The 144,179-nt window shown below is 41.2% G+C and overlaps 1 protein-coding gene across 2 annotated transcripts; it reads left to right on the forward strand.

Moving 5' to 3' along the window:
* Positions 1-33,833: 33,833 nt before the first annotated feature.
* On the forward strand, positions 33,834-114,264 carry DOK5 (docking protein 5). 2 transcript variants are annotated; one of them, XM_058178547.1, is made up of 8 exons: positions 33,834-34,263; positions 67,425-67,532; positions 86,239-86,353; positions 86,582-86,701; positions 88,974-89,163; positions 94,117-94,252; positions 102,028-102,148; positions 113,737-114,264. In XM_058178547.1, the coding sequence occupies exons 1-8, from the start codon at positions 34,198-34,200 to the stop codon at positions 113,793-113,795; spliced, it is 915 nt and encodes a 304-aa protein (XP_058034530.1). In that variant the 5' UTR covers positions 33,834-34,197; the 3' UTR covers positions 113,796-114,264. The 2 variants fall into 2 exon arrangements, with proteins under 2 accessions (XP_058034530.1, XP_058034531.1); XM_058178548.1 differs by lacking the exon at positions 102,028-102,148 and adding an exon at positions 104,874-104,994.
* The last annotated feature ends 29,915 nt before the right edge of the window (positions 114,265-144,179 follow it).

The raw sequence follows: 144,179 nt of genomic DNA on the forward strand, positions 1-144,179 counted from the left end.
TCCTCCCCATCTGGAAGCAGTTATGGGAAAAACAGTATACATCAGTAGTGACATTCAATTTTTCCCTACTGTTTCTATGGGCGTAGCTTGGTGGGGTGGTGGTCCTGTGACTGAGAGGGTGTGGCCAACTCAATGTCACTCACGGCCATGGCCACTCAGTCACATGACCCCCCCACCAAGCCACGCCCACAGAACTTGGTAGGAAAAAAATGTGCGTATGAGCACTTACATATGATATATGAGGTTCATAGTGAATGCTGTGGCAGAGGGAAGCCGAACTTTTCTCCCTTCATTCACAGTGGAGCTGCTGCTCCCTTTATCGTCCCCCCGGCCCCCTCCCTCCCGGAGGTCAAAGTATCTTAAAGGGCCATGCTGCAGCAGTTCCGCTGTGAACGGAGGGAGAAAAGTTTGGATTCTCTCTGCTGCATTTAACATTGAATTCTGTGGAATATCGAGTGGCTGGAAGAGGTGAGCAATGATTGGGCGAGCGGGTGAGCAGGCGGGCATGGGCGGGATCAACTAGAGGTGATTTTTATCAGTTCAGCGAACTGATTCAAATCGTCCCTACTGGTTCGCCTGAGCTGGTCCTATCCAGTCAAATTTCACCCCTGGTATACCTATGTGTTTATGTGTGGGTGTCTATGTGTTTATTTAGGCAGGGAGGCAATCATTTGAGATAATAATTTCTATTGTTTTGCACCAAAATGTAGCAATAGCACTTAGATTTATATACCACTTCAGAGTGCTTTACAGCTCTCTCTAAGTGGTTTACATAGTCAGGCTATTGCCGCCAACAATCTGTGTCCTCATTTTACTGATCTTGGAAAAATAGAAGGGTGAGTCAACCTTGAGCCCGTGAGATTCGAATTGCCAAACTGCAGGCAATCAGCAGTCAGATGAATTAGCCTGTAATGCTGCATTCTAACCACTGTGCCACTATGGCTTCTTGTAGGTCCTTATTTCTGGAAGTGTTTCATTATATGGGGTCAGTTGTGTTAACTCAAGGGGACAGAAAAGTAGAATGCATTTCTAACTTACTCTATAAGGCAACACAATGCTTGATCAATGGGATGGAGTATGCTTATCTCTGTCTAAAGTTTTGCCCAGGTCAATTACACACACACACACACACACACACACACACACACTTATTTGAAAGGAAGGTAGTTGCAGAATTCTAAAGACTGAAAAGTTCTGTCCATTTATTTCAATTACAATTTTTTTTTCTCTCTGCTCATTTGTGACCAGTTTTTGGAGACTGCCTGGCCAAGTCACTCTCTCTTAGCCTTAGAAAATAGGCAATAGCCAGCCACTTCTAAAATCTTACCTAGAAAAGTTGCCCAGGCAGTCACCAGGAGTGAAGTCTGACTCAAAGGCACGCACACCCAACCTTAACCAAAAACATTTTGATATTTAATGCTCAAAATCTGAAATCTCCAGTCCTTCCATGCGATGTAAACATGGTCACAAATACACTGTGTCCATATGAACATAGTGGAAGAGCTGCCTGATGAAGGGCGGTTGTTATAATGAGCAGGGGAACCATTGTGGGTAAAAAGAGAGACAGATGCCTTATAAGTTAATTTCCATTCCATGTGAGCTCATCTCTCACCTGCTCAGAATGCATGAAATGGTTCTGGTTCTGCTGGCAGATGCTCACACCGAAAATGTGTCCTTCTGCCCATCTGCCCCAGAAACTAAATTCAAGCTGAAACATTGGAAGCAAATGGCTTTTAGAATAAAATTAACAGCTGTTGCTGTATTGGCCTGAGGCAGCATTTGTTCAGTGTTTGACAAGTGGAGGGGGGGAGGAGGGGAAGGGGAAGAAGAGGAAGAGGTAGGAAGAGGAAGAGGAGGAGGAAGAAGAAGAGAGAAGGAGGAGGAGGAGAAGAAGGAAGAAGAAAAGGAGGAGGAGGAGGAGGAGGGGAAGGGGAAGGGGAAGAAGAGGAAGAGGAGCAGGAGGAGGAAGAAGAAGATTAAGAAGGGAGAAGGGAGAAGAAGGAGGATGAGGAGAAAAGATGATGATGATGATGATGAAGAAACAATAACAACCTTCATCATATTGATGCCTTCTGCTGTAAGTCCTAGAAAGTGAGGAAAGATAAGCAGGGAGTGCATCATAAAAAGTAATAAAGGAAGATGCTGAAGGAATAGATATTGAAATTCAACTTTGCAAGGATTTGCTTTTTTCATTGATTAACCTACTGACCATTTAGATATAGACATTTAGCATTCTTTCAACCATATCAATCTGCTAGCCAATAGTAGATTGTAGAAGTGAAGCAAATCTCATTTGTGGGTGGTTCAGAGAGACAGCCAGGAAGACCACTGTTTGCTTGAGAAGGGCGATCCGTGTCATTCACTATAGCAGGGGTCTCCAACCTTAGTAACTTTAAGCCTGGAGGACTTCAACTCCCAGAATTCACTAGCTAGCTTTGTTGAAGTCCTCCAAGCTTAAAGTTGCCAAGGTTGGAGATCCCTGCACTACAGGCAAAACATTGCAGTATGGTTATGACTCAATGGATGCTGACAAGGAAAGAGTTAAATTGTGGGGGGTTTTTTAGATGAGAGACATGTCCATTCATTTTCATAACCTCTCAGGTTGCCCATGACTACATAATCCTTGAATAGTCCTAATACAGCTCCTACCCGATGCCCTTGTTTTGAGTTTGTGGTCCATCATTTTTGTAGTCCTGATTTAAAGGGGATATGGAAAAAAAAGACTTAATCTTTGCGTTATCAAGTCAGTTTTGACTCCTGGCAAGTCTATGCAATTTTCTTGGCAAGATATTCAGAAGCAGTTTTCTCATTGCTGCCTTCTGGCTGAGAGAAAGGAAGTGACCCAAAATCACCCGGCTGGCTTTGGGCCTAAGGTGAGATGAAAAGTTATAACTGCCCAGCTTCTAGCCTAGTGCCTTAACCACTACACCCAACTATTTCTCATATGGGTATTTTAAGTTCCCCAGAAATAATATGGTATGGGTAGCTCTTTGATGATGAACAACTGCAAGGAAAGGATCTTCTCTTTTGTATATATTCATGGACTTTTCAAAGATACCTGGTTGGCACCAGTATAAGTATGATATAATATACTTATTATATTAAGTTTCATATAATGCATAGTATACAGTATAATAAATGAAAACAGTATTTTCATTTGTTCCAGCTTAGCTGTTCTGAGATAAAGGTTCTTAGTGTTTGAACATAGGTTTCTAGGTATACAGCTTACTTTTCTCCATGAAATCATTCGGCTATGGACACAGTCATATAAATTTCTTTACACCTTGCACCAAACTATAAGGTGGTTGATTTGAGCTCAGTGCTATGCTTGAAAACCATCATTTATGGCTTTAGAGTGTTGTGTGATCCCAGCCAGTTAGGGTTGAGCAGAATATGGTTAAACAAATAACATTATAGCATTTACATTTATATACCGCTTCACAGTGCTTCACAGCTGTCTCTAAGCAGTTTACAGAGTCAGCCTATTGCCCCCAACAATCTGGGTCCTCATTTTACCAATCTCACAAGGATGGAAGGCTAAGTCAACCTTGAGCCTGGTGGGATTCGAACTGCCAAATTGCAGGCGGCCAATAGTCAGCAGAAATAGCCTGCAGTCCTCACTCTAACCGCTACACCACTGCGGCTCTTATAAGGAGTTAGGTTAGGATGATATGTAAGGCCAAGAAAACCAAAGAGAAGATGCTACCATATTTCAGTGATGGGATGAGATGCATATATTATATTTAAGGTACGCAACTTGGGCGTGCTCCTGGATGGTCGGTTGTCCTTTGAAGACCATTTGGCGACCGTCTCCAGGAGAGCATTCTATCAGGTTCGCCTGATCCGCCAGTTGCGTCCCTTCCTGGACCGGGATGCCTTATGCACAGTCACTCATGCTCTCGTTACCTCTCGCCTGGACTACTGCAATGCTCTCTACATGGGGCTCCCCTTGAAGAGCACCCGGAGACTTCAGCTAGTTCAGAACACGGCTGCGCGGGTTATTGAGGGAGCGTCTCGGAGCTCCCACATAACATCTATCCTGCGCAGACTGCACTGGCTACCTGTTGTTTTCCGGGTGTGCTTCAAGGTATTGGTTACCACCTTTAAAGCGCTCCATGGCTTAGGACCGGGCTATCTACGGGACCGCCTACTGCTGGCTTCTATCTCCCATCGTCCGGTACGTTCCCACAGAGAGGGACTCCTCAGGGTGCCGTCAGCCAAACAGTGTCGACTGGCGGCCCCCAGGGGGAGGGCCTTCTCTGTGGGAGCTCCGACCCTGTGGAACGAACTTCCCCTCGGACTTCGACAATTACCTGACCTTAGGACCTTTCGCCGCGAACTTAAAACTTATTTATTTCGTATGGCTGGACTAGCCTGATTTTTATTTTTATTGGATGGGTTTTTAAAACTGTGTTATTTTAAGGGGGAGTACGTTTTTTAATATTTTGGGCATTTAAATTAGTTTTTTAAGGGATGTTTTTAATTATTGTGTGTATTTATATTTTATCTGCCTGTTCACCGCCCTGAGTCCTTCGGGAGAAGGGCGGTATACAAATTAAAATATTATTATTATTATTATTATTATTATTATATTTCTTATTTAATAATTTAAAAATAAGAATATTTTATTAATGTAGGAGGCTGCTATTACAGGATGCTCCTAATAGTTACTAGAGCAGCCAGCCTGATATCCTTCCTTAAGTCTTGACAGCCAATTAAGCTGAAAACTCTCAGACCACTAGATACAAAAGATCAACAAGGAAATCAACTGAAGAACTATTCAAATAATAGGAGTCCAATTTACCCTAATTAATTGCAGATTTGTGAAGTTTTTTTTGGGGGGGGAATTTATTTTTTAGAAAAAGTCTCTTAATTACTGTGCATTTAATTGCAGGCAATGATATAGCTGTGTCATGTTTAAGACTGCTAAGTTTGTCTTATAGTAATGACAGCAATAACAGTAGTAGTAATACTAGTTGAACATGAGCAGATTAAAATAGTGTGGGATTTCCAAATACAAATTGATTAAGTCTTGGTCCATAACACGCCAGAAAGTGTGATAACTGAGACAACAAAACCAGGGAATAATAGAAGAATTTGAGAAAATCACAATGTATCAAGATGTGACAATTGAAAGTTGAAAGATTATGGCATAAACCGATTGTATGGGTCCCAGTGGTCATCAGCACACCGGATGCATACCCAAAAATCTTGGAATGCACATTGCGCATTGACAAAATTTCCATCTGTCAATTGCAGAATATCACACTGATTGGATCTGGACATACATTATGCTAATACGTTACAACATATTCGGTTCCTCGGACTAACTTGATGCGTATAAAAGCCAATACCACTTAAAGAGCTGGCAGCTGTGCCTTCACATTCTTGTGAACAGAGAATAATAATAAGTGTTTTGGGTGCAGTCCCAAAATATCTGGAGCATCACTTGAACACCGTCAGCATTGACAAAATCACCATCAGTCAACTGCAAAAATCAGCTTTATTCTGAAACTGCTTATATCCTGTAACAATCACCACAGAACAACACCTGCCTCTTCCAGATCTTTGGAAAGGACTCAATTGGTTGATTAAAAATGCCAAGTCCAGTATAAACATCTGGCTGACTGCGACGAACCACAATAATATTTTTGGATGGAAAACTTTCCTGTTTGGCTCTCTAGCTAAGTATCCCCCCCTCCCCCTCTATAAGCCATCTTCCTTAAACTGCTGCTAATGTTTTCCTCAAATTAGAAATTACTTTTTACTTCTTGGGTATATTTTTTTTAAATTGTAGGTGCTGAAAACTAAACACGGTTTTAGTCCTAAAGCAAAGATTGGCAAAACAGAAACATTTTTTAGTGCATAGATGCAAATAATGCAAAATATTATGTTCTCTGAGTATCTGAAGCATGTCATATTAGGGCTGTTAAGGTGGTTGATTCATAGGGATTCAGATTGGCTAAGAAAGTCTACTGTCTTCTAGAACAGGGGTCTCCAACCTTGGCAACTTTAAGCCTGGCGGACTTCAACTTCAGCTGGCTGGGGAATTCTGGGAGTTGAAGTCCGCCAGCTTAAAGTTGCCAAGGTTGGAGACCCTTGTTCTAGAAGCTGAAAGGCAGGCAGGCAGGCAGGTAGTGCTTGATCCTAATAGTTAAGGCCAAAATTGATTGTTTATTTATTTAATTTATATATGATCTCCTTAACCACCCATCTCCCTTGAATGCAAATGACTCAAATTATATACAGTTTGATATTTGCAATTATGTAGTTTAGGCCATGATGGTATGAAGCAGGTGCCATCCTGATTTCCACAGGATGATTATGGTGAGGATAACATAATCCTTAGAAGCAAAACTGCCAGCATGTCTCCCCCTTAATCTCAGGAAAATGAAAGCAGAAAGCTATTACAAAGGCTTCTGACTGTGCAATCCTTCTTGCTGGATTTAACCAGATTTGTTTAATGTTCAGTTGGCTAACAGCTGGTCTTAAATGGTAAATAACAACAGTTGATTAAAATATCCTTACTCCATTAGTGCCCCCTATTACGGTTTGAGTACAAAGTCTACCCAAACAGCAACAAAACCCCTGTTTTCTAAGCCTGTAAGTAACGTCATGTTATTACCATTTAGATAATATGCTATTACAAAGGGCCATGCATTGTTTAATGCTGATTTGGGGACAATATAGAACAGGGGTGTCAAACTCAATTTCATTGAGGGTCGCATCAGGGTTGCATTTGACCCAGAGTTGGGTTTCAGCAGGTTCTGACCAGTTCTGGAGAACCGGTAGCGGAAATTTTGACTAGTTCGGAGAACCGGTAATAAAAATTCTGAGTGGCCCCACCCCCATCTATTCTCTGCCTCCCAAATCCCAGCTGATGGGGAGGAAATTAGGATTTTGCAGTAACCTTCCACTGGATTGGAGAGGGAATGAAGATTTTCCAGTATCCTTCTCCTGCCACGCCCACCAAGCCACACCCACCAAGCCATGCCATGCCCACTAAGCCACACCCCAGAACCGGTAGTAAAAAAATTGGAAACCCACCACTGGTTTGACCTCAGGGGGCCAGGGTGGGTGTGGCCAGGGTGGGTGTGGCCAGCTTGATGTCACTTGTGTCAGGGGCACCTGTGGAGGCCCAAGCACTCGGCCAGTGAAAACAGACTCCTGAGCTCCGTTTTTGGCTGCAACCATCTGCCAGCAAAAACGGAGCTCGCGAGCTACATTTTCACTGGGAGAGGCACTGTGGGCCGGTCCTTCACTATTTCCAGAGTGGCCCTGTGGGTCAGATCTAAGCACCCCGCAGGCCAGAATTGGCTCCCGGGCCTTGAGTTTGACACCCCTGATATAGAACATTAAAACCAAGAAATAAGATCATTGATTTTTTTTAGGAGTTTATTTTATTTATTTTATTTTATTTTTATACTTTTATACCGCACCATCTCCCGTAGGACTCAGGGCGGTTCACAGGCATATTAAAATACAACAATAATAAATAAGTAATTTAAAACCCAATTAAAACAAAATATTTCAATCGCCAAAGGAGTTGTTTCTCCTGTTAAAATATATTCATTTGAATAGCTAAATATGAGCCAGCAGTGTACAGTGGCAGCCAAAAAAGCCAATGCAATCCTAAATTGCATTAACAGAGGGATGCAATCAAGATCAAGTGAAGTGCTAATACACTCTATAAAGCCTTTGTAAAACCACACCTAGAATACTGCATCCAGTTTTGGTCACCACACTATAAAAAAGATGTTGAGACTCTAGAAAAAGTGCAGAGGAGAGCAGCTAGGATGATTAGGGGACTGGAGGCTAAAACATATGAAGAATGGTTGCAGGAACTGGGCATGGCTAGTCTAGCGAAGAGAAGGACCAGGAGAGCCATGATAGCAGTGTTCCAGTATTTGAGGGACTGCCACAGAAAGGATGGGGTCAAGCTATTTTCCAAAGCACCTGAAGGCCAGACAAAGAATAATGGATGGAAACTGAACAAGGAGAGATTCAACCTGGAAATAAGGAGACATTTTCTGACAGTGAGAGCAATCAACCAGTGGAACAGCTTGCCTTTGGAAGTTGTGGGAGCTTCATCACTTGGGACTTTCAACAAGAGATTGGACTGTCATTTGTCAGAAATGGTGTAGGGTCTCCTGCTTGGGCAGGGGGGTTGGACTAGATGACCTACAAGGTTCCTTCCAACTCTTAATCTGTAAATCAGTTCACACCCTTAATTGTATGCATACACACAAGAAGGAGAAAACTTAGCTCTGTCTGTTTTCCAACTGCCAAAACATTACCATTACCGACCTTGGCAACAATAGCTAGAGCTTCAAACTGACATATGGATTTCTCCCATGTTTGGGTTTTTTGCCATCTGGACAGGCAAAGCTTGATGTGAATTTCCTGTAGCAGCTAGAAGGAAATTACATTTTTAACAGTGCACTTGTTCAGATGCTGGTTCTCTTAGATGGTGGGCGTGTGGGAAGGCAAATCAACCTCTCAAAATAACTTTTAAGTTATATGTGCTCCAGCAAAATCTGTCATCTGTCATCTTAGACTGCCAATACTCGGGGACACTTGTTTAGCGACTGTTTAAAGTTAGGATGTCACTTTAAAAAGTGACATACAACCAGTTTCCCATAGTGTCCCACATTCATATGACCACAATCTGGACACAACTGGCTCATGCTTACATAATCAGCATCACATAGTCTCTATTTGCAACCTTCCTAGCTGTCTTCTGACAAAGAAAATCAATGGGGAAGCCAGCAGGAGGTTGCAAGTTGTGATCATGTGATGTCTCCCTTATAATGACCATGTGGATTAATTTAATGACTGTGGCAAAAAAAGAAGCAGCTAAAATCAGGTCTGGTTCTGTGATTCCTTACTTAATAACTGCATTGCTTAATGACAAATTATGGCCATAAATTGAGGATTTGCTGTATCTCTCCTCTTACTTTTCCCAGGATAACAACATGAATTCTAAGAAAGAATGGCCTGAATTTACTTAGCTGGCTTCCATATCTTAAACAGGATTTGCAACCTCCCCTTTTCTAATATAGCACCTTAACCACTACATCAAAGTCGCTCTTAATATTTAAGATTGCTAAAACGTTTGTCCTGCTGGCGTTTCTGGCCCAGGATTCACTGGGATTATCCCCGCAGTGAATTTCTTAAATTTACAATTCATCGTTGTGATTTCTAACTTGCTGTAGCCGTTGCCAGTATGTGTATAAGAGCAGGCAGTCATAATGATTCTGAAAATGATCTGCTTTTTTGTATATTTCATTCTCCCAGAGATTAGAATGGCCCCCACTCTAACACTCTTCCGGAAGGCGCTGAAGACTTGGTTCTGCCAGCGGGCCTGGGGAACGCAGAGCGAGATGGAACCCATTAAATGGCTCATCTGATATGTTGTCGCCAGGGTGGGAGATTATTTTATATTATTTCATTAATTCTCTTTTATTACTTTTATTGCTTTTTATATTTTTTTTATATTTAAAATATTTGCACATGGTGACTCAAGGCAGCTTATATTTTTATATTCTTGTAAGCCGCCTTGAGTCGCCATGTGCAAATAGGCGGCAATATAAATTTCCAAATAAATAAATGTTTGTAAAATAACTGAGGAGCAGAATAATTCTCTTGCTAACTGGCTAATGTATAAGGAATTGGATACGGCATGGCAGTATTTTAAAAACTGAGATAAATGTGAGCTGAGTCTGACAATGATTGAAAAATATATAAACTCAGTATTCCTAATAAAAGTAAGTACTGTAGCAGATGCTCCAGAGCTAAATTAGTGGCATAGCTAGGATTTAAATTTTCTGGAAATTCTCCAGGTTTCTCCTAACTTGTTAAAAATGGAGGACCTACAGGTTTCATATAATGCAAATTACTGTGATTTTATAGCTTATACTTTAACAAAAGATGGAAAACTGAAGTCTGCAGATAGCATCTTTTCCATACCGGTCCTTTTTTGATAGTGTTATGTCCTCCTCGCCTCTCTCCGAACGATGGCTTAATTAGCCGACTCTTATCAGCTCTGGCAGCAAAAGAGCCAGTGTATGCCAAGAGCCCTCGTTAGCTGCCAAGACGCTGGTGAGTCACAACCTTCAGCTCTAGACAATCCGTGGATTTGCCTGTTACAAAGAGACACACCAGCTCTTGCTGCCTTTTATATCCTGTGGGGTGTGGCTCCATGACTCAGCACTTCCTAGGCCTGCCCCTCCCCTGCTTCTGATGTTCCCTTCTCTCCTACCTACAAAACCTAGGATTCAGCCAAACCTGATTGCTGTCAGCTGGGTCTGCAGGCGTGGCCTGGGAGGGGGGCGAAGAGTCAGGGGAAGGAGGCCTCGTTATCTCTTTCACCTGGCCTGCTTCTGGCTCCTGGAGCTAAGCCAGGGAGGCCGGTGCTTCTGAGGTAAGTCCTGACGGCTCTTCCCCCTCACTGTCCAAGTCACTTTCTGGCAGCAGGCCCAGTTCCGAGTCACTTTCTGGCAGTAGGGCCGGCTCCAAGGCACTTTTGGGCATGGGGCCAGGTTCGGGGGCGGAAGCCACAACTGATAGGCTGAGGGTTGTGTACTTCCAAAACATGGAACATTTTCCTTTTTTTGGCTCTGTTACAGATGCTGCAGTGCTTGTCTGACCTGCTAGGGCAGGGCTGTCAAACTCCCAGCCTGCAGGCTGGATGCATCATGCTCTGGCCATGCCAGTGGTGAAATTTAGCCAGATCTATCCGGCTTGTGAGATCCGATAGGGCTGGTGGCAGAAGGCTCTGCCCACCCACCCGGACGTCATCACGTCTTGTTTTTTACCCTCTGCACATGTACAGAAGGCTCTGCGCATGCATGGAGGAGGTGCGAATGCTCACATTTGTGATCCGGTAGCAAAGGTAAGTGAACCCCTGGACCACGCCCATGCCTTGTTTAGTGAAGGGGGAAAAAAGGCCATCATGTGACACTGCTGTGACAACATGAGTTTCAAACCTCAATGCTACGGTAACCCAAGAAGACTCGCTTTCTGAAGAGGAAGATCTGAGGGGCTTGTGATGGGAGGGTAGAAATCAGGGACATTTTTGCCTCTGCTGTCATAGTCAACTTACTGTGAATCAGAGAAGGAGGTTGAAGACACATCACTATTTAATGAAAGAACAACTCATCAAGATTATTCTGACCAGTTTTTTCTTGTAATTGAAGCTGGAAGAATTAGGAATGCCCCTGAATCTATGAGAGCAAAGATGTAGGTGTGTTGATCGCCAGAAGCAAAACCTGAAAATCCATCTTAGAAAAGGAAAAAGGAAAAACAGGTTGTTGTTGTTAGTTGCAAAGTCGTGTCCGACCCATCGCGACCCCATGGACAACGTTCCTCCAGGCCTTCCTGTCCTCTACCATCCTCTGGAGTCCATTTAAACTTATGCCTACTGCTTCAGTGACTCCATCCAGCCCCCTCGTTCTCTGTCGTCCCCTTCTTCTTTTGCCCTCAATCTTTCCCAGCATTAGGCTCTTCTCCAGTGAGTCCTTCTTTCTCATTAGGTGGCCAAAGTATTTGAGTTTCATCTTCAGGATCTGGCCTTCTAAAGAGCAGTCAGGGTTGATCTCCTCTAGAACTGACTTGTTTGTTCGCCTTGCAGTCCAAGGGACTCGCAGGAGTCTTCTTCAGCACCAGAGTTCAAACGCCTCAATTCTTTCTTATGGTCCAACCTTCACAGCCATACATTGCAACTGGGAAAACCATAGCCTTGACTATACGCACTTTTGTTGGCAGGGTGATGTCTTTGCTTTTTAGTACGCTGTCTAGATTTGCCATAGCTTTCTTCCCCAGGTAGTCCTCGACTTACAACCCAGCTTGTATTTGATTTTTTTTTTGCCAATGTGTAAAAAAAAAAAGGGTGATGAGAGGGGTCAGTTGTAAATATGTTTCAAAACCTTGATCAGATTTCTGAAATTCATGCCTCATAAATCCTTGTTTGTGATAATCCTGTTGCCTTGGCTCTTGTAACATCAGTCTGATGACATTTACTATCCTGATGTACAACTTATGTCCTGTTTTCCCCTCATATATTTTAGCTCTTGTTTTTCCCTTGCTTGATTTAGAAGATCTCCTGTCTTTTGATTCTGGACAGTTTATTTATCACTTCCTGCTCTTTTTCGTTTTCTCACTGTAAGTAGGCTGGATGGGCAGCACTTGGTCAGTAGCAGAATATAGCTAATATGAGCCCCGGTGGCAGTACTGCAGACTACTTCTTCTGACTGCTGGCTGCCTGCAATTTGGCAGTTCAAATCTCACCAAGCTCAAGGTTGACTCAGCCTTCCATCCTTCCGGGGTAGGTAAAATGAGGAGCCAAATTGTTGGGGGCAATAGGCTGACTCTGTAATCCGCTTAGAGAGGGCTGTAAAGCAATATATAAGTCTGTATTATTGCTATTGCTAACTCATTGAAAATAGCACTCCTCTGATTCAATCCTTGGACTCTGAGTTTGAGTTTGAAATTAAAGTTCTCCGACCACTCTGAATAGCTTGGATGGACATTGTTTTAGATCAATACAGAGCAACATTTGGCAAGGATTTTGAAGAACATCCCTTGGGGTACTTCAATCTGGCTTCCATAATATCACAAACTTCACTTCAACAATGCATTTGAACCCGAAACACGTGGAAATCCAGCTGCAGGCTGTCATTCATTTTGCTTAGTAGGAAACAAAGCCTCAGTCAAAGCCAGTATTGATTTCCTTGTGAAGAAGACAACTCAGTTTCCCTGGATGGATATAAGAACAAACAATGTCAGTTTGGCATGACGGTACAGATTTCATCTTAATGGGATTTACTAGTTTGAAGCTGGACTGGAATAATCACAACTATTCCATATTAATCTTCTTGTGACAGTCTTTCCTAACAGTACCATTTTTAAACTGCTAGGGTAAATTTAACCTTCAGTGTTAAATCTCTAACTGCAGATCATCTATCCTCACAATGTCATCACATGCTGTCAACATCAAAAATAAGCATATGTGTGTGTTTCAGGGGAAGTTTGGTGGTGGGGAAAAATGGGTGGAAGAGTTACGTAATTTAAAGTTTGGACCAAAAGCTTAAGAACAGTAGGAAGTGGTGAGGCTAGGATTAGAAGTCAGATCCAAGATCCAAGAGCCGAATGATTAAGGACAGACAACTAACATGAACAGCTCAAATATACCAGCAGCCAGGGAGATTTAGATACATCGTGATCTAGTGAGATCAGAGAAGTCAAACTGGTGGCCCCAGGCTGGATGCGCCTCAGACAGGCCACGCCCACCCCAGCTTGGCGAATTGGAAAAACATTGTGAAACATCACATGATGGCAACGTGACATTTATTTTTATTTATTTATTTATTTATTTGTGACAACAGTAAATAAAAGCATAAGCATGAAATAACGATATGATATATAAGCATATATATAAGCATAAGCATGAAATAACTATACGAGTTGGATACAATCAGAGGGAACATTAGGACAGGAACGGTAGGCACGCTGGTGCTCTTATGCATGTCCCTTACAGACCACTTAGGAATGGGATGAGGTCAATAGTAGGTAGTCTTTGGTTAAAGCTTTGGGGATTTTGGGAAGAGACCACAGAGTCAAGTAGTGCATTCCAGGCATTAACAACTCTGTTACTGAAGTCATATTTTCTGCAGTCAAGATTGGAACGGTTCACATTAAGCTTAAATCTATTATGTGCTCATGCATTGTTGCGATTGAAGCTGAAGTAGTCTTCAACAGGAAGGACATTGTAACAGATGATTCTATGAGTTAAACTCAGGTCATGTTGAAGGCGGCGGAGTTCTAAATTTTCTAAACCCAGGATTTCAAGTCTGGTGGCATAAGGCATTTTGTTGTAATCAGAGGAGTGGAGAACACTTCTTGTAAAATATTTCTGGACACGCTCAATTGTATTAATGTCCGAAATGAGGTGTGGGTTCCAGACAGGTGAGCTGTATTCACAAATTGGTCTAGCAAATGTTTTATATGCTCTGGTTAGTAGTGAATCTTTCTGGAGAAGAAGCTACGCAAGATTAAGTTTACAACTCTTAGAGCCTTTTTTGCGATGTAGTTGCAGTGGGCTTTGGCACTTAGATCATTTGATATGAAAACTCCAAGGTCTTTAACGGGGTGAGGGTCATCTACAAGGTAATGTCCATCGAGCTGGCCCCAGAGTGGGGTGGGAATGGAGATTTTGCAATAAGCTTCCCCCAGGAGTGGGGAGGGAATGGGGATTTTGCAATATCCTTCTCCTGGAGTGGGGTGGAAATGGAGATTTTGCAGTATCCTTCCCCTGCTGTACCCACCAAGCCACACCATGCCCACCAAGCCATGCCTAAAGAACTGGTAGTAAAAAAAAATTTGGATTTCACCACTGCCCTGAGGGAACAGATAAAACCCCAAGTAGCTTCAATGACTCCCAGAGAGTGTTAAGACCAGATGTCTGCAAAGAAACACAATCCTCCCATCCTCCCACCTCCATCTAGTCTCAACTGTCAGTACCTGTCCTTCCATCTCCCCCACAATCCAGTACAACTGATGAAGCTAAGTCTAAAACTAAGTCTAAAACTTGGCAACTGCAAATCTCAACCAGGAAATGCTCAGTCTTATATATTGGAAAAAAGAACCCAAACACTAAGTACAAGCTTGATGGACATTACCTTACAGATGACCCCCACCCTGTTAAAGACCTTGGAGTTTTCATATCAAATGATCTAAGTGCCAAAGCTCACTGCAACTACATAGCAAAAAAGGCTCTAAGAGTTGTAAACCTAATTTTGTGTAGCTTCTTTTCCAAAAACTCTACACTACTAGCCAGAACATACAAAACATTTGCTAGACCTATTCTTGAATACAGCTCACCTGTCTGGAACCCATACCACATCTCTGACATTAATACAATTGAACACATCCAGAAATATTTTACTAGAAAAGTTCTCCGCTCCTCTGAAAACAACAAAATACCTTATACCATCAGACTTGAAATCCTGGGATTAGAAAACTTAGAACTCCGCCGACTCCGACAAGACCTGTGTTTAACACACAGAATCATCTATTGCAATGTCCTTCCTGTTAAAGACTACTTCAGCTTCAATCGCAATAATACAAGAGCAAACAATAGATTTAAACTTAATGTTAACCGCTTCAATCTTGATTGCAGAAAATATGACTTTTGTAACAGAGTTGTTAACTCTTGGAACACACTACCTGACTCCGTGGTCTCTTCTCAAAATCCCAAATGCTTTAACCAAAGACTGTCTACTACTTACCTCACCCCATTCCTAAGAGGACTATAAGGGGCGTGCATAAGAGCACAAAAGTGCCTACCGTTCCTGTCCTCTTGTTTCCTTTCATTATATCAAATTAATATAATTGTTGCATACTTTTGCTCATATATATGCTTATATGATATGTTGTTGTTTTATGTTGATGCTTGTGTATACTGTTGTGACAAAATAAAATAAAAAATAAATTAAAAAAAAGCTTCCTGGAGGGGAAGCTAAACCACCACCTCCTCCTCCTCCTCCTCCTCCTTTTCTTCTTCCTCCTCCTCCTCCTCCTCCAAAAATCTATCCAGTTGCCTTTTAAAAACAAAACAACAACAACAACAAAAAGCACACCACCTTTGAGACCATAAGAGAGAGGTTCTCTGAGGATGAGCTCCAGAATGAGTCTGAAAGCTTGGAAGACTAAACCTTTGGTTCCAGTGATTGACTCAGATTGGATCCTGCAACATTATCCTGGGACATGTCTTCATTTGTGGATAACTTTTGGCCCACTGGATGTTGCTGAACTTCAGTTTCTAGCTACTCTAGATAGCATGTTCAGTGATGAGGAATGATGGGAACGCAGCAACACTATTTGGAGAATCACTGGGTTGTCTCTCTATATCTGTAATTATGAATTTGGAAAGGAACATTCCAATCATTGAATCTAATCTTTGTACACTGTATGAATCCAAATACAAGTATCCACAGCATCTGCTTGATCATATGAATACATCGTAAAGGAATTTTGAATAATTTATTTCTGCCTTTTTTCCTCCTGGATGGATTCCAGCTTGGCTTTGTGTGCTTTACTGTAATGGTCTGTAAGAATGTCCTTGAGAAAAAGGAGGGAGAGGAGGAATTATAGAGTAGACATAGATGAGAGATAGCTTAGATTGCAGTAGGATTGGGTGTCTGAAAAGAGACCCTCTCTAGTTTCTTTGATTGTACAGGTAAAGAGGGAGAAACATACCTTCAGACTTGCCAGATTCTATTACTATACTTTAACAATAAAGGTAGTAAGTACTCATGGCTGATGCTTCTTATCTAGGCTATCTTGAAGGGCTTACAGAAATCTTGCTTTATAATCCTTTATACTACCACTTTATAATGCCTTGGTAAGGCCACACTTGGAATACTGCATTCAGTTTTGGTCACCACGATGTGAAAAAGATGTGGAGACTAGAAAGAGTGCAGAGCAGAGCAACAAAGATGAATAGGGGACTAGAATAGAATAGAATAGAATTTTTTTATTGGCCAAGTGTGATTGGACACACAAGGAATTTGTCTTGGACTAGAGGCTAAAACATATAAAAAATGGTTGCAGGAACTGGGTATGTCTAGTTTAATGAAAAGAAGGATCAGGGGTGACATGATAGCAGTGTTCCAATATTTCAGGGGCTGCCACAAAGAAGAGGGAGTCAAGTTATTCTCCAAAGCACCTGAGGGTAGGACAAGAAGCAATGGGTGGAAACTAATCAAGGAGAGAAGCGACTTTAAATTGTTGTTTTAAATTGTTGTTTTAATTGTATATTTTTGTGTTTTTTATTTTTTGGCTGTACACCGCCCTGAGTCCTTTGGGAGAAGGGTGGTATAAAAATTTAATAAATAAATAAAATAAATAAGACTTAGAACTAAGGAGACATTTCCTGACAGTGAGAACAATTAATCAGTGGAACAACTTGCCTGCAGAAGTTGTGAACGCTCCAACACTGGAAGTTTTTAAGAAGAGGTTGGATCATCATTTGTCTGAAGTGCTCTAGGGTTCCCTGCCTAAGCAGGGGGTTGGACTAGAAGACCTTCAAGATCCCTTCCAACTCTATTATTCTATTCTATTCTTGCAAATCTCAAAGTACATATCTCTCCCCGATCAGCCTCAGTCCTGTCTTATAAAACTTGTCCCCCTTGTTTAACATCTTTTAAATGCAGTCTATCTATAGAGACAGATGCTCTTAAAATTAATTTCTGAGTCCATTGTTCAAAAATATCCTTCAATATGTCCAAGGTTAAAATATTTTCCTCAATTCTGTATTAATAAGTCCAATTTAAATGTTCTTCTCTTTTAATTGTAATCTTTAGTTTCTTCTGGCTCCCTCTAGCATCCACCCTTCAAAGTCCCGTCCTATCATGATTTTTTAAAAAAGAATTGAAACAAAAAGCATTTTCCTACATGAAGGATTTTTATAATTAATTCCAAAATTCCATCTAAACCATTTATAATTTTCCAAAAACCCAGTTCTAATAATCCTTTTGCTTTCTATTCACCCCAAAATTTAAACATTTAAATCTTTTTTTCTTAAGAATTGAAGGAAACTCACAGATGTTTTCAGACTTGTCGATCCAAAAGTTCCTAATAGCCAAAACAATTGCACTTAAACAATTTCCAAAAGTAATTAAAAAAAGAAGTTTGCAAACCCAATGTTCCTCTGAAGGTGCTGATTGTGGTTTGAGCAAGATGGTTATTTCCTCCTCTCTCAGAGCACTGAAACCCACCAAAAACTGCTTTGTTGAGAATTCCCAGCAAGGACCATCTGTCCAGAACACTTATAGATGATCTCTTCTTATTAGAATAGAATAGAATAGAATAGAATAGAATAGAATAGAATAGAATAGAATAGAATAGAACAGAACAGAACAGAACAGAACAGAACAGAATAGAATTTTTTTTAATTGGCCAAGTGTGATTGGACACACAAGGAATTTGTCTTGGTGCATATGCTCTCAGTGTACATAAAAGAAAAGATATGTTTATTAAGCATTCTAAGGTACAACACTTAATGATAGTCATAGGGTACAAATAAGCAATCAGGAAACAATATCAAAATAAATTGTAAGGATACAAGCAACAAAGTTATAGTCATACAGTCATAAGTGGAAGGAGATGGAAGATAGGAAAGATAAGAAGATTAATAGTAGTGCAGATTTAGTAATAGTTTGACAGTATTGAGGGAATTATTTGTATAGCAGAGTGATGGTGTTCGGGAAGAAACTGTTCTTGTGTCTAGTTGTTCTGGTGTGCAGTGCTCTGTAACATCGTTTATGTCCAGGATGTGAGGGATCTGTAAATATTTGCACAGCCCTCATTTTGACTTGTGCAGTATACAGGTCCTCAATGGAAGGCAGGTTGGTAGCAATTGTTTTTTCTGCAGTTCTAATTATCCTCTGAAGTCTGTGTCTGTCTTGTTGGGTTGCAGAACCAAACCAGACAGTTATAGAGGTTCAGATGACAGATTCAATAATTCCTCTGCAGAACTGGATCAGCAGCTCCTTGGGCAGTTTGAGCTTTCTGAGTTGGCTCAGAAAGAACATTCTTTGTTGTACTTTTTTAATGACTTTTTCATGTTAGGTATCCATTTTAGATCTTGCAATATGATAGAACCTAGACATTTGAAGGTGTCTACTGTTGATACTGTGTTGTCTGGTATTGTAAGAGGTGGAAGTATGGAAGTATCTCTTCTTACTCAGAGATGGATTATAAAATGTTGGCTCTGCTTTTAGCCATTTTCAATTTGCCATTTCTTCCCCAGAAGTCACTCCAATATTCTTCTAAACAAATTTTACTACATCAAAAATTTAAGGATTTTTTTTTTTTGCTTAAGAGATAAATTAGCACTTTTAAAGGCAGCACGTTCTTTTCTCCCAATGTAATGGTGTAAATAAGAAATAGCTGCACAAGTGTTCTTGATCTCTCAGATGACCTTAAAGTGGGAGTTACAGAAAATTATTTCCAATTTCTAGAAACCTGGAGTTTCAGCCACTGTGCTGAGTGCAGAAATGACATTCGATCTGAGGAGCTTGAACTGTATCAATGGTCCATGAAAGACACACCTGCTCTCATCACCTACTCTTCCCCAAATCTGCTGACTGGCGTCCTTTCTATTTTGCCTGGGTTCTTTTTCAGTCAATGGACATGTTGCTGCTTATGTGCCGACAAGAGCCTGGCATGCTAATTAGTGAGCCATTTCATTAAGATTTTGCAGTAATTGCTTTATTAGGCTAAGCTTCAGTGAGCTCCAGATAATGTTTGCATTCATTCAGAGTTGGAAAGAAGCAAGAATGGCTTTAAAAAAAGAAAAAGAAATCTTAGCATGCCATATGAGTATTTGTTTGCATGAGTGTGTGTGTGTGTGTGTGTGTGAGAGAGAGAGAGAGAGACAGAGACAGAGAGAGACAGACACACAAACACACAGAAAGAACATTTATCAGTTTTTCTTTTTGAAGAAGTAAAAGTTCTTGGGTGAGTCAGATAAAACCAATTATCTGATGCAGGTAACAAAGCATGAAATGTCACAACTCTCTAGGTGCATCATCCTTAGAGGAAGCAGAATTTCTTATTTCAAGATATCGGACCAGACAATTTGATGGCTATTAAATGATGAAATAAGGCCTTGCCACTTGCTTTGGTCTATGCAAGGAGAAGTAAATGTGTTTACTAATTTTGGATTTTAATTTTAAATGGGGACAAAAGAAGAAAAATATTTATTTGGCTGCGCCTCAATGCTGCTCATATCGGCTTCTAGAAGTGGCTGAATTTTTTATTCTTGTATTGCACTGACAAGGCGACTGTAGGGAAGCAAAAGCAGATTGAACAGAGGTAGCTTTATTCATTCATTTCAAGATGTATATACTGCCTCTTAGCCAACACCTTCACCAAAAGACCTTGACAAAAATTGGGGGGTGGGAATCAATATTATAGCACTTGTTATCTATATATGGATCAAAACATCAGTCAAATCTCAAAACAGCCGAAACTTTAAATCATTAAAATCATGGCACTCTGAATCAAGACTGAATGGCACATCATAATTATTAATTAAAATTACCTTGAGATGTCTAAACTCTGTGCGGGTTGCAGTCGTAGTGCTTTGGAAAGGAGGAGTTAGAGAAGCCTGTCTTACTGAGCAACAGAGATGAGCAGCTGACCAAGTAGAACAATGTTGGAATTTGCTATTAGGAGATGCAGAGTTGTCTACCGGCTCTGCTGCTTCAAAAATGGATTGGTCCAATTGGAAGCTGGTATGATTGCATGTATAGGCATCTCTGGGGAGATGCTGGGAGACTTACTTGTGCAATTGGTTGATCATTGTAAAACAGACTGGTGGACTAGATGGGTTAGAGATCTTATCTAGCAGAACACTCCTTGTTGTCTTATATTCTTAAGATTAGACAATGGTTAGCAGGCACCCTGGGAGTTTTAAAAATATGCATAGATACCTTTATACTGGCTACCATGGAGGATATAGCCATTTACAGAAAACTTGATAATCCAATCATTTCCCCTACCACTGACCCCAACCCTAACCCTACCAATCAAAATGCTGAATTGCACTTTGCAATCTTTTTGTAATTATTATATTTTAAACATAGGAATAGGAATTATGTACACCCCATGGACACCTTTATAAATAATGGTGATGCACAAGATCAAGATTGGTAAGACTACACTTTGAATATTGAATATTGCATCCACTTTTGGTTGCCATGATATAAAAAAAGATGTTGAGACTCTAGAAAGAGTGCAGAGAAGAGCAACAAAAGTGGTGACACTGCTAGTGTTCCAAGATCCAAAAGGTTGCCAGAAAGAAGAGGGGGTCAACCTATTGTCCAAAGCACTTGAAGACAGGACAAGAAGCAATGGATGGAAACTATTGAAGGAGAGAAACAACCTAGAACTAAGGAGAAATTTCCTGACAGAACAATTAATCAGTGGAACAACTTGGCTCCAGAAGTTGTGGATGCTCCAATACTGGAGGTTTTAAAGAAGAGATTGGACAACCACTTGTTTGAAATAGTATAGGGTTCCCTGCCTGAGCAGGGGGTTGGACCATAATATCTCCAAAGTCTCTTCCAATTCTGTTATATATGCAGAATGTGTATTCTGTTATCATAGTCGCTTTAGGAGATGCCAGCTCTTCTTTAGACTGGAAAAAAAATAAGTGAATAATATTCTGAGCAATAAGGTTCTCCATGAGACTGTAACAGCCCAGGCAGCTGTGGGATTCAGCCGGTTCACACTGATCCAGGGAACCGGTTGTTAAATTATTCACTCCCTGCTATTAAAGTGGATCCTGGGCACTGCACTGCAATGGAGAAAGGGGCAATGGAGCGGCCAGCATGAGTGAAGGAGAAGGCCATTTTCCCTCTTTCTTCTTTCTGCTCCTCCTCCTCCCCTCATGCTGGCTGCTCCTTTTCTTGTTTCCCCATTGCAGCGCAGCACCCAGGATCCACTTTATTAATGGGGGGGGGATTAATTTAACAACTAGTTCACCCAGGGTCATCTTGGCCACTGTGTGAGGCTCATTCCACATGTGAAGTAGAGCTGGGGGATGAGCCATGCCTCCAACAACAGCCAACCTGACCCTGGGTGAAACGGCTGTTAAATTATTTGAATCCTACCACTGAACCCGGGGATATCATCTTGTTTAGTCTTTCTATAGAAATACCATATTTTTCAGAGTATAAGACACACTTCCACCCACCCTAAAAGAGGCTGAAAATTTGGGTGCGCCTTATACTCTGAATGTAGCCCCGCCCACCCGCCTGCCCCCACCCTTCAGCCTCCACACATCCTCTTCCTTGCTGCAGAGATTATCAATGGCTTAGCCATTTTGGGCACCATGCATCGCGTTTTCAGCCTCCAAACAATCCATTTGAGAGCCCTTCTAGGCTGCTGGGATCGCCAAAGCACATTGCTGCTGATCACTCCCTAAAAACACAATGCGTTTGGAGGCTGAAAACGTGACGTGCGATGCCCAAAATAGCTACCCGGAACAACAACTACCTTCTCTTACCCCTTCCGTGCTTCACCTGTTTTAGTCACTGGAGCTCCCTCCGATGATCAGCTGTGCTTTTGAAGCTGTTTTTTAAGCCTCAACGAGACGCTTGCAAACAAAGCAATATTCCATGCTTCCCCTGCTGTTCTCATTGCTGGTCCCTTGGATGATCAGTTGTGCTTTAGAAGCTGTATTTCAGCCCCAACCCGTGTGCACTCAAAACCAGTGAACTAATGTTATGAAGCTGGCCAGGCTAAGGATGCTAGCCAGAGGAATACCTGGTAGGCAGATTGTTTTCCCCCTATTTTCCTCCCCAAAAACTAAGGTGCATCTTATACTCTGAAAAATATGGTACTTTACATAGAGAGCATAGGAAGACCCAGAGAAGATCAAAGGCTCATCCAGTATAACTTCACAGTAGCATACATGGCACTGCAGAATATACAGTACAAGATATGGGGGCAATCAACCTCTTCTTGTCTTCCCATAATAAATATTCAGAGGCAACGATGCTGATCTTGTATATATCACAGGGCCATCATAACTACTAGCTGCATTGTTCACAGTATCTTCAGAAGGTGTCTACCTGCCGCATCTGCCTTACACAAAAGATTTTAGTATTTTTTTTTAATTGAAAAGAAACAAAGTATCAGGAAAGTACTTTCCTCTTGGTATCCAAGAATGTCTTCAGGGCACAAGCAGTCCCCAAAAGGTTTCTTAGAAAATAAAAAATAATGGGTAGTTGCAGTATAGCATTTTCCTTGGATATGTAACAGCTCTCCTCCCAAGGGACACAAATAAGTATGGATGTTAAGACAGCACCTTTTAACCTCCCTCCACAGCAATGATTTCTGTGCAAAAGTTCATAACGTATTATCTTATTATAAGAAAAGTCCACTAGCCTGAAAAAGTTGGAGGTTTCTAGCTAATCTGATTGATGTTAACTTCTCCATGGTCTCAGCAATTTTAAAAGAGAACTTAAGGGTCAAATCCAAAACCTTCTGTTGTCAGCTTTGGAAGCCATATTAGGCCGGAAGCTTCCGTGCTGCCACTTTCTCATGTGTGGGAAAGTAGGAGGGGGGATTTAGTAGAGGAGTTGTCTTTAGACATAATAGCATTCTTCCTGTTGGTCAAGGTCAAGCCGATCCTGCATCTGGAGAAGGAAGGGTCAGAGTGCTGTCTTGAAATGGGACAGAAGGTGATTGGAGCATGTGATCGACTGAGGAGTGAAGGGATGGTTTGGGGGTTTTTGATTTACTGAGGGAAAACCTGGACCTCTCAGCTTCGGGTTTTCCCAGATGTGCCAGTTTACCTATTCTAGTAAATATAATTTTGCAAAATGCTTGCTTTGGAGTTTTTACTTAGAGTTGGAGGGTTTTCTGGAACACTGCCACTTGTATTTTATCTTTGTTATCATTCCAGAGTTATTTGAGGCAATAATAAGGAATTAAGGAATTGTGATTTGAAGTAATTCATTTTTTGTTGTTGTTAGTTGTGAAATCTTGTCCGACCCATCGTGACCCCATGGACAATGTTCCTCCAGGCCTTCCTGCCCTCTACCATCCTCTGGAGTCCAGTCAAGCTCACGCCTACTGCTTCAGTGACTCCATCCAGCCATCTCGTTGTCTGCCATCCCCTTCTTCTTTTGCCCTCAATCTTTCCCAGCATGAGGCTCTTCTCCAGTGAGTCCTTCCTTCTCATTAGGTGGCCAAAGTATTTGTTTCATCTTCAGGATCTGAAGAAAATTTCTACTTAATTTTCCTAAATGAAATCATGGTGAAATGGCCCTGGAATTTTACCGGCTTTGAAGGTACCATCCTTTTGAGGTGTGCTTGGTAAAGAAACACACCACTAGATCTCCAGAAAAGTCAGCAAAATAATGAAAGCCTGTCCAGGCTTCTCTATGTTCCATTTTATATTAAACAAAAGAAGGATTATTCTGAGTTTCTTTCTCATGCCTGCTTCAGTTCTGTTTAATCTTTTTTTGCAAGTCCTTCCTTAAAGACTCTTTCAAATATTCCGCAGGATTATTTATTCCTTTACATAAATAAATTTGTGAAAATCCTTACTAAGACATCATGTAGAATCCAGAACTCAGATTCTGAAACTCATCTCCACAACTGTATGAATTTATTTTTAGAAAATGAACCTGTGGGCATCTAGATTGTTGGCATTAAAAGAGACACTTGATTATATATCTATGATGAGCTTTCTTCATCAGATTTGTAAATGAAATCATTGCTTCCTTTTAACATTTAAATGACATCATGAACAATGATTTTTCAAGTAGGTTCCCATCTCACCTCAACCTTTGGTCATGTTGGGAGTCCTGCTCAACTTACGTAGGACTTTTTTCTGCATCAACATGAAACGGATGATAAAACTGAGCAGCAGATCATCTGAATTTACTGCATTTGTTTGCAGGAATTCTGCCTAGTTTATCACTTAATGCACTAAAGAAAATTAAAATCACAATAAAGTTTCAGAAATGGTAAATGAGCAATAGAATAGTGGGTGTCTTCAGTTAGTTGGGCAATGAAACATCTGTAAGCAAACAATCAAGGTCAGAGAGCACCAAGGACTCCACAGTTCAATCCTGAGCTGCATTATATTCTCTTCTATTGGATGGATGGATGGATGGATGGATGGATGGAGATATAGATAGATGATAGATAGATAGATAAGTGGTGGGTTGCTACTGGTTCACCCTGGTTTGGGCGAACAGGTAGAAGTGGCGGCAGGAGCCTCTGCCCACCTACCCGGATGTCATCAAATACACTCTGTGCAGAAGCTTCTGCGCATGCACAAAAGTGGCATGCACGTGAGCGAAGCAAGCACAGGTGTGCGAGTGAACTGGTATCAAAGGTAAGTGAAACCCTCCACTGGATGGATGGATGGATGGATGGATGGATGGATGGCTAGCTAGCTAGCTAGCTAGAGCTTGTTCTGAATATCCTGAAAGCATCAAGTTGATCACTGCAAAGCCTAAAATAATGAGCCTTAGGCTGATCCGTAAGACCAGAAAATATTGCTGAATATCTACAGACTCAGCTCATTCATATGTTAGCTTTTCCAATGCTTATAACCTGTATGTGTGTACAAGGGCATCCATATATGCAGACCAATCATATCTTTCAAAACTAGCATAAGAGCTGAATGGGCTGTATGCTCTATGAAGTTTTTGGTTCCCTATTTTCAGAAAACACCACTAAAGATCGATATTACCATTCAAAGACTTAAAAAATAGTGGGATCTTTCATATTCTCATCTTCGGGAAGAGAAGTTCAGAAGGGCAAAAAAAAATATGGAAGACCTCTGGAATGAGCTGCCGATCCTTTTGGTTGAGTCGTTTAGTGCTTCTGCTTCTCTTGTCAAAAGAAATCCTTGTGAAGCTGCACCACAGACTAAAACATTTTTTCCCACTCTACAGAATAATGTAATTATAATTACTATCCATGTAAATTATTAATAATGGAGCCACTAATACTTCAGTCTGACCTTTTGTTCCCCCGCAATTATAAATGCTAACACAGAGTTGAGATTGCCTAATGATAATATAGTGGAAAATGCTTGAAGATTTCCAGAGTAGCAGCATTTGTCTCTATTTAAGTTTTCAGCTTATCCAGGACAAATATGACAAGACAATGTCAATTTACCCCTCACAAGGAAGAAAAGATGGGAAGATGCTTACACAATCTGTAGGCAATGGAACAAAATATGGGCCAGCAGTGGGATTCACTTACTTTCCCTACTGATTCGCAAATATGAGCATGCACGTTCACGGCCTTCTGTGCATGCACAGTGCTCACACATTACATCTGGGTGGGTGGGCGGAGCCTCCCACAGTTACCGCTACCAGTTTGTCCAATCTGGAGAGAACCAACTGAATCCCACCACTGATATGGACATCACTGGATGGATGTACATAAAACAAATTGCCTATATTATTGGTAGAAGATCTCAGTTATAACAATAAAGATGGGATCAAGCCAGGGTTGAGCATGGTATACATTCAATATGCAAGTTCCACACCAAGATGAAATGGAAGAATGAAATCGACCAGTTTCATGATAAGAAAGTGAATATAATCTCACCATTTTTTCAAGGAGAACCCTCAAGGATCTCTTGGAAGTCTTGTGCCTCATTGATAGGGAACCAGAGGAACATGGCAGGAAATCCAAGATGTTGTTAAAGGTCAATGTGAAAAGAGACCAGAAAAAAAATACAACAAACAAAAAACAGAAGAAACCAGAAGCAGTAATACATTAATAAAGATCGAAAGAATATACCAAAATACCGTACAGTAGGAATCTATAAAGGGGCGGATCAAATTGGGCCAGCTAAACTGAAGAATGACACAATGACCAACAAACTGGAAGAAGCAAGTATACATACCAATACCAAAGAAAGAAGACTTAACAGAGTGTGCAAAGTATTGTACAATTAATTGCTTAATTTCTCATGCTTGTGAAATAATGTTCAGGATGAATCCAGATTAGAGCCCTACATAGAAAGGGAAACATTCATGCTGGTTTTTAGAAAAGGCTGAGAAACAAGAGGCATTATTCTTGATGCACATTGAGTAATTGAGAAATCCAAAGAATAGCAAAAAGACATTTACTGACGATGGGAAGGCCCTGTCAAGCTATGGAATATCCTTAGTAAAGTAGGAATCTCAAAACATCCTCATAAAAATTCTGTACATAGCACAGCAAGCAAGTCTGGGCAGAAAACAATGAAGTAGATTATCCCAAAGGTTCTTTTTCAAGAAGCAACTGGACTTTCTTGTTTTTCTTTGAAGATGTTTCGCTTCTCATCCAATAAGCTGGAATGGGACATGGCTAGTCTATGAAGAGAAGGACCAGGGGAGATATGTTAGCATTGTTCCAATATTTGAGGGTCTGCCACAGAAAGGAAGGGGTCAAGCTATTTTCCAAGGCACCTGAAGGCCAGACAAGGAATAATGGATGGAAACTGAACAAGGAGAGATTCAACCTAGAAATAAGGAGAAATTTTCTGACAGTGAGAACAATCAACCAATGGAACAGCTTGCCTTCAGAAGTTGTGAGAGCTTCATCACTGGAGGCTTTCAAGAAGAGATTGGACTGCCATCTGTCAGAAATGGTGTAGGGTCTTCCTGCTTGGGTAGGGGGGGTTGGAATAGATGACCTACAAGGTCTGCCCCAATTCTGTTAATCTCTTATAATCTGTTACAAGCTTCTTCAGCTCATTCAAGTAGATTGGTGCACGGTTGGTGAAGTAGATTGGTGCACGGTTGGTGAAGGAATGAAGTAGGACTGTATATTCTCTCCTTATTTATTCAATCTATATGCAGAATATAGATTGAGAGAAGCTGGAGTGGAAGATGTATGTAGTTTTATATTTGGAGAAAAAAGCATCAATAGTCTTTATCGGGATTTTGATAGCCAAAATGCAAATCAATTGCAAGCTCTAATAATGAAAGTCACAGAGCACAGGGAAAATTGTGACTACAGTTAAATATAAAGATAATCAAATTAATCACAATGGGTTCAGCAACCAGTTTTAGAATTGACCATGAAGACGTTGAAATGGTGGATTGCGTTTGCCTTTTCAGATCACCTATCAACAATAAAACAACCAGCAGTCAAGAAATTCACTCCAGACTAACACTTGATATGGTAGCAGTGAAGATTTCGGAGAAGATGCTGTCACGTATTTATATGTATTTTACAAAAATTAGAATTGTGCAGTCAATTGTTTTCTTTTTGTTACTATACAAATGTAAAAGTTGGACATTAAAGAAATGGGATAGAAAGCATACTGATGCCTTGAACTTCAAAGATGGAGGTAACTCCTGAGAATACCAGATAACAAACTGAAGTCAATTTGGAATTCTCATTTGAAGCACAAATGAACAGTCTCAAACTACAATATTTTGGACACATGTATAGACCCAGCTGCTTAGAGAAGTCCACAATTCTCTAAAGAATTGATGGAAAGTGAAGAAGCATCCAGCAATAACATAAAGGGACAACTCATCCTATAGAACATCTACATATAATCTATAAGAATTTAACACTGAGTTAATGCTAAATAGAAGTTGTTGTTATATTATCGTTATCATTTACAGCACAAGTGTTGACTGTAGAAAATTCTCATGTTCAATTTTGTGATATCATTTGGTATTAGAAGTTGCAAGGTGTTGGGCTGGAAAAATATGTGGTTAAGATTTGAGACGTATATTTCCAATAGAATCACTGAGATGGTGTTAGATTACAGTGTCAGGACTTGCAATCAGCACATCTTTGAACCCAAAGTGTGTGAAGCAGAATCCTCATCGTATTGACAATAGAAGTACTTACAATCCTCCTTGGATACAGAACACGTTAGAACACATATTATTTTTGAAATAAATGATGGTGAGAGGAGGATGGTTGCAAAACACTAGGGACCCAATATCTTGTCACTGATATGTTCAGATTTTTTCTCTCCAGAAAATTATGTTCCTCTGCAAATAATTTTTCAGGTATTATTGATATAGTACCACTATATATATGAGAAAATACCATATCCAAAAGGAGAAAGGGTCACCCAGTTAGGATGACCTTGACAAAGCGGACCTTGTTTTCATTTAATTTTTCTAGATTCAGAATCTAATATATCCTACAACATAAAGAACAATATTTCCAACATTGCTTGTTGTTGTTGTTAATTGCAAAGTCATGTCCAACCCATTGTGACCCCATGGACAATGTTCCTCCAGGCCTTCCTGTCCTCTATCATCCTCTGGAGTCCATTTAAGCTCACGCCTACTTCAGTGTGTGACTCCAGCCAGCCACCTCATTCTCTGCCTTCCCCTTCTTCTTTTGCCCTCAATCTTTCCCAGTATTAGGCTCTTCTCTAGTGAGTCCTTCCTTCTCATTAGGTGGCCAAAGTATTTGAGTTTCATCTTCAGGATCTGGCCTTATAAAGAGCAGTCAGGGTTGATCTCCTCTGAGACTGACTGGTTTGATTGCCTTGCAGTCCAAGGGACTTGCAGGAGTCTTCTCCAGCACCAGAGTTCAAAGGCCTCAATTCTTTGGTGCTCAGCCTTTCTTATGGTCCAACTTTCGCAGCTATACATGGCAACTGGGAAAACCATAGCCTTGACTATCTGCACATTTGTTGGCAGGGTGATGTCTCTGCTTTTTAGTACATTGCTAAATATATATATCTGATTGATTGTGTGTCATCAAGTCAGTGTCAATTATTATTGACCCCATAGGTAGATTTTCGCCAGGACAATCCAGTCTTAACCTGGTCTTTCAGATCTTTCAATGGTGGATCTATCACCACTGTGACTAGTTATCCATTCATCTTGGTGATGGTCATCCTTTTTTCATTCCATTCATCGGTCACAGCATTAGAGCCTTCTCCAGAGAACTAGCTCTTCAGAAAATAAGTCCAAAGTAAAGTAAGTGATTCAGTGGCTGAGATGCTGAGCTTGTTGATCGAAAGATCAGCAGTTCAGTGGTTTGAATCCCTAGTGCTGCATAATGGGGTGAGCTCCTGTTACTTGTTCCAACTTCTGCCAACCTAGCAGTTCGAAAGCATGTAAAAAATGCAAGTAGAAAAATAGGGACCATCTTTGGTGGAAAGGTAACAGCATTCTGTGTGCCTTTGGCATTTAGTCATACTGGCCACATGACCATGGAGGCATCCTCGGATAGCACTGGCTCTTCAGCTTTGAAATGAAGATGAGCACTGCCCCCTAGAGTTGGGAACGACTAGTACATATGTGCGAGGGAGACCTTTACCTTTTCCTTTAAAATATTTATTTATTTATTTATTTTATTTATTTATTTTGTCACAACAATATATATAAGTATCATACAAAAAGATTATATAGTATATAAACATATATATGAGTAAATATTAGGAGGTATAAGCATATATATATATATAGGAAGAAGAAAAAGAAAAACAATAGGACAGGAGCGGTAGGCACGTTTGTGCACTTATGCACGCCCCTTATGGTCCTCTTAGGAATGGGGTGAGGTCAATATTAGAAAGTTTTTGGTTAAAGCTTTTGGGATTATGGGAAGAGACCACAGAGTCAGATAAAGTGTTCCAAGCACTGATGATTCTGTTACAGAAGTCATATTTTCTGCAATCTAGATTAAAGCGGTTAACATTAATTTGAACTTAACCATTTGTGCCTTGAGTGAGAACTCTGGGTTGATTTGTTCAATGATCCCTTTATCTTTGGCTATCCATAGTATATTCAGGGGTCATAGCTAATGCCAAACTTCAAACTCATTGATGCTGTTTCTATCTTGCATCTTCAAAGTCCACTAAAGACATTTCAGGATAATGTTCAACATTAAGAAACTCTGAGTAGCTCATACTGGAGGAAATTATTATTTTACTGTTAATTTACCTTTATTGTAACTGCCCACTCCTATAGACTCTAGGAAATGGGACTCCATATCTTCCGGGGGGGGGGCATTTATTGATTCAGCTAGATGTGTTGAACTACAATTCTCATGGAAGCTTTTGCTCACCACAGCTGAAGGACAGCAGCTTGAGGAAATGTGGTTAATAATTAGTCTGATCATCCATTCTTGGCATTGGTCAAAGATAGGATAGAATAGGATGGGATGGGATGGGATGGGATGGAATAGAATAGAATAGAACAGAACAGAACAGAACAGAACAGAACAGAACAGAACAGAACAGAATAGAATTCTTTATTGGCCAAATATGATTGGACAAACAAGGAATTTGTCTTGGTGCATACACTTTCAGAGTACATAAAAAGACAAGATAACATTTGTCAAGAATCATAAGGTACAACACTTAATGATAGTCATAGGAAAACAGTCAATATAAATCTAAGGTAACAACAACAAGGTTACAGTCATACAGTCATAAGTGGGAGGAGATGGATGATAGGAATGATGAGAAGATTAATAGTAATGGAGACTTAGTAAATAGTTTGTCAGTGCTGAGGGAATTATTTGTTTAGTATAGTTTATTTTTTATTTTATTTATTTTGTCACAACATCATACAAAAAGATTATATAGTATATGAACATATATATGAGTAAATATTAGGAGGTATAAGCATATATATATATATATGGGAAGAAGAAAAGAAAAACAATAGGACAGGAACGGTAGGCACATTTGTGCGCTTATAGAATAGAATAGAATAGAATTTTTATTGGCCAAGTGTGATTGGACACACAAGGAATTTGTCTTGGTGCATATGCTCTCAGCGTACATAAAAGAAAAGATACGTTCATCAAGGTACAACATTTACAACACAATTGATGGTCAATATATCAATATAAATCATAAGGATTGCCAGCAACAAGTTATAGTCATACAGTCATAAATGGAAAGAGATTGATGATGGGAACTATGAGAAGATTAATAGTAGTGCAGATTCAGTAAATAGTTTGACAGTGTTGATGGAATTATTTGTTTAGCAGAGTGATGGCCTTCGGGAAAAAACTGTTCTTGTGTCTAGTTGTTCTGGTGTGCAGTGCTCTATAGCGTCGTTTTGAGGGCAGTAGTTGAAACAGTTTATGTCCAGGATGCGAGGGGTCTGTAAATATTTTCACGGCCCTCTTCTTGATTCGTGCAGTATACAGGTCCTCAATGGAAGGCAGGTTGGTAGCAATTATTTTTCCTGCAGTTCTAATTATCCTCTGAAGTCTGTGTTTTTCTTGTTGGGTTGCAGAACCGAACCAGACAGTTACAGAGGTGCAAATGACAGACTCAATAATTCCTCTATAGAACTGAATCAGCAGCTCCTTGGGCAGTTTGAGCTTACTGAGTTGGCGCAGAAAGAACATTCTTTGTTGTCCTTTTTTAATGATGTTTTTGATGTTAGCTGTCCATTTGAGATCTTGCGATATGATAGAACCTAAAAATTTAAAGGTTTCTACTGTTGATACTGTGTTGTCTAGTATTGTGAGAGGTGGAAGTATAGAAGGGTTTCTCCTAAAGTCTACCACCATTTCTACGGTTTTGAGTGTGTTCAGTTCCAGATTGTTTTGGTTGCACCACAAGGCTAGTTGTTCGACCTCTTGTCTATATGCGGATTCGTCATTGTCTCGAATGAGACCAATCACTGTTTTGTCATCTGCGAACTTCAGTAGCTTAACAGATGGATCATTGGAGATGCAGTCATTGGTATACAGAGAGAAGAGAAGTGGGGAGAGCACACAGCCTTGGGGGGGCCCTGTGCTAATTGTACAGGTATTTGATGTGATCTTGCTTAGCTTCACCTGCTGCTTCCTGTTTGTTAGGAAGCTTGTGATCCACTTACAAGTCTGTTCCGGTACCTGTAGTTGGTTTAGCTTAGTTAGAAGAATGTCTGGAATGATGGTATTGAATGCTGAACTAAAGTCTACAAAAAGGACCCTTGCATTGATCTTTGGAGACTCAGGATGCTGTAGGATGTAGTGCAGAGCCATATTAACAGCATCATCTGTTGATCTGTTTGCTCAGTATGCAAATTGCAAGGGGTCTAACAGCGGATCCGTGATGGTTTTCAAGTAGGAAAGCACTAGCCTTTCAAAGGTTTTCATGACTACAGGTGTTAACGCAACCGGTTTGTAGTCATTCAGTTCCTTGATGGTGGGCTTCTTCGGCACTGGGATGATGGTAGAGCGTTTGAAGCAAGAAGGAACATAACACATCTTTAGTGATTTATTGAAAATATGGGTGAAGATGAGGGCCAATTGGTCAGCACAGACTTTTAAGCAAGAAGGAGTTATCTTGTCTGGGCCAGAGCTTTTCCTGGCTTTTGTCTGTGAAATAGGTCCTGCACTTCTTTTTCTGTGATCATTAGGGGTTGTGAACCCAATGAAATGGGGTCAGTTGTAGGAGGCTTGGCTGTTGTTGGTGTGTCTGAGATGGGGGTTGTGGAGATAGGTGGCTGTAGTTTCCTTTCAAACCTGCAGTAAAACTCATTCAGGTCATCTGCCAGTTGTTGATTACCTTCAGCCTGGGAAGGAGGTTTTCCATATGCACGCCCCTTATGGTCCTCTTAGGAATGGGGTGAGGTCAATAGTAGAAAGTTTTTGGTTAAAGCTTTTAGGATTATGGGAAGAGACCACAGAGTCAGGTAAAGTATTCCAAGCACTCATGATTCTGCTACAGAAGTCATATTTTCTGCAATCTAGATTAAAGCGGTTAACATTAAGTTTAAATCTATTGGTTGCTCTTGTATTATGGCAATTAAAGCTGAAGTAGTCTTTAACAGGAAGGACATTACAATAGATGATTCTATGAGTTAAACTTAGGTCTTGTCGAATGCATAATGATGGCATTCGGGGATGGGGGGGGGAAACTGTTCTTGTATCTAGTTGTTCTGATGTGCAGTGCTCTATAGTGTAGTTTTGGGGAATTGAAACAGTTTATGTCCAGGATGTGAGGGGTCTGTAGATATTTTGACTCATGCAGTATACAGATCCTCAATGGAAGGCAGATTGGTAGCCATTGTTTTTTCTGCAGTTCTAATTATCCCCTGAAGTCTCTGTCTGTCTTGTTGGGTTGCCGAACCAAACCAGACAGTTATAGAGGTGCAGATGACAAACTCAATCATTCCTCGGTAGAACTCTGTAGATGCTGAAGTAGAAGCTTACTGAACTTGAAATTAGACCCCCCCCCACCTCTTCCTTGTGTTATACTATAGGATTGTCACTTCCTCCTCCTCTCTAGTTGCAGATGGTACTTCTGCCCTATCAAAAGTGAGGTGGCACAGGGAGGGAAAAGTTGCTTCTGCATCCAGGAAGCAAGAGAGGGAACTGCGTTTCCCTACTAGGGAAGTCAAGAAAAAATTGGGGAGGTGGGACGAGGAAGAGAGAAGAAGATTCCCTTCTCTCATTCCGCTGCCGACCTCCGCAGCGTTCAAGCTACCTTTCTCTCTCACTGAGAGAGGGAGAGGAAGAGAGCGAGCGAGCAGGAAAACAGTCGTACTGGTTGCCGAGCTTCTGGGTCAGGATTGGAGGATTTATCCCAAAGACAGATCGATCATCTGGGGTGGTTAGGGGGGAGTTCAAACGGCAGCCAAGCGAGAAGCCAAACCAGCCAGGCACAAGCTACAAACTGGGGTTGCGTTTGCAACTTTTCCTCCAGCCCGCCTTCCTCCGCCGTAAACCGGGATGGCTTCCAATTTTAACGATATAGTAAAGCAAGGGTATGTCAAGATTAGAAGCAGACGTTTGGGCGTAAGTATTTTGCGATTGCTTTGGCATTCCAACCCCCAACCCCCCATTTTTCTCTCTTCGATCCCCGCTTCTCCCCTTGGCATTTTCATCCGAGACTGAGCGGCGGTTTTTGAGACTTGCCAGATGCTCCTCCGCGGCCGCTGGGTGGGTTGGTGGCGGGATCAGTCGGAGAGTCTGAACGAGAAGAAAAGCAAGCCGACGGCCGCTTTAGTGTTTTAGTTATTTACTTCTACCTTGCAGGGAGTTGAGCATTCCCAGATCCCTGCGTTACATACCCAGCAGACTTTGCAAGGCACATTTCTAGATAGCGGTTCAGCGAATGGCAAATACAGAGATGTGGGCTGGCATTAAATGGGTATTTTAGGGGCTCAGCTGTGCAGGTAGGGTAGCAAGCCCTGAATGTCACAGAATTCTTCCTCAAACGGGACTGGGGCGAGTGGTTGTCTTGTGGAAATTGAGTTGGAGGCAGTGGCTTGATAGGAAGCCTGATTTAGAAATCGGGAATTGACTGATTGAGGCAGTCTGTGTCGCCTAACTTTCCACTTCTCTTTCCTGAAGGGGAGCCCCGTTTTAGTGCAAAAGAGCAAGAAAACTTCAGGGCAGCTGTGTGCGATTTGCAATTGCAACCGGGTTTGGTTTAAACTAAAATCTTGAGGCACCTTGGAGATGGGCAGCTTAATCCTAGGTAACTTCACTCAGAAGTGAGACCTGTGGTGGGTGATATGCAACGGTTGGCTTTTTATAAAAAGAAGTAGATGTTAACACTTTAAGTAAAATGTGCATAGACTTGCCCTCAAGGCAACAGGCATTATTTAGAATCATTTAGAATCAACACATATAGACTTGTGCTGGCACAATTGTTTGAAATAAGAAGCCATCAATGTGTATATATACATATACACATATGTTTGTATGTATGTGTGTGTGTATATACAGACAGACAGACAGACAGACAGACAGACAGACAAACAGACAGATAGATAGATAGATAGATAAAGGCAGGCTAGTATAGATCTATTTCAAGCTATAAATGTATATATTATACACACATATACATACACATATATGTTTGTGTGTATATATACATACATACATACATACACACACACACACATACATATACATGATTACCCATCATGGCTTCAGTAGGTCGATTACTTAGGAGTATAAAAATACTGAAAAGTCCAAATTGAAGTAAAATACTCTCAGGAACAGAACTGCAGCCTCTATCCCACTTTAATAAAACTGGCCTTGCAAGTAGAAAAAAAATCTACATTATTTACACTTAGTGAGTCTTGTATCTCATCATCTGCACCTGACAATTCTGAAGTTTTGGGATACTAAACTGTTCGGTCAGATGAACCCATCACACTTTTGTTAGCTGTCTCTTTAAAATATGCTGTCACTCTGCATGTGGGTCACATGGAAATACCATTCAAGTAAACCTTTCCTCCAAGTCAGATGTTGATGGTGTGTTTCCCTCAGAGGATTCCTTCATTCATGAAACTTTTTATAGCTCTGGGAAGTCACTAAGCCAGGGCCTTTGACATAGAAAATAAATTTAGATCAATTTCAAACTGGAGTCTTAGGGAGATAACATCCATATCTATCTAACAGGATTCCTTCTTTGCCCAGCCTATTGCTTAGTTTGGGTGTGTAGAAAACTCTGTGTGGGAATTTTTATTTGTTGAAAGAAATCCTTGGAACAGGTTTGCACCTCTGATTTTCAGAAGGTTTTGATTTAGTGATCATGTTTGTGCTGGAGCATTTCTTTCACGTTTAAGCGTTTCTTTCATTGTTTACCTATCCAGCATACTTTTTCAGTTAAAAAAAACCACCAAAGATGCTATGCATGATAATATTAGGAGTCTTATGTTAAAATTGTGCACTGGACTGTTTTGTACCAGACTGTTGCTGGTGCACTGGTTGGCTTCTTTTGGCAGTTATTGTGGCTTCCCTTGAGAAGTTGATTCATAGACATCTGCAAGGCTTTAACTCTTTGGAGGCACATTGTCTGCAGTTTTGATAAACAACTGAGCCGATGTCTCAGATTCGAAAGAAATGGGATACAATTTCAACTCAGGCGCCCTTCATTTCACCAGGTGGATAGTAAATGTCACTGGCTACTGTAAAAGTGGGAGAGCTTCTTTATAACTAAAAGGTTCATGCAGTGTGAACTTGATGCTGTGTACTGCATACATGTGAGTGTTGGAAGAGCTATGCGGTAGAAAAGAATAAATGCACTGATAGAATAGAATAACAGAGTTGGAAGGGACCTTGGAGGTCTTCTAGTCCAACCTCCTGCTTAGGCAGGGAACCCTACACCACTTCAGACAAATGATGATCCAACCTGTTCTTAAAAACTTCCAGTGTTGGAGCATTCACAACTTCTGGTGTTAAGTTGTTCCACTGATTAATTGTTCTAACTGTCAGGAAATTTCTCCTTAGTTCTAAGTTGCTTCAAATCATCAGGGTAGAGAACCGGTTGTTAAATTACTTGAATCCCACCACTGGGTAGGATAAGAAGCAATGGGTGGAAACTAATCAAGGTGAGAAGCAACTTAGAACTAAGGAGAAATTTCCTGACAGTTAGAACAAATAATCAGTGGAACAACTTGCCGTCAGAAGTTGTGAATGTTCCAAACTAATCGCCTTGATTAGTTTCCACCCATTGCTTCTTATCCTACCCAGTGGTGGGATTCAAATAATTGAACAACCAGTTCTCTACCCTAATGATTTCTTTCAACAACCAGTTTGCCAAACTGCTCAGAAAGTTAACACCCGGTTCTCCCGAAGTGGTGTGAACTGGCTAAATCCCACCACTGATCCTACCCTCAGGTGCTTCAGAGAATAGCTTGACTTCCTCTTCTTTGTGGCAGCTCACACAGTGTTCCTTGATACCTGTTCCTAATCATACACAGGTAGTCTTTGACTTACAACCATTTGCTTAGAAACAGGTCAAAGTTACAATGGCATTGAAAAAAGTAACCTATGACTGGTCCTCACACTTACAACTGCCACATCATTCCCATGGTCATGTGATCAGAATCTGGGTGCATGGCAATCGTATTTAAACTAAAGAGCCATGGTGGAGCAATGGTTAGAATCCAGTATTGCAGGCTACCACTGCTGCCTGCCGGTTGCCTGCAATTTGGCAGTTCGTATCTCACCAGGCTCAAGGTTGATTCAGCCTTCCATCCTTCCGAGGTCCATAAAAGAGGATCTAGATTGTTGGGGGCAATATGCTGACTCTGTAAACCATTTACAGAGGGCTGTAAAACACTGTGAAGCGGTATAGAAGTCTAAGTGCGATTGCTTTTTACAATGGTTGCAGCATCTCAGGATCATGTAATTACCATTTGTGACTTTCTCATCCCAGCTTTCAACAAGCACAATCAATGGGAGAAGCGAGATTCACTTAAGGACTGCTATGATTTGCTTAACAATTATATGTAGCAATAAAGATCATCAAATCAAGATGTCTTGCTTCGTAATGGAAATCCTGATCCCAGTTGTGGTCTTAAGTCGAGGACTACCTGTTCAAAATATAATTCCTAGTTTTTAGTGATCTATTATACATTTCTAAGTAAAGATGTTCGGATTAGCATCTCTAAAGCTCGGACATTTCTGAAGAAGAAAACATGGGCTGGACTGGAGGTTATGTTTAGTACATCACTATTTTGCCTCTCCTCCAAAATGCTTAAGAAATGTCTATTTTTCCTCCTCCGTTTTAGTTTTACATTAAATACATGCAGTCAACTAGGAAGAATGAGAGATCATTGTTTGGTTTCTATATGGCACTCGTGTTATGGTTTGTTTAATTGTACTTAGGAAATAAATGGTTTTTTGCAGTATACTAAACCAAACCAGATAAAGTGCTTAATGTGATGTGTGAACAATAACTTGCACAAACCCAAAGGACTTTATGGCTAAACTGAACCTGACGCTCCTTGGGTGTTAGTCCCAAATTATAACATTTATACCATGCTGGCTGTATAGAACAAGCTAATACCTTCCAAGCATTTTGGAATGCAACTTCCACTATCATCCGCCAAGAGTTTGAAAATAACTTGGTGCAGGAATACGTCCAGTTTCCAGTCTGTCTGGTCCTCCAATTTCAGAATAGAAGGAAGATTTCTTTGGTTGATAAAGGATGGATGAGGGAGAACAACTTGACGTTAAATCCAGACAAGATGCAATGGGTAAGTATGACTTAAGGATGAAAGTTTAACTGGGATTAGACAGTGTTCCACTTCTCTTGAAGGTACCAGCCCTCTCGGTTTGGGAATGCTATTTGATCCCCCCTGGGATTAACATTTTTGCACAATCGTATCTAATGTGATTAATGTGACTCTTCCTGGGCTGATCAAATTCAATATCTAGGCCTTGGATATATCCCATTTTAACTATGGCCGCACACTTGCATCAGGCTACTGAGAGCGAGTGGGCTGCAGTTAAAAGGACAAGAAGGATCCTTCTTCAAGTCTACATACCGTTCAAAAGAGATCATCAAAAAGTCAAAAAGGGAACACAAAGACCAAAAAACCCATCAACAGCAATCAACACCCAGATGAGCAGAGATTAACACCAGGATTAACATTACACTAACAACCAAGAAGCAAATTAAACCCTAATTAAGGAATGGCCAAACAAACTGACAGTAAATACCCCAAGCAAAGAACTACCAAAACCACACCAACCAACCCTGACAGGGCAAGCCAGTAAGACAGTGTTGAAAAACCTTTTGGCTGTCATGTGCCAAAAATGGGGGGAGTGTGTGTGTGTGGGTCATGTGTGCCTGTGCCCACACCCATAATGCAATGTACACATGACCCCCCACACACTGCCCCTCCCCCTGCACATGTGCACACCATGCACATGCATGCACGACCCCCTGCACCCCATTTTGAGCCTAGCAGGCCTCCCTGCAGCCTCTGGAGGCCAGAAATGGTCCATTTCTGGACTTCTGGTAGATCTGTTTTTCGCCCTCCCTAAGCTCCGGAGGCTTTCCTGGTGTCTGGGAAGTGCAAAAATGGCATCCCCCGGCCCTCCAGAGGCCGAAAATGGGCCTGTTTCCGGACTTCTGGGAGGCCCATTTTTCATCCTCCCAGAGTCTCCACGCAAACCCTGTACTTACCTGGCATCCAAAACGTGCCAATTGGCCACTCCTGAGAGGGAAGGGGCAGCGTGGGTGGAGCCAGCCAAAAACCAGCTGGCTGATGTGCACACGCTTGCATGGTGTACTTTGCACTACTCACTCTTCATTTCAGATCAAGAAGAAAGGTGTTATTGGAGCAGGAGCTGCTGTGCACGCTAATCTAACTTTTTATTTATTTACAAAAAAGCAAAATGGATGAATGAATGAATGAATGGTGCAAAAGTCAGCAGCTAGACTCCTGCATCACCCAATGGCTACAGATCTTGAAGGATCTGCATTGATAGCAAATTGTTTACGAAGCTCAATATGCCATGTTTGGTTAAATAAAGAAGACTGTGAGTCAGTCTTGACTCCTGGTACATGAATGAATCCTGGCGTCTATGGTGGGAGTAAAGCAGAAGCAAATGACAAAGAATTCCCTCTTAATGTGAATTTTGGTGTTGCTTCTAAGTATGTAAGTGGCAGAGCTTATGTGATGAAACCCTAATGCACATTTTGGCATTCAGCTGACAGTTCTGGATTCCATGGAAATGTCTGTAGTTTTCCTGGTTAACAGTATGGAAGGTTACTATTGCTTTTGAGCAGTGGTGGGATCCTGTCGTTTAACAACCAGTTTGGTGATCGCGCGCTTCACTGTGTGCGCGTAAACAGTTTTACAAAAACTTACTTTCCATGTTACTGCTGGGGAGTAACACAGCTGAGCAGGGGTGAAATCCAGCAGGTTCTAACAGGTTCTGGAGAACTGGTAGTGGAAATTTTGAGCAGTTCAGAGAACCGGTAGTGGAAATTTTGGGTAGTTCGTAGAACTGGCAAATACCTCCTCTGGCTGGCCCCAGAATGGGGTGGGAATGGAGATTTTCCAATATCCTTCCCCCAGGAGTGGGGAGGGAATGGGGATTTTGCAATATCTTTCCTCCAGGAATGGGGAGGAAATGGAGATTTTGCAGTATCCTTCCCCTGCCATGCCCACCAAGCCACATCACGCCTACCAAGCCATGCCCACAGAACCGGTAGTAAAAAAATTTGGATTTCACCACTGCAGCTGAGGCATGGCAATCCACAATGCTGCGTGAATCAGCTGAGAAGATATAGGTCAGTAAAGCGCAGGGGTTGGTGGGTGGGCTCACCTGACTGTTGGAGCAAACCGGTTCGCTCCCAGCTGATCGTCGGAGCTACCGGTTCTCCTGAATTTGTCCGAACGGGTAGAATACCACCTGTGCCTTTGAGGGTGTTTTTTGACTTCCCAGTTTAACCTATGGCTGTGATATATCCTTCTGGTTATCCATTCAAGTTCCATTCAAGTTCTAAGAAGGTATGACCTTGCTTAACTGTTCTGGGCTCCACCAAGTTTGGCTATATTTTGCCCCTTGTTTTTAAATCAACATATGTATGGCTTCCTGTCTTTCAGGAGGCCTCATCTGAAGAGGTCTCAATTGTCAGAGGCCTCTTGCTGTAGAAGTGGGAGACGACTTCTTCCATAAAATCCTTTGAGTTGCACTTCGTCCCCAGATCTTTGCCTTTAGAAGAGCAATTCAATTCAACAGGCTTTTAATTGTTAATTGGTAGTCATAGTACACGTAGTTAATTTTGTTAATATCCTGATCCTAGTAGTTATATGATCCTCTGACATTTTTATCTATGTTTATTATCATGATTATTATCATTACTGCGCCTGTGTTAATTTGATTAATTTAAACCTAATTACTTAAATTGGCTTACTATGGATATTTGATGTTGTTATCCACTGGGAGTCATCATAAAATATAGCTATGTACAAGCATGATAAATAAACAGCAATTATTTTATTGTTCCTTTAATCGGTATTTTAATTTTTTTAAATATTCCATTTTTTGTTTATAGATTTTTTAGATATTTCGAGTACTTACCAAAATAAAAAAATAGGATAAAAATCAGAGAAGCAAATAAATAAGAGTTTGAAATCCTTATTTTGATTTTTAACAAACATTTTAGCTTTCTGGACAAGGCTATTGCTAGTATGAGGTTTAAATCAAAGAGATGGAATAAATTTGAATTAAAAAAAAACCCCTCCCACCAGCCTTCCTCATCATGTATATGGATTTAGACTGGATGTGGAGTAATTATTATTATTATTTTTACATTAATTTATTGGTTTTTTTATTAATTTTACTGTTTTTAAATGTGGTTTTTATATTCTGTAAGCCACTTTGAGTCACCATGGGTGAATAGGCGGCATTATATATTTATTTAATTAATTAATGTAACCATACTTTGAGATTATGGCTCAGGTAGACAACTTTAACCATAGTTTCAATCCTGGAATGATTTTAAAGCCTAACTTAAGTAAAGTTAATTGTGTCAAATAATTACACCTACAGAATGCCATTATATCATCTCCCCTCATTCTCCTGTTGTCTGTTTAAAGGATCTTGATTGTGCATTGTGAGTTTTTCATGTATATGGGCTTAGTTCCTCATGGAAAGTGGTTCTTGAACCTGAGACACGGAAAAGAGGAATGGAGAAAGCAGTTGATTCTGATCTTTCCATTCACATGTACTAGATGACTATCTAGATCAGGGGTGTCAAACTTGTGATGACACATTGTCGTCACGTGACATATCACAATTTTTCCCCCTTTGCTAAAACGGGGATGGGCGTAGCCAGTGTGTGATGCATCCAACCCATGGGCTGCGGGTTTGACACCCCTGGTCTAGATTCTAGATAGTCATCTAGTACAGGGGTCTCCAACCAAAAACTATCTACCATTTTTCAACCAAAAACTATCCACCATTGACCTCACCCCATTTCTAAAACGTCTGTAAGAGGCGTGCATAAGAGCACAATCGCGCCTACCATTCCTGTCCTATTGTTTCCTTTCGTTATATCCAATTAATATAGTTATTTATTTATTTATTTATTTATTTATTTATTTATTTATTTATTTATTTATTTATTTATTTATTAAATTTGTATACCGCCCTTCTCTCGAAGGACTCGGGGCGGTTCACAGCCAATAAAACCACAATACATATAATACACATTTAAAAAACAGTATAAAAACTAATTCAATATACGGCCTAAAAAGTTTTAAATAAAATTAAAAAACCCATTTAAAAGCCCCAATTTAAAACCCCAATTTAAAACTACATTTAAGCTAGTCCTGCACGTTGAAACAACATCTTCAGCTCGTGGCGGACGGTCCGGAGGTCGGGGAGTTGACGGAGCCCCGGAGGCAGCTCATTCCAGAGGGCAGGAGCCCCCACAGAGAAGGCCCTCCCCCTGAAGGTGGTCAGCCGACATTGTCTGGCTGACGGTATCCAAAGGAGGCCCTCTCTGTGAGAGCGCACTGGTCGGTGGGAGGCTACCGGTGGCAGTAGGCGGTCCCGTAAATACCCCCGTCCTAAGCCATGGAGCGCTTTAAAGGTGATAACAAGCACCTTGAATTGGACCCGGAAGATCACTGGGAGCCAGTGCAGACTGCGCAGGAGAGGTGTCACATGGGAGCCATGAGGTGCTCCCTCTATCACCCGCGCAGCCGCATTCTGGACCAGGGTACCCTTCAAGGGGTATTTACAGCCGCATTCTGGACCAGGGTACCCTTCAAGTCTCCGGGTACCCTTCAAGGGGAGCCCCATGTAGAGAGCATTACAGTAGTCCAGGCGGGATGTAACAAGGGCATGAGTGACCGTGCACAAGGAAGCCCGATCCAGAAAGGGGCGCAACTGGCATTTCAGGCAAACCTGATAAAAAGCCCCCCTGGCGACGGCCGTCATATGTTCTTCTAAAGACAGCCGTACATACTCATGCTCATATATATAGTATGCTTATATATTGTATAATTATTTCATGCTTATTCTTATATATACTGTGTGGCAAAATAAATAAATAAATAAATAAATAAATAAATAAATAATAATAAACAAACAAACAAACAAACAAACCAACCTTGGGAACTTTAAGACTTGTGGACTTCAACTCCCAGAATTCCTCAGCCAGCTTTGCTGGCTGAGGGATTCTGGGAGTTGAAGTCCACAAGTCTTAAAGTTGCCAAGGTTGGAGACCCTTGATCTAGTACATGTGATGTACAGGGGCATGCATTCTGGTTCAGGGGGGTCAAACTGGGGGCCCGTGGGCCAGAGGCATCATGTACAAGCTACGCCCACCCCAGCTCTGCGAAGGGGGAAAATGTCGTGAAATGTCACATGACAGCAATGTGATGCGGCGAGTTTGACACCCGTGATATATAATAAGAGCTCTCAACGTGGGATCCATGTAATCTCTAACTAAAATGTAGCTTTTCATTCAATAAAGTAAATAGACAACAAACTAATTTATGGCAAAATGTTCTTAACATCAATACACCTCACTAAAATTATTACACTTTAAAAAGCCTTATTTATTTATTTATTTATTGATTGATTGATTGATTTGATTTCTACAGCTGCCCATCTCACCAAGCGATTCTGGGCAGCATAAAACAGGCACAAAACAATTAAACAATCATTGGCATTGATTTAATGGATTAATAAAGAAGTATCTATGTTAATAATATCCATATTGGCTATTCTTAAAATATTTTGATAATTGAGGATCTTTGGCTTTCTTTGTAATAACATCCATATGTGTTTTATGCAATTCAATCATTTTTTTCTGAGAAGGGTCTATAGGCTTCACCAAACTCTCAAAGGTCTTGATGGTACAAAAAGTTTACAAATCACGATGTAGATAAAGTTTTAGTAGGCAGGAGATTTAAGAGCGGCTAATGACTTTGTACCACACTGTGCTTGCCTATAGTCTCTCTTCCAGATTTATAAGCACTGTGGATAGATGACCTGCCGGGAGGCCAGAATTCACTACAGCAAAGTGGCCTGGGAGAGCTTAAAGTCACCTTTTATACTGCAGTTAATACTGAAGAATGAAATCCATGTGTAGAGAGAAAGGCTGAAGCCAAGGTGAAAAGCCATAGATCCCGGCTGTGTATTACAAGTAGTGGCAGCAAGGTCACACAACATGAAGGCTCTCTCTGGATGTTTACCTTGAAAAATAATAAATCAGATGCGTTTGTGGTTATTGTCCACTTAAAGCCTTTCCAGAGAACTTTGGGACATATAATGGTGCCCAAGAGTTGTAAAATACTTTCATCGCTGGTCCAAAGAGCATCAAGGGGAAGGGATGCAGAGAACTCAGAGCTGATGGGAAATCCACCGGCCTGTGGAAAGTGGATAAAATCGCTTTAAGGGCCACAAATTGCTTTTATTGTCTTCTTGTTTTTAAGTAGCCCTGTATAACAAGAGGTCAGTTCAGAATTTGTTTACTTAACAGTATTTATGGATGGTCTTTCAGCTAACACAGTCATGGTGGTTTAGAATGTAACACAATGAAAGGCATCCGCAGGGCACAGTTCAGTAATAATAATAATAATATGAAGAAGAGAAAAGAGACAATCAACAGACTGAAATCCCTTATTTTTAGGCCTAGATTTAGGTCACAAAAATGACCCCATGTGGCTACAGAGAGCAACGAATTTCTGTATTTCTTTGCTGTCTTTTAATAATCATACAGTTTTGTTTGTTTAGTCTTGATCTAGCAGTAATAATTGCTTCCAAAATGATAGGAATGAGCCAGAGGTGGGTTTCAGCAGGTTCTGACCAGTTCTGTAGAACCGGTAGCGGAAATTTTGAGTAGTTTGGAGAACTAGTAGTAAAAATTCTGACTGCCCCCGCCCCCATCTATTCTCTGCCTCTCAAATCCCAGCTGATGGGGAAGAAATGTGGATTTTGCAGTAACCTTCCCCTGGATTGGGGAGGGAATGGAGATTTTACAGTATCCTTCCCCTGCCATGCCCACCAAGCCACACCCACAGAACCGGTAGTAAAAAAAATTGAAACCCACCACTGGAATGAGCACAATGGATTTTGATCACCATAATGGCTTTCATTGTGCTTTTCATGGTTAACAGTTGTATTGTTAAATACAAGGGAATAGCTCAGGGTTGAAAAGACTCTGTTGAGTCTAGCGGTTAAGACATCAGGCTAGAAACCAAGAGACTGTGAGTTCTAGTCCCACTTTAGGCATGAAAGCTGACTGGGTGACTTTGGGACAGACACTTTCTCTCAGGCCACAACATCAGGCTTAGGCAAAAAAGCCAGTCAGTCAATTCCTGTCACAAACAGTGGATCAATGTTTGGTTAATCCAAAAAGTGGACCCTGCACCTGAGGAAAAAACAACAACTAGGAATTAAAAATAAATCATTTTGTTACCTAGTCAGGTAATGAAATATCTGCAAACAACCAATCAAGCTCAGAGATCACCAAGGACTCTGTAATATTGCTCAATATCAGAATTAGTTGAAATGAAACACTATTGATAGTTTCTATAGATAGCTGAACCCCAAAATTTGTGACATAATCAAGGGAAATGTATAAAATCACATAAAACATTAAAATATAGAAAGTAATTTACATATGTGCAGATGCAGGCAGCAGCAATTACAAATATGTGCTACAGGAAAATGAATTACAGAGAGATAGCTAAGGACTACTTCAGACATATAATCTAGGTAGTTTACTCTTTGTATAATAAACCAAAACAAAAAAAAAGTAAGTTTTACATGCAGCTTAAATGGGCAATTTCATAAAAAGAATATGAGCAGATACGTTCTCATACATCACATCTCTACATCATGTCATTTTATACATATAAAAAAATTCCATCCTTGGCTCACAAAGAGAAAAATATTATGTGTTATATTTATTTTAGAACATTCTTTCCCATTTTTAACCCAAGAAGGAGACCATGGTAACTTCCAAACTGTAGTTAAAATGCAAATTTTATTTAAAAAAAATACTTGTAATGTTTAGTTTATAAAATTATTATTTTATACGCTGAACATATTGCTATAAATTTGGGGGTAAGTTCATTTGAACACAATAGACTGTACTAAATTGTAATGTCTATGGGTGAATTTTATTCAGTGTGTTAAACTATGTCTAATGCTGTTTTGCCCTGATATTTTGTTTGGCTCTGACACTTTCCATGTTTGCTGGGTGAATTGAATGCCTTTTAATCACAAAAGTAGTTTGCTTCCATAGTAATAATGTCTTAATAATAGAATGCATTATAGAGATTATCCATTAAGAAAATGGAATTTTGTGTTCTATTCCTTGACATAGAGGTTATCTGCTTACATGTTCTAATTCAAACTCACTGCTTCCTGTCAGTGAATTTAATGAGCTGTTGTACAATTACTGTGACAGAAACATTCTACTCTTAACAAAACATTCACCATATCTTCTCTCTAAAGTGTTTGTCTAGACATAGGCATTTCTTCTAGTGTGGCCTCACGATATTCCTCCTAGTTCTTAAATCACCTTTGCAGGCCTCCTAAAGATTTTGTATGGCTTATCAAAATCCATGTTCACATGTTACAGGCCCCGCAGTCCTAAATAATACCCTCTTCTGCCACTGACTGTAACATGAAGAAGAATTCCGTGTGGAGAGTTTGTGTTTATTTTTAGAATGTGAGCAGGGTTGACCTGGACATTCCATAGCGACTTCCTTCCTGCAACTTTGATATCCTATTTAAATAGAGAATCTGAGGACATGATATGGAATTGCCAGTATCCAGTCTTGGATATGAGCCATCCAAAATCTTCACAGAGTTTTTTTCCTCTACCGAGTGAGAGTAGTTATACCATTTTTTTCTTCTAACTTCTATCTCACATTCTTTAGCAATGATGGGCAATTTTATGATCAGTGGCAGTGAAGGAGTTGAGGTAGCAGCAACATGATTGTGACATTTGGTATGTTAGAAATAACTGTAAATGAGATGTTGGAATGCTAGTTTACAAAGGACAGGGGGCCTCCAAGGAAGCAGGAGCAGGGTGGAAAAGAATGAAGTTACATGAATATATCAGAGTCACAAAGAAGGAAGAGTGGCTCATAAGCAATTCTGCACTGGTTCCGAAACTGCTGATCTCTCACCCTGTTCCTGCCTCTTTCATGAACACCTTCAGAAATTCTAGACTAGGTTGCAGGACTGGATGCTGAGTGCAGATTGTGGTCATCACAAGGCCTAACAGAATAACAGAGTTGGAAGGTACCTTGGAGGTCTTCTAGTCCAACCCTCTGCTCAAGTAGGGCCGCGGTGTGGCTCAGACTGTAAGAAGCCTGTTATTAAACACAGCTGCTTGCAATTACTGCAGGCTCGAGTCCCACCAGGCCCAAGGTTGACTCAGCCTTCCATCCTTTATAAGGTAGGTAAAATGAGGACCCAGATTGTTGGGGGGGCAATAAGTTGACTTTGTATATAAATATACAAATAGGATGAGACTATTGCCTTACACAATGTAAGCCGCCCTGAGTCTTCGGAGAAGGGCGGGATATAAATGTAAATAAATTAAAAAAAAAAGCAGGAGACCCTGTATCAGTTTAGATAAATGGCTGTCCAGTATCTTCTTGAAAGCCTCCAGTGATGGAGCACCCACAACTTCTGAAGGCAACCCACTGTTAATTATAATAATATAATATAACAACAGAGTTGGAAGGGACCTTGGAGGCCTTTTAGTCCAACCCCCTGCCCAGGCAGGAAACCCTACACCATCTCAGTCAGATGGTTATCCAACATTTTCTTAAAAATTTCCAGTGTTGGAGCATTCACAACTTCTGCAGGCAAGTCGTTCCACTTATTAATTGTTCTAACTGTTGGGAAATTTCTCCTTAGTTATAAGTTGCTTCTCTCCTTGATCAGTTTCCACCCATTGCTTCTTGTTCTACCCTCAGGTGCTTTGGAGAACAGCCCGACTCCCTCTTCTTTGTGGCAACCCCTGAGATATTGGAACACTGCTATTATGTCTCCCCTAGTCCTTCTTTTTATTAAACTAGTCATACCCAGTTCCTGCAACCGTTCTTCATATGTTTTAGCCTCCAGTCCCCTAATCATCTTTGTTGCTCTTCTCTGCACTCTTTCTAGAGTCTCAACATCTTTTTTACATCGTGGCGACCAAAACTGGATGCAATATTCCAAGTGTGGCCTTACCAAGGCATTATAAAATGGCACTAACACTTCACGTGATCTTGATTCTATCCCTCTGTTTATGCAACCCAGAACTGTGTTGGCTTTTTTAGCAGCTGCTGCACACTGCTGGCTCATATCTAAATGTTTATCCACTAGGATTCCAAGATCCCTCTCACAGGTACTACTATTGAGCAAGGTACCACATATACGGTACCTGTGCATTTTGGTTTTTTTGCCTAAATGTAGAACCTTACTTTTTTCACTGTTGAATTTCATTTTGTTAGATAGCGCCCAATGTTCAAGTCTGTCAAGATCTTTCTGTATCTTGAGCCTATCTTCTGGAGTGTTGGCTATTCCTGCCAGCTTGGTGTCATCTGCAAATTTGATGAGTTCCCCATCTATCCCCTCGTCCAAGTCATTGATGAAGATGTTGACGAGTACTGGGCCTAAAACAGAGCCTTGGGGAACTCCACTGCATACTTCCCTCCATGTGAATGTAGTTCCGTTGAGAATTACACATTGAGTGCGGTTGGTCAGCCAGTTATGAATCCATCTGGTGGTGGTGCTATCTAACCCACATTTTTCTACTTTATCTAGTAGTAGGTTATGGTCTACTTTATCAAATGCTTTACTGAAGTCCAAGTAAATTATATTGACAGCATTCCTCTGGTCTACTAATTTTGTCATTTTGTCAAAGAATGCAATAAGATTAGTCTGGCATGATCTGTTTTTGACAAACCCATGTTGGCTTTTGGTTATTATTTTGTTTGCTTCTAGGTGTTTGGTGGTTCGTTGCTTGAGGTTAGGCTGATAGGTCTGTAGTTTCCTGGATCTGTTTTTTTTCCTTTTTTGAAGATGGGAACTACATCAGCTCTTTTCCAGTCCTCTGGCAGCTCCCCTGTGCTCCAGGATCTTTGAAAGATATAGTTCAGTGGTTCTGAGATCACGTCTGCCAGTTCCTTCAGAACCTTGGGGTGTAATCCATCCGGTCCTGGTGATTTGAACTCGTCTAGGGTAGACAGGTGTTCACTTACCATTTTCTTTCCTATTTTAACTTGTGTTTCTAATCTGTTTTTTGTAGTGCTGTTTTTGATAGGTTGGATTGTTTTTTCCTTTTGTGTAAAGACAGATGCAAAAAATGAGTTAAGTAGATCTGCTTTCTCCCTGTTGCTTGTCATCTTCTTGCCACTTTCTCCCAGCAATGGGCCAATTGTTTCCTTGACTTTTTTCTTGTTTTTAACATGTTGGAAGAAGCTTTTTTTGTTTTTTTTTACTTTTGTCGCTAGCCTTTGTTCATTGTGAGCCTTAGCTTTCCTCACTTAGCTTTCCTCACTAATTGTTCTCACTGTCAGGAAAGACATTACTTCTCTCCTTGAATAGTTTCCATCCATTGTTTCTTGTCTTGCCTTCTGGTGCTTTGGTAAATAGGTTGACCCCTTCTTCTTTGTGGCAGCCCCTCAAATATTGGAACATTGCTATCATGCCATTCCTAACCCTTCTTTTTCCTAGACTAGACATACCCAATTCCTGCAACAATTCTTTGTATGTTTTTGCCTCCAGACCCCTAATCATCTTTGTTTCTCTTTTCTGTACTCTTTCCAGAGACTCAGCATCTTTTTTAAATTGTGGTGGATGCAGTATTCCAAGTGTGGCCTTACCAAGGCATTATAAAATGGTCCTAACGCTTCATGTAATCTTCACCGGATTGGTTATTTTTCTGCTTCTTGACTTCTCCATTTGAGCTTGTCTCTCAATACTCACCTTTTCCTCTTGGGGAATGTTCCCTTCTTACTAGTCCAGTGCCTTATCTGGCCTTTTCCAGATATTTGTAGCCATGAAAGCCTTTAATCCTTCTTCCCTCATCACCTCCTTTGACATTAATGCAAACCCGTTCTATTTTTATTTATTTTTTCCTTGATGGTATCAACATAGCTGTGATGCCACTATAATCTTAAGTAAAAGGGAATAGGTTGGTTCCCCTCCACACACATATTCAAACTACAGCCAGAAAAGAAGAATGAATGTCAAAGAATATATGTATTTATTTTATTTTATTTTATTTATTCATTTGTCAATCATATATAAGATAACAGGTAAAAGTATAAACATAATTTGGATACATGAAAAGAGTAAGTAAAAAAATGGAATATTAGGACAGGGATGGTAGGCACGCAGGTGCACTTATGCACGCCCCTTATAGGCTTCTTAGAAATGGGGTGAGGTCAACAGTGGACAGTCTAAGGTTAAAGTTTTGGGGTTTGGGGGAAGAAACTAGAGTCAGGTAGTGCATTCCAGGCATTGACCCCTCTGTAGTCACTCTATAGTCACTCTGTAGTCACTCTGTAGTCATTCTGTACAATATGTAGGACAGATTGATCTCATTTCTATGTTAGTAGTAAAAAGAGTGAATTAATTCAGAACTTTATAGAAGTCCTTTTTAAAAGAATATGGAATGATAAAATGGGCAAAAGATACTAAGAAGGAACTCACATAATGTGAAGGTATAACTCTTTCTGTGATGCAATTTCTCAAACGTCTTTGCAACCAATTCATTTTAAAAACATAGCCTACATTTGGAATGAAGAAACAATCATCTTTTTGAGTTATATATATCCATAAAGATGCACAGACCCCAAGAACTGATTTGGGGTTAAGGCTAGGAAAATGCTGATTTACTCCAGATTGTGCAATCTGATCAACCATCCAAATTCAGAATAAAATGTATTAAAATGAAGCATTGCTTGTCCCTAGCATGGGTGAAATGCAAAAGAAACCAAACCCCAAACCTATTTTACTTTTCCCAGGAGAACAGAACAAAACATGCAAGCTAATTAGATAATAATGACAGGATCAAGATTGCCAACTTTGATTAAAGCCAATTAGAGGTTTCCAAGTTGCAAATTTCTGAATTGGGGAAATAAAAATGTCTGTTAATTTAGATTGTTTTGAGATAGAAATTGATGAAATGTATAATGATGATTGGTTTGTTCCAAGAAAAATCTGTGCCAGATTTCTCTTTCTCTCCCTTCCTTCCTCTCTCTGTCCCCCTTCCCCACCTCTCTCTCTCACACACACACCAGTGGTAGAATTCAATTTTTTTTTTACTACCGGTTTTGTGAGCATAGCTTGGTGGGTGTGGTATGGCTTGGTGGGCGTGACAGGTGAAGGATATTGCAAAATCTCCATGCCCTCCCCACTCCTGGGGGAAGGATATTGCAAAATGTCCATTCCTACCCCACTCCTGGGGCCAGCCAGAGGTGGCATTTGCTCTGGAGTAGTTTCTCCAAACTACTCAAAATTTCCACTACCGGTTCTCCAGAACCTGTCAGAACCTGCTGAATACCACCTCTGACACACATACACACACACACACACACACACACACACACACACAAATGAGATAGTTTCAGGGATTGCTACACAGTAGCGAAAGATGTTTGCAAAGAAAGATAAAGCTTTTCAATGAATATTGTGCTGCTTACTTACTTCATTGTAAATTCATTTATACTCCAAACGTACATTAAAATAAATTGCATATTATAGGAATGGCAATCTATTTGATCAATTATTGTTGAGTTCTAAGAATTTTCTTCTATTGACCAACTCTTCTCTTGAACAAAGTCAGAAGGTATGAAAATAACAAAATGTACACTAGAATTGCCTTCCTATAATCCTAAAAGCTTTAAACAAAAACTTTCTACTATTGACCTCACCCCATTCCTAAGAGGACTATAAGGGGCGTGCATAAGCGCACAAACGTGCCTACCGTTCCTGTCCTATTGTTTTTCTTTTCTTCTTCCTATATATATATATATATGCTTATACCTCCTAATATTTATTCATATATATGTTTATATACTATATAATCTTTTTGTATGATGTTGTGACTAAATAAATAAATAAATAAATATTTGCCACCTTATATGCTGAAGAAAATCATTTACTTATCTTAGTCAAATGAGAAATAGGTTATCTATTCCTTAGTAGCCACATGTCATCTGTACTTAAAAAAGTAGAGAAATATATGTATTGCACCTTATTTCACTTGCTCAATTTTACCATTTTCCATTTAATTCCTATTTATACTGTGTCCTATGCCTGAAACATTGCAGGGTATCCTATTAAAAATAGAAAAATCAGTTTCTGAGTAAGTTTAAAAAAATAGTGTTATAAAAGAAGTCTTGCTCATATGATCCAATGAAATCAGAAGCAATGGAAGTAATACTTCCGATGTTCTTGTGTGAAAATTTATGTTGATCTCATAACCGGAACAAACAGCTTAGAAGCTCTTTGGATTTCCATTCCAAGAAAAGATTGAGCAGGAATTTCTCAGGAAGATATTAAGTGCATAGTATACAACCTTATGACATATTTTTGGATCAGACGACAGGATTTAAATTGCACCAGGTCTCACTAGGGAACAGAAAACACAAACCAAGAAAGAATGGTAATTCTGAGCATCTGAAGTTCCCCACTAAATTGCTATTGCATCCTCAAATTACTCTTCAGATAGGAATACCTCATATATGTGCAATTTAAAAAAAAAAACCTGATGTATGACTTTAAAGAAGCAGCTTCTCATATCCCATCATTCCTCAATGGTGCTCTATAAACTGGACTTCTAAAATTCCTAATTAGTTTGGCCAGCTAAGAATTCTGGGACTTGAAGGCTATGCATGTTCTTTGAATCCCCCCAGTTCTCAATCTGCAGTACAGATAATCCTAAATTCATGACCATAATTGAGTCCAACATTTCTGTTGCTAAGCGAGACAGTTGTTAAGTGAATTTTGTCACATTTTATGACCTTTCTCACCACAGTTGTTAAGTGAATCACTGCAATTGTTAAGTTAGTAATACTAGCTTAAGTGAATCTAGCTTCCCCATTGACTTTGCTTGTAAGAAGCTTGAAAAGGCTGATCACATGACCCCACGACATTGCAACTGTCTTAAATCTAAGCCAGTTCCAAGCATCTGAATTTTGACTGTGTGACCATGGGGACCCTCTAATAGTCATAAGTATGAACAATGAACATAATTCGCTTTTTTCAGTTACGTTCTAACTTCAAATTAAGTGAACTGTTCTAAGTTAAGGACTACCTGTACTGGTTCAGAAGGGTTTCATGGTCACCAGTATTGAAAACTCCTGAGAGCAGTGGTGGGATTCAGTTGGTTCGGGCTGGTTTGGGCGAACCGGTTGTTAAATTGCTGTCTGGCCCTGCTCCTTCCAGGAGTCTCCACCTGCCCCATTTTGGCTCCCAGGTAAGTGCAGGGAGGCCTACTAAGCCCAAAATAGGGTGCCCCCCCCGCAGCCCATTTTTTGCTCCCAGGAGGCTGCAGGGAAGCCTATTAGACCCAAAATCGTGTGTGTGTATGGGGGGGGAGGGTGAGGCACCGCCCATGGCCCCTTTTTGCTCCCAGGGGGTGCAGGAGATCAAGTGCTGCCTGTCACATCCCCTGGCCACGCCCACCATGGCCCCGCCAACTCAGCCGGTCATTAGAGCAGAGAACCGGTTGTTAAATTATTTGAATCCCACCATTGCCTGAGAGATCAAGGGTGGATGTGCCACTGGCATCCTGGCCCTGTCACGTGTCATCTGCAAGCATTACCAAAGCTGTCTTCTGAACTAAAAACTAACTGAAACTGTTCTAGAGAAATCTATTTCATCAGAGTTTTCATGAGCTGCAGACTGACTAGTTTTTGAACAATCTTCCCCCTAAAGGCTGGGGACAGATTAATAGTTACTGAAGATATTTGGGTCCAAAGGCAACCTTTTTAGGAGGGGGAATCAGTTGAGCATATCAATTCAATCAGTCAATCATCATTATGGCTGGGAGCACCACTCTTTCCATCTAAGAGAGTGACTTTAATGTACTTTTGGCTTGTTCATAATTGGTATCCATTCCTTCTCTCCCAGTCATGTTTGGTTCTAAATTACAAAATCCATCCATGTTTGAGCTATTGAATATCTTGCCCTGACAGATTGTCTGTGTTATTAAAGAACTGAGTCATTTATTAAAAATATATATATATATGTTGCACTAGTAGAAGCTTATTCAATAACAGGAAGCATGTTGACTCAACTGTGTTTTCTGGGCCTTTGTTGTTATAGACTTAGACAATGTACAATGAACTTTACTCATCCAAGTTTTGTTTGGAATTGAAACAAAATGAATATTAGTAAAGGTAGTCAGGACATACATGCAACCTAGGGAATTGTTGAATAATTGATTTTGTGCCCCCAGGTAGATGTCGACTTAGCGACTACAGGATACACATTCTCAAGGATAATCTGCTCTTGACTTAATTAGAGTCATGCAGTTGGAAGGAACTTGAGGTCTTCTAGTCCAACATCCTGCTCAAGGCAGAAAACCTTTATACCATTCCAGTCAAACAGTTGTCCATTCTATTGTGCACCTATTACTGCTGCAGTTGAGTCCATCCATCTTCCTGGTGATTGTTCTCTTCTTCTCTTTCCGTTGTCCTTTCCACGTATTATAGATTCCTCAAGAAAATCAGATCTTTGTAATAATGTGTTCAAAATATGATGATCTGAGTCTGCCCATTTTTGCCTCACGAAAGAACTCTGGATTGATTTATTCTGTGTTTGTATTCTTTTACCATGGCATTCTCAGGAGTCTTCTCCAAAACCAAAAATCAAACATTTCAGTACACTTTCCATTCTGTTTCTTCAAAATTCCAGGGACAACTGTCAGACCATAGAATAAAAAATTCAGACTAAAAGTTCATTCAGATGTAGAGTACCATATTTCTTCCTGAGAAATTTTTGTATAATCTGGGAAGTCTGCCTGTCTATATCCATCCATCCATCCATCCATCCATCCATCCATCCATCCATCCATCCATCCATCTTCTATCTATCTATCTATCTATCTATCTATCTATCTATCTATCTATCTATCTATCTATCTATCTATCTATCTATCTACCTACCTACCTACCTACCTACCTATCTAATCAATCTATCTATCTATCTATCTATCTATCTATCTATCTATCTATCTATCTATCTATCTATCTATCTATCTATCTATCTATCTATCTATCTATCTATCTAACTATCATCTATATCTATCTATCTATCTATCTATCTATCTATCTATCTATCTATCTATCTATCTATCTATCTATCTATCTATCTATCTATCTATCAATCTATAGTTCATATAAGCAATATAGACTATTTACTCCAATGAATCTTGCATGCAAGACTTTTATTGAACTATTTTCTTCATTGCACTGATGGAGTTACTGTGGCAACCTCTTTGATCTTATGGGTGAACGATGGGTGTCTCGGAATGTACGACTGCTTAATTCTGTATTTTTCTCGTATGACAAATTGTGACAAATTATGACAAATTTTTCTGAAAGTAGTTAAAATTTATTTTATTTTTTATGCTTTTGAGCATCGTCATATTTCTGTAGAGCTTGTAAAATGTAATATGTGCACTTTGGAAATGTGTTTAACAAACACATTTAGAGCAGCAGGAGAGTGATAACAGTGTCGTGCTTAATGAATTTCAGGCATATTTGACTAAAGTAGATAAGTATCGCAACATTTTATTATGGATTGGGTTAACTATAGTGTTAATTATGAAGATTGTTGGATGTTGGTGGTGTTTGTGATAGAGGAATTTGAACGGCATCTTGTTACAGTGACAACCCTTCATTTTATCAAGATAACCCCAAGTAATGTCTAAAACTGTGTCCTCTATCCTGGTTTCTTCTTAAGGACTTATACCTCATCTCTAGACTCTCAACCATTTCAATATATCTGAAGGACATTAAAGATTTGAAAGCAGTGGTTAGGTATATAAAATACTGTACATCTTATTAGTTAAAGAGTATTAGTTCATGTTCCCTGGAATCCCTGGGATAAAAAAATACATTGTTTGTTTCCCAGAATCTCTGATAAAGAGTCATGCCTCTAGGGCAGTGATGACTAACCTTTTTGCCATTGCATGCCAGGAGGCAGGGGAGGGGGGGTTCACGTGCGGTCCCACACCCATAATTCTATATACTCCGTTCCTGCACATGTGCGTGTGACTCCCCTCCCCCTGCTCCTGGCACCCAAGGGCCCGATAGGGCTGTTTTTCTCTCACACCTGGCTCCAGAGCCTCTCTATGAGTCTGGGGAGGGCAAAAATGCCACCCCCCCCGGAGGCCTTCTGAAGGCCAGAAACTGCCCATTTGCCAACTTCCGGTTGGACAGGAAGTGACATTTTTTGCTGTATCCAGTCTCCAGAGACCCCTAGAGACCCTGTTTCCCTACTTCTAGTGGGCACAGAAGGCCCAAAAATCAGCTGTTGGAGCACGCGTGCCATAGGTTCGCCATCATGGCTCTAGGGATTAAAAGGTGCTTAATTATTAATTATTAAGAGGATAATTAGAACTGCAGAAAAAATAATTGCTACCAACCTGTCTTCCATTGAAGACCTGTATACTGCACAAATCAAGAAGAGGGCTGTGAAAATATTTACAGATCCCTCATATCCTGGACATAAACTGTTTCATCTCCTGCCCTCAAAACGACTTTATAGAGCACTGCACATCAGAACAACTAGACACAAAAACAGTTTTTTTCCCGAAGGCCATCACTCTGCTAAACAAATAATTCCCTCAACAATGTCAAACTGTTTACTAAATCTTCTACTATTAATCTTCTCATCGTTTTCATCACCAATCTCTTTCCACTTATGACTGTATGACTGTAACTTTTTGTTGCTATCACTAAGGGTTAAATTGCAACCCATGACCATCATTTGTGTTGTAAATGTTGTACCTTTGATGAAGGTATTTTTTTTCTTTTCTTTTATGTACACTGAGAGTATATGCACCAAAACAAATTCCTTGTGTGTCCAATCACACCTGGCCAATAAATTCTATTCTATTCTATTCTATTCTATTCTATTCTATTCTATTCTATTCTATTCTATTCTATTCTATTCTATTCTATTAAGTGAATTTCTCTTTAGTCTGTCCAAGAACCTTCACAAAATCCCATCGTTCTGTAGAATGCAGAATGAAAAAACCCTGGTTTAGGACAGTGGTTTTCAAACTCAAAAACCTTTAAGAAGTGTGAATTTCAATTCCCAGAATTCCCCAGCCAGCGTGTCCACATATCTTTAAGTTGTCAAGTTTGAAACACACTGGTTTAGAATATATGATACTGCCATCTTACTTCTCTTTGTCCTCTTAAATTGATGTGTTTTGGGAAGGTCATAAGAAAGGATGTTAAGCAAAACTACTGATACATTCTTTCTTTCTGGAGGAGCTAATCTATTGAACTGAAACTTGGGAGATTTAGGGTCAGTAAGGCCCTCAACTATGGAACTCATTTTGGATGTCCTTGAACCAGACATTTCCAACCTAATCAATCTCACAAGGTTGCTATTTTAGGGAGAAGTTGGAGTTGAGTGTGATGCTCACATTGCCCTGAGATGAACGAAAAGCTGTTATATACATCTAATGAGCAGATTAATTCATGAATGATCTTAGTCAGCTCTCAAAGACTGACTCATAATAAATATATAGAAAGTGGCAAAGAAAGAGAAGGAAAAACAGATATAAGAAGAAAGGGAAGGAAAGAGACCTGAGTGAGCCAAAAGTATTTTTTTTTAAAAAAAAGACCTAAGTTTAAAACAGATCCACTTGAATTCCATCATAAGCATTTAACCTTTTAACCCCCATTTAAGTTTATTTTTGACTGTCAGGTCTAGATGTTCTCCTGTCTGGACTGTATTGTGTAATAAAGTTTAAATTTTCCAGCACATGAATGTGAAACAATTGGTTATCACAATAGCTCCCAGTATCTGTAAAATTTTGACCACGCTGTAATTTTCTAGATAGGTACAATAAATCTCCCACATAAATTAAGATATGAAAAAGGAAGCTGAGTTAATACCCCACAAAATAGACCATTCAGAACTTAGCTATTTCTAATGCTTGCTACAATTTTTGTGAAAGGTCGAAACCTTGCAAAGTTGTTCTTACAATTATTCTGAACCTTGGAGAAGGAAGCATTAAGAACAGATGTGTAATTTTTCTCTACAGGCCACTTACAGTTTATAAATAGACACAGAAAGTAATTTAATTTTATTGATTTTTTTTAATTTATGTTCCACCTTTATTGTTTTGATAAATAATTCAAGTCTGTTGAACATAACTAATACGCCTTCCTCCTCCTATTTTCCCCACCCAGCTGGCTTTCATTCCTAAAGTGGGAGTACAACTCATGGTCACTCATCCCCTAGTCACTTCCTTGACTATTGCAATGCGCTCTATGTGGGGCTGCCCTTGAAGAGCATCCGGAAGCTCCACTTGGTGCAAAATGCAGCAGCCTGCATGGTTTTGTGCAGACCTCGGTGTGCACATGTATCACCTCTCCTGAGGGAGCTGTATTGGTTGCTGATTTGCTTCCAGGTGAAATTCAAGGTGCTGGCTGTCACCTTTTAAGCCCTTCATGGCTTGGGACCAGGATTATCTGAAGGACTGTCTCTTACCAGTCACATTTACCTGACCCACCAAAGTGGGGAGGCAAGAAATGTTGCCGGTAACATCTCCTAGAGTGATACACCTGGTGGGATCCAGAAGAAGGACCTTCTCCATGGTGGCTCCCTCTCTCTGGAACATCATTCCCCCAGAGATTAGAATGGCCCCCACTCTAACACTCTTCTGGAAGGTGCTGAAGACCTGGTTCTGTCAGAGGGCCTGGGAAACGCAGAGTGGGATGGAGCCCATTAAATGGCTCATATGATGTGCTGTCACTGGGGTGGGGCATGGGGGCTTATTTTATTATATACGATTCTCTCTTTCATTAGTTTTATTGTTTTTTATATGATACTTTTATATTCTTCTAAGCTGCCTTGAGCTGCCATATGCAAATAAGTGGTAATATAAATCTCCTAAATAAATAGATAACTCAGTTTTCAGCTTAATGTTTTAACCACTAGACCATCTGCCTCTAATGGACAGGCCATGAGTTCTGTTGAAGAAGCAGTCTGAATGACCCCATTCTGTCACAGCAAGGTCACAAACTCTACTGTTTCTCTCCAGAAGTATCACAACACACTGAATGGTTATTTGCATGGTGTTCATACTGCAGGACTTTCTTAGCCAAATTTGAAAATAAGAAAACAAGGCTAGAAAAATAGTACACTTTATGAGATCGGCTGGGAGGAATACAGCCTGAAAGAGGCAAACACACACTTACCAGATGGATCATCTGCTCAGTTTTTTGTATGGAAGAGAGTTGTGTGTGTCAGCAGAAATTTAACATGAGTGATCAGTGTGAAATATTGGTAACTACATTAAGGTGCTTCAGACCTGTAAAGAGAATGAATGAAAATCAGATTGCAAAACAAATATCTGAAGGAAGACACATTATTTGGAAGGGAAGGGAAGATCAAAAAAATGTCCTGGTTGGATGGAGTTGATAAGGTCTTCAAAAAGAGACAGGTACTCAATATGAAGAGCAAAAGGCAATGTCAAATCTGGGTATGGGTGTGATAGAAGATAACTATCTTCTATAGTAGATAGCTCTATCTAGTATAGGTAGGGATAAAAAGTAGGGAACGTTATAAGGAATGGTACTGGTGTAAATTTAGCTTTCCTTTTTATCTCCTTTTGACTCACTTTTCCTTTGCTCACTACTTTTTATTATTTTTATTACTTTTTTGTGTGCTTCACATAACATTGCTTACCCAAAGAAGATAGATAGATGAAAATGGATGGATGGATGGATGGATGGATAGATAGATGGATAGATTGTAGATAGATCGATAGATAATTGATAGATGATAGAGAGATAGAGAGATAGATAGATAGATAGATAGATAGATAGATAATTGATAGATGATAGATGACAGACAGACAGATGATAGATGATAAAAAGATAGACAGACAGACAGATAATAGATGATAGATAGATAGATAGATAGATAGATAGATAGATAGATAGATGATAGATAGACAGACCTAAAATATGAAACAAAATAACACCACCACCACCACCACTAATAACATCTTTTTAAAGACAAAATTCCTGAAAATTCAATTTATATGTGTTATTTGTCTTCAGCAGGATTGTGGCTCTCAATCCTTTTGAGGATCTTGGCCACTGGAACAATGGTTGAGCCAACCATTGCTCAGAATAGTATGTGGTGTGTATCCTCCCAACAGCAGTTTGTTCAATAAATTACAGGCAGTCCTTGCTTAATGAGCACTTATTCGGTGATTGTTCGACCCTGCAACAACACTGAATCTTTGGTACTTACAACTGAACCTTGAAGTTTTGGCTGTCACAGCAGCTCCACAACCACATGATCACAGTCTGGATACCTGACTCCCAATTACAATGCTGCAATGCAGGGGTGAAATCCAGCAGGTTCTTACAGATTTTGGAGAACCGGTAGTGGAAATTTTGAGTTGTTCGGAGAACTGGCAAATGCCACCTCTGGCTGGCTCCAGATTGGGAAGGGAATGGGGATTTTGCAGTATCCTTCCCCCAAGAGTGGGGAGGGAATGGGGTTTTGCAGTATCCTTCCCCTGGAGTGAGGTGGGAATGGAGATTTTGCAGTATCCTTCCCCTGCCATGCCCACCAAGTCATGCCATGCCCACAAAGCCACGCCCACAGAACCGGTAGTAAAAAAAAATGAATTTCACCACTGCTGCAATGTCCCACAGTCACATGGTCTCCATTTACAGTCCTTTTTGCTAGTTTTCTAGAAGCAAAGTCGATGGGGAAGCCAGCAGGAGATTGCATAGGGAGACCACGGGACATCCTCAGTTAATGACCCACAACGATTCGCTTAACAGTGGCAACTGGAAATGCAGGAACTGCCATCATTAAGTGATGCAGGTCATATGATATTGCTTAGTGTTAGAAATTCCAGTCCCAGTTGATATCATTAACCTGTATAGTTATGCAACTTATGTCACAATGAACAAACTCAGTCCACAAAGTGCTTTCTTGGTTTTATGGAGTGCAGAAATGCTTAAAGGCTGAGACGAGAAACTTAATTCTAATGTAGATCACAATTAAGAGCCATGCCAAGGCCTATTGTCAGAATCTACTAATTGTCTTTTCCCCTTACATTTTTGGTGTTTTAAAGTGCCATTAGGTGAGCTTTCCTAGTTATTGGCAGCTTGTTTAAGCAGATGTTGAGCTGAAGTTGTAAGTGCCTGTCTGGGGCTGGTGGAAATGACCCAATCTCATTTACTTCTGGCATTCCTTCAGATATTTGATCCTCCATGTTTAGAGCAAACTGCTACCGCTTAGCTTCTTGGCTGTGAAAAACCTGCCTTAATAGTTGCCATATGCTTGGGATCAATAGAGAAAAGTGAAGCCCTTGCTATTCCTTGGCTTTAATGAAAGCAGCAAATTAATCATTTTGAAGAATCAGCACTCGGGGATACATTAAGCTTCCTTTGTCCTTATGCATGTTTTTCTGCAGTCCTTATACACAACAGCATCATCATCAACAACAACAAAAATGAAATCCTGACAGTGCATTTCATTGGACTCTCTAAATAGTGATATTGCTCTCATTTTTCACCTGAACACAGGTTATGTTTTGTAGTAGAATGAATGTGACTTTTGGGGATGAACCAGTAAACTAGCTGCCTGCCTGCCTGCCTTCCTTCCTTCCTTCCTTCCTTCCTCCTCCTCTTCCTGTTCTTCTGTGTGGATTGGGCTCCATACCTATTGAAACAATGGTAGGACAACTGCCCAGGATGCATGTAGCATACTGAGAAATTTAGTCCTAAACTACTACAACTACAACTACTACTACTACTACAACTACAACTACTATTACTACTACTACTACTACTTCTCCTCCTCCTCCTCCTCCTCCTCCTCCTCCTCCTCCTCCTCCTCCTCCTCCTCCTCCTCCTCCTCCTCCTTCCTGGCTCAGCAATGGTACTGTAGGAATGGTGAAAGGGATAGTGGGAAGCACAACTTTTTTTCCTGCTTTTTGGAACAGGGATAAGATAGTGATTTTCCAAGTCAGGGATTTCATCTTGTATTGATAAGATGCATTTTATATATCTATCTAAGTATATGGTTTATAGCTTGACTCACTGGGTGGATCCAGCCTTCTGTGATTTATGAAAGACATAGCACAAAATTGAACAAGGTGTGGCCTTTCTTATGTTGCTGAGCCTCAACTGCCAGCTTCCCATGCCATCATCCATTGTACCGGAAATTGTCAGGATTTTAAAATCAATACCATAATGTCACTTCCTAGGTTAATCAAAAGCAATGTGAACAATGGTTAATTCCAACATCTGCCCAGGTGATGAGACAGAGAAGATTTTTTTCCTAGTGCTACCTGGAGATGCTATACCTGTCTTGCATGCAAAAGATGGATGTATTTTTGAGCCTTGGTATTTTACCCAAAGGAAAATGACTAAATTTGAAGTTCCTCTCCTGCCAATACGTGTTTAGAATATATCCCAAACATGTTGATGCTCTGGGATGAGACTTGCTGCTTGATGCTCTGACAACAGTTTTATCACCTGAATGGCTTGTCAAAGACAGTAGCTTAAAAAAAAAAGAAAAAGAAGGGGAAAAAACCCAAGAGTGTCTATTGAGCTGTGTTTTTCAAACAGCTTCATTTACCCACATTCAGTGGAGCCCAAAGACACAAACAGATGCTCTGAATAATTGCTGTGAATGAATATGATAGTATTAACGGAAAGCAATAATGTAATTAATTAATAATTTAATTGTTAAACATTTAATGTTTAATGCGGCATATTCACAAAATTTGAAAACTTTCTGCCATTATAGTGGCTGTAGTAAATTGAATCAAAAGGTGGTTTGATTGCATATGTCCTGGTTAAAAGATGGAAGCACTGAAGACTAAGCTTTAATCTTGTAGCCATCAAATTTCTGTTCCTGAGATTTCATCCACCCACCTGTAATTTTTAAGAAATTACATCTTACAAAAAGACTTACACTTATAAATATAGGGTACTTACTGGTGCACAGCCTTCTAAAACCACAGCTGGACAAGTTGTTGCCAAGGAAATGAATTTTAACCAAGAACAAGCCTGATTGTATATTACAGTTGTAACGTACAACATAACAATTGTATGTTAATAACTGTTGATGTTTTGAAGTATGAAATAATAGACTCTCTGTAGCTACAAGGCCTGTACTTTAGCTTATAAATGTTGTGTCATTTATGTCCATTTCAGTTAGCTCAGAAACTTGGTGGTACTGGATTTAGTTCTCCTAGTTTGTTAGGCTCCCCAACCAAGAAAGACATGTAGTGATTCTTTCAAATTGAATTGTTTATTGTTCCACACCTATAGACAGACTCTTGCCAGACTAAACACTCCATTATTTGTATCTGTCATATACTCTGAGAACTTTTAGGGAGGAACTTCTCTTCACCTTCTTTCTCTCACACAAGATATCTCAACTGAGTTATCCTTATTTGTCTGGAATGCACCTCCCTATCTCCTAGGAATCCAGTTTGCTGCAGTCTATCACATCATATGGAATCAGAAGTTCCCGACTTCTGTAAAGTAAACAGAGTAAAGTTTGGTCCTTTAAAAGAAAATCTATTAACCACAGTAGGTCAGTACATTTATCAAGACTGAACAGAGCGAAGAACAGCAGAGCTCTTCATCAGACAAGATAAAATAAAGAGCTGGGAAGAATCCAAAAACTCAGCTAGGTGTTTCAATTACAAACTCTCCATTGAGATTTTGGAGATTATACACTATATGTAGACTAAATCAGAGGTAGTGGTTGTCATTCTATGATTACAATTGATTTACGTGGTCAATGAATAAAAATTAAGCTTTTCCTGTGAGACAGTTCCCATTTATCTTCTAACATTCCAACATATCAAGTATATTGCAACCAGGTTATATAAATAATTTACAATTATCAAAATCTTCAGATGTTTTTGACTATATCATTCTTATTCAAGATCCTTCCAACCTACATTTCGTATTCCTGCTAAACAACATTTAATCATTTTTATGGCCACTGCATTTGATGACTGGGTGAATAACATAAGGGTGAAACAGATTTTTTTAAAAAAATTAATCTAAGGAAAAAAAGTGGGGAGGTGGAAAGACAGTAAGAGCATAATACATTTGAAATCAAAATTTCTCAAGACCCTTCACAACCCTGCATTCTTTCCAAGACACCTGCAGGTTCTGACACTTTTGTTAAGATAACACAAGCAGCAATGTACTGCAGCTTCTATCCCATTTGAATATTTGCATGATATCATTATATGAAGACATAGGGTCTCTAGACAAGGGTCTAATACTGGAAAAAGTGGGAGGATAGAGAAGAACAGGGCCAGCAGCAAAGTGGGTGAAATCAATTATGGTAGCATTGTGTGCACTATTGGAAGATCTGAAGGATTAGATTAGGGGCAAATCAAGATGGACAAAATCTGTGTGGTTATTATTGGTCAACAACAACTTGATGGCACATTGTCATCATCATCATCATCATCATGAATTGGGGTGGGGCTTTCATTCTCTCTTCCAGCTATTGATCGATGCCTATTCTGACACTCCCTTGGCAATGTAATAATCAACATTCATGCTTTAAGTAACTGATTTCAGAATACAAAATTGTAAAATTTTAGGTATTTGGTCCAGAAGCACAGCCTTATTCAGATGGAAGAAGAGTGACATCCTGCTGATGTAAATGTTCAGAGAATAAGTAGATGGGGAAGAGACATCTGAACCATTCAGTGGTGTTTTGTTGTACTGAATAAAATGGAACAGTCCCTCCCTCTATTTACCTTGTTGGATTCCAGGAACAGAAACTGACTATAATAACAGGATAACAGTTGAATTATATTTTAATTCAGGCAGTGGGTCAGATTGCACCTGACTTTGGCAGAATAGTTTGCAAGGCTAATATGACATTAATAATTCACCCACCATATTTTTTTTCTTTTTCTTTTATGTACACTGAGAGCATATGCACCAAAACAAATTCCTTGTGTGTCCAATCACACTTGGCCAATAAATTCTATTCTATTCTATTCTATTCTATTCTATTCTATTCTATTCTATTCTATTCTATTCTATTCTATTCTATTCTATTCTATTCTATTCGGTTCTGCATTCCATTCTGTAATGACATAATAGCTGCCTCCAAACAATCTCCCTCTGATAAAGCCAGTCCTGAAAAGTTCTCCTAAATTACTGATGAAGCCTACATGCTGACTACAAAATTCTGGGAGTCCATACATAGCATAAAGCTGCCAAAATTGAGGAACACTGATGTGGAAGGCAGTGACACTGACTGATTTTGATATTACTCTTTACTTTCTAACAGCTGTAAAAGATCTCACTGAGAGCAGTCTAGAAATACTAAAATATTTATTTATTTATTTAATTTATTTATAATTACATTTCTATACTGCACCATCTCCTGGAGGACTCAGGGCGGTTTACAGCCAATTATTAAAATACCCACACCAATACAATATAAATATAATAAATAACAATATTTAAAAACAATTAAGAACAAATATTTACTGGCCGAATCACTAAAACGGTCAAAGACCGATTAAAACCCCTTAAAAATTTCGTTAAAATGTATCTTAGGCTAGTCCCGCTCGGTGAAATAGTAAAGTCTTCAGTTCACGTTTGAAGGCCCGGAGGTCTGGGAGTTGGCGTAATCCCGGAGGTAGCTCGTTCCATATGGCTGGTGCCGCCACAGAGAAGGCCCTCCCCCTGAGGGCCGCCAACCTACATTGTTTGGTCGACGGCACCCTGAGGAGGCCCGCTCTGTAGGAGCGCACAGGTCATTGGGAGGGAATCGGTGGCAGAAGGTGGTCTCGCCAATAGCCCAGTCCTAAGCCATGGAGCGCTTTAAAGGTGATAACCAGCACCTTGAATTGCACCCAGAAGGCTACCGGCAGCCAGTGCAGGCCGTGCAGGATGGGTGTTATATGGGAGCAACGCGGTGCCCCCTCTATCACCCGCGCGGCCGCATTCTGGACTAGCTGAAGCCTCCTGGTGCTCTTCAAGGGGAGCCCCATGTAGAGAGTATTGCAATAGTCCAGGCGGGAAGTGACGAGGGCATGAGTGACCGTGCGTAAGAAGTCCTGATCAAGGAAGGGGCGCAACTGGCGAATCAGGTGAACCTGATAAAATGCTCCCCTGGCGACGGCCGTCAAGTGTTCTTCTAAAGACAGCCGATCGTCCAGGAGAACGCCTAAGTTGCGCACTTAAATATGTTTATCCCATATGTAGTATCTGAAAAAGCTAAATGACATAAAAACACCACAGAGTCAAAAAAGTTACAACAGGATCCTTGTGTTATCTATGAACTTCTTAGGGACATTGAAACAAAAGAACATAAAAGAAAACAGAATAACAGAGTTGGAAGGAATCTTGGAGGTCGTCTAGTCCAAACCCCTCCTCAGGCAGGAAACCCTATACCATTTCAGACAAATTATTGTCCAATCTCTTCTTGAAAACCTCCAGTGTTGGAGCACCCACAACTTCTGGAGGCAAGATGTTTCACTGATTAATTGTTCTCACTATCAGGAAATTTCTCCTTAGTTCTTGGTTGCTTCTCTCCTTGTTTAATTTGGTCATTCAAAAATAGGGTTTCCATGTCTAGTATTATTATGAATTAATGAGTGAATTTAAGAGAAAAAAAACAAAGTAGTGAGAGCAGAACATCTAAAAATGTTCATAGTTGCACAGTGATTTTGAATTATTTACTGGTCAATAACAGTATAATGTCTTAACCCAAAACTAAGATATTATTTGTGACATTTAATTGCTGAGATGGCTCCCAAAATAATTGAATTTCCAAGTCTCTTGGAATCACTGGGACAAATTGCATAGACCTAATTTTAAATCCTGGATGGAGGATTTAAACATATCTAGATGGATAGGGGTGTATAGATATTTATGAGTGTATATTTTCATGAAACCATTGTCATACAAGTCATGGGGAAGTATGTTTGTGTATGTTTTTCATAGATTTATCAGAGATGTTGGCTAGTCTTCAAGAAAGCATCCAGCAAAGGGCCCAGAAGAATAGAGAAGTTTTCAGATGAGCGTGCTGCATACTTCAGATGTTATCACAAGGTAAGAAGAGTTAAAGAGTTGAACAAGATGCTTCTCCCGCGGTTTCATGCTGTGATGAAAATCTTATGCAAATTATTTAAAGGTAAAGGTAAAGGTCCTCCTCGCACATACATGCTAGTCGTTGCCGACTCTAGGGGGCGGTGCTCATCTCCGTTTCAAAGCCGAAGAGCCAGTGCTGTCTGAAGACGTCTCCGTGATCATGTGGCCAGCATGACTCAATGCCAAAGGCGCACGGAACGCTGTTACCTTCCCACCAAAGGTGGTCCATATTTTTTCTACTTGCATTTTTTACGTGCTTTCGAAACTGCTAGGTTGGCAGAAGCTGAGACAAGTAACAAGTAACAAGTAACAGGAGCTCACCCCGTTACACGGCAGCACTAGCAAATTATTTACAGTGGCCCTTTTGTGCCAAATTATCTAAAATCTTACACCATTTACTGACATTTAAAGAGAATTAAAGTTGGGATTGTTCTGATTTTATTAGCACTTAATCTAGGGACGTCTCTAGTCAAAGGAAATCAGGAGGGTAGTTTAATCATGAGATCTGAATCACCACTTTGGTATTTGCATTCCATGCCACAGCTTAATCATGTTACCTATACCGATGTAGAAACCAGAGTCATTTGGTTGAATTGGATGCTATAGAAATTAGATAAATAAAGGAAAAAAAATATCAAGGCATGCAAGTTTAATAGTCTTCAGCTCTTCTAGTTAAATGTTAATATAATCAATATATTCCCCCTCCCACCCAAAAAAAAAGAGATGAAAAATTCTTTGAGTTAAAATACAATATTCCATGCTTTGTCAAATGATAGATGTTATAATATTAAATTTTTACTTGCAGTTTCTTTATTATTAAGGGAATTTATAACAAAATTTAGTAGTCTTACTTCAGATTTTGGGATGTTAGGATAGTGGTATGAATTTATTTGGGGTAAATAGATGATCACATGCCTAGTACATTTGATCCAGCTTTTTGTATTCATTATGTATTTTTGGTTCCTTCATGCATTCCGTTGATAAGGGCACTCCCCTTACTAAATTCAATTCAAATTCAAATCTTTATTGTCAGTGCACAACATATGTACAATGAGATTGGTACTATGATGTCTCTGGGTGGCTGACAATAGTTGCAATATAATGTAACAAAAATTGAACACAGAGATATGTAATTGGTGGTTAAGATAAAACAAACATCCAACAAAATAATCGTATCCTGGGCTCCAATTGATGCACCAACCCATATGCCTGGGAACACAGCTATATAGTATATTAGAAATAATTTCATTGGGTGTTAAATTGTGTTTGGCATATTTTATTGTACCTCTTATACACACAGAGCCATCTTCTTAAGTGCCCTCTAGATGTGTTCTTCCAGTTGTTACATTTTCCAGCCAAGATATTTATTGATTTTGCTCAGTGAGCATTCTTGGACTTAATAGTCCAAGCATTAAGGAATTCTACTACAGTGATTAGTTGAATTTTGAGATTTTGGTAGCTACAGTCAAATTTGGATGACACTTTGGTTTCAGATTGTTATTGTTATTGCCAAGCCTATTATATGATTTTGAAACGACATCTTTTTAAAAAAATTGCCATACATCTAAGAGAAACATACATCTATGAATCATTTTTAGCATTTTTAATCAGTTGTATAAATCTCCGAGGCTCAGATAAGGTATAAATAAGAATACAAGGCCTACTCTGAGAACTTTTGACCTTTTAGAAGTGTATTAAGTTCAATACTTTCTGGAATACAATAGCTGGATACGGCCTGGTTAAATAAATCTTCCTGACCCTTATATCTCCATCTTCCCTTGAGCAAGGATTGTCCTCTCCGGGAGCTAAAGGAACATGTCTTTTTAGATGCTCTTCCTAAGGTACAGATGTTCAAATAGCCCCGTCATGCATGACTTTCAGAGAGTCTCTAAAGATTTTGTTCCAACACAGGATTTTGATTGTTGTGACTATTCTCCTTGATAAGGAGTTTGCCTATTGGTTTTCAGTGCTTAGATTCCTGCTATTAGATATGGTGGTTTATGATTTTCAGTTTTCATTTTCATTATGTTCATGATATTTATCTTGCCTATTTGTGTTATCTGTTTTAACCAACGTTATGGATTTCAGAATGTGTACAACACCCAGTTAAACTGGAAATGCTTATTAGCATTTCAAATTAATAATCTCTCCCCCCCCCGATGTGTGTGCGTGTGTGCGTGTGGGTGGGTGTGAGAGAGAGAGAGAGGGAAGGAAGGGAGGGAGTGTGTGTGTGTGTGTGTGTGTGTGTGTGTGTGAGAGAGAGAGAGAGAGAGAGAGAGAGAGGGAGGGAGTGTATGTGTCCCTATTATGTGAGGATCACATACTCTGTCTGGAAAATACATGTGTAATTCCATGCTGCGCTATGATAACTATACTAGACCTTTACTTATTTTTTAAGCTTTGGCAGCACAGCTTAATATATTAGAAAAATGGGATTTAGGTGTGGCGATCAGGAGCCCTGGAGCAAAAAAGATAAGCTTCTGGTAGCTGATCCATTTTTATTTGACTTGAGAAGCATTTAAGAAATAAAAATCATGTGCAAACTGCGTTTGAATCTTTTTAAATCCCCTTAAATTTTTCCCATCTATCTACATTTGCCTGCTGCATAATGTGTACAGTATTGATTATTAAAGCTTTGAAATTATGTGCCATGCTTGAAATCTTAAGACATAAAAACGCACGGATTTTCAAAACCATGTCCAAAAGTCATCCGGGGGGGTGGGGAGTGGGGGGGAAGAAAAACCAGAGAAAAGGCCAAAGACTTATCAACGTGACCAGTATCTATGCTACTGCATACAGATACTGACCCAGTAGTCTGGTCTTTGTTAATTTCCATCACATAATTAAATGTGCCATTTGATATGGAAGAACTTATTATGTGAAATGCCTATACTGGTTAGTCCAATTCCTTGTTCCTCTGTACTAAGAAAAATATTGAATATGCTGGTTCTTTTCTTTGCTGTGTTATGGACCTGTGCTTGTTTTCCTGAGGACCAAAATAAAGATGTACTTTAAATCTGACCAATTCTTTTATCTTTTTCGTTTGTTTGTCTATAGAAATTGGGGAGATCCATCTTTGCAGCAATAAAATTTTAGGTTGGCACAGAAAGTATGTAGTTTGAAATAACATTGAGTAGACCAATTACTGAAGCAAATCTTGACTTTTTTTCCTCTTTCCCATTCATGTTATTAATACAAAATGTTATTAATATATTAATATAAAATGTAAGTGGTTCATCCAAAGCTTTCTGAATGATGAAGGAATTAGAGCCTAAATATAGTATCTTGAACTAAGTAATAATTAATTCTTTTCTTCTCTTCTCTCAAAAGGCGATTTTATTTCTTGCTATCTATAACTTCCCAAAATAAATTCTGTCCAGCTCAGAAGAAGAAGAAAAGTTTCTGAACTCAAGAGTTACTAGCCACTAACAAAACTGTTTTTTTTAATTTGCATTTATATCCCGCCCTTCTCCGAAGACTCAGGGCGGCTTACACTATGTCAAGCAATAGTTTTCATCCATTTGTATATTATATACAAAGTCAATTTATTGCCCTCAACAATCTGGGTCCTCATTTTACCTACCTTATAAATGATGGAAGGCTGAGTCAACCTTGGGCCTGGTGGGACTTGAACCTGCAGTAATTGCAAGCAGCTGTGTTTTAAAACAGACTGTCTTAACAGTCTGAGCCACCAGAGGCCCTATGGTGTTGCTATGATTGCCTTATATCCCGAGGATAAATTTAATCTAAGAAGGTCTATCTAGGGCAGGGGTGTCAAACTCAAGGCCCACTGGCTGGATCCAGCTCCCGATGTGGACTGATCCAGACTGTGGGCCTGTCCTGGAAAACGTAAGGGGCTAGCCCATGTCATTTCAGTCCAGTCTACCCGCATCGCTTCAGCCCTATCTACCCAATGGGAAGGGGAAACATCGGGCCAGCATGGCTTCGACTCCATCTACCCAGTGTGAAGAGGAAACATTGGGTCAGTGTGGCTTAAGTCCAGTCTACCCAGTGCAAAGAGGAAACATCAGGCCAGCATGGCTTCGGCCCAAATTACCCAGTGTGAAGAGGAAACATGCCAGCAGTTTGGGGAGTGGCGTCAAGCTGGCCACATCCATCCAGTCACCCACACCCACCCAGTTAGTCACACCCCATGAGTGGTGTCAAGCTGGCCACACCCACCCAGTTGGCCACGCCCATCCAGCTCCCAAGGTCAACCATAGCCCTGATGCGGCCCTCAACGAAATTGAGTTTGACACCCCTGATCTAGGGTATATTAAGACATTTCAATGAGAATTAATACAGTTTTAATATTAGCTTTATTAATTTACATGTTTCCTGTGGTCTGGGTTTCTGCCTAATACCTGTTGTTATTATTAAGTCTGTTCCTATATTTTGAATGTTATACTGGAAATAAAAAAAAAATCCAGAAGAAAGCTCAGGAGAACCGCTTTTGTATAATGCCAAGATATTCCTGGCTACATCATATATATAACTAAGAATTGGGCTTGAATTGGAGGTGACTTCATTTTCCCCCCTTTTAACTTGCAATTTAGACTGGTTTTGAAAGATTTTATTAAGTCGGAATAAATACACATCTTCAATTACCATCAAGAACTCAACAGTTTGAAATCTACTGCAGGGTGATGATGGGTGGTGAAAATTGGGGTTGCCATCACTGACCAGACCTAATTATCTAATGTTACTTATAGTCAGATTTAGAATGATAAAGCTTGAATAGCCATTACTGGAGTTATTGAACTTTGCTGTTGTGTTCCAGTAAGCAGCATAGATTGAAGTTTGTTTTAATTTCACAGAGCCAGACGGGATAATTTTGTTCTTATCACTTTAATGATTTATTGCAGTCGTTCAGCTGATTTTGGTGATATCTTAGGCTAACTTATAACTAACACTCTTATTTATAGATATGAGGCCTTGGCTGAACTTTTCCATCATCAGGAAGGACCTGTGAATGGAATGCTTCCTCATCAGAATATAAACTCTTATAAGGGACAGAATGCAGCATCCAAGCCATGATTAAGGCAAATGTGTCTGAATCCTCCAATGTGCATTGGAAAGGAGTTTTCAATTCAAATCTGACCAATTTAATTTGAAGTAACAAAAGTGAGCAGCAGTATAAGGAGAATTATTAGGAGATTATAACAGTTTCCCCGTGAGAACAGATAGTACAGAAGAGAATTCATATTTGTAACACAGGGTTGTAGTGTGGAGTCCTTGGTGCTCTCTGAGCGTGGTTGTTTTGTTGTACTCGTTTCATTACCAAACTAGTTAACATCATGATGTCACCTAGTCTGCAAGGAAATAACCAAGCTCAGAAAACACCAAGGACTCCACAGATTCCACATCTGGGGCTTTCAAATTTTGGGTAGATATGGACACCATAGGCATCAATGTTCTGTTTGCACTCTATAGCCTCCTAGATAAGTGGCAAAATGGCTAGGTGTTTTTTTTTTTGGGGGGGGAGGGGAGTTTCCCTATTAAATAAGGGACGTGGTGGCTCAGTGGCTAAGATGCTGAGCTTGTTGATCGAAAGGTTGGCCAGTTCAGCGGTTCAAATCCCTAGTGCTGCTGTGTAACGGGGTGAGCTCCCGTTACTTCTCCCAGCTTCTGCCAACCTAGCAGTTCGAAAGCACGTAAAAAATGCAAGTAGAAAAATGGGGACCACCTTTGGTGGGAAGGTAACAGCCTTCTGTGCGCCTTTGGTGTTTAATCATGCCGACCACATTACCATGGTGATGTCTTTGGACAGCTCTGACTCTTCAGCTTTGAAATGGAGATGAGCACCACCCTCTAGAATCAGGAATAACTAGCACATAGGTGCGAGGAGAACCTTTACCTTTACCTTCCCTCTTAAAAATGTGAGAAGCATTTCACTAATCCAACTATTAAAATATTTAAATTATCTGAAAAGCCCTCAAGAAAAATAAGCTCGTGCTCCATCTATACTATTCTCATAACATCGGGTGTCTAATTGACAAAATTGGGGCTATTGATTCTAAGAAAGTTGTCTAGGACTGGACTGGAAGCCATCTTTTGTATTAGGCCCAGGGAATCACATATAGATACACATGTTTCGCTTAGCATAAACATGCAGATAGAGATACATTCTAATAAGGTTAAAACTTGCAGTCATTCACTGAAATTAAACGTAGGTGTGCTCAGGTATCGCTTTAGGGATGATCATTGTTTATTAGTAGTTTTTATTTTCTATTCTGAACAAGTAGCTTAATTGAAATTCAAAATGAGCAACAATGTAAAAAGGCTGTTGCTCTCACACCTCACCTGTCAGTTGAGTTCTGCGTTAGAAGTGGTGTTCTAATATGACAATGCTCTGTGTTTTCCAGGATCGCAATAGTTTGAACTTGGCTTCTCTGAAAACATTCAGTGTGACTTCAGACTCCATTCTAGATGCCATTGTCCCCCTGGGAATTTTGATTGAAATTCTGCCTAATCAGTGTATTGTCTTGGTTCGCAGATGTTTGAGTCAAGCTGTTGGGTTCAGAAGATTAATCTTTCTTGATATCTGTAGTATGAAATCAGAATCTTGTTCAATCTAGATAATAGTCACTGATGATAAGCAATCTTCATTGTCTGCTTTATGAACTGATAAAGTGCAGATGTGGGAGGAAAAAGTAACCCAAAGCAAACACATTTTGCTCTTCAGATGGATGAACGCTGAAGCACCAGATGTGAAGTGAGGCTTGCAAAATGTTCGTTGAAACCCATCGTTCTTCGTTTTAAATTTTGACAGAGCAATTGGTCTTTCCATATCTGACCTTTAAGGATGAATTGATAATGGGAATAGATTGGGAAACATCTTTTGTATTACATCGTTCTCTCCTAAACCTCATAAAGCCATCATGGGCAGTCAATAGCTCATATCTCATCTATAGCTAGTTACCTTCACAAAGAAATTGAATAGGTAGAATTCAGATTTCAGCAGGCTGGGGAAAAATGGAAAAAAAAAAAGAGGAAAAACTGTTACCAAAGACAAAGTGTTATAGATAATTGAGAGAGACAGAAAGTTAGTTTTCAACAATACATCTAGGTGTGTGTCTGTCTGTGTGATGTGTATATGTAGAGTGGTGATAGATGTAGCAATGCCAAGTGACAGTAAGATCAGGAAGGAGTATGAGTACCTGGAGAAGTACCAAGGCATGAAGGAGGAACTAGATCGGATATGGAAAATAAAGCCCAATGTGGTCCCAATGGTACAGACTGAGATCAGGAATAATAGAAAAACTGTTGAAAGAAACCTTGGAAATCTTTTGATCCAACCTCCAACCTGACTCAGAGGTGGGTTTCAGTAGGTTCTGACCAGTTCTCGAAAACTGGTAGCGGAAATTTTGAGTAGTTCAGAGAACCGGTAGTAAAAATTCTGACTGGCCCTGCCACCATCTATTCTCTGCCTCCCAAGTCCCAGCTGATCAGGAGGAAATGGGGATTTTACAGTAACCTTCCCCTGGATTGGGGAGGGAATGGAAATTTTACAGTATCCTTCTCCTGCCATGCCCACCAAGCCATGCCCACCAAGCCACGCCCACCAAGCCACGCCCACCAAACCATGCCACACCCACTAAGCCAGAAAGGGTACTAAATATTTTTGACATCCACCACTGAGGAGACCCTATATCAGGGGTGTCCAAACTTGGCCCCTTGAAGAGTGGTGGACTTCAACTCCCAGAATTCCCCAGCCAGCATGAGCTATAAATATGAGCAAGTTGCTGGCTGGGGAATTCTGGGAGTTGAAGTCCACCACACTTCAAGGGGCCAAGTTTGGACATCCCTGCCCTATATTATTTCATACAAATGGCTGTCTAATTTCTTCTTAAAAGCCTCCAGCAATGAAATTATAACAAAAGATAATACGGTGGATGTTAAAGCATATCGGTTTAGATGTTATTGCATACTTGTTAATATTTATATGAAAAAAAATGTGTAAAAGATAGGGGTGAATAATATTGAATAAGCAAAATAGAATGTAATAATTATGAATATGTTTATCTGTATTGAAATGTATGATACTCAAACACCACACCATCCCTATAGTGATATGTATAAATTAAAAAAAATAAAAAAAGCCTCCAGCAAAGAGCACTCACAACCCCTGAAGGCAAGCCGTTCCACTAGTTAATTCTCCAGAAATTTCTCCTTCGTTCTAGGTTTCTTCTCTCCTTGATTAGTTTCTATCCATTGGTTCTTGTCTTCCATCTGGTGCTTTGGAAAATAAGTTGACCACCTGTTTTTTTGTGGCAGTCCTTCAAATTTTGGACCACTGCTATCTTAGTCCTTTTCACTAGACTAGACATTACCAATTCCTGCAACCATTCTTCATGTTTTAGCCTCCAGTCCCCTAATAATAATCTCTCTCTCTCTCTATGTGTGTGTGCGCACTATGTATATACATAGATACATACTCACATGCACGTGTACACACACATACACACACACCAGTGGTAGGTTTTAAATTTTTTTACTACTGGTTCTGTGGGTATGGCTTGGTGGGCATGGCATGGCTTGGTGGGCGTGGTAGAGGAAGGATGCTGTAAAATCTCCATTCCCTCCCCAATCCAGGGGAAGGTTACTGCAGAATCCCAATTTCCTCCTGATCAGCTGGGACTTGGGAGGCAGAAAATAGATGGGGGTGGGGCCAGTCAGAATTTTTACTAATGATTCTCCGAACTATTCAAAATTTCAACTACTGTTCTCCAGACTTCAGCAGGTCAGAACCTGCTGAAACCCACCTCTGACACACACACACACATACACAGACACACACAAGAACTGTGTTGTTGTTTCTGGAATCTATTGGAGCCATTCTCTTGGCCTACCACCACAAAGTCATTTTTGAATTTTGACCTTACAAGTAAAATAAACATCTCTGGCAATCTGAATCTTTTCTTTACCAAGAGAAGTAACTTTTATTGATTACCTGCTCTGACATTCTCATCCTAACTCTATATTTAAAATTTAACCCCCTCTCCCCCCCCCCAAGTTCCTATAAATATCTCCTTCTTTCTGGTATCCCAGATTTGGGAAACGTTTTTGATAAGAATTTTGTTAAACTTTATAGCAGAGGTGAAATGCTCCCAGTTCGGACTGGATTGCCCGATCCAGTAGCGGTGGCGGTTGGTGGTTCGGAGAACCGGTAGCAAAAATCCCTGCCCCCACCATGCCTAGCTGAGCCGCACAATCATCAGAGGCTGTTTTTTTTAAACTTTTCAAAGCATTTTTTCTTCGGCTGAAAAAATGCTTTTAAAAGTAAAACAAAAAGCCTCTGATGATCATGCGGCTCAGCTGGGATCATCAGAACCCTTTAAAAGCATTTTTTCTGCAACCTCTTCGGCTGAAGAGGTTGTAGAAAAAATGCTTTTAAAAGGCTCTTCTGGCGATTCCATCTGGGTTGCCTGATCAGCATTCGGCAGAAAAGGTTGTAGAAAAAATGCTTTTAAAAGTAAAAAAAAAAAGTTGGCCACGCTCACCCAGTCACATTACCCCCCAACCAAGCCATGCCCACAAAACCAGTAGTAACAAATTTTATATTTCACCCTTGCTCTATAGGCATAGGTATTAGGTACTTTATAGGCACTTATAGCCATATTCAAGAAACGGTTGGTTTATGTATTATAGCTTATCCGTGAAACTGAATTATGCCTATTAAAATATGCAGTTAGATTGGATCTTCTTTGGAAGAGACACTGGGCAGCTTTAATTCAGCAAATAGAATAGCTGAATACTTTTGGGGGCCAGAGCACTCTCCAACCAATTTCCCCCCCCTACCCACTCATATCCTGTGAATGTTGGAGTACCTTCCTTTTTGGCATTTCATTTCTAAAATGTGCTGTGATTGACAATAATAGCTTTCTTGGCATTTTCAACATACGCTAGCTTCTCTTGGAAAGTAAAGATTTTTTTTGTGTAAGCCCAAACTTTCTGCTCTGCTTTCCAGGCTCATATTCTCTTCTTGCCAAGATCACATGACTGGAAAGATGAAGGCAGAAAGAAAAGGTTACTATTAAGCCAGGGAAAAATTGCTAGGAAGATAATCCTGCAAACTGTTGTGTATGGTTTTTCCCAGAGAGAAATTTAAATGTAGGCCAGGCTTCTCGGCAGAAGGAGGCAGTTCTTATCTACTTGGCTTCTTCTTGTCCTGTGGTATGTAGAAAGTCAGCACCCACCACCCTCTAGAGAATAAAATATTTTTGGGAATATTAAAAAGGTAGGATAGAATATTTCCCCTACAGGAGAAGTGGAAAAAAAAAATCTTAAGGGAGGCAGAAACCAGCACCAATCTCCCTGCCCCAAGCAGAAACTGAGGAGGTCAGCTTTTAGAAATGAAGATTTGGTAATCCATTCAGAAAGACTGGGTTAGACAGAAACTCCAGATAAGCAATTAGGCAAGACAAGATTAGCTCAGGCAAACACCTAGGATCTGCATTTCCCCTTTTGCCTATAGAGCCAGCCATGACCCCTACATGACCCCATAGAAATCAAATAGGTATAAAAACCCACCCTGTTCTCAACTCCATTTTGTCAGCTGTCCCAGAGCTGCCTGCTGTGTGTGGGTTGGTTCTGTTCACCAATAAAGAAAATCTTTCTTTCCAATCAGCCTGCATTTTATTCCCAGTATACGACTGGACCTGGATTTTTCTTCCAACAGGTAGAGGAGATAACAGATGAATCTTTAAAACTAAAACTATTTACAAATACTTAAGTCACGTAGAGGACTTCAATATTCTATTCACCAGAGACTGATTTGAATAGTTGCAAGTCTATCCAGTACACTGAACCTGAATTTGCACCGTTTCTGAATTTGCTGAATTACATTGAGCTGCAGACTAACCAAAAGGATTGAGTTTATACAATACAGTAAGAAAAAAAAAAATTCTAAGCATATTTTACAGTACTCATATTGAAACTGAAATGCTGGAATGCTGGAAGGAGCATTTTAGAGACGATAAGATTTTATGATAGTACGATGTTGAGGAGTGGATGGAAAACCAATGCTATAAATGTTAGTGATCAAGAAAAAAAAAATGAAAGAGGAAGATATAAAATCCCAGAGTGTGATTTTGCCCACTTTGTTATATGGAAGTGAGGATTGAATGTACTATAGTTTAAATGGAACATTTGTGTGTCCAATCACACTTGGCCAATAAAAATTCTATTCTATTCTATTCTATTCTATTCTATTAAGATGTGTGTACAATCAAAGAACCAAAAGATGAGGTCAAGAACTCAATGGCTGCTTGAATGACTATGGATCGACTACAAAAATGAATGAAAGAAAGGAATGGATATGGTTTGGTCACAATGAAGAAGGAATGACAAAATAAATATGTCAAGAAAGAATGAACGTCTTAAGAAGAATGCTTGGAATTGAGTGGATCCTCAGAAAGATATATGAAATGTTATGTATTCTTGTCTGTACCTTTAAATATTTGAGCGGGAAATCAGCACGTTGCTGATTGGACGAAGCCTCCAGTAGAACTGTATAAAAGGAGAGGTTTTTCCCCAGCCTGTTGCTGGGTTCTCCCTATATTAAAGAGCTGTTGTCACTACCCTGGTCTCCAGCCTCGTTACTTCCAGAACCTAACACTGGTGACGAGGGTGGGATCTCGAGGCTAAGGAGAACCAGAACCGAGCTGAAGCACGATAGACCCGAACCCAGCAAACACAGGGCAGAAAAGCGGAGATGGCCAGTTACACTCCGCCCGCACCGTTTGACCCGGCTAAAGAGAAATGGGAATGATATGACCCGTTTGAAAGCTTTCTAAACCAACGAACTGCAAGGAGTTCCAGATAACCGAAAAGGGCTTATTTCTTAAGCCACTGCGGTCCGGAGGTCATTGATATCGCGGAAGCCCTGGCAGAGCCAATGCCGTTACAATCGGTGTCGTGGCCAACTCTACAGACTTTACTAAAAACCACTTGCGCGCCGTCCAAATCGTGCGGCGGTTTGAATTGGAGGCGAAGGCAGATGGAGGCGAATCCATCGGTGACTACATGGCCGCCCTGAAAAGCGTCCAAGGACTGCGGATACGCGACCTAGACGAGGTGCTCCTCGAGCAACTCATCCGAGGTCGAGACATCCGTTTGCGGCGGCTGCTGGCAAAACAACCTGGCGCTGGCCACGCTCTGGGCGAAGCCAGAGCACATGAAATGTCCACCCAGCGGCGGAGACACTGCAAAGCCGGTCCCACTAAGGCAAGCGAAGACAACCCCAGTGCACCAGGAGGAGGTTCAGACCGAATCCGGCGGTGAAGATGAGGAAGGGTCTGCAGAACCGAGAAAGCGACAAAGGGGACCGAGACGAGTCACGGAAGCTGCGGTGGTCAACACCAGCGCCAACGCTGCAAATTTAAGGGCCGCGACATGTCGGGGTGCGGAAGAAGGGCACCTAGCTCAAGTTTGTCGGCGGCCCAACCTTCCCGAAAATTCAAATCGGCCAATCAGGCGCGGAATCGGCAAGGCGACCAGCGATTGGCTCAAACAAAAAGCGCGGATTCAAACCAAACGACTGTGGTCATAGGCGCGCCTCGGCAGTGAGAAGAAGATCTTCACCAGACCAAAAATAGAGAGTACGGTGCGGCTCGAAGTAGACACGGGATCAGCGATCACCATCATGTCCTGGGACACTTTGGCGAAGTCACTGCCGTCAGTCGGCGCCACCTGCAAGCACAATGGCTGCGAATCCATGACTACCAGGGAATCGCATCCCTGTTCGAGGACCACCTCCGTCCGAGTCGAGTCGGACCACATAAGAAGACCCTGCCCATCACGATCGTCGAAGGGACTCTGCCCAGTCTGTTGGGACTAGACTGGTTTCGTGCCCTGGGCATGGGAGTGACTGGCATCTACAGAAGTGACTGTAACCTGAAAGACATTCTCTTTAACGAGTTCGAAGATGTCTTCAAGGACTGCCTGGGCAAGTACAAGGGACCCCTATTTCCTTCAACTTAGACCCCAGGTAGCTCCCATTAGGCTTAAGGCGAGAGGTCCTTTTGCCCTAAAACCAAAAATCGATAAGGAGCTAGATAAGCTCATAAATCAGGGGATGTTGGTGCCAGTCGATCACGCAAAGTGGGAGACGCCAATCGTCACCCCGATAAAACCAGACGGGTCAATTAGAATTTGCGCTGACTACAAGGCGACGCTTAACAAAGCCTTACAGAAAAGCGCTTACCGGTTCCGTGGTGCAACACTTACTGCACTCTTTGGGGCGAGGCAAGTCTTTGCAAGTTAGACTTGGCCCAAGCCTACCAACAACTGCCCGTGAGCGCCCGCTGGCGAAGCCCAAACGATTATAACGCACAGGGGGCCTTCAAGTGCACCGATTGCAATTTGGGGTGAGTGTGGCACCAGGGCTGTTCCAAAACCTAATGGAACGACTTCTGCAGGGGCTCCCAGGGTAGTTCCCTACTTGATGATGTCCTAATTTCAGGGAAAACATAGAGGAATTGGGGAGGCGTTTAAGAAAGGTTTTGGGCATTTTCCGGACAGCGGATTAAAAGTCAAGGTAAACAAATGCCAGATAGGGTCGAATCCGTCAAATTCTTGGGCTACGGATAGACAAGAAGGAATTCACCCTACTGAGAGCAAGGTCAAGGCAATTAGAAGGCTCCAGCGCCCAAAAACAAAGCAGAGCTGCAGGCATTCCTGGGGTTAGTGAATTTTCTGCGGTCTTTTTAAAGAACAAAGCGACCGTTGCGAACCGCTGCATAGACTTTTAGGAAAAATACTGTTTGGTCTTGGGAAAGTCGGAAAATAGGGCTTTTGAAGCAGTAAAGAACCTGCTCTCAAGTGATAGCCTGCTCATCCAATATCACAACTCATTGCCCTAGTGCTGGTTTGCGATGCCTCCCTTATGGGGTGGGGCTGTACTCAGCCATAGACTTCCAAAGCGGCACAGAAGCCCCTATAGCTTTTACTCTAGAGCGATGTCCTCCCAGAGAGGAACTACAGCCAATTAGATAAAGAAGCACTAGCCATTGTGTCAGGGGTTAAAAATTCCACGAATATGTCTTTGGGCGGATTTTGAAATCGTGACTGACCACAGACCGCTACTAGGATACTGGCTGGCGACCGCCCAACGCCTGTGGCACTTTCGCCACGCTTGACCCGATGGACTATTTTCTTGGCCGCTTATTCGTACAAGCTGCATCATCGACCAGGAAAGAAGTGGGGCATGCAGGCGCGTTAAGCAGATGCCCACTGCCAGGGGCCATCGAAGACCCCACTCGGGGCGCCCATCCTGCTTATTGACTCTTTGGACTCTGGCCCAGTCACATCTAAGGAAGTGGCTCGGGCATCATACCGGGACATTATGTTAAGGACTGTACTCGGTTGGGTACAAGAGGGTGGCCGCTGCGCCGCTAACGCTAAGGAGTTTGTTAAAAAGGGATGAGCTCTCGGCTCAAGGGGGGTGCCTGTTATGGGGTGATCGGGTGGTAATCCCCGACAAATTAAGGGAAAGGTACTGGTCCTCCTCCACGTGGGCCACCCAGGGATCGTCCGAATGAAGGGGCTAGCAAGAAGCTACGTGTGGTGGCCACTCATGGATTCAGAGATTGCTGAGTGGGTAGAGAAATGCCAGGCTTGCCAAGAGTCCAGACCCCTACCTCCAACGGCCCCAGTCAGGGAATGGGAAAAACCCCAAGGGCCCTGGTCAAGAATACACATTGATTTTGCTGGCCCTTTCCATGGCCAAACCTTCCTAGTGGTTGTCGACGCATTCTCTAAATGGTTAGAGATCATACTCATGAAATCCACTACGGCCGAGGCAGTAATCGCAGCCCTGCGCCACTTATTCGCAACCCACGGGTTGCCTGACACTCTGGTGTCCGACAACGGGCCGCAATTCACGGCAGCCCAGTTCGAAGAATACTTGGCAGAGGAGGGCATCCGACATGCCCTCTCTGCGCCTTTCCACCCTGCGTCGAATGGCCTTGCAGAGCGTTCCGTCCGGAGCGCTAAGGAGGCATTGTCCAGGCTCAAACCAGGGGACTGGCAAACAAAGATAGACTTCTTTCTGGCCATTCAGCACAGAACCCCAAGCACGGCTACCGGCAGAAGCCCAGCCGAATTACTGATGGGACGGAAACTCCGGTGCCCACTTGACGCTTGAGTCCCATTACACACCAGAGGGTTACAAGGGGAAATAGACAAAACAAGGGAATTGGACATAGGCGATCGAGTGTGGGCCAACTACGGGACGGCCCAAGTTGGCTCACAAGGCAAATAATAAAACAACTGGCCCAAAGTCGTACTTGGTCGAATTACAAGATAACAGAGTATGGAGGCATCACATAGATCAGATAAGGAGACGAATAACTGAACAAATCAAGCCACAGGAAACAAATTATGACCCCTCCTTATTTGAACCCACAGCTGACCATGACCCGGGGGAGGCGCAAGACTTAGCTGAGGTCCCGGGGGTCCAGCGACGCCATCAGGTTCGAGGAAACGACAGGAAAATTACAAAGTAATCCAGGGCCGGATGGCCAAGAAAAAGAATCTGCAATTAATCCAGGGCCCGATGGCCTAGAGAAAGAGCTGGGAGGAAAACAGACCTCCGAACAGCTCAAAACACCACCAGAACTGAACCGCGCAGGTCTGAAAGAACTAGGAGACGCCCAGGTTATTTGCGTGACTATTGAAAATAACATGTAAATAAAATGTAAATAGAGGCAAAGTGTTTTCTGGGAGGGGAGGAGTGTTATGTATTCGTGTCTGTACCTTTAAATATTTGAGCGGGAAATCAGCACGTTGCTGATTGGACGAAGCCTCCAGTAGAACTGTATAAAAGGAGAGGTTTTTCCCCAGCCTGTTGCTGGGTTCTCCCTATATTAAAGAGCTGTTGTCACTACCCTGGTCTCCAGCCTCGTTACTTCCAGAACCTAACATGAAACATTTAAAGAACAAGGCAAACAAAGAATCTTGGAAAGAATAGAAAGCTATAGAGAAGACTAGCGAATGACACACTGGATAACTTGACTTAGCAGCTTTCTCTTTCTTATTTCATGCCTTTAGTTTCTTTAGCTTATTACTTCTTTATTCCTTTTGTACACTCTCTCTACAGTATTGCTCACCTCCACAGAGAGAAAATACGTCTGCATGTAGGTGCAGATGCACTTACAAGTGGATAAAAGTTGGGAACATTGCTGCTTAGGAGTTTAGTAGTTGCTTGTGCCTATATATAACAGACATGTACCTATGGTGGTTTTCATGTGCTGACTTTGGACCCTTTCCATCCAAGAGGCTACTGTATATCACAGGGGAACCCAAACCCTGCGCAATGGTCCACCACTTGCGTGAGTGGAGGGTCGGCACACACTTGCATGGGCCCGTTCCTATCTCCCCTCCATTGGGCAACCAAGCCGTAAAGGTTGGGATTGCTAGTATATCACACTGCTAATGTGGTAAAGCAAAGAAATATTGGGAGAACATACATAACTGGCTGGAAACGAAAACTGAACAAAATACTGAGTTTAAACCAGAAACATGCCTTTTAGGTATACTATCAGAGGATTAGGTATACTATCAGAGGTATACTTACGGGACCGCCTGCTGTTACCTTATGCCTCCCACCGACCCGTACGCTCTCACAGAGAGGGTCTTCTCCGGGTGCCGTCCGCCAAGCAGTGTCGGCTGGCGGCCCCCAGGGGAAGGGCCTTCTCTGTTGGAGCACCTACCCTCTGGAACGAACTTCCCCCCGGTTTGCACCAAATATCTGACCTTCGGACCTTTTGCCGGGAATTAAAAACTTACTTATTTATCCAAGCGGGACTGGCCTGATTTAAAATTTTTAAATTTTTTAAATTTTAAATTTTGTAATTTTATATGGGGTATTTTTAGGTTGGGTCAATTGACGGTTTTAATTCGGCCATTATTGAATATGTATTTTAAATCGATATTTTAACTTTGTATATTTTTATTGTTTTTATGTATGGCTGTACACCACCCTGAGTCCTTTGGGAGAAGGGCGGTATAAAAGTTTAACTAAATAAATAAAAATAAAAATAAAATAATTATGATAAAGTGATCACATATTCAGTGTTACACATACTAACGGCAGCAAGGATTACATATGCTAAATACTAGAAAAATATGAACATCCCACTGGACAAGGTTGTAATTAGAAAATTTTGAGACTGTGCTGAAATGGACAGACTAATTTTAAAAATTAAAGATAAAGAAGATTCAGAATGCTATCAGACATGGAATAAATTTTATGAATGTATAGAGAAAAGAGGTAGAAATTAGAGAAATTAAGATTATGAATGTTAATATTATAAGTATTGAAAGTAAAGAAGTATAAAAATATAAATAAGCTATTGCAAGAAAAAAGCTAGTTTAAACTTTTTGGTTATGTTATTATTACTGCTATTATATTATTACTATTGATATTAGTTTCTGTGCTAAGATATACTACCAACTCTCGTTGGTTGTGTTCTATTTGTCAATGATACTCTGACAATGCACTGTTTTCACAAAAATGTTTATGAATGAAAATTTACAACAACAACAACAACAACAACAACAACAATAATAATGAATCTAATTCCTCGATAAAGCATATTCCAGTCCATTATGCTTGCCTTTGCTCTTCATTTGTCCTTTTAAGGTAGCCCTTGACTTACAACAGTTTGTGTAGTGACCATTCGAAGTCACAACAGTGCTGAAAAAAAAATGACCTGTGACCGTTTTTCACACTTACAACTGTTGCAGCATCTCCAATTTTGGTCCCATGATCAAAATTCAGACGCTTGGCAGTTGACTCATATTTATGACGGTTGCACTGCCCGGGCTTGTGTGATACCCTTTTGTGACCTTCTGAGAGAAGCAAATTCAGTGGGGAAGCCGAATTCTCTTAACAACCATGTTACTAATTTAAGAACCGCAGTGATTCACTTAACGAATGTGGCAAGAATGGTCATCAAATGGGACAGCATTCTATTAACAGTTCTCTTGCTTAGCAACAGAAATGCGGGGCTCAATTGTGGTTGTAAGTTGAGGACTACCTATAGAGGTAAAGGTTCCCCTCGCATACATGCTAGTTGTTCCCGACGCTAGGGGGTGGTGCTCATCTCCATTTCAAAGCCGAAGAGCCAGCGCTGTCCGAAGACGTCTTCATGGCCAGCATGACTAAATGCCAAAGGCACACGGAATGCTATTACCTTCCCACCAAAGGTGGTCCCTATTTTTTCTACTTGCATTTTTTACGTGTTTTCGAACTGCTAGGTTGGCAGAAGCTGGGACAAATAATGGGAACTCACCTGGTTACATGGCAGCACTAGGGATTCGAAGCACTGACCTGCCGACCTTTTGATCGACAAGCTCAGCATCTTAGCCCCTGAGCCACCATGTCCCCTTGGACTACCTATATATTATGCTTATTTCCATTTCTCCTTTCCTGCATCAGTAGCTACAGTCCAGACCCTGTCAAGGCACAGGTAAGCTTACCTGACCATGGAAATGGCCCTTGGATGTAGAAAACACACAAAAAAAGAGCTTTGGGTTCTTTACCTCAAATGCATGATGTCGATGTTGCACTTGTTACCTAGAATATTCACTGTGAAACAACCTTAATGGGATTCATGAGTGGCTGGTTTTTTTAAAAAATTTTTTAAATTTTTAATTTCAGGTTACAGAACTTAATCATGTGAAGAATATATTGCGGTTGCCGAAAGGCACAAGGAAACATGCTGTAGGAATATATTTTAATGATGATACATCCAGGACTTTTGCTTGTGAATCAGGTAGGTCTAATGACATAGACCACAAGTCTCCAACCTTGGCCGCTTTAAGACTTATGGACTTCAACTCCCAAAATTCCTCAGCCAGCTTTGCTGTCTTAAGTCTTAAAGTGGCCAAGGTTGGAGACCCCTGACAAAGACTAATATGTATTTGTGGGCACAATTGCGTTAGCCGTAAATATTACAAATGGTCCATACCAACCTCCAGATTTTTTGGTCATTTGTATGCAGAACTTGAAGCAGATGAATGGTGCAAAGTCCTTCAAATTGAGTGCCTGGGGACCCAGATTAATGATATTAGCCTTGGAGAACCTGACCTGTTGGCTTCTGGTGTAGAGAGGGAACAGAATGGTATGTAAATACATTGTCGTGTCCCCCTCCCCCTCCGACGACCGGGTCTAGGAAGTCCGTATCAAATGTGGCAACGAAGCCTCTGCAGCTTGTCAAATTCCTTCGAGGTTTATCAGGGCAGGCAGGAGTCCAAGTTGTGACTTCAGTGATAGAGTCTGATAGCAGCAAACTAGATGAGACTTTGCTTGACTCAAGGTTGGAATGCCACAAGCAGGTCCTTTATATAGGCTGTGGGGTGTGGCTCCATGACTCAGCATTTATCCAGGCCTGCCCCTCCCTTCCTTCTGCTGGCATTGCCTCTCAGATCCCCGGAAGGAAGGATCTTCCCACTGTGAATTCTCTTCAGCTGGATCTGCTGTCGGTAATTCCAGCACATGGCTGGCTTCCTGCTCACACGCTGTAGGAGTGAGGTTTATCAGGTTTGTCTGTTCACTCCTGACATCCTGTCCGGGCATGGGGCCAGGGCCGGGGGCTGGAGGCATGACAGGCCGTTCATCTTCATTATCAGACTCGGAGTCTGATAACAGGCCCGGGTGTGGACGGGAGGGGCCCGGCTGAGGAGAGGGGGGAGGACGAGGCACAACATACATGTTGTATAAAACCACAACTAGATGCATTCAGGGTGCCTTCAAAATGGCTTCATAAAATCCAGAAATGCACCTTTGTTAATTTCTTTCATTTGGTCATTTTTTAAAAAATCTGCAAGGGACATCTCTATTTATATTCTCTCCTCCTCTCTCTTACTCTCTCTCTCATTCTTTCCCTCTTGCCTAACAGAGGTAGATTCAGCATTGCTTAGTTAAATGTTTCAGCCCTACGTTTCTAAGCAAAGGAGAAATTATTTGAAATGAGAATAAATCTCACCTGTGATTTAGGAATGTGAGGAAGGCTGAGATTGGACAACCATTTGTCTGAAATGGTATAGGACCGTGATGGCGAACCTATGGCACACATGCCCAAAGTGGCACATGAAGCCATGTCGCCCGGCACATGTGGCCTTCCCTGTTTGTCTTCCGGATTTCTGGCACACATGTGCACATGACGATCAGCTGTCCTTCACATGCACGGCAGTACTGAAAACTGGCCTGCACATGAGCGCTGGCCTGCTGATTGTCGGGTGTGCATGCGCACTAGAACCTGGAAGTTTGTCTTTTCTGGAGCGCAGCCCTGACGAGCATGTGTGTGCACGATGTTTCTGCATGACCTTTTCAGCACTTGGTTTGCAATCACTGGCATAGGGTTTCCTGCTTGAGCAATTGGAAGGGAACACAAACAAGTCCCTTCCAATTCTATTATTCTGTGGAAATCAATCCATTTTAACAATATGCATAAATATTTTTATCTCTATCTCAACACTGGCTTATCCTTGTAGGATCTAAGGGTTTTTGGATTGCACCTTGTGTTCATGTCCAACATTACTCTTCTATATCACGAGGAACCCTGTTGACTTTCTAATTTCCAAAATGAGAAAGTTTGTAGGCAGAATCTTGCAGATTCTTTGGGTGTACATCACAGATAGATAGATAGAATATAATTTTTTTATTGGCCAAGTGTGATTGGACACACAAGGAATTTGTCTTGGTGCATATGCTGTCAGTGTACATAAAAGAAAAGATACCTTCATCAAGGTACAACACTTACAACACTTAATGATAGTCATAGGCTACAAATAAGCAATCAGGAAACAATAAATATCAATATAAATCATAAGGTGTTACGAAGGTGTTACGAAGTTACAGTCATACAGTCATAATTGGAAGGAGATGGGTGATGGGAACAATGAGATTATAGTAGTGCAGGTTTAGTAAATAGTCTGACAGTGTTGAGGGAATTATTTGTTTAGCCGAGTGATGGCGTTCGTCAGTACCCCAAATTCTTAGAATTTAAGTTTTAAGAATTGCATTGGGGCTCGGTGTTTTTGAACTGGTTTCACATACATAAACCTTAGAGCAACATAGCATGTCAGGCAAAAGCCTAAACTGAACTTTTATCCTCAGTGAACTACTTTCTTCAACCAGTGGGTTTTTTTGCAGTGACATTCAAAATTATGATTTTCTTCTGCCAACGGAAGTGGCACAATCAAATAAAAGTCCTCCAAGCCATGTAAGATTGCTCTGTCATTTTGTAGGCTGTTGGGGGGGGGGGGTTAAACGTAGGAATAATTATGGAGCAATTTGAAAATGCCACAAAAAATTGATGCACGATTTCTTATGATTATACTGGCTTTTAGTCCTGCAAGGATTTTAATTTAAATCTTTTGTTTTTCTCCCAGAGAGATTCCATGTGTATTTGATGCCGTCGCCTAACTTAGATGTGCACGGGGAATGTACCTTGCAGATAACATTTGAAAATATCTGTCTTTGGGACATACAGAATCCCAGAATAAAACTCGTATCTTGGCCTTTAAGTGCCCTCCGGAGATATGGGAGAGACGCAACCTGGTTTACATTTGAAGCTGGAAGGTGAGCAAATTCTTTTCTGCGAGGGTTTCCCCCTCCATAATGTTGTTGAAAACAGGAAACTCTCTCTGCATTGGAACCCTTGTATATCGTATTAACAAGCCACGCAACAAGCCACAGACGTATACAGCAGCAACAACAATTGTTCTCTGTCCTATTAATATAACATCTGATATATTTGATGGCAGAGGAAGTAGGTCTTTGATTTTGGGAGAACAGCCAATATTTTAAATCTCTTGACAAGTGTGAATCTGATTACAGCCCATAACATTGGGAGCTATAGAAGCATGATTCAGACTGGACTGTTATCTTTCCTGGTATTACATTGGTTAGCAAGGACTTTTTGGGGGGTCCTTTTAGATTTAAACAAAAAAAAAATTATTCAGCCCAATCTGAAGATTTTTTATTTATTTATTTATTTATTTTATTTAATTTTTATACCGCCCTTCTCCCGAAGGACTCAGGGCGGTGTACAGGCATAATAAAAACCAGCAATACAATATACAAATTTAAAATCCAATTTTAAAAAACTTATTTAAATTAGCCCAATGATTAAAATTTACTCTACTAAAACCCCATTTAAAATTAATAAATTTAAAATTTTAAATCCCAATTTAAGCCAGCCTGCTGGATAAAAAGGTGAGTCTTGAGTTCGCATTTAAATGTCCAAGGTCAGGAATTTGGCGAAGCCCGGGAAGCCTGCCCAGAGTGGAGCCCCCACAGAGAAGGCCCTTCCTGGGGCCGCCAGCCGACATTGTTTGGCGGACGGCACCCTGAGAAGTCCCTCTGTGGGAGCGACGGTCGGTGGGAGGCGATGGTAACAGCAGGCGGTCCCGTAAGTACCCAGGTCCTAAGCCATGGAGCGCTTTAAAGGTCATAACTAACATCAAAGTGCACCCGAAGGCCACAGGCAGCCAGTGCAGTCTGCGAGGAGCGGTGTTACATGGGAGCTACGTAGCTCCTCTATCACCCGCGCAGCTGCATTCTGACTAACTGAAGCCTCCGAGCGCACTTCAGGGGAGCCCCATGTAGAGAGCATTACAGTAATCCAAGCGAGAGGTAACGAGCGCATGAGTGACCGTGCATAAGGCATCCCGATCAAGGAAGGCGAACTGCCGGACCAGGCGAACCTGGTGGAAGGCCCTCCTGGAGACGGCCACAAATGATCTTCAAACGACAGCCGATCATCCAGAAGGACACCCAAGTTGCGCACCCTATCCTTTGGGGCCAGTAACTGCCACCAACAGCCAGCCGCGGCTGCAGCTGACTGAATCGGGGTGCCGGCATCCACAGCCACTCCGTCTTGGAGGGATTAAGCTTGAGCCTGTGTCTCCCCATCCAGACCCGCACACCCTCCAAACACCCGGACAGCACTTCAACAGCTTCATTGGGGTGGTCCGGGTGGAAAAGTACAGCTGAGTGTCGCCAGCGCACTGCTGGTATCTCACCCGAAACCACTGATGATCTCACCCAGCGGTTCATGTAGATGTTGAACAGCAGGGCGAGAGAATGACCCCTGAGGGACCCCACAAGTGAGGCCCTCGCGGCCCACCTCTGCCCCTGTCAACACCGCTCTGCGACCGTCGGAGAGATAGGAGGAGAACCACCGATATACGGTGCCTCCCACTCCCAATCCTCCAACCGCGCAGCAGGATACCATGATCGATGGTATCGAACGCCGCTGAGAGGTCTAATAGGACCAGGGCAGAGGAATATCCCTTGTCCCTGGCCCTCCAGAGATCATCCACCAATGCGACCAAAGCTGTCTCCGTGCTGTATCCGGGTCGGAAGCCGGACTGGAACGGGTCTAGATAGACATCTTCATCCAGGTGTTGGGGCAGCTGTCGCGCCACGGCATTTCTACAACCTTCGCAACAAGCCAAGGTTGGAGACTGGACGATAATTAGCCAAAATAGCTGGGTCCAAAGAGGGCTTTAAGGAGGGTCTCACCACCGCCTCTTTCAAGGCGGCAGGGAAAACCCCATCCAACAAAGAAGCGTTGATAATCCTCTGGAGCCAGCCTCGTGTCACCGCCTGAGTGGCCAGTACCAGCCAGGAAGGGCACGGGTCCAGTAAACATGTCGTGCCGTGAAGCCTCCCCAACAACCTGTCCACGTCCTCGGGAGCCACAGGGTCAAACTCATCCCAAATGTGCTCAACAAGACGTGCCTCCTCTCCCTCGCTTGGATCATCCCAAATTCGGTCCAGACCGTCCCTCAGCTGAGCTGAAGATGCTGCAGAATCAAACCTATGTTTTTCTCCATGCAACACAGGTACACCAGCCCTGTGCTTTTTATTCAGGAGAATTTTAAAGGAAGGATAAAAACACCATCTGTGTACATAGATATATATTCACACACATACAGTGGTGGGTTTCAAATTTTTTTACTACCAGTTCTGTGAGCATGGTTTGGTGGGCGTGGCATGGCTTGGTGGGTGTGGCTTGGTTGGATTGGCAGGGGAAGGATACTATAAAATATCCATTCCCACCCCGCTCTGGGGGAAGTTTACTGCAAAATCCCCATTTTGTCCCGATTAGCTGGGACTTGGGAGGCAAAGAATAGATGGGGGCAGGGCCAGTCAGAAAATTTACTACCGGTTCTCCAAACAACTCAAAATTTCCACTACCAGTTCTCCAGATTCTGACCAGTTCTGCACACATACATTCCAAAATTGTGGAAACCTTTTGGGAAAAGTGTATTTTCTAAAACTAGGTAATAGCACCACTTTTTTTTGTGGGGAGAATAGTACCATAAAATTAGATATCAATGGAAAGATAATTTAATCAAGAAAGTAATGCAATAACTTTTATGAAGGATTTGCTATTAGAATAGCAGTTATAAAGGAGAAAAGTGAAACACGTATAAAAAACAAGATATACAAAAATTATCACCATGTTAGTTAATACTTAGTTGGGTAACTTTTAGCATGAATTACGACCTTACAATGTCTTCCCATGGAGGGAACCAAGTCTTTTAGTTCTGCAGCTGTTATAATGTGAAACCAAGATTGAACGATGGCTTCTATTAACTGGGTTTTATTGCTGTGTCACTTCTGAGTAACAAGTTTCTTTAGTCGGCTCCATAGATTTTCAATTGGGTTAAGTCTGGGCATTCCAGCAGTGGAATATGCTTATCTTGAAATGCTTAAAAAAAAAAAGTGGTGTTATTAGCCATCAAACCTCAAAAATACACTTTTCCCAAGAGGTTTCCACAATTTTGGCCACTACTGTATATTCACACGTGTACAATTTTTGGCCTGGGTGGTAGACAAGGAAAACATTTAACAATTTAAATAGCATTTAACAAATAACAATGGATTAATTAGAATATTCATTACTGGAGGAACAATATTTTCTGCTTCAGAGATGAACAAAAAAAAATTTATATTTTTTTTCTGTACTGGAAGTCCTCTTAAAATGTATGGGTTTAACCTGGCTGAAATAGTCAGCCAAAATGGCAGCATAGCTAAATTCAAAGATAGTATACAGGTAGTCTTTGAGTTACAAGCATTTGTTTAGTGACTGTTCAAAGTTATAACTGCCCTGAAAAAAGGGACTTGCAACCGGTCCTGTCACTTAGGACCATTGCAGCATTCCAAGGGTCATATGATCAAAATTTGAGTGCTTTGCAACCAGCATGAATGTACAACAGTTGTAGTGTCCTGGAGTCATATGGTCTCCTTTGGTGACCTTCCCAACCAACTCCAAATAGAGTTAATGTGGGAAACCAGATTTGCTTAATCATGATGTGATTCGCCAAACAATTATAGTGATTTACTTTAACCACTGTAGCAAAAAAGGTCATAAATTTGGGTGTGTCTCATTTAACAACCTGTTTGCTTAGCAAACAGAAATTCTGGTCCCAGTTGTGGTTGTAAGTTGAGGACATTCTGCTGCTACTCTCCTAATCCATTATCTGCGCTCCACATGGAATAATGGGTTGTAAGCTAACTTGTCTTGTAGAGGAAGAATGCATTGTTTGAGGGTATTAAAAAGTAGTCTTCCAGAAAAGAAATGAACTTTAAATTGTGTCTATTCTCTCTTTGTGCTTTTATTTCCATTAAATGTGCTTTGTGTGGCCTTTAGAGGGACCTGGTGGCTCAGTGGCTGAGACGCTGAGCTTGTCGATCAAAAAGTCGGCAGTTCAGCGGTTTGAATCCCTAGTGCCGCGTAATGGGGTGAGCTCCTGCTACTTGTCCCAGCTTCCACCAACCTACCAGTTCAGAAGCATGTAAAAAATGCAAGTAGAAAAATAGGGACCACCTTTGGTGGGAAGGTAACAGTGTTTCATGTGCCTTTGGTGTTTAGTCAAGCTGGCCACATGACCAGAGAGACATCTCTGGACAGCGCTGGCTCTTCGGCTTTGAAACAGAGATGAGCATTGCCCCCTAGAGTCAGGAACGACTAGTACATATGTGCAATGGGAAGCTTTATCTTTACCTTATGGCCTTTATTTGGATTCCCTAGATGTAGAAATTATTTATGCTTATCTGTCTACCCAAATATATATATGTGATACTTAGGTTTGACTAATAACCGTGGTTTAAATTTGAATACAAGAACCATGTGCAAACTGGACTCTAAGGAGCCTTAGATTTTTGCACATTTCTGCATGTTGTGGTACAGCTTTTCAGTCAATACACACCGTGTAGAGAATTGCATACCAAAACCTGCAGAGAAAAGTAATTTTTATAGCAATATTTTGCAATGGAAAAGCTACAAAGGAGCATAAAATTGAAACAGGATCAACTACCGCGTCAAGAAATGTGGTACCGTTGCAAGAAATGGGGAAGGGAAGGCAGAAATTTATCTGTATTTAATACATTGTCATCTGCTATTTTTTGCTTCATCCTTTGTTGCTCCTTCCTTTCCTCCACCAGAGACCCTGCTGTAGGAACGCACAGTTATAAATTATTCTGATCATGTGGAACCACATTCTGTTCTTTTTCTGGCAGGATGTGTGATACTGGGGAAGGCCTATTCATCTTCCAGACAAGAGATGGGGAGGCAATCTATCAGAAAGTCCACTCAGCTGCCTTGACCATAGCAGAACAACACGACCACTTACTGCAGAATGTGAAAACCTCCATGGTAGGCCTCCTAATTTCATGAACCCTACAAGTCACCTTCTTAAGCAAGAGTTTAGGTTGGATGGTACAAATGGCAAAGCAGTCTGCTTGCTCTTGCTAGCTTACTCCACATCTTTGTTTCTAAGCAATGGGTTTACTGAGTGATGAACCTGTAGCTGCAATTGCTGTTTGATTGATGAACATGGGAAGTGAAAGCTACCTCAAGTATCTTGATGGATTGATTCATCTCTGTTATACAGTAGTGGCCAAAATTGTGGAAACCTTTTGGGAAAAGTGTGTTTTTGAGGTTTGATGGCTAATAACTTTTTTTTTTTTGGCATTTCAAGATAATCATACTCTACTGCTAGAATGGCCTGGGAATAGCCCAGATCTTAACCCAATTGAAAATCTATGGAGCCGACTAAAGAAACTTGTTGGTCAGAAGCGACCCAGCAATAAAACCCAGTTAATAGAAGCAATTTTGGTTTCATGTAACTGCAGAACTAAAAGACTTGGTTCCCTCCATGGGAAGATGTTGTAAGGCCATAATTCATGCTAAAGGTTACCCAACTAAGTATTAACTGACATGGTGATAATTTTTGTATATCTCGTTTTTTCTACATGTTTCACTTTTCTTCTTGATACTGTAACTGCTATTCTAATAGCAAATCCTTCATAAAAGTTATTGCATTAGATTCTTGATTAAATGATCTTTCCATTGATATATCATTCTATGGTACTATTCCAAAAAAAAGTGATGTTATTAGCTAGTTTTAGAAAATACACTATTTCCCAAAGGGTTTCCACAGTTTTGGCCACTACTGTAGAACAGTAGGCCACATGCCCCTCATTTTCAGAAACAGGTATTGGGATATCCTCTAGGGCAGGGGTCTCCAACCTTGTCAACTTTAAGACTTGTGGACTTCAACTCCCAGAATTCCTCAGCCAGGGGAAGTCCACAAGGCTTAAAGTCCACAAGTCTTAAAGTTGACAAGGTTGGAGACCCCTGCCCTAGGAGCTGGCAGAAGGATGGTTGGAACTTCGTGCATTTCTAGAACTGCAGTCTATCCACTCCTGGTTTCACCCTTGTTGCTGAGCTACTCATTTAACCCTTAAATATTAAAAGAACATCAAGTCCCTGCTCCTTGGAAAGACATGAGTCTCTCATGAATCTTTTGGGGTGGGTGGTATAACACAAGTAAACCAAAAGAAGACATTATAAGGAAAATCTTTTTTGGCATTCTGCTCACACTGCCTTTCTCAGCAAATCCGCAGAATTTGCCCTTTTTTAGCCTTTTACTAGATATTGTATCATCTTAGTTATAATGTCTTCTTATATTAAGTCTCATTTTTGTTATTTTTAGTTTAATGTGAAGTTTGGAGAAATCAAGTACATGTTATAATAGGACCTGAAAGGAAAGGTTTCACATCCTGGATACATAATCCCTGTCTAGCTCATGTATAGAACTGCTGCATTAAACCAAGCAGTTGGATCAATAATCTTGTCCTCCTCAGATTGTAGTCCATTTCCCAAATGGGAAACATCTTGCCAATATCTTTACCTTGACCAAAGTTGTGCTGACTTGTTTACACAGCTTTAAGTCGACAAACTTCATGCTGCAATATGAGATTGATGAAAAGTATCTGCCTGAGAACAAATGTATCTTAAACTAGAAAGCTCATTTGGAATATTTGTGATATTTTGCCCCAAATCTCGCTGGGATTTTACTGGAAGTCAGGAATGTATTCTTTGATTTTTGTGGAACTGAAACAGAGATAGATCAGCTGATATACCTAAAATGGTCAGACAAAATTTGAGATGTTAGATTAACATAGTAAGGTTGGTCCCACAGTCAGCCAGATGTTTAGACTGGATTTGGAATTTTTATCCACCTATCAAGTCCTTCCCAAGGATCTGGTATATAGACATATATTGTTTTTAGATGGTGTTAGTGGTATCATCACCGGATGTAAGTTGTTCTGAGTAAAGCTGCCTTTTGCAATTGACTAGTGGTGATTTTGTCAGTGCTGATGGTATTTAAGTGGTACTTTCGATTGTTTTGATGATGATGATGATGATAATAATAATAATAATAATAATAATAATAGCTTATTAGTATTTCATATCATAAAAATGTGAAGTCACAGCTGTCGGTTCTTTAGCTAATGTTAACCTTCATAAGCATCAAGTTCTTCCCAAGAACTTAGGATCGTGATGGCGAACCTATGGCACGCATCACCCCAATTGCATTTTAAATTATATATTGTACTGTCTGTTTTATTTTGCCTGTACACCGCCCTGAGTCCTTCGGGAGAAGGGCGGTATAGAAATTAAATAAATAAATAAAAAATAAATTCAGTTCCGCTGCTCATGCACACATGCCTCCTGCTGGCCAGCTGGTCTTCGGGTCTCTGCTGTGCATGTGTGTGGGGCAGGGCACATGCAGGGGTACTGTGTGCACATGCACGGGGGTGGGGTGCATGCAGGGGACTGCATGCACATGTGCGGCGGTGGGCGCATGCACAGGGACCATGCGCACATTGCATTTAGGACATCATAATGTACTAGCATAGTATACTCTATGTGCCGATCTAGACAATCTTGCCTTTTGTAATTGATAGATGGAAATTTGTCAGTGCACAGGCTTGTTAAGTGTTGTTTAAGATTTTTTGGTATGGCAAAAATAATTATTATTAGAAATTGTTATTAGGTGTATTGCCTTAATCTGTTAATTGCTTGTGATCTATAAATAAATATCAGAAGGGTTTTTTTCTTGTACAGTTCTTTTCAATGTTTTTCTCTTGTTAAAAGTAAGTTTTATTTAAATCTATTTGTTTCCTTTGATTAAATGCTTTTCTCCAGCCCTTCTATCAGAGTATTTGAAGTTTCTTTAAAAATAGTCTTTTAAAAATGTTTTACCTGTCTTTTATTTTAAACAAGAAAGATACCTTTAATTCAAAAAGATGAGAGATACCGAGGGATACTCTTTTAAGTTGTTTTCAAAGGCAAGTTTTTAAAATGTGCTGCTGTTACTAAAAATAGATTTCTAATTGTTTCCATGACAGTAAAATATAGGATAATTTTGTACATTTTTTGAAGGTTTACCTGATGGAACATATTTATTTAACAGTGTGGGTAGAAGCTTTTATTGCATGGTTTATTTGTAATCCAGATGCAGATGTTAAAGATTTCAAATTGGGTGTTTGTTTCTGGTAGAATGGCTAAATGTTAGAGAAATTGAAAGTTAAATATAAGTAGTTTTCTGTGAAACAGCCTGAGAGATGCAATAGGATCCTACCCTCATAGTCTTAGAAAGAGTGCAGATAAGAGCAACAAAGATGAATAGGGGACTGGAGGCTAAAACATATAGAGAATGGCTGTTGGAACTGGGTATGTCTAGTTTAATGAAAAGAAGGACTAGGGGAGACATGAGGTAGTGTTCCAATATCTCAGTGGTTGCCACAAAGAAGAGGGAGTCAAGCTATTCTCCAAAGCACCTGAGGGCAGGACAAGAAGCAATGGGTGAAAACTAAGCTTAAAGACTCAAGATCCATCCCACCACTAAAAGATCCTAACAACAAAGAATGCAATGATGAAACAGTCAAAGCAAACCTCTTCAACATTTTCTTTGGCTCAGTTTTTGTTAACTCCGATAACACATATCCGACATTCCACAAACGAACCAGCAATGACTATGATGATTTAACTCATATAGACTTCACAGAAGACAACGTTGGGAAAGCCCTTCACAACTTAAAACCATTGCTTTCTATTGGACCCGATGGACTATGTGCATATTTCTTAAAAAAACTTTCCATTAATATAGCAGAACCCCTAAGTATTATCTTTGATAAAGCTTTCACTACCAGTTCTCTTCCCAAACTTTGGTCACTAGCCACAGTCATCCCTATCTTCAAAAAAGGAGACCCCAGCTTAGTCGAAAACTACAGACCGATCTCCCTTTGCTGCGTCACCTGCAAAGTCATGGAATCTATCATCAACCAATCCATTACCTCACACTTAGAAACTAACAACCTACTCTCCAACAAACAATTTGGTTTCAGGAAAAAAATTATCATGTAACTTACAACTTCTCCACTGCAAAAACATATGGACTTCAAATCTCGATCAAGGCAAATCAATAGATGCAATCTACATAGACTTCTGCAAAGCTTTTGACTCAGTAGTACACGATAAACTTCTCCTAAAACTAACATCCTATGGCATCTCAGGACCCCTCCACAAATGGATATCTGCTTTTCTGTCTAACAGACAACAAGTGGTCAAAATTGGCAATGCTTTATCAAATCCTGTTCCTGTCAAGAGTGGCGTTCCTCAAGGCAGCGTCCTTGGACCAACACTCTTTATACTATACATTAATGATCTTTGTGACCACATCTCAAGTAATTGTGTTCTCTTTGCTGATGTCAAACTATTTAACACCACAGACAATACTTCTATCATTCAAAACGACCTTGATCATCTAACCGCTTGGGCTAAAAATTGACAGCTCCAAATTTCAACCAGCAAATGCTCAGTCTTACATATAGGAAAAAGAACCCAAAACTAAGTACATACTAGATGGACATTACCTTACAGACGACCCCATCCCGTTAAAGACCTTGGAGTTTTCATGTCAAATGATCTAAGTGCCAAAGCCCACTGCAACTACATAGCAAAAAGCTCTAAGAGTTGTAAACCTAATTTTATGTAGCTTCTTTTCTAAAAACACCACACTACTAACCAGAGCATATAAAACATTTGCTAGACCAATTCTAGAAAACAGCTCACCTGTTTGGAACCCTCACCACATCTCTGACATCAATACAATCGAACGTGTCCAGAAATATTTCACAAGAAGAGTTCTCCATTCCTCTGAAAACAACAAAATATCTTATCCCACCAGACTTGAAATCCTAGGCTTAGAAAACTTGGAACTCCGTCGCCTTGACAAGACCTAAGCTTAACTCACAGAATCATCTATTGTAATGTCCTTCCTGTTAAAGACTACTTCAGCTTTAATTGCAATAATACTAGAGCAACTAATAGATTTAAACTTAATGTCAACCGCTTTAATCTAGATTGCAGAAAATATGACTTCTGTAACAGAATCATCAGTGCTTGGAATACTTTACCTGACTCTGTGGTCTCTTCCCATAATCCTAAAAGTTTTATCCAAAAACTTTCTACTGTTGACCTCACCCCATTCCTAAGAGAACCATAAGGGGCGTGCATAAGCGCACAAACGTGCCTACCATTCCTGTCCTATTGTTTTTCTTTTCTTCTTCCTATATATATGCTTATACCTCCTTATATTTACTCATATATGTGTTTATATACTATATAATCTTTTGTATGATACCTACATATATTGTTGTGACAAAATAAATAAATAAATAAATAAATAAATAAATAAATAAATAAGCAAGGAGAGAAGCAACTTAGAACTAAGGAGACATTTCCTGACAGTTAGAACAATTAATCAGTGGAACAACTTGCCTCCAGAAGCTGTAAATGTTCCAACACTGGAAGTGTTTAAGAAGAGATTAGATAACCATTTGTCTGAAGTGGTGTAGGGTTTCCTGCCTAAGCAGGGGATTGGGCTAGAAGACCTCCAAGGTCCCTTCCAACCCTGTTATTCTAAATCCTTTTAATAGGCCTTAAAGAACTGTCTCTTAGCATCGTTTTATCACCTGGTCAGTCCAAGAAACACTAGAACCATGTCTCTCTTTTAGGAGAGTTGCAGAAATTCGTAAAAGTTTGAGCAAAGCTAGTGTCAACTCACAAAGCATCCCTGGCTGTTCTTGATTTTCCATAGGCAAGGGGGACGGGAAACCTATGAAGCAGCATGGCAACCAAAGACAGGAGCACTTCCCAGACATATGTTTCTCAAGGCTGTCTCCTAGGGTTACCTGCAGCAGCCGGAGGGGAGTGATCTCTACAACTTGGGAAATTGCTCTGTTGGTGAATGTGATTAATGATACCCTGGAGGGAGGGGGTAAACAGGGTCATGTTTTGAGCCATAAATTATGTGGGGTCAGAGTTGGCTTCATTTGGGTACATGCCGACATGAAGCTCCTAATAAATAACTGGATTTTTTTTTGAAACTTGGCTGGGGGCTCATGATTTAATTAGGGCATCCTTCAGAACCCTGATAGGTAGGAGTGAGCTACTTTCTTTTAAAAAACTGTCATTCTTCAGCTCTGCTCTTTCTGTGTGCATGTGGAGAAAGTAGAAAAAATAAAAGTAGAAGGAGGGAAAGTAAAAAAAAAAAATTAGATAAAATCTCATTTGTTCCTAATATTCATCCTGCCATGGGTTTCTCTGAGGAAAATACAGTCTGCAATTTCTTTTCTTCCAGAAGAAATTGTGACAATGTTCTTTGACATTAATGGAATATAGCTTGTTAAAATTCATGCTTTTTTTTTTCCAGGGGAAAAGAATTATATGTTTTCCCTAGTGTTTTTGTCTTTGAATGGCCAAGCCATGTGTTATTTTCCCTACTCTTAGAACAGCATATTTGTTCTGAACAAGTGTGATAATCTGTAGTTTATTCTAACTCCCTCCTAACTCCCAAAGGTAGAATTGTTATGAAATCAACTTTCCAGCAAGTGGCATGTTGTTCTTTTTTTTTTCATTTTATACTGTGAAAGTCTAATCACACATTTTCATTCGTTGAAAAGTATATCAGAAAATGACCGTAATCAGTTTTAAACTATGGCCAAAGTTGTAATCCCAAAACAAAGTCAAGCTGAACTACAAACAGTTATGAATGATGTCATTCTTACTTAAACTTCCCCCCAAGAACTGGTAAAAGTTTTAACACTGTGTTGGAAATCGATGATAAATTGCTTTCTTTGACCGATATAAAGATAGAAGAGAGCATAAGCCACAGAAATAAAATTACCCATGTGGAAGAAGGCATGGCAGGATAAAGATGGTTTTGGGGGGCTTGGTATATAGCAATCATGGTTTGTCTCTCATTGTTATCAAGATATCTTAACAAATCTCTTATTTGTTTGGCTGGCAAGAATTCTGGTATTCCCATTAAAAAAAATCTAATGTCATCCAGTCTTTATTTCAATGAGTCCCAGAGTCCCTAAATGTGTGTTTGTGTGTATGTGTGTGTGTGTGTACATGTTGAGAGACAAATTGTTAGAATGGCTTCTGGTAAGGCTAGTATTGCTTTTGAATATATCTCCCACCTTGCTGGTATTTGAGAAATTTGAATGCAATGCTGTTAAATATATGATGTATCATTAATTCTTTACTTCTTAAATTATTCATCTTAAACCCAACAAAGGAAGAGTGCATATATGCACAAAATTGCACCAGTGTTATTTCTCAGCCAAGGTAATATGGTAAAATCTTGGTTTGTGGGATCCCTTTCCTCAAAGGAGTTATCAGTATGACTGCTGACATCTCTACTCTTTTATACTCCTCAATAGATCAAGCATACAATGCTCTCTGAGTGGTTTATATAGTCAGTGTATTGACCCCAACAATCTGGGTCCTCATTTTTACCAACCTTAGAATGATGGAAGGCTGAGTCGACCTCAAGCCATCAGAATCAGACTCCAGACTGAAGATATTCAAGATAACAATCTTATTTGAGAAAGCCAGATTATACTAATGTTCTTCTGCTTTCTTCGGTTATATAAACTAACTTTAATTTTAGATATGAGCTTCTTTTTTGCACATTGCAAAGATGAAAAGCATTAAAACCAGCCATGTTGAAGATGCATTTCATATGGTCCTCAGGTATTCATCCCATTATGTCTTGGATTTTCTTTCAGCTTCAAATGAAAATGACTGACCGAGCTGTTTCTCTTGGCACCATGGTCCCCTTGCCCAGGAGTGCCTACTGGCAGCACATCACACGGCAGCACAGTACTGGACAGCTCTTTGGCTTACAAGGTAGGGTGCTGATATAACATTTCCAAAAATAGACCCATTGGGTGATGGAATGCATGAAAGATCTTCGGAGCCTGAGCCAAGAGATGTAGCCAAGAGAACAGTCAATAAGATACAACATTGCCTGCAACTGGATAATGGGTGGGCCAAGAAGCTCAGAAGGGACCCTCTCTAGTTTCTTGAGCTGCAGAGGAGGTAAAGAGCAGTGGTGGGTTTCAAAATTCTTTAATACTAGTTCTGTGGGTGTGGCTTGGTGGTGGGCATGGCTTGGTGGGCGTGGTGGGGAAGGATACTGTAAAATCTCCATTCCCTCCCCAATCCAGGGGAAGATTACTTCAAAATCTCCATTTCCTCCCAATCAGCGGGGACTTGGGAGGCAGAGAATAGATGGGGGTGGAGCCAGTCAGAATTTTTACTACCGGTTCTCTGAACTACTCAAAATTTCCACTACCAGTTCTCCAGGACTGGTCAGAACCTGCTGAAACCCACCTCTGGTAGAGAGATACTTTCAGACTTGCAAGATTCTGTTCAATGTCACTTTGCAATAAAGTAGAATTAGCTCATCTGGTTGGAATCTGATTTATACTGTGAAGTTGGCACCAAATTTGCAAGTCTGAAAGTTCATATCAGCCAACCCACTCCCACCTAATTTATACCCTAAGACAAGGGTTGGCAATCTTAAACACTCAAAGAGCCACAAAGGTCCTAACTGGAAGCCCCCCGTTCAATTGCGGTGATACGGGTGAGACGGCTGAGGGTGGTCTTGGTGACATTGTATGGGATGAGTTTGACCCTGTCGCTCCCGAGGACATGGACAGGTTGTTGGGGAGGCTGAATGCCACCACATGTTTACTGGACCCGTGCCCCTCCTGGTTGGTGCTGGCCACGCAGGAGGTGACACGAGGCTGGCTCCAGGCGATTACGAGCGCTTCTTTGGTGGAGGGTGTCTTCCGCCGCCTTGAAAGAGGCGGTGGTGAGGCCCTCCTCAAGAAGCCTTCCTGACCCGCTGTTTTAGGTAATTATCGTCCGTCTCCAACCCGCCGCGAAGGTTGTAGAGAGTATGGTGGCATATCAGTTTCCTTGCACCTGGATGAAACTGTCTATCTAGACCTGCTCCAGTCCGGTTTCCGCCCGGTTACAGCACGGAGACGGCTTTGGTCGCAGGATGATCTCTGAGGGCCAGGATAGGGGTTGTTCCTCTGCCCTGGTCCTATTAGACCTCTCAGCGGCTTTCGATACCATCGACCATGGTATCCTGCTGCGCCGGTTGGGGGATTGGGAGTGGAGGCACCGCTTATCGGTGGTTCTCCTCCCATCTCTCCGACCGGTCGCAGTCGGTGTTGACAGGGGGCAGAGGTCGGCCCCGAGGCGCCTCACTTGTGGGTGCCGCAGGGTCGATTCTCTCGCCTTCTGTTTAACATCTACATGAAGCCGCTGGGTGAGATCATCAGTGGTTTCGTGTGAAGTACCAGCTGTATGCGGATGACACCCAGCTGTAGCGCCACACCGGACCACCCCAACGGTTATCAAGTGCTGTCCCGTGTCTGGAGGCCGACGGGTCTGGATGGGGAGAAACAGGCTCAAGCTCAATCCTCCAAGACAGAGTGGCTGTGGATGCCGCATCCCGCACAGTCAGCTAACCGCGGCTGACCATCGGTGGCGAGTCACTGGCCCCGATGGAGAGGGTGCGAACTTAGGCGCCCTCCTGGATGAACGGCTGTCTCTAGAAGATCATTTGACGGCCGCTCCAGGAGAGCGTTCTACCAGGTTCGCCTGGTGCGCCAGTTGCGCCTTTCTGGACCGGGAGGCCCTATGCACGGTCACCACGCCTCGTGACGCCTCGCCTGGATTACTGCAACGCCTCTACATGGGGCTCCTTGAAGGGCATCCGGAGGCTACAGTTAGTCCAGAATGCGGCTGCGCTGGTGATAGATGGAGCCCCTCGTGGCTCCCGTGATAACACCCATCCTGCGAGGCTGCACTGGCTACCTGTGGTTCCGGTGCGCTTCAAGGTTTTGGTGACCACCTTTAAAGCGCCCATGGCATAGGGCCGGGTTATCTACGGGACCGCCTACTGCGACCAGATACCTCTCACCGACCCGCAGCGCCTCACAGGAGGGACTCCTCAGGTGCCGCCAGCTAGGCAGTGTCGCCTGGCGACGCCCAGGAAGGGCCTTCTGTGGGGCTCCCGCCTCTGGAACGAGCTCCCCAGGACTCCGCCAACTTCCGGACCTTCGAACCTTCCGTCGCGAGCTCAAGACACATTTATTCATCTGTGCAGGACTGGCTTAGATTTTAAATTTTATAGGGGTTTTAAATTGATTTTTAATATTTATATTTCTATTTTTAATGATAGGGCATTGGAATAAGTTTTTTAAAGATTATTTTAATTTTGTATATTGATGTTTTATATGCCTGTGAACCGCCCTGAGTCCTTTGGGAGATAGGGCGATATATAAATTTAAATAATAAATAAAAAAATAATAATAATAATTCTGGAGCTGACTGGAAGCTCGGTTCCCCCACCATAGAGTCTTCTCCTATCATGGTGTCCTTTTTCCTCTGCCAACTGGAAGTCCAGTTCCCCCACCATAAAGTCTCTTTTTGCACATTGCAAAGATGAAAAGCATTAAAACCAGCCTAGGTGCAACTTTGATGCAGCATGTTGAAGATGCATTTCATATGCATTTCAGGTATTCATCCCATTATGTCTTGGATTTTCTTTCAGCTTCAAATGAAAATGACTGACCGAGCTGTTTCTCTTGGCACCATGGTCCCCTTGCCCAGGAGTGCCTATTGGCAGCACATCACACGGCAGCACAGTACCGGACAACTCTTTGGCTTACAAGGTAGGGTGCTGATATAACATTTCCAAAAATAGTCCCATTGGGTGATGGTATGCATGCCTGAGCCAAGAGATGTAGCCAAGGGAACAGTCAATAAGATACAACATTGCCTGCAACTGGATAATGGATGGGCCAAGAAGCTCAGAAGGGACCCTCTCTAGTTTCCTGAGCTGCAAAGGAGGTAAAGAGAAGTGGTGGGTTTCAAAAAATTTTAATACTAGTTCTGTGGGTGTGGCTTGGTGGTGGGCATGGCTTGGTGGGGTGGCGGAGAAGGATACTGTAAAATCTCCATTCCCTCCCCAATCCAGGGGAAGATTACTTCAAAATCTCCATTTCCTCCCGATCAGCTGGGACTCGGGAGGCAGAGAATAGATGGGGGTGGGGCCAGTCAGAATTTTACTCCTGGTTCTCTGAACTACTCAAAATTTCCACTACACGTTCTCCAGGACTGGTCAGAACCTGCTGAAACCCACCTCTGGTAGAGAGATACTTTCAGACTTGCAAGATTCTGTTCAATGTCACTTTGCAATAAAGTAGAATTAGCTCATCTGGTTGGAATTTGATTTATACTGTGAAGTTGGCACCAAATTTGCAAGTCTGAAAGTTCATCTCAGCCAACCCACTCCCACCTAATTTATACCCTAAGACAAGGGTTGGCAACCTTAAACACTCAAAGAGCCACCAAGGTCCTAACTGGAAGCTCCCCGTTCAATTCTGGAGCTGACTGGAAGCCCGGCTCCCCCACCATAGAGTCTCCTCCTAGCGCAGTGTCCTTTTTCCTCTGCCAACTGGAAGTCCAGTTCCCCCACCATAAAGTCTCCTCCTAGCAGAGTGTCCTTTTTCCTCTTCCTATCCTAACTGGAAGCCGTATCAATTGTTGAGCCAACCGATGACAGGGAGCCACAGCAGAGGGATGAAATAGCCACCTGCAGCTCCAGAGCCGACCCCTGCCCTAAGAAAATAGGGAGGGTCCCTTCTGAACCTCTTGTTCCACCCACTATCCAGTTGTGAACTATGGTATCTCTTATCTGACTATTCCCTTATCCCCCAGGGTCTTTCCCATATAACATTGCACATTGAACCTCAGGATCATTTATATAGCAATATACAGATTCATTTGGTATTGCATTAATCAGTGACAGTCTTCAGTGCTTTCTTTTTCTTGTTCTTCTCCCCTCTCCTGGCCAATGACCTTCTCTGGTTTCCCATTTCAAAGAAGCTCTAATTTTCTATTAATGCCTGTATTACAAATCTCGATGCTTGCCTTCCCAAATAGAATTGGAAATCAGCTTCAGACCATAGTTCCCAGATTTGGTTTGGAAGGGTGATTTGGATCTGGTGAAAAAGTATGGTTTGGATGAATGAATGAATGAATGAACGAACAAATGAATAAGGAAGTTGCAGGTGAATTGGAGAATGTAAAAGAAGAAGTGAGAATGAAGAGAGACCACATAACCTTCATGTTTGCATAGGAGAGATTGTGGCCACCTGTGAAGAGCAAGGTGGAAGATCTTTTCTTCATTGAAAATGTACATGACATAATTAGATCTCAGGTGACGTTTTACAATGTGCTCTCTAGACTTTACATCACTATTTTCATTTAAGAAAAACATGCCTTTTGTGCATAAAACTGATTATCATTATATCTGAGTGTCCTAATAATCTTGACTAGATTGTGGATGGAATTGAATAAGTGGCGTGACTTTGAAGTGTTAATCAAGTCACCCATTTTGGAAGTCTGCAACAATTAAGTCCACAGACTTAATCGATCAGTCTTCATTCCACCTCAAAAATGATGCCTGATTGAATAGCTCTTTATTGAAAGTTGTTGACGTTGTTGTTAGTTGCAAAGTCGTGTCTGACCAAAGTCGTGTCTGCAAAGTCATTAGTTGCAAAGTCATGTCATGGACAACATTCCTCCAGGCCTTTCTGTTCTCTACCATCCCCCGGAGTCCATTTAAACTCATGCCTGCTGCTTCAGTGACTCCATCCAGCCATCTCGTTCTCTGCCGTCCCCTTCTTCTTTTGCCCTCAATTGTTCCCAGCATTAGGCTCTTCTCCAGTGAGTCCTTCCTTCTCATTAGATGGCCAAAGTATTTGAGTTTCATCTTCAGGATCTGGCCTTCTAAAGAGCAGTCAGGGTTGAGCTCCTCTAGGACTGACCAGATTGATAGCTTTGCAGTCCAAGGGACTCGCAGGAGTCTTCTCCAGCACCATAGTTCAAAGGCCTAAATTCTTTGCTGCCCAGCTTTCCTTATGGTCCAACTTTCACAGCCATACATTGCAACTGGGAAAACCTTATTGAAAGTTATTGCATGTTATCTTTTCCTTGTCTGGCTGAAATTTAGATTGTGAAAACCAAAAGGAAATATAGGAACCGGCTGCGATCTATCAGATTCTAAATCTTGACATTCCAGATAAAAACCACCCATGTTTTAATTCTTTATGTTCTAAATTAATTCTTATGCACGCCTGATGATGACCTTCTGGTACTCAATATAAATAAAAATGTTTATGGGGGCAGAGCTGCTGTCATATAGAAACCCTGTAAATGAGGGCATAACACCCCTCTGGTCTGAAAGTTTAAGAAATGGATAGTGGACTGTATATATGATTCTTCGAAATTAGAAAATAGCAGGCATCAAACTCCAAACCTATTCCAGAGCCTTATTCTCAACAGAAAAAAAAATGTTATTGGTTTCCAATTAGGAAAATGCATTAAATGCATCTCTAATTGTAGTAGCTTAGATTGTGTGATGAAAGGCAGATTTTATCTCTCTCTCTCCTGAATAAACTTATTTCTAGTAAGGCGAAAATGTTGTTCATATTTTTGTAGCTTCAGTTCAAATCTTGTTGATTTGTCTTATAATCTCTGAGGACATCTAGTGGCCAAGGAAAGTGTTTATATAATGTCCAATATAATTTATTTGTGATTGGAAAGAAAAGTAATAAAAAAGAAATTTATTTATTTATTTATTTATTTATTTATTTATTTATTTATTTATTTATTTATTTATTTATTTATTTATTTATTTATTTATTTATTTAGATTTTTATACCGCCCTTCTCCCGAAGGACTCAGGGCGGTGTACAGCCAAGTAAAAATACTATATAAACATTAAAAGAAATTAAAAAACATATTATAATGTGGCCGAAATATTAAAACAATTTAAAATCTTAAAATATAAATAACCCCAATAAAATTTCAATCCAGTCCCGCTTGAATAAATAGGTGCGTTTTCAGCTCACGGCGAAAAGTCCGAAGATCAGGCACTTGACGTAAACCAGGGGGAAGTTCATTCCAAAGCGTAGGAGCTCCAACAGAGAAGGCCCTTCCCCTGGGGGCCGCCAGCCGACATTGCTTGGCGGACGGCACCCTGAGAAGGCCCTCTCTGTGTGAGCGTACGGGTCGGTGGGAGGCAAAAGGTAACAGCAGGCGGTCCCGTAAGTACCCGGGTCCTAAGCCATGGAGCGCTTTAAAGGTGGTAACCAGAATCTTGAAGCGCACCCGAAAGACCACAGGAAGCCAGTGCAAACTGCGCAGGATTGGTGTTACATGGGAGCAACGAGTTGCTCCCACTATTACCCACGCAGCTGCATTCTGGACTAACTGCAGCCTCCGGGTGCACTTCAAGGGCAGCCCCATGTAGAGAGCATTGCAATAGTCCAAGCGGGAAGTGACAAGGGCATGAGTGACCGTGCATAAGGCATCCCGGTCAAGAAAGGGGCGCAACTGGCGCACCAAGCGTACTTGGTGGAAGGCCCTCTTGGAGACGGCCGCCAAATGATCATCAAACGACAGTCGCCCATCCAAGAGGACACCCAAGTTGCGCACCCTCTCCGTTGGGGCCAATAACTCGCCCCCCACAGCCAGCTGCGGCTGCAGCTGACTGTACCGGGGTGCCGGCATCCACAGCCACTCCGTCTTGGAGGGATTGAGCTTGAGTCTGTTTCTCCCCATCCAGACCCGTACGGCTTCCAGACACCGGGACAGCACTTCGACAGCTTCGTTGGGGTGGTCCGGGGTGGAAAAGTACAGCTGAGTATCATCAGCGTACAGATGATAACTCACCCCGAAACCACTGATGACCTCACCCAGTGGCTTCATGTAGATGTTGAACAGGAGGGGCGAGAGAATTGACCCCTGAGGCACCCCACAAGTAAGGTGTCTCGTGGTCGACCTCTGCCCCCCTGTCAACACCTTCTGCGACCGGTCGGAGAGATAGGAGGAGAACCACCGATAAACGGTGCCTCCCACTCCCAACCCCTCCAACCGGTGCAGCAAGATACCATGGTCAATGGTATCAAATGCCGCTGAGAGATCTAATAGGACCAGGGCAGAGGAACAACCCCTATCCCTGGCCCTCCAGAGGTCATCCACCAACGCGACCAAAGCTGTCTCCGTACTGTGACCGGACCGGAAGCCGGACTGGAACGGGTCTAGATAGACGGCTTCATCCAGGTACCGGGGAAGCTGCCATGCAACCACACTCTCTACAACCTTCGCCACAAAGCGAAGGTTGGAGACTGGACGGTAATTTCCCAAAATAGCTGGGTCCAGGGAAGGCTTCTTGAGGAGGGGTCTCACCACCGCCTCTTTCAAAGCAGCGGGGAAAACCCCTTCCATCAAAGAAGCATTTATAATTCCCTGGAGCCAGCCTCGTGTCACTTCCTGAGTAGCCAGCACCAGCCAGGAAGGACACGGGTCCAGTAAACATGTGGTCGCATGTAGCCTCCCCAGTAACCTGTCCACGTCCTCGAGAGCCACAGTCTCAAACTCATCCCAAACAACCTCAACAAGACGTGCCTCTGCCATCCCACTTGGATCATCGCAATTTTGGTCTAAACTATCCCGAAGCTGAACGATTTTATCGTATAGATAACCGTTAAACTCCTCAGCACGTCCCTGTAGGGGGTCATCCCGCCCCTCCTGATGAAGGAGGGAGCGAGTCACCCGGAACAGGGCGGCCGGGCGGTTATCTGCCGATGCAATGAGGGTGGAAACGTAGGAACGTTTCGCCTCCCTCATTGCCACTAGGTAGGTCTTAGTAAAAGATCTCACTAGTGTCCGATCAGCCTCGGAACGGCTAGACCTCCAGGTACTCTCTAGGCGTCTTCTCCGGCGTTTCATCTCCCTCAGCTCCTCAGAGAACCAAGGAGCCAAGTGAGATCTACGCCGGGTCAGAGGCCGCAAAGGCACGACACGGTCCAAAGCCCCAGCCGCGGCCCGCTCCCAGGCCGCAACTAGTTCTTCAGTCGTGCCGTGGGCAAGATCCTCAGGGAACGGCCCAAGCTCCGTCCGGAACCTCTCAGGGTCCATCAAGTGCCTGGGACGGAACCAACACATTGGCTCCGTCTCCCTGCAGTAGTGAGCGGCGGTCCGAAAGTCCAAGCGAAGGAGAAAATGATCCGACCATGACACCGGTTCCGTCACTAAATCTCCTAATACCAGATCATTAATCCACTGTCCAGAGATAAAAATCAGATCTAGTGTGCCTCCCCCCATGTGTGTAGGGCCATCAATTACTTGAATCAGGTCCATGGCCGTCATGGAAGCCAGGAACTCCTGAGCTAGTGTTGATGACAAGCCGGCCGATGGCAAGTTGAAATCCCCCATGACCAAAAGTCTGGGAGTCTCAACTGCCACCCCGGCCAGCACCTCCAGCAGCTCAGGCAGGGCTGTAGTCACGCAGCAAGGAGCCAGGTACGCGATCAACAGACCCATCTGATTCCTATGGCCCCACTTCACAAGGAGGGATTCACAACCAGCTATCTGAGGCACAGTGGACTCCCTCGGCTCTAGACTTTCTTTAATCACAACCGCCACCCCCCCACCCCTACCTTGGGCCCTCGGCTGATGAAATGCATGGAAACCCGGAGGGCACAGTTCAACCAGGGGAACACTCCCCTCTGTGCCCAACCAGGTCTCCGTAATGCCCGTAAAGTCCGCGGACTCCCTCTGTATAAGGTCGTAAATCAAGGGAGCCTTATTTACCATGGACCGGGCATTGCACAGCATCAGCCGAAGACCCAAGCTCTGAGGATCTTGGCCATCCGGGGAACGAGTAAGGACTGAGGGGCCGGAGCACGCGATCGCTTTTAAACATCGAGCACGTGCTCCCAGGAACGACCCCTTGCCTCCACCATATCTGCCTCTCCCACTTACCGTACAGATGGAATAACACTCTACGCTCTGAACTTCCCCCTGCCCCCTGTCTTCGGACCCGATGAAATGAAGCCGTGAGCACGCACTGGGACTGGACATACCCTCCCCCCCCACCCCAGTGGGTTTTTCCCCCCACCCTTCTCGACCCTTCCCCCCTCCCAACCCTTAAAATCCCCATTAAAACTCCCTTTAAAAATCTATTAAAACAACTAATTAAAAAGCTCCTAAGCCTCCTATTTTTAGCATGCCACCTCTTGGGGCTCCAAAGCCCGTCCTCAAGGTGGGCCCTCGATAATATGGAGGGCCAAACCCGTGAGAGAGGGGCATCTCGCAGGGCAAGAAGGTCAGCCGCAGTAAACGTTCGCATCACAGAGAGAGTCTGGCATGCTATTAAAGGTGAAATACGTATATGTAGTCCTTGATTTACAACTATAATTGACTGTAATAGTCATATATAGTGGTTGTAAGTCAAGGAATAACATGACCAGAACCAAATTTTCAACATATTTGGGTTTTTTTGGGCAGCAGTTGTTAAGTGTATGTGGCAGTTGTTAAATGATCTCCACAATTGTAAAGCAAATCTATTTTCTTCAGTGGGTTGGGGTTTTTTGGTCTGAAACCAGAATTAAATACCAGATATTGGCAAAAGGTGTCACAAATCACAGTAATATGATCACGAGAGCAACAAACAGCTGTAAAGGGGATCTGGTTGCCAAGCCCCCAAAATACAATCACATGAATACAATGTGTGTGTGTGTTGAGTGGGTGGGTCATGGAATGGGGTTTCCTGCCTGAGCAGGGGGTTGGACTAGAAGACTTCCAAGGTCCTGTCCAACTATTCTGTTCTGTTCTGTTCTCCTCTAGACTAGTCTAGTCTAGTCTAGTCTAGTCTAGTCCAGCCCAGTCCAGTCCTTCGAAAATGGGTTGTGAGTAGATTTGGGGAGGTCCGTAGTAACTTTGAATGGTTATTAAGGGCAGGAATCCTAGATAGATATTTTAAAATAAGTCTACTTGCTGGTTATGATCTATAGAGCCATAATGGACTTAGTTAGCTGATGGACCACTTGCCTCCTGTAGTTTCTGTCTGTTCTATTTGATTGGACAGAGCTGGTGTGCTTTGGGTACCATCAGTTACGTAGTGCCCTCTAATGGGATACAGAAAGCTGCTCTCTGGAAGAGTATTCTCCTAGAGATGGGAGTCCTTGAACTCCAGGGTCGAACTCCTGGCAGTTGGCAGAATTAGCCAGCAAATCTTGCATTCTAACCACTGTGCCACCCTGGCTCTAGTTTAGATCATTTCTGTGAGAGAAAGAGGGTAAATATGGCTATACTCCCTAATAGTTCCCAGAGGATATGCTTCACAGTGCAAGTAATCTGCATGAGTTTGGCAGGACTTTTTATTTATAGGTGAGGAACTCTAAACTATGAGCCATGGTGTTACACTGGTTAGAATGCAGTACTGCAGGCTACTTCTGCTGACTGCCGGCTGCCAGCAGTTCAGCAGTTCGAATCTCACCAGCTCAAGGTTGACTCAGCCTTCCATCCTTCCGAGATGGGTAAAATGAGGACCCAGATTGTTTGGGGGCAATATGCTGACTCTGTAAATGACTTAGAAAGGGCTGTATAGCACTGTGAAGCAGTATATAAGTCTAAGTGCTATTGCTATAAAGGAAATTGTTTAGAAGAATCTCAGTGTGTCTTGGTTTTTGGAACCTGACATCTGTCTATATGAAAACACAAAAAGATGTGGCTTCAGTTCATAGTTGTGGCCATAATCTGGATTCTTGTCCTTTCTGCAGAAACGTCTAGGTGAAGACAAAGTGAAGTTTAAGTTTATTGTCGTTGTACGTATATACAAATACAGCGAAATTCACATAACACCCAGAGACCCAACACACATGACAATCCCCAGACACACTCCCACCCACCAAAAATTCTCTACCCCTAAACCACCCAAGCATCTGAGATGGGTTTCAGCAGGTTCTGACCAGTTCTGGAGAACTGGTAGCGGAAATTTTGAGTAGTTCGGAGAACCAGTAGTAAACATTTTGACTGGCCCCACCCCATCTCTTCTCTGCCTCCTAAATCCCAGCTGATTGGGAGGAAATGGGGATTTTTTCAGTAACTTTCCCCTGGATTGGGGTGGAAATGGAGATTTTACAGTATCCTTCCCCTGCCATGCCCACTAAGCCATGCCCACCAAGTCATGCCACACCAACCAAGCCACACCCACAGAACCGGTAGTAAAAAAATTTGAAACCCACCACTGATCCATACAGCAGACCAAGTAATGCTGTCCAACAGCTCAATCTGTTTGAAGGAGGTTTGGATTGGCGTTTCAACACCTCAAAAAAATGGGATGGATAACGATATGTAAAGCTTTATAAAAATCTGAACATTAGAATGAAAGGGGAAAAAAATACTTTTCTTGGTCAGGATGCTTTTGGGCATCTCAAATTGTAGTTTTAACAGAAAAAGTGAGCAGCTGCTCAATCAGACAAACTGATTACATCCTGAATGTGTGATAATGTGATAACATCATTTTTCTTTCTTTCTCCTTTTTGTTTGATTTGGAGAAGATAGCCCACTGACGATCCACAGAACAGAAACCTTTCCCACCTATCGGTCAGAACATTGATTAAATGGAGCCAAGGACTTTAACAAGTTGTGTGTGTATGTATTGAGATGGACTGATCCGACACCAAGGCTTGCAACTGAGCTGGACGACAATAACAAAGCAGATGAAAGGAAGAGAGACTGGATTATAACTGCTAGATTATTTCTTAATTTTCAGGAGAAGAGAAAGACTGGCTTGAAAATTATCATTTGTAATTTGCAATGTTTCATAATCACATCTGGAACAAAGAAACTTTATTTCAGTATGGGCTTCATATATATAGTTAATCTCTGCTGTTGATTTGTCCTTTGCTATCAGTTGTTCAACATTTAGTTCATCCATTTCGGTGATTTCTTGAATAATGTAGTTTACGGTTTTATTTTCTTGTTTCAACACTCACTGTAGCACTTTTCCCATTTTAAGACTGGTTGCTTATTTTTAGGAACTGGAATTAGTGGTCTCCCTGTTTATTAAAATCTGGTTTTGTCTCAGCTAAGCTATCTAAAGAGAATTCTTGTGTCTATATGTTTAATTCATGTTCAAGTGCTTAAATATGTATTTTAAAAGTTTAGAAATAAAAATAAAATGGCCTTTCCCATATTGTTAGAAAGATTATGCATGTGACTTTTCTGAACTATTCAAGAAGAGCAATAATGCCCAGAATTCTGTAGGTAATACCACTATTCTATTTGGCACCAGGAATGCTTCTTTTTAAGCCCCATGTTAACATTATGCATTGAGAAGATTTCAGATTGTATGAATGGTTCAATCCCTATTCAGAACACAGAGCAAGCTTTTAAACATTTTCTAGATCGTGATATGACAGCATGTTAATGAGAGGTAGTCCTTAATTTACAACCATTCATTTAGCACTGAAAAAAATGACTTATAACCAATTCTTACACTTATGATCACTGCAACATCCTCATGGTCATTTGATCAAAAGTCAGGGAATTGGCAACCAGCATGTATTTACAACAATTGTAGCATCCTCAGGCCATTTGTGACCTTCTCATCCAGCTTCCAGCAAACGGAGTCAATGGAGAAAGCCAGGTTTGCTTTCAGATCATATGAGTCACTTAACAACTATGGCAAAAATAAATAAAACAAAGCTGTGTACAACTTTCTTAATTCCCTTGCTTAGCAATGGAAATTCTGGTTCCAATTGTAGTCATAAGTGCAGGGCTGTGACACAGAAAGGATATCAAAACTTATGACCTTAACTATTAGGGTTAAAATGATTTAGGTTATAATCCCCCTGCCCAGGGGCAGAAATCCTAGACAGATATTCTAAAATAATTCCAGATAAATGGCTGTCTAGCCTTTGAAAATCTCTAGTGATGGAGATTACCATCTGGAACTTCAGGAAGAACCTGTCCTGCTGTTTAGTAGCTCTCACAATCAGAAAATTCACTCTTATGCTTAAATTCACTTCTTTAAGCTAAATATATCTAAATATAACCAGGCCCTTTGGCTTTTCTAAGATTTAGCATGGTTAGGTGCACTTAAGCTTCTGAGAAACAAAATACATTTATCATATTTAGTTCATAAAATAGGAAGGTGAAAATGAATGGATAATTCATTTGAATGGTATGAATTCATTTGAATGAATGGTTACCTGGAGCTGAAGTTAACTTAGATAAATGTTTAGGTCCACAGTGGGAAGAAACATATTACAAGATTGTCAGAATTTTTCATGCATGGAGGAGAGCACTTTTTTTTTTGAGTTTATATACATTTCTTTTACAAATGGCTTATACTATAGGCTTCATTACTTTATAATAATTTTGGCACAAGACTATAAGCAATCATACTATTGATTTTTTTTTTAGTAATAGTAGCAATAGCACTTCGACATATATCACTTCACAATGCTTTACAGCTCTCTCTAAGCAGTTTATAGAACCAGCATATTGCCCCCAACAATCTGGGTCCTCATTTTACTGACTGGAATGATGGAAAGCTGAGTCAGTCAGGATCGAATTCCAGGCTGCGGGCAGAGTTTGCTTGCAATACTCCATTCTAACCACTGTACCACAACTTCTAGTAGACAAATGAGACTCTGGGGCAGGGGTGGGTGTCGAGTCCCAATCCAGGGCTCGACATACCTGGGGGTAAGCGGGTGACCCAGCAAGCAGTGAGACTAATAGGGCCGGTGGTGGGAACAAGCTTCGGCCAGCAGATGGTGGGCGAGCGAGTGCAGAGTGGCTCTAGGGCCCCGGCAGGGCAGGCAACAGCGGATGACATCATGGAGCTCCAGGGAGCCACGCCGGGTGGGCATTTCAAAAATCTGAACAGCTGAGAGGAGCGGATTCAGCTGCTGGATGGTGGCTAGCCAGCCTAGTTAATGGATATAAAGAGTGCTGAGAGGCAGAAGCTCTCAGCACTGACTTTGAATATACACATGCTGTATTCTGGGGACTGGGCTTTGTAGTGGGAAAATAAAGAAGCTCTGCTAAACCGGGTTGGATGTCAGGCCTTTTGTGATCCGCATGAGCCTAGCTCAGACAGAGTGGAGAGTGGGATTCTACCGGTTCAGACCAGTTCGGGCAAACCAGTAGCTGCGACTATCAGTTGGGAGTGAACTGGTTCACTCCGATGATCAGCTGGACCTGCCCACCTGCCTGCCCCTGTGCTTTACTTACCTTTATCTTTGCAACTGATTAGCATGGCAGAGCGGATTGCTGCACCTCAGCTTGTTTTAATTCCCCAGTACTAACACGGAAGGTGATTTTTCATTGAATGAAGCACGCGATCACCAAACTGGTTGTTAAACCGGAAGGATCCCACCACTGCTCCGGGATTACATAAAATTTGGTCCAGGACCTTCATTCAAGTCTCAGGTTGTTCCCTCCACCCACAACAAGATATACAATGTGCAGATATTTTAAATACAAACCCATTCCCCCTTCCCCCTCATCACATATGAGACAGAATCATCCTGCTGTTGGCAGAATTCATTTAATACCCTCCATCAGGGGTGAAATCCAGCAGGTTCTGACAGGTTCTAGAGAACCGGTAGCAGAAATTTTGAGCAGTTCGGAGAACCAGCAAATTCCACCTCTGGCTGGCCCCAGAGTGGGGTGGGAATGGAGATTTTGTAGTATCCTCCCCCTGGAGTGGGGTGGGAATGGAGATTTTGTAGTATCCTCCCCCTGGAGTGGGATGGGAATGGAGATTTTTCAGTATCCTTCCCCTGCCATGCCACCAAGCCACACCCACAGAACTGGTAGTAAAAATATTTGGATTTCACCACTGCCCTCCATCCAAGAATTCCAAATGGAATTTTCACAGTCATTTGTGTTTATGTGCGTATGTGTGTCCATTCGACTTTGAAACAAAACCCCCAACTTTTTTTTTTAAAAAAAGTTTCTATCTACATCCTTGAGCCTTTCTAGGTATTTGTTCATGATTGCCTGTTTCTGTTCCGAATGTATTCTGACCTTGTACGGTTTTCTCAACACTCGTGACTGCGAAAAGAAGAAATAACATTGTGATCAAATTTCTCCGACAAGCTTCTTTGCTGTGCTCTGCTTGACCAAAAGGTGTTGCCCTAACACTGTATATTGTGGTGTCTACATAAACCAAAGCCAGACCCAGAAATGCAGCACAATCATTACAGCAGCAAAGAAAGGTTAACATTCCTACATTTTCCCAGAGAGGACACTAATGAAAAGCTACAGGCATCTGCTCCCAAACACTGCTAACAGGGCATAGAAACATAACCAGGCATATCAGTTCTGTCAGCTCATCCTCACTCTGAGCTTGAGAATCTGACACTTAAAGATCAAGATACATTACTTGCAATCATACACCCACTTAGGCTGTGTAAAACCCATCAATTTGTTAGAATTACGAAGTGTGTCCACTCTCCCAGTTTGTGAAGCCTCAGAAAGAATGCTGACTTTTTATTACCTTCACTGCTTAACTTTAGGACTGTTGATACGTTAAATGGTGGGGAGGAAGAGGGAGGGAGGGAGGGAGGGAGAGAGAGAGAGAGAGAGAGAGAGACAGCCTAATGAATCTTAGGGAAAAAAATGTTCACTTGGGTTAAGTTACCAACTCGCATGTATACATCTGGAGTGCAATTAAAGCTATTAAAAAAACCCACTACTTAATTATAATCCAGATAATTCAGACTTCTTTTAGTTGAATGCTTGCAATAAAACAACTAAGGTCTTCAGTGCAGATAGACCAGGGGGTGTCAAACTTAAGGCCCATGGGCCGAATCCGGCCCATAGGGTGCTTAGATCTGGCCTGTGGGGCCACCCTGGAAACAGTGAGGGGCTGGTCCGCAGTGCCTCTGCCAGGGAAAACAGGCTTTTGAGCTTCGTTTCCAGCTGTGACGGCCTCCTGCAACCCTATGCCAGTGAAAATGGAGCTCAGGAGGGCCGCTTCCAATCAGTTGCAGCAAACTACAGATAGTCTGTGATTACAACCATAACTGAGCCCAAAATTTCCATTGCTAAACAAAGCAAGTTAAGTGATTTTTGCTTCACTTTATGAGCTTTCCTACCACAGTTGTTAAGTGAATCACTGCAGTTGTTAAGTTAGTAACACAGTTGTTAAGTGAATGTGGCTTGCCATTGACTTTGCTTATCAGAAGGTTGCAAAAAGTGTTCACATGACCCTGGGACACTAAAACTGTGATAAATACATGCCAATTTCCAAGCATCCAAATTTTAATCATGTGACCATGCGGATGCTGCAACAGTTCTAAGTGTAAAAAAAAAATTCAGCCTTCCATACGTCAGAGGTGGGTAAAATGAGGACTCAGATTGTTGGGGGCAATATGCTGACTCTGTAAACCGCTTAGAGAGGGATATAAAACCAGGAGTGAAATGCTGCTGGTTTGCACCGGTTCAGGTGAACTGGCAGCAGTGGCGGCGCGTGGTTCGGTGGAACCGATAGTGGTGGCTCCACTCACCCGCCCAGACATTGTAGGAAATCTGCCAGGAAGTAACCTGTTTTTGACTCTCTGCACATGTGCAGAAGGCTTTGTGCATGCGTAGAGGGTCTACAATTGGTCCTGATGATGGTGTGTACTTGCTTTGCTCACGGGTGGTGCGGCACATGGATGTCCGAACCGGTAGGGAAGGTAAGTAGATTTCACCCCTGTGTAAAACACTGTGAAGCTGTATATAAGTCTAAGTGCTATTGCTATTGTAAATCAAGGATTACCTGTATAGAAGCATTAGAAATGTTCAGGGCAGGTCCAACTGCATGTACAAATTCCTAAGTGCACATAATTACTAAATTTTACCTGTGTATGTACACCAGCCTAGCTGAAGAGGATAAAGGGGAAGGGCTCCCAAATGTGTCTGACAATTCCCTCACAGTCTTATATTCTGTCATTTAGTCTATACAAAAATGTGGATTTAGCTCTTGCTCAGAAAGGTACCAAATCTGTTACATAATGGAGAACAACTGCTTACTCAGTCTGTTATGATAGGTGACACTCAATGAATTGGGTTTGTCTAGTAGTCTAGTGGAAAGAAGGACTGGGGAGACATGATAGCAGTGTTCCAATATTTGAGGGGCTGCCACAAAGAAGAGAGGACCTGAAGGCTGAACAAGAAGCAATGGATGGAAACTTATCAAGGAGATAACCAACCTAGAAATGAGGAGAAATTTCCTGACATTTAGAACAATTAACCAGTGGAACGGCTTACCTCAGAAATTGTGGGTGCTCCATCACTGGAGGTTTTTAAGGAGAGATTGGACAATCATTTGTCTGAAATGGTATAGGGTTTCCTGCTTGAAGGTGTTGGACTAGATAGATTATATTGGAACAATACAAGAGCAAACAATAGATTCAAACTTAATGTCAACCGCTTCAGACTTGATTGCAGAAAATATAACTTTTGTAACAGAGTTGTTAACGCTTGGAACTCACTACCTGACTCTATAGTCTCTACTCAAAACCCCAAAATCTTCAACCAAAAACTGTCTACTATTGACCTCACCCCATTCCTAAGAGGACTATAAGGGGTGTGCATAAGAGCACAAAAGTGCCTACCGTTCCTGTCCTATTGTTCTCTTCATTATAATATTATATGCATACTTTTACTTATACTTTTACTTATATATACTTTTCTCTCACGATGAGTTATTTTTATGTTGATGATTGTATATACTGTTGTGACAAAAATAAATAAATAATAAATAAAAAAAGACCTCTAAAGTCCCTTTCATTATTTTGTTATTCTGCTATTCTTTACTTAACTTGCCTCACATTAAAACTGTAATAATGGCAGCATCCATCAGCTCTGATATTAAGACAGAAAGGGGTTCATCTATTTATGCCACATAATTTTCTGCTGCTTTAGAGACTTGGAGGAATATCTATTAATACTCCTGGAGCTGTGGGTACTCCATTGCAGAGATCTTCAAGAAAAGCCATTTGTCTGGGATGCAATAATATCTCCTATCTTGGTCAGGGGTTGGACTAAAAGACCTCCAAAGTCCCTTTCAGTTCTCTGATCCTCCAGTTCTAAAAATCCAACATCCCAGATGATGATGTAGCATTTTCAATAGAATAGTTGTATTTTAGTCAAAACACAAGGGAGAGAAAAATTGCTTCTGATAACTCCCTTCTAAAAGTATAATAAAATACCTCAGAAAACAATATAGGTGAGGTCACCACCAGTAAGTCAGAGCAAAGGATAATCAAGACACTTTCTAAGGGCATTGCAAAACAACCATGTAAAGATCTTAGCTTAAGCTTAGGATAAACAGGATCAAATAAACAATACTGTAAATATTTTGTTTCAGGTATTTCTTTATTATTTCCTTTTTAAAATGAAGCTGAGTTCATAACTGCAGCTGTATGCCTGTAGTGAACCAATAAAGCAAAAATCAAAGTGTGCAATGAAATACATGCTCAAAATTTAATATAAAGGTGATGAAAATAAAAGGAAAGATATTAAGGAAAGAGCAGCAACAATAAAAAGAATATGGATGTAGCAAAACATGAAGGCCATTACTATGATGATTGCGGAATGCAGTAAAAGCTAAGTTCACTAAAGCTCAAAGAATGCAGGAAATTGCTATCTAACCAGAATTTTGGCACAGAGCAACAATTGCTTTTCAGGATTTGGGGAAATTTTTTTTCCTAGATCCTCTCTGAAATTCTGGAAATGGTGATTGTCTTCTACATGCTAAGTACTTAACACATATGTAAAAATTATAAAAGAGATCCTTATTGTTAATGGGATGGTATTAGGGGAAAAAAGGACACACCTTTCTCAAAATTGTGTGAGATTTCTTTGGATGCTGTTCCATGTAATTGACATTTAGAACACACAAAGCAACAAATGAATGCAATTTGCAGAAATAGACATAACCAAATCCAAGTAGAGGTTAACAGCACATGTATAGTCCAAATGTTCAATAATTTGGGATTTCGTAAGGTGTGTAATGGCATATTAATAGTGAGAAGAATGCACGATGGAATGTGGTTTTGTTTTGAGCCTTCAAATGAAGAAAATAATGCCTAGCGATTCATCAGCAATACCAGAATATCAGGAAAAAGGCATAAGAAGAACAAGTGTTGATGTTGCGTATGTTTAAAGGGTTTTACTTGGACCAGAAATACTCAGCTTCAAATCACCACCTGACTTTGAAATTGGTGTGTGATTTGTGTCAATCACTCTCAGATCAGCATAAGAAGCAGAGTTGTTGTGATGATAAAAATTAGGGGAAAATTTGAGGTACATTGCTTGAATTCTCTAGAAGGGAAAAAACAGAAGAATGAATGAATGAATGAATGAATGAATTGATTCATTAATTCAGCACCTAAAGTTAGCATTGAATAATCTGAAGCAAGTAGGCCTACCTGGGCCAAATGTTGCTTTGAGAATGAGGAAAAGGAACTTTGACATTGAAATGTTATTGGATCTGAAATGCCAAAGGCCTTTCAGAACAGAAGAATCTGCACAAAAATGTAGACACTGAAATAACAATGAAAACAAAGCATTGGGACATTATAAAATAGAGTTTGTCTTGGCAAAAGAGATCAACATGAAATGAAAGGAAGTTTAAATAGCATGGTATTTCTCAGGCAGGGAAATCAATACACTTCATTGTTTAAAGGCACTGGACACAGTTACACTGTGAGCTTTATTTACCTGAAACAAAGATTTATTTATTTTTTTAAGAAAGAGACAAAAGAAAGAGATTCATTTCCAGACAGGAATATTCATGTAAATGTGGCCTAAATGACAGTTTTGGAGTAAGCAAATTTTTATCTAGGAATCTGTCCCATCAGGACATTCCCTCTGCTAAATGATAGCATCTGTTTCTTTGTCCTGAAAATAACAGTTCAGTAAATATTTCTATTCAGACTTTATTTGTTCAGCAATTGATACAGAAAGTCTTTATGTTCTGCTGAACAGTCCGATTATTTGTGAGACAAGTAATTACATTGCATTGGCCTTGAAATAATGGATCCTTGAATAGGCAGCATTAGATATCTGATAATCCTGCATTAGTTGTAGGAAGGAAAACAAAATTGTGGAGATAATGTTACATTGTTCTGTACTCCTTGTATGTCTTGAATATTGTATATGACAGGTCACATCAACAAACTGCTGAAAATCATGATAGAAATGTGTACTTGTTGCTGTTAATCAGGATCAGTTGGGCAGACTATTAACTTCTCCTCTAGGATGAATGAGAATTAACCAGAAAGGTCATTAGCAAAGTAGAATGAGAAGAGAAAGAACTGGAGGAGATAACAAAACACAAAGACCTGCAAATAGAAATAGAATGACTGTGGCAAAAGAAAGCAAAGGTGATATCAATGATAATAGGTGCCTTGGGTGCAATCCCAAAACAACTGGAACATCACTTGTACATCATTGGCATTGACAAATTCACCACTTATAAAAGGCGGCTTTACTTGGAATAGCTTACATCTTGCATCTATAACACCATGAAATAATGATCTGATCCAGTTTCTGTTTTCTCATGATGAAAAATGAAAAATGTCTCTCTCTCTCTGTCTCTCTCTCTCTCTCTCTGTGTGTGTACATGTGTGTTTGCAGATTTTATTTCCTTTTTCTATCTTCCAATCCCACTTCATTTTCTCAAGTGCTATGGACAGCGAAAGCAGGAAAATGAATGATCCTGTTCATAGCTAAGCATGTACTGAAATCAATGGGATTTATGAAATGCTTAAGAGGATTTGCTGAGATGCAACCAAAAGCATGGTAGCTGAACATTAATCATAAATGATGTGTCCAAGTTATAAGAGTTTGCACTGCTATGTTGCAATTCTAAACGTTGTATAAAATTCTATGGCTAGCTTCAGATTTCAAGTTATTAAACATTTTTCTGTGTCACTTCATTATCACAAGAGCAGATTGACCTTCCTTTGTTCCAAATGAATAAAAACACTGATGAAGGACTGATAAAGTCATATTTTAAATGAAAATGTTCTGCTCTAACTAGTATCTAAAATGGGAAAACTCACGACTGTCCTTCCCTTCATGAGTTAAGAAAAATGCAGATGTATTTAATTATATATAATACATAATTCTTCACCCTTCTCTTTTGGGATTAAATTTTAGTTTCAGGTAAGAACACTTGAATCCAGTGGTGGGATTCAGCCAGATCGCACCACTTCGGGAGAACTGGTTGTTAACTTCTGAGCAGTTTGACAAACTGGTTGTTGGAAGAAATCATTAGGGAAGAGAACCGGTTGTTAAACTACTTGAATCCCACCACTGCTTTAATCCTCTATGCACGCTCTAACAAATATGGCATAGCTGCTGTTATTTGTTGCTGCTTGTTTGTTCACGACAACTACTGGTTTTAAAATTATAGCAAAAGCAGTCCTCAAACTACTGCAATGCTCTCTACATGGGGCTCCCCTTGAAGAGCACCCGGAGACTTCAGCTAGTCCAGAATGCGGCTGCGCGGGTTATTGAGGGAGCGGTTCGGAGCTCCCACGTAACACCTATCCTGCGCAGACTGCACTGGCTGCCTGTTGTTTTCCGGGTGTGCTTCAAGGTATTGGTTACCACCTTAAAAGCGCTCCATGGCTTAGGATCGGGCTACCTACGGGACCGTCTACTGCCAGCCTCTATCTCCCAGCGTCCAGTGCGTTCCCACAGAGAGGGACTCCTCAGGGTGCCGTCAGCCAAACAGTGTCGACTGGCGGCCCCCAGGGGGAGGGCCTTCTCTGTGGGGGCTCCTACCCTGTGGAACGAACTTCCCTTCGGGCTTCGACTACTACCTGACCTTAGGACCTTTCGCCGCGAACTTAAAACCTATTTATTTCATATGGCTGGACTGGCCTGAATTTAATTTTAAATTTTAATTGAATTGTTGGTGGGTTTTAAATTTTGTAATTTTATGGGGTGTAATGTCATTTTAAATTTTCTGGCATATTTGAATCAGTTTTTTAAGGGTTGTTTTAATTATTGAGTATGTTTGTATTTTATTTGCCTGTTCACCGCCCTGAGTCCTTCGGGAGAAGGGCGGTATACAAATTAAAACATTATTATTATTATTATTATTAAACAGATTAAGGATCAAGTGCTTAACCTGGTATCCTTTCAAATATGGGCTTGATGAGATGCATGTATTCTATTATCTAGAACAATCTCCAACCTTGGCAACTTTATGACTTGGGATCTCCAACCTTGGCAACTTTATGACTTGTGGACTTTAACTCCCAGAATTCCTCAGCCAGCACAAGCTGGCTGAGGAATTCTGCGAGTTGAAGTCCACAAGTCATAAAGTTGCCAAGATTGGAGACCACTGATCTAGAACACTCAACTCAGATTCCTTCAGATGTGAAAAATCCCATTATGATTAGTTTAGAGCCATTCTATCCGAGAGGCGGGGAAAAAAAGTAGAAAAACGTATTCTACATAATTTTACTTTTTCTCTCATACCACACCTATGTGTGCACAGGCATGTATGTGTGCGTGCACGCACACACACACGTGTATGTGTATCAGGGGTGGTATTCACTTACTTTTCCTACCGGTTTACAAATGTGAGCATGCCCCGTTCACGCATTTGCCTGGACTTCCGCGCATGCACTTTGCTGGCGTGTGTGCCTTCCGCGTATGCACCCGGCTTCAAAAACATGCCAAAATAGGATGGCATGGAGCTGGGGCACGTGGGTAGGCCCACCTGCGATTCCCGCTACTGATTTGGGTGAACCGGCCCGAAGTGGCTGAATACTACCATCTGATGTGTATGTGTGTTTCCAGATTTTTGCAGTTCCAAAGATGGTTATCTATCTCAGGGGTCTCCAACCTTGGTCCCTTTAAGACTTGTGGACTTCAACTCCCAGAGTTCCTCAGCCATCTTTGCCAATTCATTCTACTCTTGAATTACTCTTAATTATTCTTAGGAAGTATATTACCGTGTGATCAAAATCTGTTCCTGGTTTCTTTTAGTGATAGGAAGTCCAGGAATAATCATACAATAAATGCCCTGCTCCCTCTGCAACCATTCTGCAGTGATCTGCAGAATCTCTGGCTTTCTGCTTTTCAAATATATTTCAAGGGATCAAGTGCAATCTCATCCTATAAGGTTGTTTCAAAGCAGAATGTACGAGTAGCCACAGAGATTGAAGAATACAGGAAAGATATTTAGGAGAGAAGAAAAATAAACAAAAACACTGTTGAGTTTGGAGATTGAGGAGGCAGGAGACAGGTCGTGTGTAACAACAGCTCTTTATTGTATGGTGTGAACCCAGCAAAAGAACTCTAGGAGAAGCTCTCCTTATAACCTATTCTGGCTGAGGTACCAGCCAATCATTAACAAGTATTTTCCCTCCAAAATTTTCCTCCAAAAGTCAGATACATTACAAACGCTACCCAGCAGGAACATTGGAGAGTCATAAAAATAGTCAAATATGTGCTCAATTAAAAAAATTGAGCTCAATATGTGCTCAATCATATGTGCTCAATCAAAAAAAGCAAAAACTTCAGTTGGTAACTTTGATTGTGCAGATAACCCACCATTTTAAGTATTCAGCTCCCCTCTGCAGAGAACCTATAGATTAAACCCAGAGTCTTAATAGATTGGGGCAATCTGTAATAAATGAATACATTAATGCATACAAAAAGTCTTATCTAGACAAGATAGGTGGCACATAAATGGAATAAATAAATAAAATAGGCACAACCACATCACTCTGAAACACCTGCAGTTATGTGGATGATCAAAATGGGACCTGAGGTTATCCACTATACATTCCAAAGCATTCATAAACCTTTGTCATAGTATGTGAAAAAGACCTTGGGAGTTGCTGCTAAGGAAACTGTCAAAGAAGAGATCGCATAGCTCGCAGCAAGATGCTCAGAAAAGACACCCCCTCCCTAGTTTCTCAGCCTGAAGGAGATGGGGATGGAAGGCAAGGGACAGCTAGACTTCTCTAGATGTACCTTCACAATAAAATAGAAGTAGATAAATTGTGAGGAGCTTTTCACACAATATTAATATATGGATTCTACTGAAATTTTGAAAATGGGACTTTTAGGAATGACAAATGAAGCCACAGTTGTCTTTTTGTATTCTGTGTGCTGATATATCAGCTCAATGCAAGCAATAAAAATCAAGATTCAGTTTAACAACAAACAGTGAAGCAGGAGATACATTAAGTTATGGGGGCAGGGTATATGTGTCTACAAGAGAGGTTAAAAATGTCAAGATGGAGACGATAACAGTTCATTGAAATCTCGACCCCTTTTTAGGTTATCATAAGTAATGTGACAAAGTGACATATACTTCTGTAAAAGTTATAGATCCACTTTTCCTTTTCCATAAATCATTTATTTCCCCACCCCCCCTGCTATTCTACTCTAGCAATTAATTTTCTTTTTCTCTTTGCTACTACAGCAGTCATTTGCTTCCTGGAGCACCCTGCATGTATTCTCAATCTAAACTTCCATCTGCTATTTATTTTAAATGCAAAATAAAATAAAATATGCAAATGCAATCAAGTACTGTCTAATGATGCCTTGAGACTCCAGTAAAAAAATGACACACAGGCTCACAATATAAATCTCACATCATTCCCATTTGCACATTCAGTTTCCAAAGACCTGCTAAACAGATATTTCCCAATTGATTGGGAAAATAAAAACATCTTGGAAAATATGAACAAGACATATACATATATATAAATACACACACACACATACATTCATAGGAACGTAAGAATACTTGTTGTTGTTATTAGTTGTGAAGTCGTGTCCGATCCATCGCAACCCCATGGATAATGTTCATCCAGGCCTTCCTGTCCTCTACCATCCTCTGGAGTCCATTTAAGCTCACGCCGACTGCTTCAGTGACTCCATCCAGCCACCTCATTCTCTATCATCCCCTTCTTCTTTTGCCCTCAATCTTTCCCAGCATTAGGCTCTTCTCCAATGAGTCCTTCCTTCTCATTAGGTGGCCAAAGTATTTGAGTTTCATCTTCAGGATCTGGCCTTCTAAAGAGCAGTCATGGTTGATCTCCTCTAGGACTTAGAGAATACTTAGCTTTCTTTTAAAACTCTTGTCTTTATATTTTTGCTTCTTTAACCACTAGATGTCTCTCTCTTTCCATCTCAAAGGAACAGGAGCCCATGGGTAGAAAGAAAATAATAATAATAATAAAAATTTGGTTTATCAGTCCTGCTCCATGCTTTGATCCTTGGCTAAACTGGGGTTTATAGCTAATAAAGTCAAAAATATCTTACACTTATTTCTCCTTTTATCTGACTTCTGGAACTTCCCATTTTCTGTATCAGGCCTCTCTTCTTCATCTCTTCTGCTACTGGCAGAGCTACAGCGCCAGAATGGGACACTGGTATTTCATTAAATTGGGGTCTTTCCAATGAAACCGAATGAAACGGAACTGTCTTCTCTACATATACAGTATATGGGTCCATGGCAAAACTTTTCTGCTTACACTCATGCCGGACAAGAAACCCTGAGTGGGATTTTTAAACACAAAATATCAGATGCTGCTGGAGGGTTGCTGATTAGGGATATCATGGAGTTGCCCTGCAGATTAAGGCAATGTTCTGTAGGAAGTTAGCACCCACCCTTCTCCTAGGAAAATGAGATATTTTAGGAAATAGTAAAAGGGCAGAATATTTCTCCTAAAAGGGAGACAGAACCTCAGCCCCCCCCACATTTGTCAATGGGCCATTAAGGGCTGGGCCAGTCTATTCTACATAACAAAGATCTAGCTCCTGTAGGCAGCACCATAGTAGGACTTACCCTCACCCAAGATCAACAGAGTTAGGATTAGCCCTCAACCCATCTAGCAAAGGAACTCATCACATGGCCCCTGGGAAGATTACATCACCCAGCAAGGCTGAACCAAGCTTGGGACTCAGGACAGCCTACAGAGTTGCCCCTGCATGGGAGTCTGACAACCAATCAGAATACAAGCTCAAATTCAAAGCCCAACAGAGGGCATAACCAAGGCACTCTCAGCATCTCGGCCCTTTTCCTACTCTGGAGCTCAAGCCGTGTGACTCTGTTCTTTAATAAACCTTCTTTCCAAGCAACTTCCATGAATCCAGTGTCTTTTTCCCCCACTTGGAACTGAACCCAGAAGGACATTTCTTCCAACAGTTCAAGGAGACATTGCATTCAAGAGAAATCAGCGCTTGTTCATCAGAGATAGTTAGATGCTGCTGAGAAGGCAGCTCTTGGCTAGTCAATCCAGGTCCATGAATCCATAAAAGACCAGCAGCAAAAAGATGGAAGCAGAGTTCTTTAATGAGTAACCACAGCCAGAATGCAGAACAAGTCAAGTTATAGGGTCAAAATTAGTGCTGAGAGCAGCCGCCTCTCAGCACTATTTATACACGCTGTTCGTCTTAAGCCACCATCTGGCAGCTAAGACCACCCCCCCATCAGCTATTTATCAGTTTTAAGATTTCCGCCTCCGTGGAGCATCTGTCTTCCCTGGTGTGTGATGCATGACATCATCAGAGTCAGCCACTGTCCCTTCGTTGCAGCTGCTTCCCCGTCCATCGCAGATGCTGCCCTCCACCACAAGAGGTCACTACAGGTAGTTTTGGTGGCTTCATTTCCCCCTTATCCTCCCCCCCACCGAATGTCGAGTCCCGGCCGGGGCTTGATAGCAGCCACAGCAGAGAGGTCCTATGCCCATGATGGTGAACCTATGGCACGGGTGCCAGAGGTGGTATGCAGCACCCTCTCTGATGGCACACAAGCCATCACTCCAGTTCAGCTCTGCTGTGCATGCATGTGCACCTCCCGCTGGCAAGCTGGTCTTTGGGTCTCTGCACAGGGGGTGTGGGGCATGCGGGGGCCCCCATGTGCAAATGCAAGGGGGGCAGGGCACATGTGCAGGGGGGATGCACCTTGCATTTTGAGGGTTCAGGCATGCATGCATGTGCACCTCCGCTGGCAAGCTGGTCTTTGGGTCTCTGCACAGGGGGTGCGGGGCATGCGGGGGCCCCCATGTGCAAATGCAAGGGGGGCAGGGCACATGTGCAGGGGGGATGCACCTTGCATTTTGAGGGTTCAGGCATGCGCATGCACATTTGCACACGTGCACACATGCTTTGAGCACTCAGTCCAGAAAAGGTTAGCCATCACTATTCTATAGCATCAAATCCCTGTAACAAATGGCTCCTCTTCTCTTGACTAGCAACATCATTCAAGGTTTCAAAGAATCCTTTACAAAAAAAAAAAGATGCTGAGACTCTAGAAAGAGTGCAGAGAAGAGCAACAAAGATGATTAGGGGACTGGAGGCTAGAACATATGAAGAATGGTTGCAGGAACTGGGTATGTCTAGTTTAATAAAAAGAAGGACTAGGGGAGACATGATAGCAGTGTTCCAAAGAAGAGGGAGTCGGGCTGTTCTCCAAAGCACCTGAGGGTAGAACAAGAAGCAATGGGTGGAAACTGATCAAGGAAAGAAGCAACTTAGAACTAAGGAGAAATTTCCCGACAGTTAGAACAATTAATAAGTGGAACGACTTGCCTGCAGAAGTTGTGAATGCTCCAACACTGGAAATTTTTAAGAAAATGTTGGATAACCATCTGCCTGAGATGGTGTAGGGCTTCCTGCCTGGGTAGGGGGTTGGACTAGAAGCCTTCCAAGGTCTCTTCCAACTCTGTTGTTGTTATTGAAACCTGTTGTGTCAATGAAAAAGAAGCTTATAACTTTCATACATGGACATAATAATGGGGTTTCAGCCTTCCACAATGAGACCCCTCAACTCCCCTTTTTTTTTCAATCCTCAGCACCTTCTCTGATTATAAATTGCAGGAAAGCAGGAAATATCAAAACAGGAAGGCAGCAACCTAGTTTCATTGGTCAGGTTTTGCACCGGTTCTTGACATTGTTTCTTGGGGTCCATTTCTGATACGAAGCTAATTCTGAAATGGGAGATCGACAATTTCAATCCAACTTTCACTTCTTTCCACTGATTGCAATCTCCTCATACCCTACCATATAGTGATGCATAAATTGTAGTTGTCTCAAAGCCTTAGATCAGGGGTGAAATGCTCCTGGTTTGGACTGGATCAGCTAATCCAGTAGCGATGGTGGTGGGTGGTTCGGAGAATTGGTAACAAAAATCTCTGCCGCCCCGCCCATGCCCACCAAATCACCCGCTTGCCCGCTTGCTGCTTCTTTCTGGCTTCCTCACTTTTCCTGCCCAAATGGTAGGAATAGGTTGTAAAAAATGCTTTTAAAAGGTAAAACAAAGGCTCTGGCGATCATGCGCCACAGCTGATCACCCTCCCACCTGCGTTGTTCTACTTACCTTTCTTCCCATGCCTCCTTTTGGCATGCACTGAGCGTGCGCACACCTCACATTTGGTGTGCGGTGTGCGCTGCACATGTGTGTGCGCAGCACGCATTTGGCATACAGAGTGCACGCGCAGCCACCGAACTGCTAGTAAATCAGTTCAGATTTCACCACTGCCTCAGACTAACAAAAATGGGCCAGTTCTATAGCTAAGCTTTCTGTTCAATGCAAGATCTTATTCTTGGTTTTGGAAATTATTTTTTTAACCTAGTTTGTACATAATTCAATAAGCCATATTTGCCTCTAGTTGGCACATTAAGAAATGTTGTTCACAAGTTTAAAGTTTGCCTACTCAAAGTTTTGCCTTGATGAAAATGGACAAAAATCATAAGCTACTATGAAACTCACTGGTGAAATTGCTCTTTGTCCCTGTTTCCTGCTACCCTGGAATGCTGCCTATCACCTACTCTCTGAGTTCTCAGTTGGATGCCTACCAATTTGCTCTTGGCATCTACTCACTTCCATTCCCCATCTAATCTTGTTTAGTTAATTGATATTTGTTGTTGTTAGTTGCAAAGTTGTGTCTGACCCATCGCGACCCCATGGACAACGTTCCTCCCGGCCTTCCTGTCCTCTACCATCCTCTGGAGTCCATTTAAGCTCACGCCAACTGCTTCAGTGACTCCATCCAGCCACCTCATTCTCTGTCGTCCCTTTCTTCTTTTGCCCTCAATCTTTCCCAGCATTAGGCTCTTCTCCAGTGAGTCCTTCCTTCTCATTAGGTGGCCAAAGTATTTGAGTTTCATCTTCAGGATCTGGCCTTCTAAAGAGCAGTCAGGGTTGATCTCCTCTAGGACTGACCAGTTTGATCGCCTTGCAGTCCAAGGGACATAATTGATATTATGTGTATGGATATATGTATACAATGGGTATATACTTAAGCATCTTTTTGTTGTTTTTTAGGAATGGCTTCACAATTTATATGCTATATAACCTGGAGGCTGTTTAATAGTGAATAATTATCAAAAGCAATCACCTAATGAATTTTAATGGATGTTTGAAAAAAAGAAAAAAGGAAGGGAGGGAGGGAGAGAGGGAAGAGAGAAAGAGAGAGAGAGGGAAGAAGAAGACGAGGAGGAGGAGGAGGAGGAGGAGGAGGAGGAGGAGGAGGAGGAGTTGTTTTTTGGAAATCTCAGGAAGGTTGAGTAAAAGAAGTCTGTACTGGATTTGATATCATTTCTGCAATTTGAGGATCAGGATTTTGAAACAAAGCATTGTCTGTATCGAGTTTCCCTCCTGGAAAATTTTTTTGTGGATAGCAACCATTTAGTGAAAATTGTCATACCATATTTTCAAAATTACGGATGTGCCCATCAGCCAAAAAGGGTTGAGAGATCCTCATTTCAAACTTACCTTCCCCTTAATTCTGAGCAAATAAGCAAAACAAAACAAAAATAGCAAGTATGTTCCCTCACCAATTTTATTTTCAAAGTGGATCCAATAGGACCTTATAGAACTTTGAGGCATTCTTTCAAATAAAAGTTATCAGGGCAACTCTACAGCATGTCAGGTTATTCACACCCCTAAAAAAGAATTAAACAATAAAAGTAAATATCACATATCACAGGCAACAAAAGAGGCATCTGAAAGCTCATCTCTAAAAATACCACATTGGAGAATCTGGCATTAAACAAACCTGACACATGAGAGAATCTGTAGAGGCATGCAGTAGCCAACTGCTAAGTTACCAAATAAGGTAGGATTTACTGTCTCATGTGAATATGACTCCTATAGTCTGGAAATGTGTGGATCATGCGCAAATGTTGCCATAAAAAAATCAATATCAGCATGGAGAGAACTAGCCAGAATGATCCAATCCATGAAGGCATGCTGGCTTTCAGGAAAAAGAGTGGTAACCCTTGCTTAGCACTCTAATTAAGGCTGAGAAACACAGAATGGGACAACTCGCCATGGCAACTCATCTTGGCAGCTTGCTGTGGCCAACTCTCCACAGCCAACTCACCATGGGACAAACTCTGTGGCCAACTTGCCACAGGACAACTTATTGCAGGACAAGTCAACAAATACAAAAGTGAAATTAATTTGAATTGGAACCATGGTCAATAATAATAAAATAAAGAAAGTCAATCCAGAAATACCAAAATGTGGTCGCCCCAAAAAAAAGTAACTGAATGAAACGATAGTTACAGTCTTGAATCGTCCAGCAGCGAGTTGTCTTGTGGCGAATTGGCCATGGCAAATTGTCCAATGGTGAGCTGGCCATGGTGAGTTGGCCATGGCAAGTAGACAATGGTGAGTTGGCCATGACAAGTTAGCCATGGCAAGTTGTCCTAGACCCGAGAAACAAGGAATTCAAGCTCAGATTTTAGGAGCTAATCACTAACACAATGCCCTGCATGTATGTGCACAAATTTGCCAGTTTTGTTTTCTTCTACTTTTTTTTAAAAAAAATCTCAAATTCATTATGCTTCTTGTAAAGAAGTTTGCAAATTTCAATAAGTTTTTATTTAAAGTCAGCAGTTCTATTTTTATGTGACAGAGATGCAATCCTTCTTTCTAAACCCAGCATTAACAATAGCATCAACATTTTATTTTTTCATCAGCTCATACTGATCTTGATAGAAATCTGCATGCTGTTAGATGATAGATGATCTGCATTTCAGCATAATTCAAATGAGGGGATAAGACAGGCACATACATTTAGCATATTGCCATGTTAGTTGCTTTGAAGTAATGCGGGAAATATTGTGCTGCTTTAATTTAAGCTTGGTGAAATGGATGGCACATTTATCGCTTTACATTGCTATTTTTAGACTAGCAATGATTCTTCTTTGGGCTTGCTGTTTGCTCTCATTGGGAAGGTAGAAGATGCTTCTGTTCACAATCCCGATTCTCAGACTGAGGAATCAATACAGACTTCAAAATAGGCTATTCCCTATTTGTCCATATGGCTGGTTGAGATTAGCAAAGAAATAAGCAATATTTCATGTCTGGGAGAACCAGACTTGCTCAGGAGTTTAATATTCTCCTTATAGTATGCTCACACTGCCAACCTATCAAATACATATATAAGGATTTGGATATATATTTTGTAAATCAGTGACAAAAACATGTTGTAGTGAAATAGAACAAATCTCAATCTACCCCAGCATTTTGCATCTGAAATAGGACATTTGTGTCTAGAACAGGTACTGTTCTGACCTAGGCGTTCCCAAACCATGACGCAAACTCCTTGTGCTGACAAAAAACCCTTTTTATTAAGTTACTGTGAATTTCTCACATTCACACCAGGGATGAAATCTAAAATTTTTCCCTACCTGTTCTGTGGGCGTGTCTTAATTAGTGGGCATGGCTTGGTGGTCAGATGACTGGGTGGGCGTGGCCAATAACAATAAATAATAAAAATAATAAACAAAGTATAAAAAAACAATAAGAGGTACCAAAAACCAACTTTCACACTTTACACACACACAATACAACACAACACAACTGACTCACACACAATGTAAAAGCAGCTGCACTTCACACTTCACACAGCCACAAAAAGCTCAAAAACCAACTTTCACACTTTACACACACACAACTGACACACACACACACACAAAATACTACATACAGCTTTCTGAGATTTTGTGTGTTTGCGTAGTTAGAGTGAAACACTACAGAAACACACCAAATCTCAGAAAGCTGCACAAATATTTTATTTTATTATTTTATTTTATTTTATTTTATTTTATTTTATTTTATTGTGGACTTCAATCCCCAGAGTTCCTCAGCCAGACAGCATTAATCACTCAGTGGTGAAATAGATTAGCTAAGTTTAGATTAGTTCTGTCTTGTGCTAAAAGTGAAACTGGGGCTTTCGGGCTGTGAGCAGAGCCATGAGGTTGATCAGTAATCAGGTAAGTGGCTTAGACTCTTTTAAAAGGAGTTTTTCTACGTTTTCTACAGAAAACATGTTTTTTAAGGTTCTGCTGATGAGGAACTCAGGTGAGATCCCCAGAGTAGCCTTTAATTTTAATTTTAATTTTTAGGTTTAAAGGCTGCTGATTTCAGCTGAGGGGCGGGATCCTCAAAGGCTTTTTTTTACTTTTAAAGGCAGGTTTCGGCTGAAGCAAAACCGGCCTTTAAAAGTAAAAAAAAACCCTCTGCAGATGGTGTGGCTCAACAGAGGCAGGGGGGGCGGGGCCAGGGATTTTTGCTACCGGTCCTCCGAACCAGCAGCCGCCATTGCTACTGGATCGTGCGATCCCGTCCGAACTGGGAGCATTTCACCCCTGATTCACACCCAACCAACTTTTTCAAGAGAGCATTTACAGTCACAGACCTGATCTGACTTGGAGAGCTGCCAGGTCAATATCTTCAAAACTTGGCAAAGATTCTCTGAGTCACGAACCAATTAAGTGAACTAATTGTCTCCTGCAAACTCCCCTCCCCGTTTGCTCCTCTTTTATTCCCTATGGGAGGGGCCATTCATCGTCCACCTGTGGCCTTACTCCCAAGTTGTCCCTTGTTCCTCAGCTGTTCCCTTCATCTGGCAACTCTGTGCATGAGCACACTGGGAATAGGCTCCAGCTATTTGTCTGCCTCATTGATATCTGACTCCAAAGGCAACTGATAACTGTCAGATTGCCCTGGTCCCATCTCTGCCTTTGACACAGAGCCTTCCCCAGACTCCAGGACCAGCCCATGTTCCCTCCCCAAACTCCTCACTGTCCAAATCTGCTGCCAGCTCTGCTGGCTGCTGGCGGGCCACAATAGGTACAGAGAAAAGCAACTGAGATAGTCAGAGGACTGTAAATCTTTATGAAGAGACATTGAAAGACTCATGAATGTTTAGCCTTGAAAAGATTAAGGGGGATATGAGAATATTCACTAAATACATTAATGGACTTCATTTAGAAGACTAAGCTCTGCTTTCCATTTTTCCGGAAAAAAATATGCAGAATTTGAATTTCAGGAAGGCAGTCTCATATTGAATGACAGAAAAACTTTCTAAAAAGAAGATGGAATTAATTATCCAGAAAGGTGGAGGCTTTCCTTCAGCAGATTTTTTTTGGGGGTGGGTGGGTGGGAAGGAATTTGATTTGGATTTCTTTGCTGAATGTGAGGTAAGTTTGATGGCCTAAATCAAGGTTGGGTTTCCAACCTTGGCAATTTCCATGCTGGCGGAGGAATTCTGGTTGAAGTCCACAAGTTTTAAAAGTCTATAAAGATTCTCGGTCATCCAGGTGCTTCTTCAGGAGGCAACTGGACATTTTCTTGTTTTTTCCTTGAAGACATTTTGCTTCTCATCTAAGAAGCTTCTTCAGCTCTGACAGAATAGTGAGGAATGGAAGGATTTATATTCCTTGCAAACAGCTGATCACTTACATCCTTTTAGAGGGTCACTCTAAAACCTTTTAGAGCAACCATCCTTTTAGAGCAACTGTGTCTTCAGGGTCACCTGATTAGTGCTCCTGGATCCTGTAGTCTGCAATTTTTCCCCCTCTGGAAACACATTCCTACTGCCATATCATTCAAAGGGTGACTTTTCGCTATACAATTTGGGATGAATACCCTTTCATCCCGGATCAATGTTATTAACCTATATAGCTAAATTGCAGAATGCAGGAAAAAGGATATTTTTATATGCAGATGGTAAGAAAGTAGAGAACCAGATTTTGAGAAGAAATTGAACTCAGGAACAAAATCCATCCCGGGACTTTGCAGCTGACAACTATTTAAATCCATAAAAATAAGAAGGAAGGAAGGAAGGCAGGAAGGAAGGCAAGCAGGTAAGCAAATTGATTGGAGACAAGCAAACATTAGTAAAGGTAAAGGTTCCCCTCGCACATATGTGCTAGTCGTTCCCAACTCTAGGGAGCGATGCTCATCTCTGTTTCAAAGCCGAAGAGCCAGCGCTGTCCGGAGATGTCTCTGTGGTCATGTGGCTGGCATGACTAAACACCAAAGGGACACGGAACGCTGTGTGCTCCCTATTTTTTCTACTCGCATTTTTTACGTGCTTTCGAACTGCTAGGTTGGCAGAAGCTGGGACAAGAAATGGGAGCTCATCCCGTTACACGGTGCTAGGGATTCAAACCTTTAAAAACATTAAATCACAATAAAAAGGTTGAAACTAACTAAGCTTAGGATATCCGCAAATGCATCTACTTCTTCCTAACTGTAGTTGCTTGACTTTGGTTTATGAATAGATCTGATGCACTATACAACCCACCTTGGGTACTGACCTCTCTTTCTCACCCCTGAGCTACTGTCACACACACTGTGATGCAGCTGCTGAACATATCACCCGTGAGCATATCTAAGAAATAAGCATGCAGGGTTCCCGTTCAAGACCATCAGATGCATAAGGAGAGCTTAATTCTCTTCTCAGAGCTGTTTCATCAAACATTCATTCCCCATAAAAGGTCTTTGTTTTGAGTTTATTGATGTGCATCCCACTTACAGCACTAGAGTTTTTTAAAAGTGAATAAATCTTTCCCTTGTTCTGTGCGCTGTGTGGATTGGGCCCCATACCTATAGAAAAAATGGTAGGAGAACTGCCCAGGATGTATGTAGCACACTGAGAAATTTAGTCCTAAACAACCACCACCACTACTACTACTACTACTACTACTACTACTACTACTACTACTACTACTTCTTCTTCTTCTTCTTCTTCTTCTTCTTCTTCTTCTTCTTCTTCTTCTTCTTCTTCTTCTTCTTCTTCTTCCTCCTCCTCCTCCTCCTCCTCCTCCTCCTCCCCTCTCTCCCTTCCCTTTGTATAAATTTTATTAAAACATTTTAAAAGATTTTAAAAACTAACAAAACTAATACAAAATACAGAGAAAAAGGAGAAAAAAAGAAGAACCAAGAAAAAAGTGCAAAAGAAAAGATGAAACAAATAAAAGATAAATAGACAAAAGAAAAGATAAAAATAGAAAGAAGCTTCTGATTTCCTTTGTAGCAAATACAAGCATGATTACAAAATTACCTTTTTTTCCATGGTTACAAAAAAAAAGCTGTTATCTAACATTTTCTAATCATCAAAACTCTAAATCAAAAGCTTATTTTTTCAGTTTCAGACAAAAAAAAATCTCTAAGGGATTTCCAGTCAGCAATAAATATAGATGTTGTCTTTTCTCTAATCAAAGAAGTCAGATTAACCATCACTGCAAGTTCTATCATTTTCAGCGACCATTCTTTCCCTTTGTGTAGTGCAAAGCTTTCCACTTTTGAGTATATAATAATTGCTTCAGTTGTCATATATAAAAATAAAGTTCCATGACTTCTTTTCCCCCAGCTTTCTATCCATTAGTCCTAAAAGAAAAGCCTTTGCTTACAATTGCATATTACTTTTAAAATCATCTGAATTCCCCATCTTCTTGATATTATTCACGTTAAGCCAAGTTAAGTCAGATAATGTGATCGGCATGAATTCATAAACCACGAAAACAATTAAATGGAACTAAATGATTCAAACTATCAAACATTAATGAATCCCTATAGATTACTGTATTTTTTGGATTATAAAACAGACATTTTCCCCCAAAAAAAGAGGGTGAAAATCTGGGTGCGTCTTATACTCTGAATGTAGCCCCCAACAGCTTCTTAAATGGAGGTTTCAGAGGCTGAAAAAAAGCATCTGAAAAGAAGCCTCAGAAAAGAAGCCCCCAAATAAAGCGTCAGAAAAACACAAACCCACAAACAGAGCTTCAGAGGCTTTTTTCCTGAAGCTCTGTTTCGGAGGCTTTCAGAGGCAGAAATAAAAGTTTTTTCTGAAACAGAGTTTCAGAAATTTCAGAGGCAGAAACCCTCCCCCCCCCCAAAAAAAAAGCAAGGCACAGAACTCACAACCAAGGAACCTGTTGCTAAAATTCACCTCTGGGAACAGCTGATTGGGGGTATTCCGGGAGGCCGATCCACTTGCCAATCAGTTTTTTTCTTATTTTCCTCCCCAAAAACTAAGGTGCGTCTTATACTCCGGTGTGTCTTATACTCTGAAAAATTACAGTAAAACAGAGGTGCCCTTGCAGCTTGCCAATGTCACCATTAGGGGGGTATGGTGGCCTAGTGGTTAAGGTGCTGGTCTTGTCAACTGAAAGATTGGCAGTTTTAGACCATGTGAGCTCCCATTCCTGCCCACCTAGCAGTTTGAAAGCATGAAAATGCAAGTAGATAAATAAGTACCACTTCAGTGGGAAGGTAGCAATAGCACTTAGACTTATATACCACTTCACAGTGCTTTTACAGCCCTCTCTAAGCAGTTTACAGAGTCAGTAGGTTGCCCCCAGCAATTCACCCATCTCGGAAGGATGGAAGGCTGAGTCAACCTTGAGCCTGGTGAGATTCGATCTGCCAAATTGCAGTCAGCTGGCAGTCAGCAGAAGTATCCTGCAGTACTGTATCATGGCTGTTATGCATTTTGTGTGTCTCAGCATATAGTCATGTGACCACATGACCATGAATGCATTTTCCAGGCACACTGGCTCTCTCAGCTAAGAAATGGAGATTAGCACAGCCCCCTGCAGCTGGACATGACTGGACAAGGGAAACCTTTGATCTGGATTCCACCACAGAGATAAAATTTTTGTTTCCCCAAATGGCCATTTCTAACTTTATGATCCTAAAGTCTTTACAGTGAGTCCTTGGTAAAAGGGTCATCCGTTCCTTTATGCCTTAAAATAGCAACTGGATTCACACATTGCTATATGTACATGCACATATCCCTAAATTGTAATATCGTTTATTTGATTTTAAGGTTTTTTTTGTTTGTTTCTGGCCATTTCACAGTATCAAATATTTATTTTCTGGAATTTGATTATCTGCATGCTATTTGGTCTGTACTTACAGTCACCTTTGGACTGTGTGTAAATTCCACATTGTATCCAGTGAAGGAATTCAGTTAAAACTTTAGTCAAAAGCTGATTTCTGCAAATAGCAGTAGATGCAGTTGCCCAATTAACAGCATGCTGGGATCTATTTTCACAAGAATATTCAAATGGCTTCCATGTGCCCAGTGATTTTGCCAATAACTTGCCATGTGTTTTTCTCATATCATCTCAGGATACATCAGGGGCATCTATTTTTATGACTCTTCCATTTTATCTAACCTCAGCTGTTTTGTATGGCTTATTTTCCTTCAGACTTTCAAGGATATTACACATAATTCCAACTTTTCCCCTGCTCCCTTTTATTGGCAGTATAATCAATACTAATACTAATCCTGTTCAACATCTATATGAAGCCGCTGGGTGAGGTTATCCGTGGATTCGGGGTGGATTATCATCTGTACGCTGATGATACACAGCTGTACATTTCCACCCCGAACCACCCCAACGAAGCCGTTGAGGTGATGGGCCGGTGTCTTGAGGCCGTGCGGGTCTGGATGGGGAGGAACAGGCTCCGACTCAACCCTTCCAAGACAGAGTGGCTGTGGGTTCCGGCGTCCCGGTACAGCCAGCTTACACGATCGCTGACTGTGAGGGGGGGAAGTACTGACCCCCAGAGGAGGAGTGCGTAACTTAGGCGTTCTCCTGGATGATCGGCTGTCCTTAGAGGATCATTTGACAGCTGTCGCCAGGGAAGCATTTTATCAGGTTTACCTGATTCGCCAGTTGCGCCCCTTCCTTGACCGGGATGCCTTACGCACGGTCACTCATGCCCTCGTCACTTCCCGCCTGGACTATTGCAATGCTCTCTACATGGGGCTCCTCTTGAAGAGCACCAGAAGGCTCCAGTTAGTCCAGAATGCGGCCGCGCAGGTGATAGAGGGAGCACCGCATTGCTCCCATATAACAGCTATCCTGCATGGCCTACACTGGCTGCCCGGTAGCCTTCCAGGTGCAATTCAAGGTTCTGGTCATCATCTTTAAAGTGCTCCATGGCTTAGGACCGGGGTATCTACGAGACCGCCTCCTGCCGCCGATAGCCTCCCAACGACCGGTGCGCTCCCACAGAGCGGGCCTCCTCCGGGTGCCGTCGACCAAGCAATGCAGGTTGGCGACCCCCAGGGGGAGGGCCTTCTCTGTGGCAGCACCGGCCCTGTGGAACGAGCTTCCTCCATGGTTACGGCAACTACCAGACCTCCGGACCTTCAGGCGTGAACTGAAGACTTTATTATTTCAACGAGCTGGACTAGCCTAAGAAATAAAATATTTTAGTTAATTTTAAATGGGTTTTAACCGGTTTTTACCATTTTAGTCATTTGGCGATTGAAATATTTTGTTTTAATTGGGTTTTAAATTGCTTATTTATTATTGTTGTATTTTTAATATGCCTGTGAACCGCCCTGAGTCCTATGGGAGATGGTGTGGTATAAAAGTATAAAAAATAAATAAATAAATAAATAAATAAATAAATAAATAAATAAATAAATAAATTATCGCCTCACATACAACTAGCCCAGATACACAACTGATAAATACTATAAACCCCAAATGGGTGACTGTTATTATTTTCCTGTAAATGAATATTTGAACTAATAGATCAATTTCCCAAAGCACCAGAAGGCAAGGCAGGAAGAATGGGTGGAAACTAATCAAGGAGAGAACCAACTTAGAACTAAAAGAAATTTCCATAGAAATTTCAACCAGTGGAACATCTTGCCTTCAGAATTGTGGATGCTTCATCATCGGAGGCTTTCAGAAGAAATTGGACAGCCATTTGTCTGAAATGGTATAGGATCTCTTGCTTGAACAGAAGACCTCCAAGATCCCTTTCAACTCTGTTATTCTGAGGAAATAACCTAAAACAGAGAGAGAGCTTAGCACTGAATATGAAAATAAAATGCTACTTAAAGCCCTGTTCTGAGTCATAGCAATGGATCACACTTGTTTCAAACTATGTTTCAGGGTTCTGCCATTACATGCTGCAAAAGGGAAGCAACTCTGGAGCCATTTGTTTTCATGCTGAAAACAAAAAAATCAAATAATCAATCAGCAAATCAAGTACATCTTTTTAAAAAATGAGATGCCAAACAGTTTTAATTTCTATCAGTCCTTCATCACCTTCTTACAAAAGATTATCAAAAGCCAAATGTGAAACTTTTCCCCCATATATCTTTGCAACTTTGGTTTGCAGGAATAAAGCTGTATGACTTAATGAAGGAATCCTTCTTCCCCATTTTATTCTTCTGAGAAAAGACTTGTATGTGTATCACTTGTGTATATTTTATAGTCCTTGACTTTTGACAGAATAGGAAATGGAAAATTCTGAGGGATGCTTTGGATAGTGAGGAGGATGGCATATAAATTTAATAAATAAGTAAACAAACAAATAAACAAGCAAGCAAGCAAGCAGATAAATAAATGAATGAAATCAATCAATCAATCAATCAATCAATCAATCTCTTACATGGTACCCATCTCACTACTGTGACTCAGTTTTCAAACTAGGCTTCCTTTTGGCTGAATATTGCGCATTTTTTAAAGGGGAAAAATGTGGGGGGAATCCTAGGTTGATCTGATTTATTTCTATGCTTGGAAATCAGATGTACCTTGCTGGAAAAATGAAATGAATCCAAAATGATTTTACAATCTACAAATGGAGTTAAATCTTCAATTTATTCTCAAGGGAAGGCTGGCCGCTAATATTTTCCTCCCATGTTGCAAAGAGAAAATGTACTGACTAAATCATTTATTCTAACTGCCCAGTGACAGCTGTAAAAACAACAACAACCCTGTGATTTTTCCATACTTTAATATGAGAAATTTTTGACCTAAGCTGTACTGAATCACATTATCTAAATAAATAGGTTTATGGAATTGAAATGTCCCAAAAGTTAAACTTATTTATAACTGGTTTTATCCTCAGGCATTCTGATGGGTTAGAATAAAGATTAGAGCTGTGGTACAAAAGTTATCTATAGAAAGCCAGAGAATTCTGCTTTAGTGGCTTTAGTGGCTCCTGTTCAGCAGTTTTGTGCTTATTCATTACATAGTGATTGTCCTATTCACACAACCAAATTGTCCTGCTGAGTGCATGAGCTGAATACCTCTGGGATGATTTGCTGATCTTAACTATAGAAAATGAGGTAGGAAGGCAGGAAGTTGCCTTTTTTTAAAAAAAAAAGAACGTTCCCTCTGCATTGTACACCAGGTAAATCAAATTATATATTCAAACACAAAGAAGCAACAGAAAAGTAAAGCCAAATATATCAAGAAGTAGTAGATAAATGACTAAAATACCAATAATCAGTCAGCAGTCAATTACTGAGCAGCAGATAATTCTAACACTTGTCAGAAAAGGACATTGTTAGAGAGCACTGTGAGGGGAAAATGTCCCCTTGTCTACATATTATTTACATGTTATTTTTCGACGTAGTCACGCAAATAACCTGGGCGTCTCCTAATTCTTTCAGACCTGCGCGGTTCAGACCTGGGTGGTGTTTTGAGCTGGTCGGAGGGGCTGTTTTCTCCTCCCAGCTCTTTCTTTTTTTTTTTTTTTATTCAAAAAGTTTTTATTAGTCAAAAAAGGTTTATACAAATACATATCAGGTATGGTAAATTTTCATTTTTCTTATCTAAAATAAGAATTTTACTCAAATTTTTTAACACATACAACAGCCATAAGGCAAGCAGGTGACACGAAGTAGCTAAGTTTGCAAATTTTAAATACGTAATAAAGAAGAGTCAAGAATAATCAGAATATCGTACAAAAGAGAATAAGGAAAACCAACACAATCCCAAATATCTTTATCACTTCCTAGTTTTGGATCTCAGAACTCTGGGTTCAGCCTGACCCAACTCAGGGCGCAACAGCGCAGCCGCTTCAGCCCCATGATCTATAACCTCCCTTCTTCAATTCCTGGATCATCTGATTCCAGGAAGGCTTTGTGTTCCTCCACATAGGCCGTAGCCTCCACAATTGTACTGATTTTTTCGTAATGCCCCCGGAAAATCATCAATCCCTCTGGCATCAGCCATCTGAAGCCCACTCCTTCTGGTACAATTTGCTTGACAAAAATAATATTTCTTTCTTTTTCACGTACCTGTCTGGGAATCTGCCTCAGAATGGCTATCTCCCTGCCCCTGTAAATCAGTGCCCCACTCCTATGTTTTCTAAAATTTCATCTCGTCTCTCTTCTCACAAATTTGACATGAACCTCTCTGGGAACTGCATAAATGCGTGCATATTCTTAATTAACTCTATAAACTCGATCCACATCCCAATTCATGAAATCAACACCTCTCCCAAGAAATTCTCCCAACAATTTAGTCACAACATCTCTCAAATCTTCTTGGTCCACTTCTTCCAAATTTTGAAACCTAAGGAAATAAGACATTTTATCCATCTGTGGTCAAGCACAGCATTGCCTGTCGTCTCCTCTCTTTTCTGCACTGCCGCATCTCACCCTCCAGACCTTCCACTTTCTGCTTGTTTTCTGCTGAGACTTGTTGAGTATCCTTTAAATCCTTTTGGATAGTCACAATTTCTGCTCTTATTTCCATTTGGCCTCTTTGCAAATCATCCAATTTCTTGTCCATATTGGATAACTTTTCCAGAATTCTCTCCATCTCTCCAGCAGTTGGTCTCTGACCTTTTGCCATTTGAAAAAAAAAGTATTCAAAATCCTCAGGCAAGCACAGTATCCTTGTAATTTCCTCCGGATCCACCAGGGGGCACTCACAGGAGCAACGAGTCCAG

Source organism: Ahaetulla prasina, chromosome 3, assembly GCF_028640845.1.
Source record: "Ahaetulla prasina isolate Xishuangbanna chromosome 3, ASM2864084v1, whole genome shotgun sequence".
Classification (NCBI taxonomy): Eukaryota; Metazoa; Chordata; class Lepidosauria; order Squamata; family Colubridae; genus Ahaetulla; species Ahaetulla prasina.

Bases quoted from the DNA above. Each gene is read 5' to 3' on its own strand.
- DOK5 (XM_058178547.1), top strand. From the start codon at position 34,198: ATGGCTTCCAATTTTAACGATATAGTAAAGCAAGGGTATGTCAAGATT. The intron at 34,264-67,424 runs GTAAGTATTTTG...TGTTTTTCATAG, and splicing joins TTAGAAGCAGACGTTTGGGC to ATTTATCAGAGATGTTGGCT. The intron at 86,354-86,581 runs GTAGGTCTAATG...ATTTGTATGCAG, and splicing joins GACTTTTGCTTGTGAATCAG to AACTTGAAGCAGATGAATGG.